This window comes from Hypomesus nipponensis, chromosome 19 (genome assembly GCF_054491055.1).
Source record: "Hypomesus nipponensis isolate SF chromosome 19, ASM5449105v1, whole genome shotgun sequence".
NCBI lineage: Eukaryota > Metazoa > Chordata > Actinopteri > Osmeriformes > Osmeridae > Hypomesus > Hypomesus nipponensis.
The window spans coordinates 9,570,089-9,704,212 of NC_140379.1; the positions used below are offsets into that span (position 1 = coordinate 9,570,089).

Sequence of the window (134,124 nt, forward strand, 5' to 3'; positions counted from 1 at the left end):
GTGAGAGGTTAGGGAAGAGGATTATTACATATAGAGAAAGAGAGAGAGAGGAGTAATGGGTAGGGGAGGGGTTGTGTGGTACTGGAGTTTTTGTGAGAGCTGTGAGCACACCCCCACCTAACAGAGCCTGGAGAGATTGAACTGAACAGGGTTGATTGAGTGTGTGTGTGTGTGTGTGTCTGGTTGTGGAAGTGAGTGCATGTGTGTGTGTGTGCTGATCAACTTGAGTTTGCTGTCTCCCAGCTAAACCATTTAGTACAAAACACCGCTAGAATTAATTGTATTGATTAAGTGTACTGACTGACCCTGTGTGTCAATGTGTGTGTTTGTGTGTGAGTGTATGTGAGTGGGTATCACCAGGGTCGTAGCTAAATGAAATACCCCTCCTCTGAGAGGCTGTTGCTAGGCTGCGAGGGTGACTGCCTGTGATTGGTCCGTCAAGCTGGATGGATGTTCTCAGCAGTGATGAGGAGCCTCAGCATGTTGCTGGAGATAGACATGGAGCTGGGAACCAACGCAATGGGAGTCTTGGTGTTGAGCTACATGGTTGTGTGTGTGCGTGTGAGTGTAGCAGTGACAGCCATGTCCAACCGGATGGATTCTCAATGCCAGGATTTCAGTCTTTTTCTCCCTGTTTCCATGGCAACACCGTTTACAGCACAGGGTGTTGGGTGTTGAGGAAGAGAGAGAGAGATAGAGATAGGGGGGAGATGGGGATCAACAGATAGAAACAGGGAGGGAGGGGGAAGCAGAGTGTTAAATGTTTACCTCAGACAAGCCTCCCAGAATCAGTGTTTTCTTACAGGAGGAGGAAGAGGACATGCCAAATTAAGGGAGATGAAGAGAGAGAGAGAGGGTGGACAGAGTAAAAGAAAGACCAAGGTAAAGAGACAGGGGGTCATGTCATTTCAAGCATTATGATTTATCTCAGGCCTCAGAGGAGCCTCCCTTCGCACCTCATTGTGAATATAGACCTCCTCCATATCTCCCTATCTCCTTTGTCCCCTCCTCGATCTAGCTCCTCCCCCCTCTACCGCCTCGTCGCCCAGCGCCCCGCCACCCCTCTCCAAGGACCTCGTCAGTAATGCTCTTTAAGTGAGCCCCAGTTATGGCTTCTTTACTAGTGGAGGACAGAGCAGGGAGAAAGGGATGAGGGAGGGAGGGAGGGAGGGAGGGAGGGAGGGAGGGAGGGAGGGAGGGAGGGAGGGAGGGAGGGAGGGAGGGAGGGAGGGAGGGAGGGAGGGAGGGAGGGAGGGAGGGAGGGAGGGAGGGAGGGAGGGAGGGAGGGAGGGAGGGAGGGAGGGAGGGAGGGAGGGAGGGAGGGAGCCTAGATGGGAGGAGGGGTGAGGATGTGAATGTGAATGTACATGCAGATGTACATTAACTGCGTATGTATATGCAGATCGCTGCTGTAGCCCCATCTCCATGACAACCAGAGGAGGAGGCCGCGTCCACCTCCCTCCCCTCCAGAGAGAACACTCCTCACATCCTGACGGTTAGGTTTGGTGTGTGTGTTTTAGTGTGTGTGCATGCGTGCTTGTGTGTGTTTGCGTGCGTGTTGTGGTGTTTGGCTCCTGGCTCTCAATTTCCCCTCTGGCTTTTCCTCTCCTCTCAGGAAAGGAAAAACAGGACTGAAAGGACGAAAATGAAATGAGAGGGGACGGGTACACAGGCCCCTGTGCTCAGAGGTGTGTGTGTGTGTGTGTGTGTGCTCCCTGGGGCAGCGGGTGGCAGGGTTGTAATGTGAGGATCAGAATAGCTATTTCAGGATGCAGCCTACCTACTATGGGATGTTCTCTACAAACAGCATGACCCCTCAGCTCAACATCATTACTGACGGGAAAGGGCCTGTGGAGAGGAGAGAACATTTTTGCCTCGATCCTCCTGTCTTTAAAGTGCTAAGTCATTAGATTGACCTCAATCAGAATGCAAGCAAGGTGACCCTTGGGTCAGCTCTGAAAGGTCAGGTTACAGGTCAAACAACTTAGTCTATTGATTATATGTAATGATTAACATGTTTGGTTTTGATTGGGCACTTTTGAAATTACTTAGGAGAGATCTTTCTGTGTCTCTCTCTCTCTCTCTCTCTCTCTCTCTCTCTCTCTCTCTCTACCTCTCTCTCTCTCTCTCTCTCTCTCTCTCTCTACCTCTCTCTCTCTCTCTCTCTCTCTCTCTCTCTCTCTCTACCTCTCTCTCTCTCTCTCTCTCTCTCTCTCTACCTCTCTCTTTCTCTCTACCTCTCTCTTTCTCTCTTCCTCTCTCTTTCTTTCTCTCTCTACCTCTCTCTCTCTACCTCTCTCTTTCTCTCTCTCTCTCTTTACCTCTCTCTTTCTCTCTACCTCTCTCTTTCTCTCTTCCTCTCTCTCTCTTTCTTTCTCTCTCTCTCTCTCTCTCTCTCTCTCTCTCTCTCTCTCTCTCTCTCTCTCTCTCTCTCTCTCTCTCTCTCTCTCTCTCTCTCTCTCTCTCTCTCTCTCTCTCTCTACCTCTCTCTTTCTCTCTACCTCTCTCTTTCTCTCTTCCTCTCTCTCTCTCTCTCTCTCTCTCTCTCTCTCTCTCTCTCTCTCTCTCTCTCTCTCTCGCTCTCGCTCTCGCTCTATCTTTGTCTGACACACAAACACACACACACTCCTGTTCCACCACTGCTAGTTACTTCCTGTGTTTGCTGTCAGGGGTGACTGGGTAGTTTGGCTTCCTCTCAGTGCTCCTTACTGTGTGGATGACACGCCACTTTGGCTGTCGTCCCACAGGAAGCACATCCTCATCTCCTGATGCTCACAGGAGGCAGAATTATATCACACACTTATATTCTAGTTAGAAAATGGTTAGCATCCATATGTGATCAACAATGAACTAACTAAGTAGCTAACACAGACTTGAAGATCAGGTGATCTTCTCCCTTTACTGTATATTGTACTGTGGTACAATACCCTGCACTGCCACTAGTGGGGCACATGTCACAGTGAGAAGGTCCAGACTGTAGCGAGCCAATGAAATGATCATATAACCTGGGTACAGTCCTGCAGAGGGCAGTATTTCACTACTTTAGAAAAGAACTTTGCTGTCAGCAGAGTCGAGTGTACCTCTGTCAGCTTCAGAGCAGAGCAGCTGTGTGTCCAGCCATGGTGTACAGCACCTGGCTCTCTATATCCAGCACAGCTGCTTTGTTGTGTAAAGCAGCAAGGAAGGGCTCCATTTAACTGTTAATGAGAATCAGAAAACGAGAGAGCGGCACTCTCCTTGTCTCTCCTTTATACTCTCCTCTCATTTAATCTTGTGTTCTTCTCCCCTCCTCCCCTCTCCGTAGCCCTCAACACCTCTCTTCCCCTTATCTCTCCACTACTCTTCTCTCCTTCCGGCATCCCTCCTTTCCTATCCTCTCCTTTCTTCCGTGGTGAGGCTTGGCGTGTAAGTGCCAGGGCACACCAGATGCCAGGAGAATTAATTAACTGAAATTGACGTTCCAGCAAGTGCCACAGGGGATCTGTCTGCCAGGTCGACTAGTGCCACGAGAGAGGGGAAGGGAGGAGAAGAGAAGAGAGAGGGAGGGAGGAGGAGGGGAGGAGAGAGAGTTAGGGAGTAGAAGAAAAGAGAGAGGGAGGAGAAAAGAGAGGTGATCATTATTTCTGTTAGCTCATGGTAGAAGAAATGAGAGGGGAAAGTGTGTTGGAGAAGAGGAGAGGGAGATGAATGGAAGTGAAGAGTTAGATGATTTCTCTGTCTTATGCCCGCACTTTCTCCTGCTCTCCATTGGTCTCTCCTGCTCTCTCCTGCTCTCTCCTGCTTACTCCTGGCTGAAGAATGGAGGGATTAAGTGTCCTTCCGGAGCACGGCTACATTCCCGCTCTCCTCTCCTGCGGTGTTTACTTTTAATAAAGGAGCACTGCTCTCAGGGGGGTGGGGGGGGGGGTGAGAGGAGAGAGGGGGTGAGAGGAAAGGTGAAGTTGCAAGTTTTCTCTGGAGGAACCCTCTCTCTCTCTCTCTCTCTCTCTCTCAGGTGAGGTGCTAACAAAGATGGCCTGTGATTGGTGAATATGAAACATCTCACTGGTTGACCACCAGTGATGTCACAGGCACTGTTGCCATGACACTGCAATCTGTGAGACGTTGTCGTGTCGGATTCTTTCCTGGAGGGTGATGGGTCACAACACTAGAGTCAGGAACTCACACACGTGTCGGTATGCATCGGAATCTTCCTTGTCAACACTCCTGCATCCCATAATAACAGTGTGTGTGTGAGAGAAAGAGAGGGACAGAGAGAGTCACCATGTCCCCTGACAGATCCTGCCTAATGGTTACCCATAAATAAGCAAGATCAAGGAGAAATTGATTTGCTGCAGAATGGAGGGGAGGCAATGGGAACGATTGAATGAGAGGATGAGGGCTACATACACTTGTACATCAGTAACCTCATGTTGGCTTCTTATTTTACTCTCATTTTTAGCCCTCCCTCTCTGCCGCCCTCTCTCTCTCCCTCTCTGCCGCCCTCTCTCTCTCCCTCTCTGCTGCCCTCTCTCTCTCCCTCTCTGCCGTCCTCTCTCTCTTTGATCCTCTCTTTGTTTCACTCATTATTTTCCATTTTTTCCCTCTCTCTTCATCACCTGATCCCGACTATGATCTCTCTCTTTCTCTCTCTCTCTCTCTTTCTTTCTCTCTCTCTCTTTCTTTCTCTCTCTTTCTATCTCCCTCTCCCTCTATCTCTCCCACTCTCGTACTGTAAGAGGTCAGTCTGACCTTCCTGTGTGTTGCAGGGATTAGACCCCTGATGGGAAACTAACCTTCAGACAGGAGGGTTAGGTTGGTGTTCATGTGTTTGTGTGTGTGATCTGCTTCTTAAGAAGATGCTCTCCTTGTGATCCGGACTGACTCACTGGAGAGTTCAAACTGACAGGCCTGCCTCATGTCTACACAGATGTCTGGCTTGTGAGTGCATGTGTGTGTGTTTGCGAGAGAGAGACAGAGAGAGAGAGAGAGAGAGAGAGAGAGAGAGAGAGAGAGAGAGAGAGAGAGAGAGAGAGAGAGAGAGAGAGAGAGGGAGTCTGCTCTGCCAGGTGCTCTGACCTGGGGCCTTCATGTTCATTTCCTTCATCTTCTTTTGTTTGGCCTCCTCTCCATCCTCCTCCTCCTTCTCCTCCTCCTTTCCCTCCTCCTCTCCCTGCTGCATTCTTCACAGTCCACTGGAATTAAGGGAGGGGTTTGTGCAGATCCTAGGAATTTATGAGGGGGTGGAGGCATGGTGGGGTGTAATCTCACTGTTTTATAGCTTTGACCATCCCTGAATTCTAATTGGCTGCAGGCTGGCCTGAGAGGCGTCTGTGACCCAATCAGAATGTCTCTAAATTTAGCTGTGCTGCTTTTTAAATCGATAGCATGGTTCCTATCAACACCAGAGTCACACTCACACCACACACACAAACACACTCCTATCAGCGCTGGTGTCAACTGAATTACCATGCTGCCAGCCTGGACGTCAACACCAGTTGGCTCTGCTCTCATTCTGGCTCGACACACAACACACACTTGGGGTGAGCTGAGGTACACAAAGCCAGGTTGTAGGGGAGAGAGGTCACGGAGCTCAACAGCTTTGTTAAGTGTTGTTAAAAGTTTGGGGCAACTTTCCCAAGTTTCCATCTGTACTCAAGTTACATTTCTGTAAAAGAAAAATGCATAATTGAAATCTGAGTACATGCAGAAATGTTTAATTGATGTTGTCGGAAGATAGAGAGTTGGGAGTTTGAGTTTATACCTAAAGGGTATTGTGTTTTTGTTGAGCAGAAATGTTAATGAGAAGAAGGGCATTTACATTAAGATGTAGTCCGGTTTCAAATCACACACACACACAACCTCCATTGAGTCAGGCAGTGGCCATGTGGCTGGAGAGCGGAGGCAGATTCAGACTCAGTGTGGAATCTTCTGTAGGATCTGTCTTTGTATGAGAGCAGGATTAGCCTGAGCTGTTGGAGAAAGGGAGAAGAACATCTGCACAGCATCTACCCTCTATATACTCACCACCTGTACCACTAAAATTTCTCTCCATCTAGCTATCCCTCCCTCTCTATCCCTTCCCTCTCTTTCTCTCTCTCTCTCTCTCTCTCTCTCTCTCTCTCTCTCTCTCTCTCCCTCTCTCCCCCCCCTGCTCTCTCTTTTTCCACCCGGTTTAACTTTGTGTGACTCAGACAGTGTAGAATGTCATTGTCCTGCAGAGTGCATTGGCTCCATGCATGTTAGTGTGTGTGTGTGTGTGTGTGTGTGTGTGTGTGTGTGTGAGACAGTATAACCCCAGCCCCTTGCCCCTGCAGTACTGCTGTAGCAGCAAATATAGGCAGTGAGTAACTGGATGACAGCAGCCTGTAGGGAGTGTGCGAGTGTGTGTGGGTGTGTTGGTGTGTGTGTTGTGTACAACTTGGCTCAGCCTAAAGCCAGTATCTCTCCCTGTACTTGTCCTGGGTACCTGTGTTCCAGAAGGTTCCAAGGCTGTCTATGTTCAGGATACACACACTCTCCCTCCTCCCAACTTATTTCAGTTCTGGAACAGGAAGGAACCTCAGATACACCAGAACTCATTTCCTGTCTGAACTGTAAACCATTCCACAAAATGGTAATGGTTTACAATGCATAAGACCATCCTGTCTCCCATGGGCTTCTCTGTCTGTGAGACAGGGAGGGGAAAATAGTAAGTTACAGACAGAAAGAAAGAGAAAGAAAGAAAGAAAGAAAGAAAGAAAGAGAAAGAAAGAAAGAAAGAAAGAGAAAGAAAGAAAGAAAGAAAGGGAGGGAGAGAGGGAGGAGGGAGGGAGTAGTCAGCCGAGAAGATACTGTCTCAGTAGGAAAAACAGGCTGTTTTGTTCATCATTCCTGCATGATGATTAGTCAGCTATTTCATCACTCTTACCACAATCTGAACACTCCTTACTGACATTGCTTTTTAAATATGACACACACACACACACAAAAACATACAGACACTGAAACACTAAACTCCCCAGGAAAACTTATTTAGACCACTAACCTCCCAAAACTCATGTTACTGCCCTCCAGCCCATCTCACAGCCCACTAGTCCAGCTGCCCCCCTCACATATACCCACCAGCCCTATAGTGCACTAGTTCAGTAGCCCCCCTCTGGGGGGGAGTGTGTGTCTGTGTGTGTGTGGGAGGGGGGGGCTTATGCTGGCTTTGAGGGAAGCTCCTTTTCTGCTGAGTTCACCAGACTGGTCCTTACAGTCAGGCAGCACCCAGGACAGCCCCGAGGTCCTTTCTCTCTTTTCAGGCGACAAATGTGCTAAAACAGCAGTCGCTAATCGCCATGCATTAGGCTCTGTTGTTTGGGGCATTAGCGGCTGGCGCGGAGCGCCGGGTCCGTGTGAGAGACGGGCTGACGAGGCCCAGGCCTGGCACTGCTCGTCCTGGGGATTAGTCAGCAGGCCGGGTCCCAGCATGCACCTTGCCTCGCAGGCTCTCCCCCTCTCTCTTTTCTTCTCTTTCCCTGCCTCCAGCTCTCCATCCATCCTCCCCTTCCTGTTCCCTGCTCCCTGCCTCCTGCCCCCCCCTGGCCCTCCATAGATGAAGAGCTAGTGAACAGGTGAACAGGCAGCAGAGGTGAACACACTGCACACGACTGAACATCTCTGAACATGCTCTGTGGCCCAGAAAGAGAAACATGGAGAGAAAGAGAGAGAGACAACGAGAGAGGACTGTTCTGTACTGCAGATGTGATCTCGGTGTGCATGTGTGTGTGGGTGTGTGTGTATCTGTGTGTATGCTCATAGTGTTTGTGCTGACAGTGCATTTCCACATCAGCAAAGTTTTAATCAGGCCTCTCCCCTGTCACACCATGAGCATGTTAATATAGGACTGAACTGTCTATCACATCACCCTCCCCCTTCTCCCCCCTACAGCCCTGCACCACTAAATCATATTTACTTCCCATTGCCTCTCACAGACACAGCTACTATTGGGACCTCTTACAGCTAATCAGGCCTAACTCAATTTAGTTGACAGAGTTAACTTCATTTCCTTGTCAAATAAAGACCTGTTAGTGTTCCAGAGTCCTGTCCTCTCCTCCTCTCTTTTCTTCTTGTCTCTTCCTTCTTTTCTCCTCTCGTCTCTTCCCTCCTCGTCTCTTCCCTCCTCCTCTCTTCCCTCCTCCTCTCTTCTCTCCTCCTTTCTCTTCTCTTCTCTCCTCCTCTCTTTTATTTTATTCTCTTCTCCTCTCATCTGCTCATGATGAAGGAATGCAGCTGTGCCAGGCAGTACCATGAGCTCACAGCGAGAGAGGGAGACTGGAGAGACGAGAGAAAGAGAGAGGGAAAGAAATAGGGGGAGAAGTGAGAGGAAAAACAGAAAGAAACAACTGTATTGTCAAAGTGTTACATTTGAAACCTTGTGTTTTTATAGTTGTTGTGTGACCCTGAGTTATTGCTACTGCCCTGTGTGACTTTGTATGCATGGATCTATCCATGTGGGTTAGTTAGGGTGGTGGTGGGTGATGGGCCGCACACATTGATCTGTACTGACCATGACCTCAGAAAACATTTAGAGAGAGGGAGAGGGGGAAGAGGAGATAGATGAGAAAAAGGTTCAAAGCGAGAGACACAGCAAGACAGATACAGCGAGAGAGACACAGCAAGAGAGACACAGCGAGAGAGACAACGAGATAGAGACATCGAGAGAGATAGAGCGAGAGAGAGACAGCAAGAGCGACACAGCGAGAGAGACAACGAGAGAGAGACATCGAGAGAGATACAGCGAGAGCGAGACAGCGAGAGAGATACAGCGAGAGAGATACAGCAAGAGAGATACAGCGAGAGCGAGACAGCGAGAGAGATACAGTGAGAGAGATACAGTGAGAGAGATACAGTGAGAGAGATACAGCGAGAGAGATACAGTGAGAGAGATACAGCGAGAGAGATACAGCAAAGAGCCCCGTTGTCTCACCGTGTGACCTTGTCTATTTCACGGCTTCTCCCCCTCTCCCTTCAGTCTCACCCCTCCCTCTCACTATCCCTCCCCTCTCTTCTCCCTGCCCCCCTGCCCCTCCCCCCTCCCTTCTCTCCTGTTTAAATGAGGTGAGGAGCTCTGGCAGCCCTAGACAGAAGTGGAGCTTGTGTTTACTACAGAAGAGCCCAGAGGTCGGAGCAAACACTGCACACAAACATACATGAGGACTCTGTATTTTATGCACACACATAAACACACACACTACACACACACACACACACACACACAGAAGAGTCAATCCTTGGTGACTGAACACGCTAATTGTATTTCCAGAGCATGGCAATGTGACATCAATGTGTTAGAGACGTGTAAATCTTTCCCTGTCACTGTTCAATTACATGGCAATTATTGGTCAGGGGTCAGAGTCATGCGTGCGTTTACCTGTCTACACCATGGGGCTCCAGTGGCAGCTGTTATACAGAGCTGTGTGTGGCATTTGTGCGTATGTGTTTGTGTGTGTGGTCGGATTAGTGTACGATGTGCTCTGTCATTCACCATGTGGTGATGCAGACAGCACATTATCCAGCTAAGATATGGAGTAGAATCAGAATACAATCAGAGTAGAATCAGAGTAGAATCAGATCCACACATGGTCACTGCAGATCTTAGCTGGCCTCCTCCAGCAGGCTGGCCTGAGATATGCGAGTGTGTGTGTGTCTGTGTGTGTGCATGTGTGCGTGTGCTTTGTGTCTGTGTGAGAGGGGCCCGGGGCCCCAGACCTCAGGGGACATCACTGTAGTCCAGCGGTAGATGTTCTTATCCTCTTCTGACTGTTTGGATGCTGCAGGCTGGAGCAAATGCACACAATGTTGTCTACTGCCTACATTATCTTACTACACACACTCCAAATGTACTTACTATCGGGGTGAAACTCTCCAATACTCTGTTACCAAGGCGACGCTCCAGGAAGCAGCAGGATGTAAACGTCTCCTCCAGTGGGAGGAGCTTCAGAGGTGGATTCCTGCTCCGCTATCCCAGACAGGATGTCTGCTGACACAGCACTGCATGACAACTGTGGTGTGGAGAAGGATTATGGGCTGTAGTGAAGTTTTTGTATGTTTCATCGGAGAGAGAGCGTGCAGAATAGACAAACACTCATTACCCTGTCTTCGTCCTGAAAGAATAAATAAAAATAAACACCAACAATAAATCGTTGCATGTAGTTCCATTGAAGTCTTAAAATACTCCAACAATGAGGGTAAAGGTTACATTGTTCCTCATGTGGATTTGACCTATGTCTTCCAGTCTCAGAGTGGTCCTCATGTCATTGTGGGGAGCAACAATGGCACTGACGTCACCAAGACCTGAATCAGGGTGGCTGATCCTGGAGGAAACACTTGAATGAGCTCACTGGTAGAGCTGTTAGTCTTCAGTCTGTCAGGTAGTCATATTGTCAAAACATGCTCTGGTAGTGAAGCACTGTCTGTTTCCCTTACTACTGTACCTAAAATAGATGAGAAATCACACCTTAAGCTTTCCAGTGCAATACGTTGAATGTGAACATGCTGGTGATCCTGTAGATTTTTTTTAGAAATGGTACCTGACTGGGCTAGTCATTAACAGTCGTGGGTCATTGCACTGGGGCTGTAGTAGTGAGGAATCCAAAGGCACTGGAGAGAAACTGATAACATATTCACACACACTACTTCCGCTGTAGGCTACATTCTTTCTGCAAGCCATTCTTTTTCTTTATTTCTTCTCTCTCGCTCTCTCTCTCTCTATCAGTCTCAGTCCATCCAATAAGCTGTGCTGGCCAGATAGTGTTTGTTTAGCCTGATAGCAGCCATGATAGGAGGTCAAAAGGAGGTCCCACCTCAGTACAGTATCCATGTTTCCCAACCTACCTACCTGGAAACCAACCATGGGCTCTGCAGTGTACAGGGTGTAGTGCCCTTTCTCAATGTCTCTCTATCACCCTCTTTCTCTCTCTACTTCTCTCCACCCAACCCCACTCCTCTACTTTTCTCTGTTCCCTCCTGGTACAGAGAGCAGGTACTGTGGAAGAGACCTCTGCTATGTTAGCCCGATCTCACCTCCTCCTCCAGTTCTCGTGTTTGCTTACTGTTCTCAATGAACGCCCCTCTAATAACACCTTCCTTTATCTTGGCTGAATGGCAGGAAAGCAGGACATTCTCTCCTTGTGTGTGTGTGTGTGTGTGTGTGGGGGGGGGGGGCAGTCACAGTACTGGAAGAAACGTCCTCAACCCTCCAGTTGAAATGACATGTTTCTGTTTCCTTCCCTACAAGCTGTACCTGTTTATCTTGGTAAGTTCACTAGAACTAGTTTCCTGGACACAGACTCTATATCAGTTTGTTTTTATCTAGGACTAGGACTATCATTAGGATGACTGTAGAACTAGAATTTGAGCTAGGACCAGGACTTGCTCTATAGGATGATCACTGGGCTTAGCACAAAGATTTGAGATAGAAAAGGGAGGAGGAACAGGACTAAAACTAGGACAAGGGACATGATTAGGACTAGGATTCAGATTACAATGAATAAATTACTACTAGAACCAGAACCAGGACTAGGGCTAGACCAGGACCAGTCTGTTTCTGGGAAACTGCTCATACATGTACTGTGCTGTGGTATAGATTGCAGTTCCTGTCGCCTGGTTCCTATTCCCAATACTAGCTGTCTCCTACCCTCAGTGCTAACTGTCTCCTAGTTTCGGTGTTAGCTGTCTAGTAGTTCCCAACCGCAGTGCTAGCTGCCTCCTAGTTTCTAGCCCCAGTGATTGCTATGCAGTAGTCTTCCATGTTCTCTTGAGCTATAGTCCACCTCCGTGGATAAATAAACATCTCATGAATAAGTAAATACGGCTGGGTGGTAGGGAGGATTCCCTGACCCCTGACTTCTGACCTGCAGCAGGTTCTGGTTAGCCAGTAGAAACAGAGCCCCAGGTCTTGTGGACGCTAGCGCAGGAATGCCCAGAGTCAACATGACCAGGGAGGATCACAGAGCCGATCAGCCACTAACGCAGGCCAGATGCAGATTGCCAGGGAAACAGACACCTCACTTCCTGTCATTCACAGTGAGGCTCACAGGAGTCTATCACTCTTTCAATGTATGACTCTCATTGTTGACACTATCTTTTCTCTTTCATTTTCTTTTTAGCTGTAAGGTCTCACTTATTGTTCTCTCTGTCTGTCTGTGAGAGATGAACTGTTCATTTTCTCTGCCTGTTTAATTGATCAGTTACCGTAGATTACCTCTGACCTCCTCAGGTAACAGCCCTGTTCTGACAAGTTCTGTCCTCATAGAGGCCTGTGTTAGCCTCACTGGCATGTTCTGCTGTAGAACTTCAAAGGCAGAAATGTGAATATGTAAACAGTGGTTGTCTTCTCAGAGAGATACTGGAACTGCAGACTCAGGCCTCTAACATGTATGTGTTGTTTGAACAGCCACACATGCAGTGTGCGGATGTGCAAAATGTATGTGTGGGTGTGTGTGTGCACATTGTGTGTATCTGTCTGTGTGTCTGTAGGCAATGGTGTGCAGGTTGTATGGTTCATGTTGTTTCACTGTACATTAGCGTTCTTTGCTTGGGGGACACTGGAGGAGTCCTCTAAAGCGTTCCTCACACAGGCCTGTGTGTGTGTGTGTGTGTGTATGTGTGTGTGTGTGTGTGTATGTGTGTCTTCCTTCCAGCGTGTTTTGTGGTGGAGTGGTGTTTTTGTGCCTGCTCTTCCATGAGAACACCTGAGCTCTCGAGTCGTTCAGCTTCTCTGGTGTGTGAGTGTGTATGTGTGTTTGTGTGTGTGTGTGTTGGGGAGGAGAGGGTAGCCATGCACGACAAAGTAGACTTTGATCACGTTGGAGTGTCACCAATGACTCTTCCCTCCCCTTCCTACAGAGCATCACTGCTAGCTAAAGCACAGGAGAGGAGCAGGGTTAGAGCAAGAGCAGGGTTACAGCAGGAGCAGGGTTAGAGCAAGTACGAGCTGCATCCGTAAGTTTGTCATCTCTGGGACTCTCCTCAGTGACCCATCATCCAGGTGATTGGGCTCGGTGATCGGTGCCAGTTCATTATTAGTGTGTTAGGAACGCCGTGAAACACGGAGAAAATGCTGAACATCCTGATCTCCTCCCTGGTGGATCCAGACAGGAACCTGCGCTTCAGACGGAGTGACCGGCTGGCCTCCATACTAGTACGTATGCTCCTACGTTCTCTCAGCACCAAGGGGACACCGAACCCAGGACTAGCTTTCATGACGATACTTTATGATGTGGTTAGCTTGTTAAATGATTTGAGTGGTTTAGAGAAAGAGGGGTTTAAATGATGAAGATTATCGTAATCTCCCGGGTTTCTGTACGCTGCCGGGTTTTCATCCATGGTCCTGAGTGCTGGGTTGTATCCCACGGCCACCTGCATGTGCAGATAGTCATGTGCCAAGCAAAAGAAAAAAACAAGGACAGACCTGAGTAAGAAAGAGAGAGAAAGAATTATGGAAAGAAAAGGAGAGTGAGACTAAATGTGCGAACCTAGTTTGTCAAAATGGCCGTTTGAAAACCAGGGCGCCTCAGTGCCATCAGCGCTAGCTGCCTACAGAGGCATGCATGCTGACGTTCCTCTGACGTCATTAAAAAATACACAATGAAATGGAACACAAGGATGGTGTAGTCTTGACTGACAGACAGCAGCACAGCTATAGTGCGAGTCGCTTGAGGGTTCCCTGCTTGTTGGGTTAATTTAGCAAATCTTTGGTATCTAAGGGACATGGTATCCTAATCGTCATGGCTGCACTAGAGGAGGGAACATTGTGTCTGTTTTTTCTTTCATATAACATTCCGGTTGGTATTCTGAGCAGACTAATGATCATGATTAGTGGTGATCAGGCAGCCAATATGGTAGGGTGTAGATACAACAACAACATTGCTGCCAGGTCTCCAACACACTCACACATGGCTCAGCCCCTTGAGAGTGAGCCAGCTCTCTCTCTCTCTCTCTCTCTCTCTCTCTCTCTCTCTAAGACATTCACCATAACACAATGCAACTAGTAACTTCCTGTCTCTGGGTGGTTCTGACAAGCCACAGGAAGTGGTCAGGGGGCACCAGTGGTTTCCTGTGTGGGCTCCAATTTGCCACAACTAGACCATCCAAAACCACAAGACTCTGTGATGTGAATTATTCTGCATACAATACATTTAAGTTACAGTTTAACTAGTTAGGATTCCAAAACTACAGGAAAGCACAGATAATGACTCTAGACTGCCATGTTTGGGGGATGTAACCTTTAAATCCTTAGTCATAGGTAAGGTTCTGCAGCCTACAGTCATGGAGGTTCACCTGGAAGCCTGTTACCATTCACTGCAGGGTTAATCTATTCATTGTATAGTTGTATTGTATAATATGTATTTGTTGTTTACAGTACGTTTGTCCTAGCAATTGCTAGAGTGGTATCTGACAAAAGCTACACTACTAAGCATCTGCACTATTAAGTAGGTTCATGTCCTAATTCTTGAGTCAATGGGGACGAGGGAACTTCAGCCGCAGGGTGTGCTCACAGTGTCAGCTCGAGTTAGTTAGCGCTCAAGGTGTTGTGAGTTACGGCAAGTTGGCCTTAAACGCAGAGCATTACACCCAACACAAGTACCAACCAACATCACCCAGCAGCCAGCGGGGGCTGGGGAGGAGAACGCACCACATCAGTGGGAGAGGGAGGGAAAGAGCGACATCCCGCTCCTCCTTTCAGAATGAGCTCTTTATTTCCCGGGGAAATTGTGCATAACGATGTGATCTATTTGCTGTACGAGACGTTGATAAGTGTATCCAAGTTCACGTTTGCACAAAATAGATCTGGTGTTTGTTTCAACGCGCCTAAGCATTTTAATTTGTTCTATAAAGCGTGTAGTTAAGCCCTGTTCCGTTTTACAAACGTTCTGGCACCCCTACTGAACTGCAATGGTCTGTTCCTGTCGACATGTCAGGATTGTTGCTTGGCGAGAGCCGAAGCGGCCAGACAGAGGCGTACTAAGCTTCCATTGCAGTTTTTCTGCGCTGGGTTTGCGGAGCGAGAGATACCAACATTTTTACTAATAGTTTAGCCTTCGACTTGGTTAGTAGAGACATTTTACAGTAAATATAAACATTTGGGTATTTCAAACGGAGTACAATTCACATATTTCAATGTATCTGGGGTGGAGCTGAAAGGAAAACTCCAGTGGACGGAAAATGATGAACTTTGGACTGTTCTCACACATTTTCGTGACATGTTTCTCGTCGTCTGGGAAAGAATAAAATAACACCGCCCGGCGTGGCGGCCGCTGGGCTTTATCAAGAAAAGGACTTTTCCGCAATTGGGTCAAATTGATATTAAAATAATTTACCGTGCGTTATTATTGGAACGGAGCAAGGGAGTAAAATGTCGGCAAAGGCTGCAGCTAACAAGGTAAGACAACCGATAAACCCAGGAAAACAATATGAATGCTTTACATCGCTCCCAGTGCATCAGTGAATTAACACATCACTCAAACCTGGACAAGAACCTATGGGATGCTATAATAGCTTGCTAATTCAACATGCCAATCTCAAAGCCAGTATTCCATCAATATCCAAGTCAGCGTATCGGCAATGTAGGCTACCTCAACTTTATTTACGTTCTTACATAGTGAACAGGCTGTTGAGATTATAAGGGTTGGGGACCTCAGCATCTTCTAGAAGTGTCCTTAATCAAAATAAAGAACTTATTTGATCTGTAGATGATGATACGTAGCCTAAAGCAGCAGTAGAATTTCTGACATTTTTGCCCGTGCCCTGGACAAAACACCTGTTGATACATATAAGGTAATCTAGCCTACTTTAGAACGGGTGTTTTTACTTTGTGGGAATTTGCCAAAATGCAATGTTGTTCCTCTCCAAGTCTTTATTGGGAAGCAGAGTAATTAGAGGCCAATCATGCGGTGAAACATTGTAACGGTTGCTGTTTCCGAAGCCCGCGTAAAGTAGTGTTTGTCTTTCTAGTGGCAGTGTTGTTCGATAGCAAAGCTAAACTATTTCACGTCGTTCTGCGTCACTCTACGGTGCACATTTCCCTGTAGTGTGTGTGTGTGTGTGTGTGTGTGTTTGTACACAGGCCTTGACAGATTTCAGAGTGAATTAGGTCAGGTTATCGTCAGGCAGTCACTGTAACCTATTTGAAAGTGTCTATTTTGTACGAAATCCTTCGGTCATTCTCTGCTCATATGCAAATCTAGCAGGTGTTTGTCGACTGAGTCGCCGTCGTCCTACGTCAAGGTGACAGTTTTGATATTAATATCAAGCTGTGGACATATCTGCTTCAAATACTTCTGGAGAAGTAGGCTACCTGCCAACATATTTCTACTACTCCTTCTACACTTTTTTCCAACCTGGGGTGGATTGACAGGGCAAGAGTGTGTAGGCCTACAGTTGGTTCAACATAAGATTCAGGTTTGGTCAGTTCTTCCAGTCGAGCTACTGCGGCAACGGGGAGAGTGTTTGCGTGTCCTGGATGTAGTGAGAGTAAACCTGAGTGCCAGTTCGATAATGGCCGAATGGACTATGGAATGAGTTATTACTTAGGTGAGCCATAAATCTCAGATGAAATCGTTTTAATTGTCGATGCTAGACTGGAGTGAGCCTCTGTAGTCTTGTTTGTGTTCTTACCACAGCCTTCTTCCATCCAGACCACCATCTTTTCATGTTTCTAATATATTTATCTTACACAGTTTTATAGTATGTTTAATAAACAAATATTGCAATGCCAATGCCTTCCCCCATGCAGGTCATGTCTGCGCCTACCTGAATAGGTTAGGAGGTTAGACTGCTCTCATACCAATTACATTCCAGTGGTGAGAGTCACATTCTAGTGGTGACTCATATTCTCACCAGAGAATCATATTCTAAAGAGCCACATTCTGAATCGAGAGCCATATTCTCAAAAGAGAGCCAAATTTCGAGTATAGATTCATATTCTCAGTACTGTGTCCCATACAAAGAATGTTATCACAGAGGGTGTGTACAGTCAGCACAGTATGTGACAGGGATTTGAGTCATTCTGCAATCAACACAGTGACTAGGATGGATATTATGGTTTGTGAGGAGTATCAGTCGTCATCACCACATGTGGGTGTGTCAGTCAGAGCTAAGGAATTTTGTTATCAGCCAATCAGCCTCCAGCTGCTCTCACAAACAGGAAGGAACCCTGCAGAGCTCCCCCTCCCCAGGGCCAGGTCACATGATGTGGCCGACAGTGAGCGTTCAGCTGACACCAAGGAGGATGTAGGTTTGTGTGGATGACCATGTTGTAATCTTATCTAAACATGAAGCCTAATATGCAACACCGACTTATTATAATGATAGGTAGTACTTCTAAGCTGTTATTTACTTATCAAACACAGTTTCCTGTCCTAGAGGAAGTATTGGTGTGAGAGAAGGGATAAGAAGAGTGATGGGAGAGGGAGATGGCAGAGCAGAGCTTGTGCCGTGGCTGCAGGGAGTGATGGCGACGAGCAGGAGGTCCTGCAGGTCCAGAGTACCATGCTTCTCCAGCAGGTCTATTGGTGTTAGAGAAGGCAGTAATGCGGTGGACTGGACACAGCCAAGAATCAAAATATACACATGAGTTTTGCTACTCCAGTGCATTTAAGTCTGTCCTCATTCCTCATTGCCTGCCTGGTGTCCTCTCTCTCTCTTTCTCTCTTTATATATTTCTCCCTAATGCATGCTGTGCTGAGAGCATAGCAAGAAAACAACATAATTTATAGTATCAGGACAGCTCTATAAATAGAGCCTGACTAGCGTGGTGTTTAGAGGAGAGGGAGATGGTGATGGAGAGGGAGAGGGAGAGGGAGAGAGTTTGAGTTAATTAAAAGCCTCACATTTGGCCCCGGATGGTTTGTGTTTTTCTTTGAAGATTAAACATCTCCTGTCAGGGCTCCGGACTAACTTTTTTTACTAGGAGCACAGTAGCCCCTGACTGAACATTTTAGGAGCGCAAGCAGAACATTTAGGGGCACAACTTATATTGACCTGCAATGCATTTATTAATGTAACTAGAGAGGGTACAATTTAGTGGCAATGGTTTAGACCCCTTTTAGGAGTGCTCAAGAACCCCTAAATTTAATCTCAGCACCACTAAAAATGTATTTTCATTTGATGCTGGTAGTTAATGAAGAAAAGGACATCCTTAGTGTTTTCATTCAATATTTTGCATAATAATACATTAATGTATAAATTGTTATCCGGTGAAATTAGGGATTTATATTAGCAAGGGGGTTTACGTTTAGCACTTTTGCAAGGCACTGTATTCATGTCACATTCTCATTGGGGGCTGAGCCCCCATAAAGGTCTGATCCTAGAATCGCCCCTGGGACAATTTCTGGGGAAATTGTGGGGTGTGCCTGCGTCGGTTAGCCTGGCTACCAGCCCAACTTCTCCCCGCCCACAAAAAAATTTGGTCGGGAAGTTGGGTCTGGAGGGTCTCGTATTGGGGAACAACTACAGAAAACCAGAATCTGGGCGTACCAATGAAACTGCCAGGGCGGGCTTTATGATGATGGACAGATGATCAACAGTAAGTAATCACCCACGTCACAAAAGAGCGCTTAAGTTGAATTCGTTTTGAACAAATAACATATTACGTTGCTCTGATTGGTTGTAGGTCTATCCAATTGAGCGAAGAGGCATTTATTTTCCAGGCTCGTTTGAAACACGCCCTGTAGTCAAAGTGCAACGGAGAGTTCTCAGACTCATATTCTGACTAGAATTATGAGTATGACAACGTCAGGCTATGCGTCGGTTGCAGATGCGTCCGTTTTTTACTGTCATTTTTACAACTGATATACAGCGACACACCATAAAAGCTTGAGTTTAAATACATTATTCAATGTGACATTACGTACTGTACATGCAAGTCTTAGCTAAATGACTTAAATGTATGATGCACGTTTCAATCAGTCTTCCGACACCACAACACGACACTTGCTAAGTATAACAGCGCAACAGCTCAAACACAGGCAGGGATACAGTAGCAACGCTAGTGCTAAATAAGTATTTAGATGCTGGGCTCCATGACGCCGGGTAAGAAGGGCTCGTGAAACTGTTCACCAAAAGAACGAAGGGGAGCCCACTTCTCTGGCAGATTACGACGTTCGTAGGAACTTAACGAAAAATAGGCTAAACTTTCCAAGACTTTTAGCAACAGTATACAGAAAGAACACTGATATCGCTGTCTGACTAAAACGTCGTATCTACGCGTTGTTGCTAACGTGTGCTGACATTGTGCACACCCAATGAATTCAAAATGTGTAGGTCGCACATGCGCGAGTGTTTGTAAAAAATGCTTGCACTGTCTCAAAAACTGGTCGCAAAATGCGACCATTTGGTCGCAGTCTGGAGCCCTGCCTGTTAACATCAGCTATGGAGGGAGATGTAATTAGGCTGAAGAGAGAGAGAGAGAGAGAGAGATAGGGAGATAGAAAGGAAGAAGAGAGAGAGGGGGTTGATGTTTTTGTTCTCTCTAGTGTCTGGCTCTGCACCCTTAATTGTCAGAGATGGAGGGAAGGAGGTCGTTGCTGAGGGGGCTTTGTAGTGCAGATGAGCTCTATCTCTGTGACAGGCCTGTCTTTGTAGGTGGGCCTCCTGGTGCATTGGGTGAGGATCCTTCATGATGATCATGATGATGATAGAAGTTCAGCCCCCAGCACCACTTCCGTGTTCTATCTCTGTTCTACATTTACATTTAGTCATTTAGCAAACGCTCTTATCCAGAGCGTCTAATAGCTAGATTCCCTAACCGCTCAGCCATCTGACTCCCTGTTCTGGTGGGGTTAGGTTGCCGTAGATACAGCAATGACTATGGCAGTTGTCAGAGCCGCAGATCCTGCTGTCTCGCTGCAGAAGGAGAGTAGAGGCACCGGGTGGAAGGGAGCGGGGCACTGGAAGGGAGACCTGAGAGGGGAGAGATTATGTGTGAGGGGGCAGAATGGAAGGAGGAAGAGAAGGAGGGAGGGAGGGAGGGAGGAGGAGGGAGATGCACTGGCCCTAGTCTAATCTGAATCACACGGAGGGTCTTAAGAAGCTCTCTTCATCTTCATCATCATAACATTACAGCCTGGAGACTCTCTTCCATGATTCTCTCGCTCTCCCTTTCTCTACCCCCCCTCCATGTCTGACTGAAATTTTAATAAAATCTCTCACGCTTTCTGTTCTGAGCAGAGGAGTCGACTGGATATTCCATTTCTCTCATCCCTTAATAGTGGAATTTTACAGAAAGCATTCCACCACGGCCTTGTTTGTGTGTATAATAAGTGACAGGAAGCTGTGTGTGTAACAGGTCATTAAGGACAATTAGATCTTAGTTCTGTATAAACAGGATACCACACACACAGAAAAGACCCACTCTGCTATCTCTTTCCCCTTTTCTCCCACACAGAGAGAAAGGGAAAAATAGTGAGAGAGTAAAAAGGAGGTTGAAGGGGAGTGAGAGACAGAGAGACAGAGTGAGTAAGAGAGTGCATAGCCTCTGAAGTCCAGGGGGAGTGTAGCAACAACAACAGTAACTCATTGATTCCCAACATGCAGTAGGAGTGGGCGGAGCCTGGGGCTGAGGGAGGGGGAGACATGAACGTGAGAAAAGAGACATAAAAGCGATTGAGAGAAACTTTTCATTTGAGACAGAGAGACAGCTAAAGAGACAAACAGAAGGAAGGAGAGAGTGGTTGTTGAGGCTGTGGTTGAGGCCATGGCTGCTTATCAGTACATTCCTGGAGGTTGTAATGGTGTAGAGGCTGATAGCTTGCTGATTTACGATTGGCTATTCCAGAAGCTGCTGTGGTCTGTGTATCATCCTTGTTATGCCTCTCCTAGTCTCGACTAACTCCTCCGTCCTCTACTAGCCTCTCCTGGCCTCTATCAACCTATTTTTGGTTTTCCTTGCACCGACCAACCTTTCTAAGGCTCTCCCACCCTCGCCTGACCTCTATCAACCTCCCCTGAACTCTACCGATCTCTTCTGGGTTCTGCCAGTCTCTCCTGGACTCTACCAGCCTCTCCTGGCCCCTTGTGTCATACTGCCTGGTTGCCTGGCTGTTGGAAAGTTAGGCCTCTGCAGGCTGTTGTAGTTGAGGACAGTTAGAGTGTGGGTGAGCGGGGATGACTTTGCTGCTAGGGTGGGGATGACTGGGATGGGGCTGTATTGTGTGTGTGGGTCACTGAAGATCTCAGCTGCACATCAGCCCCTGGCTCAGCGGACATTATCCCCCTGTACTCCTCTACCAGAGTGGGGGAGGATGTGTGTGTGTGTGTGTGTGTGTGTGTGTGAGGGTCAGTATGGAGGCTCCATGTCCTACAGGGCAGCAGCATCCTGGCACCCTCCTACAGCTCACCCTACTGGCTAGTCTTCTGCAGTTCAGTCCCGCTGGCCTTGTTTGTCTCCCTCTCTCCAAACATACACTCTCTCTCTCTGTCCCTCTCTTCCCTCATTTCTCTGTCTCTCTCCCCCTCTCAATCTCTCCCTTTATCTCTCTCTCCTCCCCCCACTCTCTCCGTGTGTGAGAGATAGGGATTCCTTCAGAGGGGAACATGCTCCAGATTAACAGTTTAATCCAAATGCAGGATTATAGGTTTTTATTTTATTCCCCATGACTGTTAACATCAGAGAGATGGTGTGTGTGTGTGTATATCTATACAGTGTGTTGGGAAATAGTGTGTCAGTGTGTTGGTTTGTTTCTTCAGTCCACCACACACCTCCCCTCTCTTCTCCTCATCTCCCATCCTCCTCACCTTACCTTTTCTGCTCTCTCACTGCTCTACTCCTGTCTCTTTTCTCTCTCTCTCCACTCAAATAGATACAAAGCTCACCTCCTCTCGGTCACAATAAACACACACACAGACATCATCTCTCTCTCTCTTTCTATCTTTTTCTCACTCACTCACTCACTCACTCACTCACTCACACACACATACACACCACATACAAAAAGACACAGCTTGTCTTCAGACCTGCCGGGTACGACTCTGAACACTGTCTTTTTTCACTTCCCTGGGCCAGCAATTCCCTGCCTCTGTGACCAGTCATCCTCATCCTCATCCTCATCCTGGTGGTGTTAGCAGGACCTGGGACAGTGGAGCAGCAGAGCAGTGTTTGATCCGGTTAAGCTCTTCTTGACAATCCAGCTATTAATAGTTCTTATTGAGAGTGCCAAACACTGGCACAGACTCATGGGCTTGCTGAAGCATTTCAGACTATCAGTCGCCTATCAGACAACTACACCATCCAACCAGAGACAGTCTCAGGTCCCAGTATCCTATCAGATAAAGACAGGCCTTTTGCGACCCTCCCTTGTGACATTTCTGTATTAAACGTAACCGTGGCAACCACAGCGGTCCTTAGATTGAATCCCAAAGGAAGAAGGGACCAAAACACAGCTGCATCCTCTCTAAAGACACAAACAATCACAGTTATACACTCACAAATACACACTCACACACTGGAAGGGGAGTATGATCTGTATTATTTTGTTCTGTAAGTCAGTATAGTTGTGTAGTATTTCGACAAGTTCAGTATTTAGTGGTGTTACAGATGCTCATTGTGATATCATCACATGATGACGTCTGACATCATCACATAATCACATGGGCCAGTGTGCTTCCCAAAGTGGATGCTAGGTAGACTAGACGTTCTGTGCCAGGTCCTGGTGTTGTACTGTGTGACAGGCTAGAAGGCTGTGTGCCTATGTCCAGGTTCAAGCCTTCTCTGGAAGTACAGATCACTCCCCTGGATAGGAAGTGCTGTTCCTGTGGCCCGGCACTTCTCTCAGTGACTTCATGTTCCCGTGAGGCTGCTCCATGTTTCCTCCTTCTGCCAGTTCTTGCTTGAAACACACACACACACACACACACACAACTATTGGATTGAAAGATTCTGGTCTGTTGTTACCTGATTTGAGTGTAGTCCAGTTGACGCAGACACTGCCCTTTGCTCTCTGAGTAACGTGGGACACACCCTTGCCAATGCCTGTGGGTGATGGGGTCAGTGAGTAACCGCAGGTCAGTCATCATGGCTCTACTATATATAGTAGCTGTGTTTCCCGTTGTTGTAGAGGAGTAATGAGGTGAAGCAGTAAACGTTTAACGTTTAACTTTATTGCTTGTCCACGAACGCGCGCACACACACACACACACACACACACACAATGGGCTGGGCCTCTTTGACCACTTCAGCCTGGCTTCAGACCAGGCTTGCCTCAATGGGAATGTAAAAATATCTATTCTCCTCTCGCTCTCGCTCTCGCTCTCGCTCTCTCTCTCCTCCCTCCCTCTCTCTCTCTTTCTCTCCCTCCATATTTTCCTCCTCTCCCTTTCTGTCCTCCTTTCTCCCTCTCCAACATCAACAGCAGCATTGTTCTCCTGAACACTTCCTTCTCTGGTTCTCTCTCTCTGTCTCTCTGTCTCTCTGTCTCTCTGTCTCTCTGTCTCTCTGTCTCTCTGTCTCTCTGTCTCTCTGTCTCTCTGTCTCTCTCTCTCTCTGTCTCTCTCTCTCTCTCTCTCTCTCTCTCTCTCTCTCTCTCTCTGTCTCTCTCTCTCTCTCTCTCTCTCTCTCTCTGTCTCTGTGTCTCTGTTTCTCGTTCTCTCACCTCAAAGGGAGACACTGTTTATGTTCTTCCTCTGGATGTTTGTCTTGGCCCTGAGGTGTCCTAAGCCAGGCTTTACTGGAACCTTCTAGAATGTGATGGCATTGATAGCCTCAGTGTGGTTCAGATCCCTGTGTATGGCAGACAGCTGGACTTCTGACCAGAGGGACCCTGTCACTGTCTGCTGCTTGGGGCCATCGGGTAACCATCGGATGATCTGGTCTCTCCCTCTGTCTCAGTCAGTTCTGCATCCTAAGTTCATTTTAGCTTTATTGGCCTGACTAACAGGTCAACTTGGTGTGTGTGCTGCCCCCCCCTTCCCCCACCACCAGAGCAACTTCAGACTGAGATAATGAATTACTTAAACCTCCAAAGTAAAATCCCACTGGAGCAAGCATCTACTTGAAGGAATACTCTCTGTCTTCATGTACCTGTCTTACTCTCCCTCCCTCCCTCCCCCACACACTAGACTCTACTCAGTCATCCATACCAAGACAGGGGAAGAGATACTTTATTTGGACCCGGCAGCTTCTCTGTGTGTGTGTATCTACAACACCTGGGCTCTGAGTGTGTGTGTGTGATAAATATATCATCAGCCATAGTTTTATAGGTCCTGTTCCATGCTGGTATTGTGTCTCTTTCTCTCGCTCACATAAATCTATCTATACATACTGTCTATGTATACCTCAGGCTTGGCCTTGCTCTCTTCCTCACCTCCCTCTTACCACTCCTAACACCCTCCCCCTTCTCCTCTACCCCTTCCTCACCACCAGTCCACAAGGACAACCCCTCCCTCCCTCCCTCCCTCCCTCCCTCCCTCCCTCCCTCCCTCCCTCCCTCCCTCCCTCCCTCCCTCCCTCCCTCCCTCCCTCCCTCCCTCCCTCCCTCCCTCCCTCCCTCCCTCCCTCCCTCCCTCCCTCCCTCCCTCCCTCCCTCCCTCCCTCCCTCCCTCCCTCCCTCCCTCCCTCCCTCCCTCCCTCCCTCCCTCCCTCCCTCCCTCCCTCCCTGTACAAGGACAAGGCCAGTATGTCACATGGGCCCCTGGTGGTCATGGTTCTCATGCCCCCCCCCCCTCCCAGCTCCAGTTCTGCTCTACGGAGATGAGGTTCTGAATGGACGTATGAATGTACGACCCTCCTCTTGACAAAACATTCTACAGGAATGTGTGTGTTTGGGGGGGGGGGGGCTGTGGCTAAGTGGGTCACGTCCCCTCACACATAATAGAACTTCAACTGTTGGAGTTGGAGGGGCAGACAGGGAGGGTAGGGAGGGACACACACACACACACTCTTACACACAGCTGCTGCTCCAGTAATGGACATGAATAACATCCTCATTTGGCTGCTGTAGAAACCAGGATGGAAACCAGGGGTGAAGGGTTAACTGGGTTTGATACAGCTGGCTCAGGGAACCACAACACCACACACACACACACACACACACTCATAATAATAATAACTTAGATAATACAGCACACGAGTAATGACAATTGCACACAGATAGGTCCTCTGGGAAAATGATGATGAGGATGTTATATGGATGTCTGATAATAACCTGACAATACTGACCTCTCTCTCCTCTCCCTCTTTCTCAGAGTGCTGCTATGGAAGAAACAGTCATATGGGAACAACACACTGTGACCCTACACAGGGTAAGACTCAGGACCCTTTATTCCTCTCTTCCCTCTCCCATCGCTCTCCCTTTCTCCTCTCTCTACTCCCTCTCCTTCTCTCGTACTTCTCCTTTACTTCCCTTCTCTTCTCTACCTAGTACCCCCCACACACACACACACTTCTCTCCCCCCACCCCCCAGCCGCAGATTGTAAGAGCAGGAAGTAGAGGAATGGAACAATGGTCCGAGAACACAGATGTCAGGAAGCTTCCAGCATCCACTTCCTGAGTGTTCCTGTTCACTTCCTGTCAGGCCGACATCTTAGAGTGTGGTCTGTTGGACTGTGGGGGCGGACGAGGGAGACCATGTTGACAGCACAATCTCACCTCCAAAGCAGAGGACTCCAGCTCTGTCATTAAAACCTCCTGTATTGACACAGTCACAACAGAGCTTCTTTTAAGTCTGTGTTATTATACTACTGCTGTTTTCGATGCTCCTCCCAGCCCCAGTGAAACCCTGTAATACAGAGCTTTTAAATAACAAGATGACCTGCTCTAATAGCACCTTGAGCTGGCCAGGGTGTGTGTGTGTGTTATTAAAACTGTCTGGAGGAGAGGGGAGAGGGGGAGGGCAGGCCTGGGCAGACCTACAGGGGCTTCACATGTTTATTTGTCATGTTCTCACGATTGCATCCTGTTCTTGATATGAATGCATGTTTCTGTGAATTGTGTGCGTATGCGTGAGCAGGCTCCAGGGTTTGGGTTTGGCATCGCTATCTCAGGTGGCAGAGACAACCCTCACTTTCAGAGCGGTGAGACGTCCATCGTTATATCTGACGTGCTGAAGGGAGGCCCAGCTGAGGGGCTGCTGCAGTAAGTACAGCCCACACACCTTCTGGTGTGTGCATGCGTGTGTGTGTGTGTTGATATGTGCTGTACGCCTTGCAATATCCATGGATGGTTTGTGACCGTGGCTTGGTTCTGTCCCCTAGGGAGAATGACCGCGTGGTCATGGTCAACGCTGTCTCCATGGACAACGTGGAACATGCCTACGCTGTGCAGCAGCTCCGCAAGAGTGGCAAGAACGCAAAGATCGTGAGTAGACCCCGACACAGAGACCGTTGTTCTCGAACGCACGCTTGGTCATCGGCGCCACCGCGCCCGTCAGAGCTCCAACCCTTCTCACGCCGCTTCCCGCTTCCCGTCCTCAGACGATCCGCAGGAAGAGGAAGGTGCAGATCCCGGTGTCGCGGCCGGGCGACCGGGAGACCATGTCGGAGCACAAGGAGGACAGCGAGGAGGACGACGGCTACGACGAGCGCAGCGGGCGCGGGGGCTACGGGGGCGCCGGCGGGGGCGCGGGGAGGCGGGGGGAGCGGAGCAGCAGCGGCAAGAGGGACCGCAGCGCATCCCGGGAGAGGAGCGCGTCGCCGCGCTCCGACAGGCGCTCGCAGACGTCCTCGGTCCCGCCCCGGCCCGCCAAGGTCACCCTCGTCAAGTCTCGCAAGAATGAAGGTGGGCAACACAATGTCGGGGGCAGAGGTACAGCAAAGACGACTCACCTAACAGTATCTATGTAGATCTATATCTATCTGTCTGTATGTGTCTGTATATTTCCCCCACCCTCCCCCAGACAGGACATTGTCACACTCTCTCTGTTGTTTTCGTTGCTCCTTAAAGCAGAGTACGGGCTGCGTCTGGCCAGCCACATCTTTGTGAAGGACATCTCCCCAGAGAGCCTGGCGGCCCGAGACGGCAACATCCAGGAGGGGGATGTGGTGCTGAAGGTGAGGGGAGGAGGGGGAGGAGGAGAGGGGAGGAGAGGGGAGGAGGAGAGGGGGAGAGTGGGAGGGGCTTTGGGGCTTCAGGTAGAGGGTGCATGAACGGAGAGATGAAGCCAGGCTGCTTTATTTCTGTCTCTGTGTGTGTGTGTGTGTGTGTGTGTTCACATGGGAGCAGAGTGAGGTCACAGGACCTCAGCATTCCTCGAACCAGCCAGGGATTCCAGAATACCAAACATTCCACACTTCCTTTATTCTGGAGCATCCAGTCTGTACTGGACTGGAGAGATCAGCCTCATTAACTGGGGTCTCTCTATCAGTGTTCCCAGCCAGCTCACTGCTCTCCCACTCCAGTCTCACCACAGCCCTCTACACATGGAGTACTGCGCAGTAATGGCTAAGATACTAGGAGATACTAGATGTGTGTGTGATTTGGGTCCTTGTAAAGACTTAAACCTGCTCCACCTTGAAGACTAATACAGTCCCAAAGCATGTAGTCATGTGATTATGATGCTATCTCTCTCTCCTCAGATTAACGGCACTGTGACAGAGAACCTGTCTCTGATCGATGCTAAGAAGCTGATTGAGAGGTCAAAGGGCAAGTTAAAGATGGTGGTCCAGAGAGACGACCGAGCTACCCTGCTCAACATCCCCGACATGGACGACAGCATCCCCTCCGCCAACAACTCTGACAGAGACGGTGAGGACAGCACTGAGCGTGCCCTGCAGGAACGTCACACTGGGCACGCTCAGTGGGAGAGCCTTGTGAAGCCCCCACTGTGAGCTCAGTCCTAATAGAGTAATATGAATTGTCATTGATTTCCAATGTCTCCGCAGACATTTCAGAAATACATTCTTTGACGTCAGACCATTCCAATCGATCCCACGATCGATCCCATGATCGTGGGCGGGGCAGTCGCTCTCGGTCACCTGCCAGGTCTGAACACTCAGACCTCTCCAGACACTCCCCTCGCCAGATCAGCAACGGCAGGTAGGACTACACACACATCCTCCCTCTCTCTCTCTCTCTCTCTCTCTCTCTCTCTCTCTCTCTCTCTCTCTCTCTCTCTCTCTCTCTCTCTCTCACTCACTCACTCACTCACTCACTCACTCACTCACTCTCTCTCTCTCTCTCTCTCTCTCTCTCTCTCTCTCTCTCTCTCTCTCTCTCTCTCTCTCTCTCTCTCTCTCTCTCTCTCTCTCTCTCTCTCTCTCTCTCTCTCTCTCTCTCTCTCTCTCTCTCTCTCTCTCTCTCTCTCTCTCTCTCTCTCTCTCTCTCTCTCTCTCTCTCTCTCTCTCTCTCTCTCTCTCTCTCTCTCTCTCTCTCTCTCTCTCTCTCTCTCTCTCTCTCTCTCTCTCTCTCTCTCTCTCTCTCTCTCTCTCTCTCTCTCTCTCTCTCTCTCTCTCTCTCTCTCTCTCTCTCTCTCTCTCTCTCTCTCTCTCTCTCTCTCTCTCTCTCTCTCTCTCTCTCTCTCTCTCTCTCTCTCTCGCTCGCACGCACGCACGCACGCACGCACCCACCCTCTAACACACTCACACTCCATCACACAGACATACACACGCACCCTCTAACACACTCACACTCCATCACACAGACATACACACACACAAACACACTGGGACAGATCAGTAGACTAATGAACCCAGCATGAATTAGCCACGGTCCTCCTGGAGCTGACCCCGCAGTCCCAGAATGCCCTGCAATGGGGTCAGAGGTCAGGCCGAGCCTGGGGCAGTGTAGTGATCCACGTCTCCAGTAACGGTAGGAAGGGAGGAAGAGGTGGGCAGAGGGGAAGAGAAGGGTAGCTTCGAGGTAGAGTCAGAGAGATATGTTAAACTCAGCACCTCCAACTTGTAGCCTGGAGGCCTAACCACATTTTAACTGGTCATCAACTGGACATCGACAAACTTCTTCTTCCCATCTCCTTTCTCTCTCTTTCTCTCCTCAGCTGGAGGCGACAGTAAGTGTGTGTGTGGTATGTGCAGCTAGCAGGTTACAGTGCTGCATGCAGAGGGAGGTTAGATGGAGACCTAGCTATAAGCTGGAAGAGATGCTTCTGTCTAGCTGATGTTGAAGATGCACACTGTCTGTACACTGTCTAGGCTGCGATAAATCAGTAGACTGCATCCGTGTTGGGATAGGTCTGTAGACTGTGTCTGTGATGCTATAGGTCAGTAGACTGTGTCTGTGATGCTATAGGTCAGTAGACTGTGTCTGTCATGCTATAGGTCAGTAGACTGTGTCTGTCGTGCTATAGGTCAGTAGACTGTGTCTGTCATGCTATAGGTCAGTAGACTGTGTCTGTCGTGCTATAGGTCAGTAGACTGTGTCTGTCATGCTATAGGTCAGTAGACTGTGTCTGTGCCGCCATAGGTCAATAGGCCAGTGTGATGTGTCTATCCCATAGTGGATGGCATGGTAACCAGACGTTGTGTCTTGGAACAGGAAGCCAGCAGGGCCACGCCTCTTCAGACTGCTGCCTTTGTAAGTCCCACCCCCAGTCAACCTCTCAGCCCCATTCCATTCCCACCCTCGTCCCACTAGACCGGACTGGATTGGCTGATCTGGACATCAGTCTGTAGTCAGGGATAGTTTGTGTGTCTGTGCAACTAGAGATACCAAAAGCTGTTTTGGTTTCAGATGTACAGTTATGTTGTTTACAAGTACATACTCAAAGTTTTCTCTGAAGTCTGTTCCATGTAGACAACCAGGCTTTGTAAATGATCTTTGAAGTTCCATACAGTTTCTGGCAGCTAGTCAGACTGCAACTAGCCCTAGGAAGTGGTGATTGGCTAGTATTACCCAAGTATTATCATAAACCCAAGCTGTGTGTGTGTGGGGGGGGGGGGTGTAACAGGGGGGCATAGACGGGGGCATGGAGTTGGGGATTTGACATACTTCCCACAGAGATTTCCCCCGACAACAGATGGTTCTTATCTTCTGATTGGCTGTAGTTCGGAGACCCTGGCAGGAGACAGTGTTCCATAGTGTCATTTAGCAGAAAAACCTTTTTAGGTTTTCATTGGAGGCCCTCTGAGATCTGAACACACTCTGTTCTGCTGGGATCTGAACACACACTGTTCTGTTGGGATCTGAACACACTCTGTTTTGCTGGGATCTGAACACACACTGTTCTGTTGGGATCTGAACACACTCTGTTCTGCTGGGATCTGAACACACACTGTTCTGTTGGGATCTGAACACACTCTGTTCTGCTGGGATCACGGTTCTGTTGCACCATGTTGCTTCTGACCCATCCACCAGGCCGACAGAGGCCTTTGTGAGTAATGGTTTTTAATAGTTTTGTCATCATAGCATATTCAATTTGCTGCTGGTCTATGTAGCAGCACTGTCGATCTAGCAGTAGTGTTGTTGTTTATCCTAAAGACAGCTCTGGGAGTCCCTGGCCCAGCTGGGATACTGCAGGTCCAAACCTACCCTACCCTGGTTTGGTTTGGTGTGGTCATGGTGGAGGTGGGAAGATGGCTTAGGTAGTATTATGGAAGTGGAATATCAATAGTTGTGCAAGAGGGGGGTGAGAGATTTTCACCTGTGTGTGCGGTAGTGTAATGTAGTGTGTTTGCTGTAGGGTTGTGTGTGTTGTAGGGCAGTGTGTGTTTGAATGTGGCCTCTTAACACCATTGCACCCTGAGCTCCACAGATTTAGGACAGAAACTGCTGCCAGCTCTCTCTCTCTCTCTCTCTCTCTCTCTCTCTCTCTCTCTCTCTCTCTCTCTCTCTCTCTCTCTCTCTCTCTCTCTCTCTCTCTCTCTCTCTCTCGTCTTTTCTCTTTTTTTCTCTTTTCCCTTCTTTCTCTGCCTCTCTCGGTTTCTCTCTTTCTTTCCGTCTCTCTCCCTCCCTCTCTTTCTCTCTCTGTTCCAGGCGATTACTGTGTTGTTGTTATTCATCCTGGGGCTGCAGCAGGGGCTGGGTGTGTGTATGTAAGCCTGGGGCTCACATACACACATATACACACACACATTTGTGCTGCTACTTCTTACCCTAGCCTAAGCAAGCCAGCCCAGCCTTGACTAATGCTAGTTAGCCTGATCTGTGTGTGTGTTGTGTGACAGTGTTGTATGTCGCCTCGACAGAGACAAGGAGTAGACAATGGGGGGAGGGGTCATCTGATCTATCATGGCTGCCCCGTCTGGGGATCTGTCACAGGACTGTATGTGTCTGGGAGAGAAAGAGGGATGGAGGGCATTCCAGGGTTAAGCAGAATGCTGCCCCAGCAGCCTGCCAGCCTGCAGTCACATGGTCCCGCAGGAATGCCGCCATTGTTCTAAAAGCAGAGTTCTAGAATTGACTTCACTATGCAGCTCAGAGTTCTAGAACTGACTTCACCATGCAGATCTGAGTTCTAGAACTGACTTTACTCTTCACTGTACAGCATGGAATTCTAGATCTGACTTTGCTATACAGTGAGTTCGAAACTCGTTCAAAACACACACACTAACTTCTCTGCTGCCTGCCTTTCACAGTCCTACGTCACATCCTGTTGTATCAGTGTGCACGACTAATTGTGTGTGCCTGCGTGTGTGCCTGCGTGTGTGTAGCCACAGGAGTCGAGATGAGGATCGTATGTCAAAGCCGGGCGCCATGTCCACGCCAGCGAAGAGCTCTGATGATGGCATCCTCTCCATGACCAGCGACCAGGCGTCCGATAAGCAGATGCCTCCTCTGCCAGGTCCGACACGCCTCCACTACATCCCAGTTGCGCCGACTCTCATCCACAAACCAGTCAGTACCCGTCTGTCTGCCTGGGAGACCACAACCCAAGAATGTGTATTAATGTCTGTCTGTCTGTCTGTCTACCTGTGGGACCAGAACCCAAGCCTGTGTACGCCCAGCCTGGCCAGCCAGATGTGGACCTCCCCGTCAGCCCCTCTGATGCCCCTGTGCCCAGCGCTGCCCACGACGACAGCATCCTCAGGTGACAACACTGACACCTGTCTCTCTATCTGACCAACATGTCTGTCTCTCTGTCTGACCAACATGTCTGTCTCTCTATCTGACCAACATGTCTGTCTCTCTATCTGACCAACATGTCTGTCTCTCTGTCTGACCAACATGTCTGTCTGAACAACATGTCTGTCTCTCTATCTGACCAACATGTCTGTCTGACCAACATGTCTGTCTCTCTGTCTGACCAACATGTATGTCTCTATCTGACCAACATGTCTGTCTGAACAACATGTCTGTCTCTCTATCTGACCAACATGTCTGTCTGACCAACATGTCTGTCTCTCTGTCTGACCAACATGTCTGTCTCTCTATCTGACCAACATGTCTGTCTCTCTATCTGACCAACATGTCTGTCTCTCTGTCTGACCAACATGTTTGTTTCTCGCCCTCCCAGGCCCAGTATGAAGCTGGTGAAGTTTAAGAAGGGGGAGAGTGTGGGCCTGAGGCTGGCTGGGGGCAACGATGTGGGCATCTTTGTGGCAGGAGTCCTGGAGGACAGCCCGGCTGCCAAGGAAGGGCTGGAGGAAGGCGACCAGATACTCAGGGTAAGCACCAGCAGTGGCTAAGCACTCGTTTGACATGTGAACTTGAGGGCACAAAATGATGCGTCTTTGCCTTTCCGAAGTCTGAAGAATGACCCCTAGTCATCAGTTGTTGGAACATCCAGTCTCTGCGGTGGGATCTGGAACATAGTTTCCGAGCCAGATGTCTGGGAGTGTCTGTGTGTGGGATAAGCACCTGCTGTTGTTGTAGCAGTAGTCTCATGTTTGAACTGCTTCCCATGCTTGCTAAATACTTTAACACTGGCTAGTGACCATATACTAGTAGGCTTGCTAGTAGGCTAACTTTAGCAACACTAGCTATGTACACAAATGTTTATTTACTGTACTATGCTAACTCTACTAGCTAATGTTCGCTAAGTCTGCAACTGCAAGCTAAGTCCACTAATCTAAAGATAATGTGACCCAGTGTGTCCACAGTGGTTCTTGATAGAGCCTGGTAATGACACACTCTGTGTGTATTTGTTCGTGTGTGTGTTTATGACTCACTGCCTGGCCCTTGTTCTGCGTAGAACATTCCATTGTTGACATGAAGAAAACACAATGGATGTGATTGTTCCTGGGGAGCTCCACAATGGCCCCTCTGTGGCCCTGGGGCCAGAAGACTCTGTTGATGGAGCAGACCCTTGATGTCAGTCTTGGATGGCTTCAGTCATGTTGGTCATTGTCCTCATGTAGGGGAACACATCAGTAGCCAGCCTCCTCCCCCTCCTCCCTCTGCTCCCCCTCCTCCACCCTCCCTCAGTATTGCTGCCGCCACACCTCTGCACGGGTCGAGTCTCAGTACCCAAGATGCCCCCTTATCTCATTCTCAAGCCCTATTGGAGTAGAAGGTGTTAAGTCCCGTCTCCTGGGTCCTTCTCATCCTATAAGCTCTGAGAAGGAGGTGAGAGGCAGAGAGAGTGGTAGAGAGAGAGAGAGGAGGTTGTCGGAAAGTAAGGAATGTGGCAGAGAGTTTTGAGACTGGACTGTGGTGGTCTGTGAAGACTCCCTGCTGTACAAACCCACCCCCCCCACCCACCCGCTCCCAGCACATTGTTCTCCTGCGTAGGCTCTGTGTACTGTATGTGTGTGTCATTATACTGTATGTGTGTGTGGATATGTGTGTGTACTGCACTGTGTGTGTTTCCTGGCAGTCACACTGTGATGGAGGAGATTAGGAGATAGAGGGGGTTTCTGGGAAGGATCAAGGTGTTTCTGCTCCGGTGGTACTGGGGGGTCAATAAACAGTGCGTGGTTGTGGAGGGTGGATATAATGAAGTGGTGAATGGGAGTCAGCCCCGGAGCTAATGTCTCCTGCCCCTCTCTCTCCAGGTTAATCTGTGTATATTGTTGATTCTCTCTGTGTCTCTCTGTCCACCCTTCTCTCCAGGTAAACAATGTGGACTTTGCTAACATCATTCGGGAGGAGGCAGTTCTCTTCCTACTGGACCTGCCTAAGGGGGAAGAGGTCTCCATCCTGGCCCAGAAGAAGAAGGATGGTGAGAGAGAAGGAGGAGAAGAGAAGGAGAAGAAGAGAAGGAGGAGAGGGCATGGGGGAGAGACATTGTTGATGTTGTTTCACGCAGTTACTTGTAGAATAATGGTGTGTGTGTGTGTGCGCTCCCCCTGCAGTGTACCGGAGGATAGTGGAGTCAGATGTAGGAGACTCCTTCTACATCAGGACCCACTTTGAGTATGAGAAGGAGTCACCCTACGGGCTGAGCTTCAACAAGGGCGAGGTGTTCCGCGTGGTGGACACCCTCTACAACGGCAAGCTGGGCTCCTGGCTCGCCATCCGCATCGGCAAGAACCACCAGGAGGTGGAGCGGGGCATCATACCCAACAAGAACAGGTACCCAGACAGACACACTGACCGACTCACAGGCAGAGTGTTGTGTTTGCCTGTAGTGAGCCTGTGCATGAGCGTAGTGTGTGTGTGTGTGTTTGTGTCAGCGCATGTGTCTTTTCAGAGACATTTCTCTGCGGATCTAGAGCAGCCTCTACACACAAGCGCACACACACACACACACACAGGCTACACTTTTACACCGTACAGGTGGTTACCACAGAGATGTTAACATAGCTGTGGGAAATGTAACACCTTAGACTGCAATGCCAAGCTCGCTCTCTTTCTCTCACTATCTCTCACTCACTCACTCACTCACTCACACACACACACACACACACACACACACACACACACACACACACACACAGTTTAGTGCATAGCAGATAGTGTTGGAGGACAGTGGGGGAGTGTGGGGTTAGAGGTGATAGATTCCATCACTGTTCTGTCATAGATAAGCCCAAGTTTCCATTCAGTCCATGTTACACACACTCTCCTCCTGTCTTTCCCGCTCCCCCTCTCTTTCCCTCCCGTCTTCTTGTCCTCTCTCCCCACTCCCCCTCTGCCCTGCAGGGCGGAGCAGCTGTCCAGCGTGCAGTACACCCTCCCCAAGGCACCAGGGGGCGACAGAGCAGACTTCTGGCGTTTCCGTGGCCTGCGCAGCTCTAAGAGGAACCTGAGGAAGAGCAGGGAGGACCTGTCAGCCCAGCCTGTCCAGACCAAATTCCCCGCCTACGAGAGGGTGGTTCTGAGAGAGGGTAGGTGGGGAAGGAGGAGGGGGGGGGGGGAGGAGGAGAACAGAGAATAACAGAGTGAATGTGGAAGGGGGAGGAGAAGGGCTGATGGAAGGGAAGGCCAAGAGAGGGAAGTGAAGGGGTGATGAAGGGCCTGCTTTTCTCCTTCTCCTGACCGTGACGTTGTGTTTTGAGCAGCACATGAACCCCTGACATTGTAACGCTGACTGTAACCTAACTTGACACTCAGCTGGCTTCCTGCGCCCGGTGGTGATCTTCGGGCCGATCGCTGACACAGCTCGGGAGAAGCTCGCCAGAGAGGAGCCTGATCTGTTTGAGCTCGCAAGTGAGTAGTTCCCTCTGGATCCCCTCCCTCTCCATCCTCTCTCTCCTGTCACCTGGCCACTTCCCCTGCTTTGTTTCGGTCCCACAGCCCGGTAGCACAGAGGCACACCAGAACACACAGTAGAACCCTACTGGGGATGGAACTCAGAACCCCTTTCAGCCTTCTCCATCTTCTCCGTGTGAGCGTAGCTAGCTCTCTTGGCTTTGATGACGTAGCTCTGTTAGCAGCTAGCCTAACCTGTAGTGCTAACTGTGTTAGCCAGTAGAACTCGTTCCTCTCTACACCCTTACTAACACTGTCTCAAATTTCAAAGGCCCTAAGGGGTGCACTCATCACACCCATGTAATGTGATTCCACCTGTGTCCATGTTGTCTATGTTGCTGTCTATATAACTGTGTTTCCCTTTCAGAGACTCAGAAACAAGAAGGAGGGGAAAGTATGTCACCTAGCACATCATTCTCCCTACCTATCAATAATAACCACACCAGAACCTGTGCTAGTTAGCACCTGTTAGCATCTATGGCTGCTTTAGTCGGCTTGGTCTGGTCTGGCCTGTAGACAGGGTGCATCATGGGATACCAAGAGACAGTCAGCATGCCATCACAGTCAGTCACCCAGTTAGTAGCAGCACACTGTGTGTACACTAGCCATTTGTGTCTGTCCGCCAGATGCTTTTGGCCTTCTAGGTATGTTCCTGTCTGTAGTGCGAGTGTTCAGTATTCTGTGGAGGTGTGTTGTTGGTAGAGACAAGTGGTGCTCTGGGGACTAAAGGACTAGGTAGAGCCAGCGCTGACTTCATAGCTCAAGGATCTCTTTATCTTGTGGTCACACAGACAGAGGGCCAGACACAGAATACAGACAGACAGAGGATATCATGATTATACGGCTCTATTGATCTATCTGATCTATCTAATCTACATCTATGTGACATCTTTCTATCTGATCTGTCTATACATGTGAGGTTCGTTCCTCAGATGTTTGATATTGTCCTGTTCAAACCTAATAACCTTACTGATGATTTGCAGTAACGATCAGCTCTTGAATGTGCACCATCCCATCTCTAGGCTTTACACTAACATCTGCACCATGCACACACATGGACTCATGTCTGTTTCATGTATGTTTCCTGTTGCACGTGCATATCCATGACATCACTTCCTCTTTGGCGTCTGAGAAGCTGCAGGCTACTGCATGTAGGGGGTCAGACTGGGAGGGGACTGCAGGGGGCATACACTGACTGACTGTGTGTGTGTGTGTCCTTTCTGCAGAGAGCGAGCCCAGAGATGCAGGCAAGGACCAGCGTAGCTCCGGAATCATCCGCCTGCACACCATTAAACAGATTATCGACCGTGTGAGTAAAAGTCACACTTACACACCCACAGACATACAGCACACACACACGTACACAGTCAAAAACTGATTCTTCTATCCACTCACTTTGCACAGCTCACCACTGCCCTCTGTTGGCAAGAGTGAGATGACACCGTGAACCCTCCTCCCAAATCCCTCACACTTTTGAGGCTACCCGGAACCGTAGTCCACCGACGTGTACTAACGTGAGTGTGTGTTTCTACGCTACAGGACAAGCATGCCGTGCTGGACATCACGCCGAACGCGGTGGACCGCCTAAACTACGCCCAGTGGTACCCCATCGTGGTGTTCCTCAACCCCGACAGCAAGCAGGGCGTGAAGAACATGAGGACCCGCCTCTGCCCCGAGTCCAGGAAGAGTGCCAGGAAGCTGTACGAGCGGGCCCTGAAACTGAGGAAGAACAACCACCACCTCTTCACCAGTGAGTATGGAGGGAGGGAGGGAGGGAGGGAGGGAGGGAGGGAGGGAGGGAGGGAGGGAGGGAGGGAGGGAGGGAGGGAGGGAGGGAGGGAGGGAGGGAGGGAGGGAGGGAGGGAGGGAGGGAGGGAGGGAGGGAGGGAGGGAGGGAGGGAGGGAGGGAGGGTTGCCAGCAGGCCCAGCTGAGTGCATTAGTGGCTAGCACAGCTACTGTGGTCGAGTGTTTGAACGAGATTAAGTGTGGCAAAGCTGGGCTGGCCACACACACACACACACACACACACACACACACACACACACACACACACTGGGGCTGCCCATGGCCTAAGTCCCACAGGGGAGCAGTCATCATTACTCATTTCCAACATGCACTGCTCCAGAGAGGAATGTGAATTGACCCGGGTCTCAGAGTGCCTGCAATAGGGACACACACACACACACACACCACATTCATCACTCACACCCCACATACATACACACAATATCAAATACACTCTCTGATCTATCAATGCTGTCCCTCCATCCCTCCATCACACACCTCCCTCCCTCCCTCCCTCCATCACCTCCCTCCCTCCATCACCTCCCTCCCTCCATCACCTCCCTCCCTCCCTCCATCACCTCCCTCCCTCCATCACCTCCCTCCCTCCCTCCCTCCCTCCCTCCCTCCCTCCCTCCCCCTGTGTGCATGCTGGTCATCCTCCAGCCACCATCCAGATGAACAACATGAACGATGGCTGGTATGGAGCTCTGAAGGAGAACGTCCAGCAGCAGCAGAACCAGCTGGTCTGGGTGTCAGAGGGCAAGGTAGGACACACACACACACAGTATTTGAATATGGACGTTTTGTTCATATTTCGGAAGATTGACTTCAACATTGCTGCATCTGTTCTGTTGCTTCTCCTTGCTGTACTGTTGCTGCCTGTTGTCCCTGTGTTCCTGTTCTTCTCTCTCACCTCACCATCTCTCTCCCTCCCTTTTTGTCTTTCTTCCTCTTCCCCATTCTCTCGCTCGCTCGCCCTCCCCTCCCTCTCCTATCTCACCAGGCGGACGGCGCCCCAGACGATGACCTGGACCTCCATGACGACCGTCTGTCCTACCTATCCGCTCCAGGTAGCGAGTACTCCATGTACAGCACGGACAGCCGCCACACCTCCGACTACGAGGACACGGACACGGAGGGCGGAGCCTACACCGACCAGGAGCTGGACGAGACGCTGAACGACGACGTGGGCCTGCCCTCCGAGCCCGCCATCACCCGCTCCTCCGAGCCGGTCCGCGAGGACCCCCCCGTCATCCAGGAGCCCCCGGGGTACGCAGGCTACCAGCACCCGGGCCCCCCCGACCCGCTGAACCGCATCGACCCGGCAGGCTTCAAGGTGGCGGCTCCGCAGCAGGTAGCGTTTCTCCGGGCGGTGCGTCTGCCCTGTTGTCTGGAGGCCGTGGTGTGTGTGAGGAGGGTGTTCTGGAGGCGCTACTGAGCCCTCCAACACTGGCTCTACTGTCACTATCACTATCACTATCCTTTATTAAACTAGCACTATAAAGGGAACTAAATATTATAACTGAATATTGTGGCCAACTATTTATTTATTGATATATATATATATAAAAATATTCTTTATTTATTTATTGACTGAGTTATTTATGTGCGTGTTTTTTTATTTTTGACTAAAAAAACTAAAACAGAGAAAAGATAAAAGCCCAAAATAAGCTTGACTGTTGTGTACTGCGTAACCACGACAACCTGTGTTAGTGTTACTGTCGGTGTTGTTGATGTTGTTGCCACAGTGATGCAGATGCCTTTTCCACTGCTATGTGTTTGTGTGGCCGTGTGTGTGGGTCCCCACCCCTGTGCACCTCCGGCTGCCCCATCTGGGATTGGGACTGTTGCCTCGCCGGGAAGGGCCCTGTGCATGCTGGGATATGTAGTGTTAACCACGGATTGCTGTAACATGTATTTACCTGGATCGATTGGCCCATATGATATCCACTACAAAGTGTGTCACCTGATGTGTTAAACGAAAAAAAAGAAATTACGAGAGAGAGAGATGTGTTGTACTGTAACCCTAGTATTAAACTACCGTCAGACTGCACTAACCACGTGAAACTTTGTCCTGCTACTAATTCTTACATGGCGTTTTCTTGATTGGGTGTTGGTTGGGTATGGAGGCTGGTGATTGGCCTGTTGATGATGTTGCCCGGGGCGACAAAGTCATTAGTATCGGCATGTATTAAACATTTTTGACCCACTTTGCAGAAGCCAGAGGCTGAGGTCACCATGTCTAGCCTCCCCCCTGAGACCCTGGTTGCGACTGAGACAGCACCCCCTGCTGTTGACTCCAATCTAAACACTGTAGGGGCTCTGATCCCTGAGGAGGCTCCAGTAGCCTCCCCCAGCCCTGGCCCTGGCCTCAACCCCAGCCCTGGCTCTGGCCTCAGCCCCAGCCCGGGGCCTGGCCTCAGCCCCAGCCCGGGGCCTGGCCTCAGCCCCAGCCCGGGCCTGGAGGCTGGCTCCCTTAGGAGGTCCACCCCTGAGCTAGCTCCCACCCCAACACCAGAACTCCTACAGTCTGGACCGACCAGTACAGAACCAAAGGTACCCGCTGTCGACCCGCTGCCCGGACCCGGCCCGGCCCGGCCCATCTGGGCCCAGCTCCTCCTCTCTGCTGCTGCCTGCTTCGCCTTCCTCCTCACCTGCATGCTGGCTCCTCAGCTGGGAGTGAGAGAGAGTGAGAGAGTGTCTGTGTGTGTGTTGGATGTGGAGGAGCAGAGAGAGAAGACACTGAGGCTCATTCTGCTGCTTCCTGTCTTTGCATGGCCTCCATCTCTGAGCTGTCCTCTGTTAACCTGTTCACTAGCCTGGCTAACGCACCCAGGGGACTCCTGTTCACTGGGTTATACCAGCCTGGGAACTGCTCACTCTTCTGTTGGATGTTTCCTTTGAGTCATGGGGCTGTTTTCCTTCCGGTTTTTTCTCTGAAATTGAAATGTAGCCATTTCTGTCTCCTGCTGGAGAGGGTAACATGTTATCAAAATATCCTGTGTGCTCTGAGTGTTAAATGGCTATTTTTCAAATGTCAGGGTTTTTAATATGGTTTCTATTGTTCCAAGGATACATGCTTGTAAAGTTCAGCTGTAGATATCTCGTAAGCCTCATTTATTTTGGCTTGTAATGTTACTGATGCATTGGGTGCCATCTTGGTCTTCCTACCACGCATGCTGTGTGTCAAATGATATGCCAGGCTGTCTCAGGTCACTCTAAATGACATACATACTTCTACAGTACCAAAAACAGTACCAAAAGATTCAAAATGTTCAAATTGTTTTGAAAGGTGGGCATTTCTTAACAAGTTAACACACTGCATTCGAGCTAAGAAGAGGAAAATCAAACCCAATGTTGTTTGTTTGATTTCTTCTTTATCAAGTTTTTCGTTTTGTTTTTGCGTCAGAGTTGATCTGGCCTGGTTTGTTGATTTACAATTGGAGAGCTGTGTGATGTCATTAGTAACTGCTCCCTGTCAGTCTGTCTATTCCAGGTTCTTCTGCTCTCTCCTTTCCTCTGCTGAGACGTTAACCTTGTTTTCCTCTCCTCCCGTATCTGCTCCTCTCTACTCACAAATAAGTATTCATATTATTGGGTGTGTGTTGCTAGGGGCCGACGCGTGGTTGCTAATGGTGTGCGTGTGGTTGTCCTCCTAGATCTTGCATCATGACCCCTACAGCGTGGAGGAGCCCGGGAGAGCCAATCATGGAGGGAAGCCAGTGATCTACGAGCCCGCCTACTTGAGCCAGCAGCCGTACAGAGATTACGACCACCCTCCTAGTCGCTATGACGCTGCCGTTCCTGTCTCCGGGGGCTACCGTCACTATGACTCCCAGCTGACCTATGAGAACAGCCTGCCGCCATATGAGCAGCAGTGGAACCCGTACGGACAGCCTGGCTCCGCCCCCCAGGGCTACCAGCCTCCGGTAGGGGGGTACAACCCCCGTCTGCCCTACGAGGACGGCCCGGAGCACCAGTACAGCCCCCCCCAGCCACGCTACGACGAGCCTCCGCCTCAGGGCTATGACGGACGGCCTCGCTACGGGAAACCGGCCCTGGGCCCTGCCCGCTACGACGAGCCTCCTCCTCCCATCCCCGGCTATGAGCTGAGACCACGCTACGACCAGGAGAGCCACGCCCCCTACCCCCCCGCCTCGCGCTCCCCCGACCCCGCCCAGCGGCCTGCCTACCCCCAGGGCCCGCCCCAGCACCGAGGCTACAAGCCCCCCCAAGAGGCTGACCCCCCTATACTTCCACCCAAAACAGAGGCCCTGCCCTCACCCGCAGCTGAGCATGTGGTTACCACGGCGCCCAAGCCTTTGCCCCTGCCCCCCAGAGAGGAGCCTGTGGCGGAAGACGACCCGGCCATGCGGCCCCAGTCGGTTCTGACCCGTGTCAAGATGTTTGAGAACAAGAGGTCCGTGTCTGTGGACCGGGCCAGGGAGACGGGAGAAGCTCCAGGGACCAGGGTAGGAACCCAGGCACACATGGAACTCACTTCCACTAGACTACACTCACAACCCAGAGATAGATGGAACACAGAAACACTTAGAACACTCAGAACCCAAACACACCTGGAACACAAATACACTTGTATCACACACACACTGGGAGGAATGGAGGGGGGAACAGATGGAGAGATGGAGGGAGGGATGGAGAGATGGAGGGAGGGATGGAGAGATGGAGGGAGAGTGGCCTGACTGTCTGCTTGTGCCTTTCTAGGCTGCAGATGTAAAGCCTGCAGGAGGGATTCCCAAAGCGAACTCTCTGAGCAACCTGGACCAGGAGAAGACCTTCAGGTGAGGAAGCAGCCTCCTCTCTCCGCTGGCCAGACTGTAGAACGACATGCTAAACTTGACTCAGTGATGACCTGATGTTGTTTCTTCTTAAATGTTTGTGAATTCAGTGTTTTCTCAAACCTGTCACAGACCTGTCGCCTGGCTTTCTGTCGTGTGCTGGTTTCTGTTGTCTCCTCACGGTCTCTGTCTCTGTCCCTCCTCACCTGTATACCCGTGTTAGCTGGTGGAATAGTGGTCGTGGTTCTTACCTTAGCCTCACCTCCCCTCCCCCTGTCCCTCCCCTGCCTCTCCTCCCGCCCCTCCCCCCACCCAGAGCCCCGGAGCCCCAGAAGCCCCAGGTCGCTGACGACATTGTGCGCTCCAACCACTACGACCCCGAGGAGGACGAGGAGTACTACAGGAAGCAGCTGTCCTACTTTGACAGGCGCAGCTTTGACGGCGGCAAGCCCCCGCCCCAGACCAGCCCTGTCCCTGCCCCAGGCCCCGCCCCAGGCCCCGCCCCCACCTCCAAACCTGCCCAGCCACAGGCTCCTCCGGCGGAGAAGAGATACGAGACGACACCCACCCCACCACCAGCAACACTGCCCAAACCCGCCTCAGTTGAAGGTCTGTCCGCGCGCGCATTCACAGACACACGCATACATAAACACACATAGCACACACACCCTGGCATGTATGTGACTCTCTCTCTCTCCCCCCACCCCCGCCCCCCATCTGCCCCCAGCTCTGCCTGGTCGTGAGGACACAGTCCAGACCAACGTCCTGCCTCACAAGAGCTTCCCAGAGAAGTCTCCTGTTAACGGGACTTCTGACCAGCCCAAACCTGCCCCGGGAGCCCCGGCCAGCTACAACCGCTATGTCCCCAAGCCATACACCTCCTCCGCCAAACCTTTCGAGCGCAAGTTCGACAGCCCCAAATTCAACCACAACCTGCTTCCCAACGACCAAACCAAGCCAGAGCTGGCCTCCAAGCCCCCTCCAGCCTCCAGCCCTGCCAAGGCCCCGGTGCAGACCCAGATCCTGGACCCAGATAGCGGGCTAGACACCTTCACCCGCACCATGGACCAGCGCTCCAAGTACCAGCAGAACAACATCAACGCCGTGCCCAAGGCCATTCCTGTCAGGTAGGCTCGAGCGTTGCTGTCTGCCCTGGTCAGTCCCACCGCGCCCCCATGTCGATCTGATCTCGTGGCGATGTGTTGTTGTGCGGCTCGCTCAGGCTGTAGAACTGACTACAGAAACCAGGAGGCCTGAGGTACACGTGTGTTTGCTGTCTCTCTGTCTGACTGTGTCCTCTCTGCCGCCCCCCCCCTGCGCGCGCGCAGCCCCAGCGCCCTGGAGGACGATGACGATGATGAAGGCCACACGGTGGTGGCCACGGCGCGCGGCGTGTTTAACAGTAACGGCGGAGTGCTGAGCTCTATAGAGACGGGCGTGAGCATCATCATCCCGCAGGGCGCAATCCCAGACGGCGTGGAACAGGAGATCTACTTCAAGGTCTGCCGCGACAACAGCATCCTGCCCCCCCTCGACAAGGAAAAAGGTAACCGACGCCTGTACCGCTGAAACCCCCGCATTGAAAGTTGACGTTCCATTGCAGTGCTTTTTCACGTCTCCAAGGATACTTCCATTTACATTTACTCGCTGTCAAATCTTTTTCATTTGTGTGTGTGTGTGTGCACAAAAATGTTACGCTTTACGGCACATGAGCATTTTGCATCTAACTCTTCTGTCTGTGTGTGTGTGTGTGTCTGTGTGTGTGTGTGTGTGTGTGTGTGTGCGTCCAACCCCCCGTCCGTCCAGGAGAGACCTTGCTCAGCCCGCTGGTGATGTGTGGTCCTCACGGGCTGAAGTTCCTGAAGCCCGTGGAGCTGCGCCTGCCTCACTGTGCGTCTATGACCCCTGATGGTTGGTCTTTTGCTCTCAAATCCTCCGACTCCTCGTCGGGTAGGCTCCTGTCCTCTGGGGTTTTCTGGGTCTCTGGGTGGCTGTGTGACTGGCTGGAGGTTGTGGGTCACTGTTATGATTTATGTGTGGTTTCCTGGGTTCATTCATTCTGTTGTTTCACTCTAGCACTCACTCAATCACTTCATTCATTCATTCATAAGCCCATCCACTTGCTTACTCACACTCTATCTCTCTCACACACACACACACACACACGCTGACTCGTTCACTCACTCGTTCTCTGATTGTTTTGTTGTTTTGATGTGATCTTCAGATCAACGTTTTCTCCCATGGGTTCCTCTTCATGCTCCTTCCCCTTTTTTTCTGGTGTGTTTTGGTATCTTCAAAACGTTCAGTTCCATCCCTCATCCTTCCCTTTCTGTAACCTTGGTTGGTAGATGTCATCCTGCATGTCAGACCTCAGCTCTCCTCACAGCCACCCAGTAGACCTGAAGAGCAGACTCCTCCTCCTGCTCTCTTCTGCTACCGGACACAATGTAGCCCTGCTGGAGGACTCTCCTCTCTCCCTTTCCTTCCTCTCCCTTCCCTTTCCTTCCTCTCCTCTCCCTTCCACTCCTTTCCTCCCCTCTCTACTCTCCAAGACTAAAGGACTAGTCTCAATACTGTTGTCTTTTTTCTGCCCTCTGTCCAAACCCCTACATTGAGAAAAAAAAACTTTTGGTTCAAACTGCCTCATTTGTGGAGGCCAGGCAGTGTTTTAGCTCATTATAAATACATTAATGACAGGATAAAACACATAATCAACATGGATAGTGAAGGACAAATTCAATATGTAAAGGATCTTTGAATATCCTTGGTCCTGCTAAAGTCTTAGCTGTGCATCCTTAGGATGTCTGTCAGTTTGAGAGAAGCCTGGAATTTCACTTTGATCTGAAGATCTCATATCAGTGTAAGTTACTGTAGCAGTAGTAGTGGATTGTGTGTGTGTGTTTTTCTCTGCTGCTGTTGTGACCCCCCCCATGCCACTCCATTCCCAGGTGACCCTAAGAGTTGGCAGAACCAGGCCCTGCCCGGCGACCCCAACTACCTGGTGGGGGCCAACTGCGTGTCCGTGCTCATCGACCACTTCTGAGGCCCCGCTTAGGGGGCTGGACACCCCCTCCATGACAACAGAAGAAGGCTCTTTACACACACACACACACTCGCTCACACTAATGCATACAGTTCATTTGCATGTGTGTTCTTGCAAACACACACACATCCATACACAGACACACACCACGCTGAAGTGTTTACCACAATGGAGAGTCTGACATCTTCAACTGAGCAGGAGGGAGGAGGAGGACAGATCTGGCTGGTGTATTTCTATACTACATACACTATGGTCTCTACTACAGTACGTTTGCTTTTTACTTTTGATGAAGTTCTACAAAAACAGAAAGAACAGAACTGTGACCAATCCTGTGCTGAGCTGGAACGTCTGACTGGATGAACTGGCCACGTTGGACCGTGTCTGGTTCCTGGGGAAGCGGGGGTGGGGCACAGCCATGAAGATGAAGAAGATGCTGATGCGTATTATGGAGGATATGATGATGATGATTAGGTAGAAGGAGAGGTATTATGAAGGTTGAACAGGTGAACATGAAGACCAGCTCCACAGTCTCCTGAAGGCTCTCTTTAGAACATCCTCCTCTTCCAGTGTCGTAGGTTGCTCCAGGTGACTTTTCTGTCAGAAGAACATCATGCATGTCCTGCCTACCAGCCTATCTTCCTACAGTACCAACCACTCAGGTCCACACACCTGCTCACACGCTTAAACTCACAGCCCTCCCTTTGACTCTCTCACTTCTCTCTCTCTTATCTCCCCTCTTACCTCTTCCTTCCTTTCTCCCTCCTCTCTCTCTCTCTCTCTCTCTCTCTCTCTAACAAAGCAGTGATGCCTTATCTGCAAATTATTCACTTGTTCAGTACAGCTAAACTCTGGGTTTTTCTAAGTTATGATAAATTATGGAAAAGGACGTTCTTGTTTTTTTCTCTTGCCATTTTCCGTCAACCGACTGTATGGAGTATGCTGGGTTTAGCACAGGGGGTGTGGTGTAGGTTCAGAGGGACGGGTCTGCTATGCATAATTATGACTTCAGAAGAAAAACGACAAAAAATCCAACTGAAAAAAAGAGGTAGCTGTATAGACAGCTGACCGATGGCCTTGTTCTTGGTTTGTAAATGAACTTTTGTATTGTCTTTGTTATTTTGTACAAAACAGAGAGAGAAAAACAATAATTGTTTTCAAAAAAAAAGAAGAAAAAAAGGAAAGGAATAAAATAAACAGGTTGTCTTTGTATTCTGGTTGGTCTCTAAAGCCTTGTAACTTACCAGTACTTCCAATACTTTTGTACCAGTATACTGAATTCACTCTACATGAAGTAACAGTCACGATAACTAATTGTACACTTATTTACAGAAGAGTTAGGAAGGTTAAATAACTTTACAGATATGTTCTTCCTGGGGGTGGGGCCTGAGGGCTCCCCCTCCGTGCTCCGTGAGGCAGGGGCTGTATTGTGTGCCCTGAAATGTATTTTTATACTAATAGACGATATATTACACATGGCACACCAGAACTACTCTTAGTTAATAACACAGCTTCAGGTGCGTAGTAGCTCTTCACGTGTGACTGTTTTTCTCCTTTGCGACACAGTTTTAAGTATACCACTGTATTAATGAATAAAATCATTTCTAAAGTTAATGATTTTTACTGTGTTTTTGTTCGTTGTGATAACCTTGTTTGAAGGTGGCTTTAATGGCTATAACGACGTAATAGGACAGCTTGAACAGTCACCGAGCAACAATGCAGTGGAGGAAGGTGACTTTGCTCCTGAATCTCTTATTATCTTTGGACACTGCAGTATATTTCACCTGCAACTAACAGCTTTAAACACTAGGTGGGGCTCGAGAGCGCTACATGTTTTCTACAAGGTCAGCAACATATTGATCCACTGATTCTAGCAGGTGCTGCGTATTGGGCTTCTGTCTGTATGGTGACATGTAGATGTAAGTGGCATAGAAGTCTATAGACCAAGTTAGGTTTATTTTCTAAATTATCAATGTCTAGTGCAGTGTGCATACATCATGTGTTGATCTTAGCTGTACTTTTTCACTAGGCCTATGTGTACATCGCTTTGGATAAAAGCTTCGGCTAAATCAATTAAATAGAAATGTAGTCTAGTAGGTAACGCTATGTACTCCTAGCAGTCTTAAGGTAGGCTACACAGGATAGACAGCTATCGTTAAAATTGTAGCCTAGCCTAAGAGGAAGACGTTCACATAACATTTGACAAGACCAAACCAGATGTGTTGCTGGGTAGGCTACTGACTGGGCCAGTGGGTAGTGGACCTGGTCGTGTTAATCACACTTTATAGTCGATCTCCAGCTTCCCCGTAAAGTCCGGCTCCAGTCCGTCCTGTCCACCAGGAGAGTGCCCGAACCGCAACCAAAGTCAAGGTGTTTCATCTTGACCAAACAATAAGTTTACTGTTTGATTTCACAGCATATTGACTTCGACAACTGAGCGAAAAAGTAGCATTTCTAAAAACATTTCTTAAATGTTTGCAAAATAACCCTTCTTTTAAAAAGCTAGTCATTGCGAGCGTAGAAACCGTAGCAACGTCAATTACATTACGAATTTGTACTTTCCCCTCTGTAACTGACGCAGTGACATCGATCAATGTCTGCATAGGGGGCCCCTGGCCGCTCAGCGCGCCGTCGAATCGTAAAAAACCCATGAGCACGCGCTGAGTGACAGGTACCGAGTGCGCAGTGTAGCAGCTCGCCAGCCGCCTCTCCCCTTGAGGAAAGCCCAGTCCTGCCGCGTAAATTTGCTTTAGTCTGTGAAAAACAAACCTGTTCTTGTGAAACATTTCAAACACGGTTCTCTCGCTTTCTCATCTCTCACTCTCGCCCCCCCCCCCCCTCTCCCCGCAGTCTGTAGTAGGCGGTTAGGCTTGCCTATTGGCTACAACGGTGAAGCGTAATGTTTGAAAATACCCCTACGACAGATGCGGACGGGGTAATTCTGCGATCGTTTTAGCTATTCATTCATGCTCCCGTTAAGGGTGAAGGTAACGGATGTTCTCTCCAAGATCATCTCTCTTCTCCGCCTGTTAAAGCCCGCGGAGGCAAGTGCCGCGATGATGAACGGAACTGATTCTTCCTCCCCGGCAGGGAGAGCCGAGTGACGCCTTCTGGATTGACGCTTGCTATTTGGTCGGATGTATTATTTCTAGCAGGGTCTTTCTCGATAGTCTTTGGTGTTTAATCTGTCCTTATTGTTTGAAGTCGCACAATGGATCTTAGTAGCTAGCCAATAGACTATTAGCCCTCACCTCTCACCGCGACCGCACTGGACACACGCAATTACGCGTCAATTGGAACAGTGCATCAATGTAATTGAAAAAGGAAGCTTTCGACAGGGCAGAAGGATTTCTGGACATTTATCATCTCTGTATAGAACTTGTATTAACGGCAATCGCAAGTAGCCGAGTTGTTATTGATGTGAATTGTCACTTTTGGTTGCTGTGAGTGTAGTAGGCTATCCCCAGGCTACAGCAGCCTCTGTGACAATGCCGGTCAATGCGATGCCCCGCGGCGGCTCGTTGAGCCCGGCGTCTCTGTCCCGCAGTCTCTCTCGACTGCGGGGTTTCCGAACCCGGACTCGGATCATGTTGACCCTCGGGGTATCTCAGATGGTTCTGGGGAGTCTCATCCTGTCCGTGAGCTTCGCTGCTCTGGCGCTCACTACCTCGCCACGAGTCAGGCACTCGTGTCCGTTTTGGGCAGGATTCTCGGTAAGTATTTCACTCGTTGGGTGTGTAATTATAAATAGGGAATGTCTTTACTTTGTTTTTGTATAACGTAACCTTTAAGCGTGAGTGTTTAAGCTTTGTAATCCCCTTTCACACACAAATGCACGTGCTCACACCTGAGAGCGCGGGAGAAGGACATAGGCGTCCTTTGTAGTTTCCTCGTGCTTGTAGACACGATATGTTAACCGTGCTGGTGCTGCTATGTGCACCTGATCCAAGATGTCGAACGCTTTCGGAAGATTATTTTTCTTTTTAACCAAACGTGAGCGATAGGACTTTCTTTCAGCCTCTGATGTTCAGTTTGAGGCAGAAAGACAGTGTAGCAGTAACTGAAACTAATTTAACGAAAGGTTTTGGGAAATTGTAAAATCAATTATATATATATAATTATATATCACATAGACCTTTCTCTCTTTCTTCTTTTTTTCTTCACTCTTTTTGTCATTGTACCACTAAAGCTCATCTGTGTTACACCAGTGTTTTTATGCGTTTCAAAATTTGATGTTGGTTCCTGTAAATATTAATGAGGTTACACTTCCCTGGTTTCCTGCCAGTGATCCAGGCTGAGTTCAGAACAGAGGGCCAGGTCATCAATTATGGAGGTGCGGGGGCAGAGTGTGGTAGGGGGCTATGGGTGGGCCCTGGCACAGGGTGTGTGTGTGTGTGAGCTGGGTAATTGTGTGTATGCATGCGCACATGCATTGTTGTGGGTATTAGTGGCTTTTTGTGTATTTGAGTGTGTGTGTGTCTGTTGACAGAGATAAGCAACCTGGAGGTCACAGGTCAGGTGATGCTTCAGTCAATACCATCATCCCTCCTTTCAGCTGATCATCTGCATCTTTTACACCAGGAGCTGAGCGCAGTGAGCTTGTTAGGCTCATCTTGAGACTGGGGAAGGCACTCATCCATCAAGTGTGAAGGCTGTATAGAGGCTGGTGTGTCCCAGAAGAGGCTGATCTGTCAATAGGCTTTGCAGGTTTAGAATACAGCACATTTCAAACAGTTCAAACACAAGTAGTATTTCACTCAATCATTGTTGATATAAGTCCACTCTCATGATCATGAACACACTGATGTTAAATCAACACTAACATTTGCTGAGTAGTCATGTTGGATGATAATAAACTACAGATGTGTGTGTGTGTGTGTGTGTGTGTGTACGCACTGTAGGAGTGTTTGCATAACACTTGCTCGGCTTGTATATTTTACACAACACAGTTTCACCAACGTCAGTCTTACAATACATATAGACAGAACCTGTCTAATGGCAGCTCAGAACCAGAGAAAACAGAGGGTGTGGATCAAAAGTAGCTGTTGAGGGCCCATCACTGAGGAGAGAGAGCTCAGCAGGGTGCTGGACTAGAGGGCTGGCTTCAGGAACACTGATGGTTAACTGCACCATACAAGGGTAGAATGTCCACTACTTCTGACACATTCTTTATAGACACTCTGATAGGCGCATCCCCTTCTCTCCTCCCATACTCTTTTCCCTCCTCTCCCCTCTCATCTCCTACCCGAGCTGTAGTGAGCAGGTTCTGGAAATAGCTGAAGTTAGCTGTAATTTGCAGGTTCAGGAGCAGTCGTTAGGCTTAGTTAGCAGGGTGAAAGTGCTGATGGAGAGGTTTCTATAGCTAGAGGATATCAGCAGTAACGGAGAGATGGCGGAAAGATCACATGGAACATCACATGGAAGCACTGGCGAGATGTTTTCACACCATCTCTGGACTGAGAGCCTTCTTATCCAGCTGTGCAGATGGATGACAGAGTTAGACAGCACTATATCAAGAGGTTGATGGAATACAGATATAGAGAAGGTCTCTGTGTGTGTGTGTGTGTGTGTGTGTGTGTGTGAGTGTGTGTGTGTGCGTGTGGGTGTGTGTATGCGTGCGTTTGAGGGAGTGGTATCATAGCCCGGGCGTTGTGCCCAGTCTAATCTGTTCAGAGCGAGAGAAGGAGGGTTGGAAGGTTGGAGAAATCCATCCCCCAGTCTTAGTAGGTCTTTTGGTTTCTATTTTCAATAAGCCAACGTGACATACAAGAATTAGTAGTGTGTATGTGAAGGGGGGATTGATCTTACCCAGATCAGCTCCCACCACATCCCAACAGCCAATCAGCCTGGCTCTTTCATTACCAAGCTGTTTAACCACCTACCACTTCCTCCCAGCCCTCCATTCCTCATCCCTCCACATACACACTCACATATACTCCCATGTAAGACCATAGTAAATCTAAGTGAGAGAGAGTCTGCATGTGAGGCCGTGTGAATGTGTGTGTGTGAGAGGGGGCAGGGTAATGGAGATGTCATGTTCTGGAGGTCCAATGTGTTTATGTCAGACAGCTACTGGGCTCCGAGGGGCCCTCAGGGACCAACACAAAGACACAGGGACTGTCTGGGACTGTGTGTTTGTGTGTGTGTGTTTAGACAGAGGGGGCAGAGTGTGAAGAATCAAGGCTCCTCAGGGAGCCATAGCCAATGGACTTCAATATCTTTCTCTGTCTCTCTAACAAACACACGTCCCTCCGTCTCTGAAACCACTGTCTTTTCCGGCCATGCGAGCTCTCCACCAATGAGAATCCAGCACATTATGAAAACAGGAATAATGGAGGACCAGCTCACCGTCTGATTGGCAGTCTGGGTTACAAAGCACGTCCTGTCTGAATCTTATCAGCATGATAATGTGTTCCTCGACTCATCAGAAGGCTTCGTGTGCTGAGGCTAAATGGCGTGTCCGGATGTAGGCTGGCCCAGTGTTAGGCAGAGGTGATGGCGCCAGCATAAAGAGGCAAGGGATCTGCACAGATCAGATGAGCAATCTCCCTCTATGCTTAATGAGATGCTAATAGGCTAATTACCCCAGGCCTCAGAGGGATGGGCACATGGGGAAACAACAGCTCTGCTTTGGCCGCCTGGTTTAAACAGGCTACATAACAACCCTGCTTAGGTTGCCTGGTTTAAACAGGCTACACTGCTTAGGTTGGCTGGTTTAAACAGGCTACATAACATGTTTGAACAAAAAGAGGAAGAAGATATGACAGAGGCAAGGGATAAGAAAGCAAGGCAGAAAGCCTCATATACACACCGCACACACATACACACTGTGGGTCCTTGAAGACACCCTGCCAGGTGTGATGAAAGCAGCTGGTTCATTAGTGATAATTATTACTGATTCCTGATTTAAACCAGCCTGTAATGACTGCTATCAAGAGGGGGTGACCTGCATAGACAAGATGAGAGGGAGAAGGAGAGAGTAGAGGTAGAGGGAAGGTGAAATGCTGAGGGAGAAAGTGTAATGGAGAGAGTAATAGAGAGAGGAAAGAGAATGATCGAGAGGAAATGAAAATGAATATAAGCAGAAATTGATATGTGTGTGTTTTTGGCATCTCAGGAGTGCCTCTTCCTGTGGGTTATGAGCTGTGACATTAACACTGAGGACTTCTACACTGGACTGACATGCAAATGAACAGAGGAGGAGAGGGAAGGAGGGAATGGAGAGGAGGGTGAGGGGAGAGGAGGGTGAGACTAGAGGAGAGGATGGGAATCTCTTGTGTATGGTTCCAGGGCCTGCATCAGGTCTGTTTGCCCCCCCCCTCCCCTAGCATGTGAGCAGCATTCCTGAACTGACATCACGGTGAGACTGCACTGCTGTTACCTCTGTACTGGAGGCGAGAGCAGAGTGATGCCTCCATAGTGTGTGTGTTTGCGTGACCTCTGGACCTCTCACTTGTCTGTGCTTTGACAGAACGCTTGGTTCTGCACTTCTTTGCAAACAGGCGGCAGCCAACAGAGAGAGAGAGAGAGAGAGAGAGAGAGAGAGAGAGAGAGAGAGAAAGAGAGAGAGAGAGAGCACCAGCTGTAAAAAGTGTCTTTGTTCAGACTAATCAATGTCTTTGTGCTGGGATTAGCACTGTGCTCTGCTGGGAGGGGGCATGGTTGTGCATGTCTGTCTTTCTGTCTGTCTATCTGTCTATCTGTCTGTATTTCTGTCTGTCTCTTTCTAGAAGTTAGTGAAACTTATTTATGTGAAACTCATATCCTGTTACCTAAGAAGGGCAGTGAGAGAGAAGCCCCCCCCCCAATTAGATGGATGTCACGTGATCCGTCCAGGAAGTGAGCCCATCTGTGGGTTGTTACTTACAGGAAGGAGGAAAGATGATGGGGGGGTGGGAGAGAGATGAGGGCAGAACTGATTGATCTGACAGAGCAAACCAGCCTATTAGAGAGGACTGTCTAGTGACAGTTTAATGGAGGGGGGGGGGGGGGGGGGGGGGCTGAGAGACACAGAGAGAGATGCGTCTCTAACGGTTCTTATTGAATGTCACCCTACCATCTCTCTATGTTTGTGTTTGTTTGCAAAGCGTGTGTGTGTGTCTGTATAAATTGTGTGTTGGAGAGAAAAGACACTTGGTCATTGGAAGACATTGGGCTGGAAGGAGAGGAAAGAGACGAGGCAGGGAGGGTTTCCTGTCAGTGTGCTTTCAGCTTGTTCCCACCAGAGGAGCTCAGTCAGTGTTTACTGTGAACACTGAAGCATTGATCCCAACACCAGCTCATAGGTACCAATCAATAACACAATTAGCTTAGTCTGGGACCCTGGAGCCAAAGGACTCTGCATTAACACTGGTCACTATATGTGCTCTCTATATGCACATGTCACAATTCTTTTTCACTTTGGATAGTCTTTCTCTACACCTCTGTCTCTCTCTCTCCATCTGTCTCTCATCCTTGTAATGGCTAATTCACGTGTGTTGTCAGAGAGGGTCATGTCAGTTGTCCCTGGCAACGCTGAGCCAACGATCTAAAGCCTGGTTCTTTTGAAGTTAACACAGCATCACATAACATAAAAAGACACCTTGAAGGATCTTTGATGGGATGACAGCGAGGCACTGTTTCAGTAATGTGTGTGTGTGTGTGGGGGGGGGTGTCTTTGAAGTGGGCACCCAGAGTTTGTGTTTGATGCAGGGGGATTGGCGAGTTTGTTTGTTGTGTGTAGAACACAGTAACTTCTACAACATCCCTCCATGACAGGATGCGTCACGGCTTTGATGACACACACACAGACACATGCTCATTCCTACGCACACCTGGTGAGTGTGAACCCAGCTAGGAATAGAAGCATAGCTGTCATCTCTCTCTCTCTCTCTCTCTCTCTCTCTCTCTCTCTCTCTCTCTCTCTCTCTCTCTCTCTCTCTCTCTCTCTCTCTCTCTCTCTCTCTCTCTCTCTCTCTCTCTCTCTCTCTCTCTCTCTCTCTCTCTCTCTCTCTCTCTCTCTCTCTCTCTCTCTCTCTCTCTCTCTCTCTCTCTCTCTCTGTCGGTGTGAAAGATGGTGGAGGTCTCGTCCCTGCTTGTTCCTGGCCATGGTTCTGTTCTCCTGACACAGACTGATGGCTCCCCTGCTGCTGCTCCAGACGGGGTTAAGAGGGAGGATGTGTGTGCGTGCGCATGTGTGGATCTGGTTGGCTGAAGATACACAGCACTGGATTCAACTTCCTGCATTTGTCATGGGTGAAAGCTGGTGTTTATCCCAGCGATCCCTCTCTCTGAGCCAGGGCCACAATGTGTGTTTGTGTGTGAGTGTGTGTGTGTGTGTGTATAGGGTGGGAGGGTCTGAGGGGGGTAGGAGAGGGTTAGAGAGGATGGGGGGGTGGGGTGAGGGGAGAGAGAGGGATGAGGGAGAGACGGAAAAGGGAGATGAGTGAGAAAGAGGAATGATGGGGAGAGGAGGGGTACTCCAGGGAAGTCTCTCAGGGAAGTGAAGTAATGAATGTGCCAGAAGAAGGGTGCTTCGTGTTCAAACAAAGCGGAACGACCACCCTTCTCCTCTCGGCAGCAGAACTGTCTTTCTAAAAGGGTTCTGTGGATATGTTCCGTAGATGGATTTTGTTGAAGGATTCTGTATGGTTCTCCTGTTCTGTCCAGACATATGGTATATGACAAATGCTGAGATGCTGCTGTTGTTCTAGCATAGTAATCCTTTTACTGGTGAACAGTAAGTTGTCCTTGTCAGTTTTGACCTCTCTACATAATGTGATTATCAGCCTGAGAAGTGTGTGTGTGTGTGTGTATGTGTGTGTGTGTGCGTGTGTGAGCATTGATGTGATAGGAGTAAACTGGACAGTGTTTTGAAATTGACCAAATGTCCTGCAGTTGTGGTTATCTGACTTGGGGATTCAATGAAATGAATGTTGAATTTATATGTAAACATTACAAATTAATTAATTTAATTACAAGGCAAACTGCTAATTTAAAATCTTCCCTACTCTACCATTTAATTGTATTTTATTGTAAATCAGAGAGAGAGTGAAAAGGAAGTCAAACGTCTTGGCCAAGGGCCAGATGAGCAAGGCCAGAGGAATAGCCAATGAGAAGTAGAGACAATAATGGTCCACATTTGTTTTTATTATCCAACTATCATCTGTGAGAAACAACCAATCGGATCACAACTTGACCCTTACTTATCAACATATAAGACTACCGATACCACTTGGGTGACAGAGTGAGGTGTGAGAAACCACTCAAGTATTTACCATCTAAGAGGAGGAGGCAGACTGTCGCCCAGCCTAACAGGTTCCTGTCTCCAACAACAACAATACAAATAATGCTATTTCCTAAAGCTGTCGCCAGGCTTCCTCCATTCACCTTCCCAACTGCACACAGGTTGACCAGGACAGATGATCTGGGCTGTATCCTGGATCGATACACAGAATTACAGTAGTATCCCTGCAGGCCCATACTGCTGGGCACTGGGGAGAAAGCCACACGCACACACCACCACTGCTGCTTCTCCAAAACGAATCCACATTGATTTGTTGAGCCACTTTTCTAAATTGAGAGGCTTAGTAATGGTCTGTGGCTGGGCACTTAGATTGTGTGTGTGTGTGTGTGTTTATTAAATGTGCGCACTCTAAGTACAGTATCTGCTGAGATGAGATCACAGCTCGAGGCTCCAGGTGTCAGGTACCATTGTGTTCAGTTTTCCAGGTCGGGGGCATTTCTAGGTTTAGGCAACCTACAGCCTGCCTTGGGTCATTGAAAAAGAATACATTAAAATATTAAATCCCCCTCCCAAATATGTATTTTTGAGGGGAAGAAGGGGGGGCCATCTCAAAAATACATATTTGGGAGGGGGATTTAATATTTTAATGTATTCTTTTTCATGAATCAAACAAAAGTGACTAACCGAGTCTCCTTTTTGATGTATCTTTTTTTACACATCTGCTGTTGCACCTTTATCTATTTTGTGTTTATAATAGTCAAATGTGTGTTATTTCCCCTGAAGATGGTTCCTATATTTGGGGTGGGGGGGTGGGGGGAGCTGCAGAATGGCCAGAAACACTGAATGAGGTGTTCTGGTAACGAGGTATTCAGATAACAATAAACATATATCAGGTGTCCTCGCTCTGTTCCCCCTTGTCTGTACTGGTTAAAGAGGAGCCACAGCTGGGTAACTTGATGGAGAAAGATACTATTTATAGTGCATGTGGGAAAAGCTCATCACTGCTAACAAGCCCAACTGTGCATGGATGACATTTAAACACGCAGTCACAACCACACACAGATGTTCAGACGTACAACATGCACACGCATGTGTGAGGATTTTTTTTTGTTCAGTGTTGTGTGTGTTATAAAAGTATTTTCTGTCTAACCGAAACTTTAGTCACAGAGAACACACCCATACTCCTTTAACTAGTTACTCACACAAATGTACACACACTTTCACACAGAAACGCATTCACACACACAGCTCCGCTTTCAGAAAAGCATCTTGTGAATAAACTGCTAGTGTTGGGAGTGTGCGTGTTTGTGATTGAGTGTGTGTGTGAGGCCCTATCCCATTCCTTTGTCCTACACAACGTATGACGTGAGATTAGCGTTGCTATTGTTCCTCACCTTTCCGTTACTACTCACTCTCTAGTAACGTACCACTCCTTCACTCACTGCTTTGGATAAAAGCTTCAGCCAAATGGTACTGAGTGTATTTCATCACATGACAGGAAAGGGGGCGGAGCAGGAATACATGGGTTTTCATCCCTAAGTCTAACCTCGCATCGTAGGCGTTCCTGGATGTGAATCTCCGATGCTTCCTTCTTTATATCTGGCCCTTGATCTGTTTCTCTCATGCACACTCACGGACATCTAGTCTCTCACACACACACACACTAAGACCCACAATGCCAGACGTATTGTTGACTTTCTGTAAACATGCTGCGCTCTGCTAACTCTAAAGTTATCAGTCAGGATTTGTTCCAGCTCATAAAACCCTTATCATATCACAGCAGGAGCAGCCGGCTGCCTGGTTACAGTTATCATGGTGAGACGAAGGGAGGAGCGGTGAGAAGAGGCGGGAGAGACAATGGAGGCAAGAGGAGAGGGAGCACAGAGGAGGAGAGACAAGGAGGGGGAGGATGGGAGAAGAGGGGAGGAGGGGAGAAAGGGAGGGGAGAAGAGGGTGTAGGGGCCTGTTTCTTCTTGTCCTGTCCTATGTTGGGGGTGTCCTCCTAGCAGGGCGATGCGTAATACAGACAATTATCCAGCCAAGCCACACTCACACACGCACACATGGATGATGAAGGCAATGAACTGGAGTTTTGTTGGTTTAGGAGGAGAGCCAAAGCTTCTCTAGAAGCCTATGTGGTTTCTCCTGGCTCTCAGAGGAGCAGCTGTGGTAGAACGTATGGAAGGGTTCCATCTGTTAAGGTTCCTTAGATGTGGGGAACATCAGAGTCCTGTATGTGTGTATGTGACAGATCCCTGCATTGTTGCCAGGACCCACAGCAGATCTGATAGTGATCTAAAACAGAGAGATGTAAGGAAAAGGAGAGAGCAGGAGGGAGATGGAGGGAGAGATGAAGAGATGAGACAGAGAGAGACAGTCAGAGAGCAGGGTAATTGGTTAAGCTGTGTCTGTAATGCTTGTGTCTATAATGTAATCTGCTCTCTGCTGCTCTGGTCTGGACACACCACAGTGACTGTCGGAAATGGAGAGAACAGGTTGAAATTCAAATGGAGGTATAGAAAGAGAGAGAGATGAAGGTAGGAATGTAAGAAACTAGAATGTGCATGTCCCCACAAACCCCCCCCCCCACCACCACCACCACCACCACCACCACACACGCACACACACACGACACCACCGAACTGCTGTTGTTCCCCCTGTTTCCATGGTAACTAGGGCTGGTTGGCTGGTTCTTTTGAGTTTCAAAGTGGAGGATATAGGATGGCAGAAGAGAGGGGGGAGGTAGACAAGGAGTGTGGAGGGAAGGCAGTGAGAGGGGGGAGGGGTGATAGAGATAGAGGGGGGGTCCTTGAGAGAGAGACAGAGGGAAGTGGAGGCAGAGAGAGAGAGACAAATGGAGCGACAGAGATGAGATGAAGGGGATGAAGGGTGGGAAAGAAAGGAGATGAGTAGAGATGAGAGAAGACTGATGCATGCCAGACATCCCGGCTTAAACACACACCAGCACACACACACTCATATAAATCGACCTCCTGTATGAACCGTGGACAGGGACAGTAGGGGGAAGATCTCAGCTGCTCATGGACAGTATGAGTCCTCCCCTGCAAAGCTCTTCTCAGTCTAACCAGACATCACTTCCTGTTTTACTGCCCAGAACAACCAGGGTTCCAAAGGGTTCCTCCCTGGTTTCCAAGGATTGTTAACAACTGGTGACAGTTTATGCAGGGTTCTTGATCTCGGCTACAGGAGTAGGATACCCTTGCCTTCGGTGTTTAACACACAGGTGGAAGTAGAGAGATGGAGAGAGAGAGGAAGAGAGTAGAAGTCAAGTTTTGCCCCTTTTTTAAAGAGTCTCTGACAACCATTTAATCACTCCCCAGCTCCATGTCATTAGTGAGGAGTGCTGAGTCTCCTGACACATTCAATACAGCAGGACACACACACATACACACATTTATACAAAGTCAACCACACAAACATACACACATTTATACAAAGTCAACCATACAAACATACACACATACCAGCATGCACACATATCCCGCAGAAAAAAGCTCCCCCAGGTGGTGTCTGACACTACAAAGGGTGTGAGAAATGATGCATTAGTGTCTGCCAATGTGTGTGTGTGTGTGTTACATGGACACTGGGTGCTGGGTGGTGTGTGGTCAAATGTGAGTGACCTCTTGCTGTGCAGGGTTGATGGGAAATCATTATGGATGATGTGACCGGTGGGGCATTGCCTTGGTAACGTGTGCTAGGCTTCTATCCATAGAACAAGGGTGTGTGTGTGTGTGTGTGTGTGTGTGTGTGTGAGAGAGAGAGAGAGAGAGAGAGAGAGAGAGAGAGAGAGAGAGAGAGAGAGAGAGAGAGAAGAGGGTGTGTGTGTGTGTGTGTGTAGTCACTCCTGACGGCCATTCACTGCAGGGTGCCTGATCACCATGTTTAGTCCTGGTCCCTACAGATTCCTAGAGGTCCTGCTGTCACCATACACACACAGAAGGTGTATATGGATGCATGGAAGGTACCCCAGCAGAGAGAGAGAACATGCACTAGGATCTGCATCTGCATCGTCTCTGGCAGGCCTGCTGCTCTCCTGCACAGCTCAATGATTCACTCACTGATGAGTTGACTTATTGTTTGATTTGTTCATTGGTTTGTTTATCGATGAGCAGGTGAGTCAGAGGGTAAGGGGTCTGTTCCTTGACGTGCACACGAGCGCAGAAGCGAGCGAGGCTGTTCCCTAAGTGAGGAGTGTTAATCCTATTTAGAGAGCAGTGGAGGAGTGCATCCTCCAGAGACTGACAGCAAGCTAGCACAGGCCTCTCACCATAACACCTCTGTGTGCTGCACACACACACTCTACCTCAGTGTCTCTCTACCTCAGTGTCTCGCTCTCTTTCTGTGCAAGGGATGTGAGTGTGTACTGTGTGTAAGTGTGTGTGTAGGTGTAAGTGTGTGTGTGTATATGTGTGTGTGTGTGTGTGTGTGTGCGTGTGTGTGTGTGAGAGAGAGAGGGCTAAGGGAGACGAGGTGATCTGTCTGGCGCTGAAACACTTTTACTAGATTTACTACCTGTCATCGTTAACAGGGCTGCTCTCTTTTATATTTTCAGTTTCTCTCTCTGAGTCTGTCTCTCTCTCTCTCTCTCCCGCTTAACCAAACATGCCTCCAGATGATGTCAACCATCTCTTCTTTCTGATTAGGATTAGGATTTTAGCGACTACCATTAATTACCTTAGTGTGTGATCCAGCATGGATGATTGTGTGTGGGTAAGAGTGGTCTCAATCTCACTCCTGAGACTCTTAACAAGGCAGCAGAGAATGGGGCCTTTAACACAGGGGACGGATGGAGTGTTGTTGGAGGAGAGAGAGTACAGGGGGAGGAGGGAGAGGAAGTGTTGGTGTTTAATGGAGGTTGAAGGAGAAAGAGGAGGAGTGAGGGAGGAAGGAAGGAAGGAAGGAAGGAAGGAAGGAAGGAAGGAAGGAAGGAAGGAAGGAAGGAAGGAAGGAAGGAAGGAAGGAAGGGAGAGGCAGAGGATAACGGGGCTGCAGGCTAATATAGAAGTGCTATCTCACACCAAGGTCTAACCAGAGAGACAGAGAAACAGAAAGGAGTACAAATATAATATGACATCAAACATATAATATTACATAATGTGAAACATGTAATATTACATAATTTTCAATCCGGAAAAGAAACGCATATAGAAGAGACATAAACAGAGAGAGAAAGAGAGAAAGAGGTGGGCAGACAGAGAAAGGTTTTTTTTTTAAATCAAGTAATATGAGTGTTTTATTGTCCCTTGATGTCAGATAAAACTAAACATGTAATACAAAGCAGTGTCTCGAAACTGTGTGTGCGCTCCCTAACCTGGGTGTGTGTGCTCCCTAACCTGGGTGTGTGTGCTCCCTAACCTGGGTGTGTGTGCTCCCTAACCTGGGTGTGTGTGCTCCCTAACCTAGGTGTGTGTGCTCCCTAACCTGGGTGTGTGTGCTCCCTAACCTAGGTGTGTGTGCTCCCTAACCTGGGTGTGTGTGCTCTCTAACCTGGGTGTGTGCGCTCCCTAACCTGGGTGTGTGTGCTCCCTAACCTGGGTGTGTGTGCTCCCTAACCTGGGAGTGTGTGCTCCCTAACCTGGGTGTGTGCGCTCCCTAACCTGGGAGTGTGTGCTCCCTAACCTGGGTGTGTGTGCTCCCTAACCTGGGTGTGTGTGCTCCCTAACCTAGGTGTGTGTATTTGCTCCCTAACCTCTGTGTTGTCCCTCTCCAGGTGTTGTTATCGGGGCTGATAGGCGTGGTGTCCTGGAAGAGACCTCTCTCGCTGGTGGTGAGTCATCCTTCAATCTCATCCCTCCGAATCCATCTCAACCTCATCCCCTCCTCCCTCATCCCCTCCCTCATATCCCCGTCTTCGTAGAGACCACATAAAGACCAGAGACTGCAGAGTGAGAGTGCTTAGAGAGAGAAAAATACCACCATTATAGGGTAGAAAGATGGAGAGATGACTATAGGAATGGATGGACAGATAGAGGGATGAAAAGATAAAAGCTTCTGATGATCTAGAAACCCATATATCCGCCAGAGCGGTTGCCAGACTCATGCCAGTTTATCCCTCTCAGTCTGCTGGGCCGAAATGTTTGCCAGACTCATGCATCTTCATTCCCCTCAACCCACGGATAACTGGCATGTGACTAATGTGCCAGCCTGGTGCCTCCCTGCCCTGGCAGCCCAGTACTGGGCACCATGCTGGCTGTGGGTGGTCAGGCCAATAGAAGTGCAATGTGGAGCTGGAGCAGAGACTGTTTAGAACCCACACGCATCACTCTGTGATCCTTCTGGGGGCGGGGCTAAAATGACTAGTGTTCATAGTGTTGATGATAGTCCTGTGTGTAAGTGTGTGAACCTGCGGATCTAGAAGGTGGCCTTGTTTAGTTAGGTCTCTACTGTCCACTGCAACCCTGATGAGTAAACAACACAAACACGTCCTGGCCCCTTGGTGTGCTCTGCTGCATGTTTGAACCATTGGACTGATGTTCTGTGGAGCTCATCTATAGGCTGTAAAGCTCTCCAGGCTTTTCTGTCATCCATACGGATGATATACTGTAAAAGAACCCCTAGGAAACTGGGCTGCATCTCAGTTTAGATCTGACTGAGACTGTCTAACCACCTGCCTGCCTGCCTGCCTGCCTGCCTGCCTGCCTGCCTGCCTGCCTGCCTGCCTGCCTGCCTGCCTGCCTGCCTGCCTGCCTGCCTGCCTGCCTGCCTGCCTGCCTGCCTGCCTGTATTCTGCTTGTCTGTCTGTGAGTTGCAGGCTGGTAGCTTGGTCAGTCTCTGGAGAAACAAATGAATGCACCATAGCAACTGCCTCACAATCCCTCTCAGTCACCAAGGCAACCCAAGACACCAAGTCAAGGGTTTTATCTTGGCTGGCTCCAGTCAGAACCAGTTGCGTTTTCCATATTACCAATGCAAGCCCTGTTGGTTTGGATATAGGAGTGTGTGTGTGTGTGTGTGTGTGCAAGTGCATGTAGCCACTATGCTGTGATGTGATTTATAGATGTACTGTAGAGCCCTGCTTATGGCTGGAGGCTAGCTGGATATAAATCTGCTTGACACACCCCTTACCCCCCAGCTAATCCAACCACCACCACCCCTACCTTACCCCCAGTTCACCAACCACTACCATCCCTACCCCCGCCCCTCCAAATACCTCCACCCCTACCTTACCCCCCCACCCCTTCAACCACCTCCACCCCTACCTTACCACCCCACCCCTTCAACCACCTCCACCCACCCCCAGCCGGCTGACTGCATGAGGCTCCTTGTTCTTATCACACACAACCAGGACTTACTGAATAATCATACAGACAGCAGCTGGGCCTTTTAACTGCTGCCCTAATGCCATCCCCCAACAGCATACACACGTCAATAAGGAGCAGTATACACACTCTCTTACACACACACACACACACAAATCACACATACACACATCACAACCCAGGGCTATCCATTAGTGATAATATAACCATAGTAACAGGACCACAGAGAACATGACCATAAATTACAGGACATAGTCCCCCCAGTAACCCCTCCCCTGATCCCAGCTATCCATTTACACTAGCATAGTAGGAGAGTAGGAGGATATAGAGCGGTAGAGAGTACGTGTGTGTGTTTGTGTTTTGGAGCCAATAGAAGCATTTTTCTGCAGAGTTTGAGTGTGTGTGTGTGTGTGCTTGTGTGAGGTTTAAAACAGGACCCCTGGTTCAAGGTGCTTCAACACCTCACTTTCAGAACATTCTTCTCACAGCCTCTCTCGAAGTGTGTGTGTGTGTGTGTACATGTGTATGTGTGTGTGTGTGTGTCTACATGTGTATGTGTGTTTTTCATGGAGAGGTTGTCTGAGAAATGATTTATGGTCTTGAAAAGATAAGTGTGAAACTGAACTAGTCTGTACTCTGGGTGGAGACTTTCTGCGTCAAGAGCAGAAACATTTAGCTGGTTAAAACCTCCTCCTGAAACTGGATATCTGGAGTCTCTCGCTCTTTCCCTCTCTCTCTCTTTCCTTCTCACTTCCTTCTCTCTCTATGTTCCTTTTCTGTCTCTCTTCCTTCTCTCTCTCTTTCCCTCTTTCTTCCTTCTCTTTCTCTAGTTTCCTTCTCTGTCTCTCTTCCTTCTCTCTCTTTCCCTCTCCCTTCTCTCTCTCTATTTTCCTGCTGTTCTCCTCCTACCAGAGACTCAAGGACAGGTCCACAAAACCACGAGCTAGATCTCTCTCTCTCTTTCCCTCTCTCTTTCCTTCTCTCTCCTCTATCAGTTACTGTGCAGCCTATCACAGCCCAGCACGCCTGCAGAGTCCCTGTTGACAGCCTTCAGGTTTCAGCCTGCACCCTTCAGGGGTCACTGAGGGGTTAGAGAGGGGTCATGGGAAGGTGAGGTACTACAGTTCCAAGCCACTGATCATGAAGGCAACTAACAACCCCCCCTGCAGTGACACCTCCTTTCCCTCCTGCTACAACTGTCTGATCCATCCAAGTACTCAACATATCTGCCAACTTGGCAACAACAGTCTGTCTCTCCCAAGGACATGTTTAGGTTCCCTCCTTTTCCTCTCCCCCTTCTTCTCTCCTCCTTTTCCCCTCCTTCAGCCCCCACCCAAAACAAACTCTCTCACTCTCTTTTCAATTTCACGTTCTCGTTATTTCCCTACCTCTCTCTCTCTCTGTCTCTCTCTCTCCCTCTCTCCTGACAGGGCTCCTCTGGGGTCCTTCTACACGGCAGTTTCTCCATCTGGGTCAAGGCACAAAATTACACTCCTCTGGAGAACACACACACACACAGACCCTCCTGTTCGTAGATACATAAAGCTACTGGACAGCCGAGCTTCAGCCAGGACAAATGCAGTAGGTCCCTTAATCCCAGTCAGAGAAGACAGCTCCGGAGGGTCGGGAGACAAACAGGCAAATTCCTTTAAAACTATTAAGGACACTTCCATCTTTTTCTGTTTTCTCTGAATACAATACAACAACTGGGATATAACTTCTATAACTATGATACTATGGCTCTTTCTCTCTCAAGATGTGTGTGTAGGTGTGTAGTGTGTGTGTGTGTGTGTGTGTGTGTGTGTGTGTGTGGAGTCTGCTGTTCTCCTCCTACCAGAGACTCAAGGACAGGTCCACAAAACCACGAGCTAGATCTCTCTCTCTCTTACTCTCTCTCTCTCTTTCTCTCTCCCTCCCTCTCTCCATTTTGCTGGTACAGTGTAGCAATGAGAGGAGGAGAGAGATAAGTGTCCCGTGAGGGAGACTTAGAGCAGGTCTGTTAATTAGACCAAGACTGATCCTGCTTATCAGATGGTTCTGAGAAGAGACTGGGGAGCTCTGCTCTATTTCTGATCTGTCCTCCTATCCTTGCTCTCCTCTCTCTGTCTTTCCTCTCTTCAGTCTCTCCTCCTCCTGTATCTCTCTTTTCTCCCACATTCTGTCTCTCCTCCCGTATCTTTCCTCTCTCCACCCTTTTGCCTCTCCCCACGCTCCTATCTCTCCTCTCCCCCACTCTCTCTCCTCACCCTTCTGTATCTCTGCTGTCTCCCTCCTACTGTCTCTCCTCTCTCCGCCCTTCTATCTCTGCTCCTCTCTCCTGTCTCTCCCTCCCCCTGGGTCTCCTCTCTTCTGCCCCCCCCTGCCAAAGCTGCAGGACGTTATTAGAGGCACATCCTGAGTTTTTTGGGACGAGCCCCAGGCTGCGTCTCCAGGGAGACTGTTGGTGGTGTTCATGGCGATGGAAAGCAAACAGGCGCCGTGGTAACCATATCTGGCTGTAAGCATGAATATCTAATAGGGGAGGTTTGTGTGTGTGTGTGTGTTTGGGGGGGGGGGGTGTTCAGGATAGAGGAGGAGAAACTTATTTTCCTTTGGTAATATATCTAGGTGATTTACAATCTAAAGTAATGTCTAGATAAATGATACCAACAAAAATTGGGGATTAGTCAACTCTGTCTAAGTAGATGTTGGGATGGCCCATTTTGTGAATGCTGTCTGGTACTGTTACCATACCAACAAGTGAAGTTAGTTATCAACTTATAGTTGGGACACACTATTCGTGTGTGTGTGAAGTTCTGCACACCGTTATCCAGCATGTGTAATCAGCCCACAGAGCCACAGGGCAGATGAACGTGTCTGAGCCCCAGTGTACTTGTGTATGTGCGTGTGTATGTGTGCGTGTGTGTGTGTGCGTGTGTATGTGTGCATGTGTGTGAATGTGCGTGTGTGTATGTGTGCGTGGATGAGTGTGTATGTGTGCATGTGTGTGCATGTGCCTGTGTGTGCGTGTGTGTGGATGTGCATGTGTGTGTATGTCCAGTGTTTGTTGACGCAGAAGCGGAGCAGTCCAACATGGCCCCATCTCTCCAGGCTGGGGATAATTGAAAATAAATGATGTCTTGTCGCAGCAGAGCTGCAGTCTAAATACTAATATCCCTCCCTGTGTCTGCAGAGACTTCTACAGGCTTTTAACTCTGTGTGTGTTTCTGTCCACAGTGGGTGTATGTGTGTGGACTAGTCTTGAGAGGACTTAGAATTGTAAAACAATAAATACTTGATCATGTGGGGGCATTTCCTGGGTCCTCATCAGTTCAAGTGGTATTTCTAGGGTTTTAGGTCTAGAGATAGTCTTCATGTTTGGGTTAAAATTACATTAAGGGTTGTGGTTAGGAGTTGTGGACAGTTTTAGGGTTAGGTAAGGTTAGGTAGGGTTAATGGCATGGTCAAGTTCAGGGTTTAGCTAAGGAAAGGAAACCTGGTTTTTGAGACTTAATTTTGAGGTGAAAAAATTGCAATACAAATTGTGTGTACATGTGCGGTGAGGGTGTTTATAAATATATGAGTAGCTAGGGGGCTGGGAGACCATGTAACAGAGTGAGCACATGCACACACCCACACTCACACAAACACGCACACACACCTCCTACACACAGTTTCTGTTCCCTAAATAATGTTAGTCAGTTAGACTTTATAACATGTGACCCTTCCAAGTTAATTTACCTTCCTCTACACACTTTTATAAACACTCTCACAGACACAAACTCACACACACACAATCAACACAGTTCACATTCTCCCTCACACACATACTCCACCACGTGAACACGCTGGAGTTGGGGAGTGTGTACCCTTAGAAGCAAACAATAAAGAGATGCTATCTGTTGATGTGCTTCGACCTTGCAGTGTTAAATGGTAACTGTGGATCTGCATCTGAATGACATACAATACTCTTTGAAAAGTAGCCTGGTGAGGTCAGCTGACCACACAGATCACATGATGCCTGTATAGTGATGTCCGGGTAGTTCTGAATCAGGTGATTAGAGAAAGGAGACCAGGTCACATGATAACTGCAGGGTGTCCAGGTGGTTCCTGCTCCAGTCCATGTGTCTGGGGTAAGAAAAGCTCCCTGAAAAATCACAGAGTTGTTCAAACTGAACCTCTTTGATTAGAAAAGGCAATTTTCCCAGTATGAGCTGGTTACCTGGAGATGGAGCATGTGATTGGGTGAGCTTGGCAGTACGCGTGTGTGCCGTGTGTGTGTGCTTATCTCTCTCTCTCTTCCTCAGTCTGTTTTCCAGTGTTTTGCTGTGGTGAAAAGCACTTAAACATACCGGCCCATCTGCAAGCTGCCCCACCCCACCCTCTGACATGACACCGGTCCCTCTCCTCCCCTCCATCTGTGCGGTTGTGTGTGTTTTGTGTCAACCACTTTGTCAGACAGTTTGTTTTCCTGCCTCCCTCTACTCTATCTGCCCCTCCTCCGAATGGTTCACTCTGTTCCTTTACTTGACTGTTCCTTTCTGGCAGGGAAAGTCGGAACTGCTCACAAAATGTTTACAACTGTGTTGGTAGATGGCATATGTTGATCATAATCACTTCTACCCTCCCTTCCATTCTCCCTCCCCTCTCCCTTCCTCCTCCCTCTCTCTCTCCTCCCAGATCACCTTCTTCATGCTCCTCTCAGCGGTGTGTGTGATGCTGAACCTGGCCGGCTCCATCTTATCCTGCCAGAACGCCCAGCTGGTCAACTCCCTGGAAGACTGCCAGCTGGTGAGCCCACTGAACAGGGCTCCCTCTGGCCCCTGCTGTCCTTTTGACCCCTGAACCTCGGCTCACACCACTCCACACCTCTGTTCATGGACCCCGTTTCTGTGTTGAAACCCAGTCAGCAAGACCTCAATCACAGGACTCAACCAACTCACAGAGCTCCGTCATGAGTCCCTCTGCTGAAGGAGTCCTAAATCCAAGCCTCTCTCCTCTAGGGAGCACCCCCCCACCCCCCTATAGGAGTCCTATTCTCTCTCCGATCCCTCCCAGCCAGTCTGTCTGGCCCCATCTCTGCCTAACATACAGCTATTACTGGCATCTTTAATAAAATGAGAGCTGTGCTGAGTCTGGCTCTGTCACTACCCAGTGGAGACACACTTTCATTATGAAGAACAACCGAATCATCCTTCACCCGCCTCTCCCCTGGGGACACATCCCTTCATTGGAGGGAGGGGGGGGGGGGTCGAGGGTGAGGGCAGTGGAGACGCCATGGGGAGGAGGTTGGAGGAAGAGAGGTAGAACATGACCTGTGCTGCGTTAGTCATGACGGGAACACAGATATTAAACAGTGTCAGCATGAGCAGTAAAAAGCAGGCCCCGTAATAAACTGATAACTAATATATAGTTCTGTGTGTGCGTGTGCGTGTGTGTGTGTTTCAGCTGAAGCTGGACAGTGAGGGTGTGTGTGTGTGCTGTGAGATGCAGCTCCAGAGCTCCAGCTGCAGCAACATGGGAGAGACTCTGAGACTGAACCCTCTGAGAGACTGCAACACCATACGCCTCAGACTCAAGGTGAGTGGGGGGGTGCTGTGGATCTCCATGCCTTCACCAATCCTGTGTGATGCTCACGAGCTAAGACTCGTTGATTGGACAGCAGTGTTACAGCGTATTCGTCCATGTTGCTGAGTGATAATGAAATATCTGTAAGTGAATGAAAGTGTCTTTAAGATGAAGCATGGCCTTCTGGTCACACAGAGATCACGGCTCGCTACAGATACGTGTGAACGGGAGGATTTGTGCGTGTGAACCATCAAAGTTTATGGCATGCTCAGGCAGTCAGACACACTGATGGATGTTCCCTCTTAGTGACCAGGAGGCTGTGGTCCCTGACCACCATCAGGAGGGGAGCAGGTTAAGCTCTCTCTCTCTCTCTCTCTCTCTCTCTCTCTCTCTCTCTCTCTCTCTCTCTCTCTCTCTCTCTCTCTCTCTCTCTCTCTCTCTCTCTCTCTCTCGTGTTCTTCCTCTCTTTCTCTCTTTCTTTTTCTTTCTCTCTCTCACACTCACATAACTTCTCTCTCATTACCTCTCTCTATATATAATTCTGCTTCAACCATAACAAAGCCACATTTGATTGTATTTTCGTCCTTTATCTCTGATGAATAATGCAGGTTTCCAGAATTTCCCGGCAGCGCTTATGGCAGCTTCCAGACTATATGGTTTACTCTAAGTAAACATTTCACCTTCGTATTTGTTTGGCCGTTTTTGGCCAAGAGTTGGGAATTTCTGATTTGTGAAGGAGGCGGAGTGTATAACCTTGGCAGAGTGACTGCCTGACCTGTGATTGGCCACGGGCAAGGTTTCCATGGGAGGCGTTTGTTAACAGCTTCCTGTGAGGTGTTGTTCTAGCCTCTGGGACAGACGTGTCAGTATGTTTGTCACCAGGGAGATCTCAGGAGCCCCGTCTAGAATCACATCTGGCAGGCAGATGTTTACCATGTTGCCATGGCACCCATTACTTACACATAACCCCACAGAAAATAATCATGTAATCAGATATCTTCTCTAGTGTTTGTAGTCCTGAGGCGCTGTTTGTGAATAAGAGAGTGAGTAGTGATAGTTCTGTCTACATGTGGTGCTGAGCAGGGCAGGTTTGAAGACTGCTGGTCAGGACCTCCGTTCAGCTGACGTGATCATTTATTATCATTTATAATGATCATTTATCCTGCACCCTCTGACAAACCACCTCCTCTTCCTTGTCCTCTCCCTCCTACTGCTCCACCTCCATATCAGAACTGTCCATACTGTCAGGCTGGGCTATATGGTGACGTCTGTCACACTTTTCTTTGCATTTCCCCCTGCCTCCTGTCACCTCCTCAGCGACATCATCAGTGTTCGTGTCACCTTCGCTCCCATTTCCTTCCTCTCCTACCCTATTCGCTCCTCGTCTCAATCATCATGTTCTCTGAATAGAGGAATGGCTTTTCCTTTATCTTTAACTGACTCTCCCTCTCTGTTTTTCATATCCTCCATCTCTTCCTACCGCCTCAACCCTCGGTCACTTTCTTCCTGCCCTCCTCTCCCCTCCTCTTTCCCTCCCTCCCTCTCCCCCTTCCCCCAGGAGCTGCTGTTTAGTGTGTGTGCGCTGAACGTCATCTCCACCATCGTGTGTGCCCTGGCCACCGCTATGTGCTGCATGCAGATGGTCTCCACCGATGTGCTGCAGATGGTAAGATTGAGGCAGAGCAGGGTGAGAAGGGAGATGAGGGGGCAGGTGGAAGGGGGAGGGAAGGAAGGTCGGGCAGGTGGAAGGGGGAGGGAAGGTGGGGGGGGGTGGTGGCAGGTGGGGGCAGGGATTAGTTTCATCTGAGAGAACACGAAGGAGACCAGAACTACACAAGAACAAAGCCCTCTCCCCCCCTTACTCAAACACACACGCATGTAAAGACCCCCCCCCCATACACACACACACACAAAGACACCCTCCGCCACACACAAACACGCAAGCACACACACATATATAAAGTCCCCCCATATACACACACACAAATACCCAGAGGTCCGTCTTGGCTGTGACAAGGATCAATTCACATCTCATTAGATGAGGATAGGCGTTGGGGACACTAATGAGGACACTAACAAGGTCTTTTCATATCATAACGTTTGGGGTTACGGATACTAACAAGGTCACTACCCATATTATGTAATATTGCATCGTACAATACTATGATATCAATCTAGGATTCCAATCTGTGTCTGCGTGTGTGGGGGGGTCTATACGTATGTGTATGTATGTATGTGTGCATGTGTGTATGTATGTGTGTGTGTGTGCTTGTGTGCATGTGTGTATGTGTGTGTGTGCGGGCTTGTGTGCATGTGTGTTTCAGTTCATGCCCCATAGAGCCCGTGCGCTGAGTGCTGACTGCATGACTCCCCATGGAACCATCCTCCACCAGACGCTGGATTTTGATGAGTTCATCGCCCCCATCCCCCCTCCCCCCTACTACCCCCCCGAGTACACCTGCACCCCTTCCATGGACGCACAGAGGTGAGCACCCCAAACACACGCACACACTTCTTGAATAAAATATGACCCTCGAAGCCACAACACTCCTACATCTCACACACACACACACACACATTGTGGCTTAGCGTGACTGCCTGAGTGACTGTCTGCAGGATGTTCTTTGACACCTGTCAGGGTGTGTTTGATACATCTTCCTAGTGGGTCCTGTGGTGCCTTAAAGTTGACCTTAATCTAGTTTAGTACAGCATTGTAGTTCTCTGGGGATGCTGTGGCCCCTCCCCTTCAGCAAACACACACATTCAAACACACACAGACACACACACACACTCTACTGCCCAGAGAGCAGCTGATGTTTCCATGGCACCATGCCAGGGTTGCTTGTTAATTAGGCCGTAAATACAAACAAGCTGAATGACACTTTATAAGAGCTCCCTGTCAGGGGGCGGGCCCGTGTCATGACATCATCATGCCTCGGATGATTGGTCGAGACACTCTGGTTGTAATTCATTTCCACCTTTATCTTCCACCGCTTCCACCTCCTTCCTACTCTCCCCCATCTTTCTCTCTCTCCTCATCCTACTCCCCCCCACTACTCCTTCCCCTCCCCCTCTTTCTCCTCTTCCTACTCTCCCTGCATCCTACTCCTCCTCCCCCCCCCCTCTTCTCTTCTTACTCTCTGCCTCTTTAAAGGATTAAGAGCTGAATTAAACGACCCAACTTCTCGCTCTGCTGCTCATTCTTAATTGGCACCAGATAAAACACAGTCTTGGTGAATAGAATTATAATGGCTGTCGTATATTAGGAGATATGTTATGGATATGTGGAATAAATCTGTGTCGGAGTGTTAGGTGAAGAGAAGAGGATATCACTCTCTTCCTTCTTCTCCTGCTCCTCCACCTTCTTCTCCTCCTTATCCTGCTCCCACACTGGGTCACAATCTCTATAGAAACAGAACAAGGGGCCTCTCTAGAATGGGTCCTCTGTAGAACCTCAGTGTTTCACCAGGGATGGTTGTTCTGTACTGCACTGTTCTAGACGTCACTGTGACTACCTCGTGGTCTGTGTTTGTCCTCCAGGGGGCTACACCTGGACTTCCCCCACTCTCCGTTCAGTGCCATCTACGGGGTGCCCATCAACAGTCCTGGCACCCTGTACCCATCTGAGCTGCCCCCCCTTACGAGTCTGTGGTGGGCCACACCCCTGCCGGCCAGGTCTGTACGGGGAGAACAAGCACTGCTGGTTGCTTAAGTCCTGCACGTTTTCTTCTTCCTTCCATCCTTCCCTTCAGATGTTTGGGTGTCGTATTCTGTCATCTTTTGTAGCTCATTAATTCAGGGCCATGGTCATTTGAAGCGTCATCCAAGGAGCCAAATATCTCAGAGCCTCCCACCCACTCCTCCCCTGTCACATACTGAGCACCTGAATTGATGCGGCTCTGTTATTCATTAATAATGAAAACCTATTGGGTCATTCTAAGGTGTTTGTGACACACTCTTTAGGAGCTACTCTCCACCAATCTCTCCTTGTCTTCCTACAAAGGTGTGATGGTGGAAGTCTGATCGATGTAGAGACTGCTCACCCATAGAAGGGAGGCTAGAGAATACAGGGATAGAGAGAGACTGAGAGTAGGACCAGAGAGTAGCTGGGTAGAGGCTGGAGAGAGGCTGACATTCAGGTATATTCTCGCAACCTATAGAGCAGTCTATTCTCATATGCAGCCTGAAGTACCAGCCTCCTCTCTCCAGCTCACCATCACCCGTGCAGGTTACCTTCATAAGTCTGTCCGGAGTCTCCTACACACCATGACCTGTCTGGCCAATCAGCCTGCTCTAATCGGTTGTAGGAGTGGGTCTGATTACAGGATTGACAGTTGCTAGCTGACAAGTGGCTCACCTCATGTGATGGATTGTTGTGATTGTTTCCTTTGATCTGTAATCAGATTTTCGTACTATGGGAACACTGGCCTGAACCGTGACTATAGCAGAGACGTCTGAATGATAGGTGAAAATGACATAGCCATAGTGATCAGTATGGTTGACCAAACTTGTCAAAATCCACAACCGTCTGTTCTGAAGCATCTTTATGGAACTCTGGTTCGGGGGGTTTGGTGCAATATGTGGATGGGTGCTGTAGTCTCAGAGAGCCCTCTACAGGCCAGGCTGTAGGACTGCCCCACGGATGCCAGTGCAGAGGACTATCTTTACTCATGTCCTGAATAGGGTCCTCACTGTGACTGCTATATTCTAATATAACTGTGTGTGTGTTTGTGCACGTGTGTGTGTGCGCATGTGTGTGTGTGTCTTCAGGTCACCGGTGTAGAGCAGCAGGTGTCACAGTCCAGCCCGTGTGAGAGGAACACTACTCCAGGCATCAGCACCCAGGGTAAGACTGAGCTCTTCATCTGCTACTGGCCACATACAGCTGCACCATCCTTTGTGGGCTTACCTCAGATTTGTTGTGTGTGTGTTGTAATGGTGTGTGTGTGTGTGTGTGCGTTTGCCCAGCCTCAGTGGACAGTGCATCTCTGATGGTGTCTGAGGTAGCTGACCTCCAGGAGCACAGCTGCTCCTCAGAAGACCTCTGCTCCTTTGAGGTCCAGGGCTCTGAGTCCTCCCCCTACTGCACGCTCCACACAGCGCCCATGGACGGCAGCGTGACCAGCCTGGAGCTCAGTACCCGCTGCTCCTTGCGCCAGTCATGCCCACCTGCCCGCCCCAGCACTGGGGACCCCGCCCCCAGCGAGTCCCTGCCACCCTCTCCAGACTGGTCCTCTGAGAACCTGAGCACCCTGGAGCAGGAGGAGCATGAGGAGCCCGACGCCACACATACCATGGAGGAGCTGGCCTCTGCCACACACACACACACCCCGCTCAGAGGGAGGGGGTGTCGGAAGTTTACCCTCTCTGTCCCTCCCCCCTCCTCCCAGCCCCCTGTAGGCTCCTCAGGGGGGGCATCCACCCCCTCTCCCCCTGCCCGCCCCCGGGGTGCCAGGCTCTGCTTCAGTGTCTGGCCCCCCTCCTGTTCCCCCCAGCCCCCCTCTACCTCAGCCTCCGCTGAGAAGCCCCGGCTCCTCCGCGGCAACAGGAAGTACGGCAAGCTGGCCCGCATCGTCCGCTCCACCAGCGATCCCATCGCCTGCAGCTCCATATCAGGAAGTAGGTGACCCAGCAGGACCTGCTTGTGTGTGTGAAAGCCAGTGTGAAACCAACACCGTCATGTTTGTTTGACGGAGGGGTTGGTGTGTGTCTCCCCCTGCAGGACAGAGTTGGGGCTGCGTGTCTGCACACCCTGCTGCTGAAGATTCCCCCCAGTCTCCTCCGGAGCAAGGTACCCCCCTTCGCCCAACTCTCTCCACTCACACTGTCTCACCTAGAAATCACATTCCAATTTGTGTGGACTGGTTGCAAGACTGCTTACACATTGACATCCTGTATGTGTGTGCGCTCGTGTGTGTGTGTGCGCTCAGTTAGTGCAGAGCAGACAGAGGTGGCAGCGTCTAAACCGTGGGGATGCAGAGGCAGGAAGCAGAAGGACCAGAAAGACGAGAGGAAAGTGGACCTTCGCCTGAAACCCCGGACGCTCCGTTCTTCCTCGTCCGGCCCCAGCAAAAGGCCCCACTCCCTGGCTGACTTGAAGACCTACAAGGACACCAAGATCCTGGTGGCCCGTTTCCTGGAGCAGTCTAGTTGCAGTCTGCCCCCGGATGTACAGCAGGTGGTCAACAGCATCAAACACGTCATCAAGTCTGACGAGAAGCACATGGAGGAGGCCATCTTTAGTGCCAACGTCATTGACCAGGCAAGATGGGGGAGGGAAGAGGAGGGAGGTAGCGGTGTGAAAAATAACATTTAGTTCCTTTGATAATCTTCATGTAATAAATTTGATTTAAAGATGTATTTATTTTTGATCTCTCTTTCTTCCCCTGTCGGTCTAGGTGATGACTCAGTGCATCATGAGTAGTCCCAGGAAGCGAGGTCATGAGGATCTGCACCTGCAGAGCTGTGGTGCCCTCAGCTCCCCCTCCTCCCTGCGCCTCCCCACCCAGACACCACGTCCCCCCCAGGATCCCCCCTCCTCCCCCTCCCCCTCTGAACATTCCCAAAGCCCCCTGTGCAGAGAAACCATCCTCTGACACCTCCCATACACACACACACACACACACACAAGAACTGGAACCCTCTGATGGGGGAAGGTCTTTCCAGGTTGCTCTCTCTCTCTCTCTCTCTCTCTCTCTCTCTCTCATAGTGCCCTGTGAAACCGTGCCAACCAAGACATCAGCAGAAACGGTAGCTTCCTTTAACTCCACCCACCACCTCTTGCCGGACCTGCTGCTACCCTCCTCTTTCGCTTTCACACGCACACAAAAACCACCAAACTAACACACATACAACCACACCAGAATGTCTCCCTCAGGGGATTTTTGTAAAAACTCTCATTGGACTATCAGAACAGACCTGGAGGCGTTGTGTAAAACTGTGAAGCAGGCAGACTTAAGGATACTACTGACTAGTAGTCTCTAAGAAATGAGTGGAGTTCTAACAGATATGGGGTGAATATTTTGTGATGGTGTTGGTCAGAGAACAAAAGTGGATAATTAAACTTACCTCAGTGTGTTACCATTCTTATCAGTGTTGTAATAAAATGTCAGTTTCTATCTTGTGTTTACCTCTTTTTTCTGTATAAAATATTCGAATGTTTTACTGCACGATACCTTGTCGCGCTCAACAAAGTTGTGTAGTACAACAATCAGACAGCAGATGGCACTGACAGAAGTAAAAGCGTCCAGACTCTTGAGTGGTTGTGGATATGGATGAATAGAATATAGCAGTGATGTGGTAAAAGTACGGATGTCGTTCTTTGAAAATAGAGACGTACACTATATAATTTACACTCGGATATATTACATTGATTTCATATATATGGCCTAAATACAATTATGATTGAGTTCATGTAAATGCAGAATGACACGTATAGGTCCAGTGCGTTAAAGTATTGTTGAGGTGACTTTGTTATCAGTGTGGTTTCTGTGGAGGCTTCCATGTGTCAATGAAGATTGACAGTATAAATAATGTCGTCTGGACCGCTCTGATCCGTATTAGTCCGTAGTGGAATAGAATATGTTGGTTGGCGCGTTTTGTAACCTAAGGGTCGCTTATCGGCATGAACTAGACCCTTTACAGTGCAACCGAGTTTTAACTCCGCCCTCCATCCACGCCGTCTGTGTCCGGATTGCAAAAGAAATGTCCCCATAAACTCGTTATCTGAAACAACCAATAGGATTCCCATATGTGTATGTGCCATACGGTGGAGCTTTAGCACGATTGGATAATCCCACTGTCAATTCAACTAGTATTTTGTACGCTGTGGCTGTATGGTTTTGTCTTTAGAAGAGCCAGTTGGTAGACTTTAACATTCAGAACTTTATGAATTATATTAGATATGTGGCCGTAATCCCATAAAATAAATAGGTCATGTTATATTTGTTATCACCACGACGCCTGCACTCCGCAGCTTTCCCACATTTGCCGTGAAAAAGAGACAACACAGGAGGATTGTCTCCAACGAAGCCGAGGACGCACTAGTCTTGGCTAGCTAAGTAACGTTAACCAACAATGTTAGCGGGGCACAACGTTGCAGACCTAACATTTTTTGTCAGTTGAGCTGTGTATCTGTTAATACACATGTTGCCCTTCCTTCGGACAATGAAGAGACCTTGGATATCATACTACTGTACAGACAGAACTAGCAACCTAGAATAGCGCTAGCCAACATCGATTTCAAGTCTTGGCTGAGGTCGGATGGTAATAACTGCTGTATTGGACAGCCTGTTAGATACCAGAATCCATTGTGAGGTTCGCAAAACATGTTTTTATGCAATATGTATTTATTATGAATGCTTTGTGTTTGCCGAAGCTAGTTATGTACAGGTTAGCTTACTATTTACCAGCTAGCCAGTTTGTTTTGTCAGGTCTGCTTGCTGAGCAGCAGCAACCAACCAACGCATATAATTTGCTCAGCCAATCATTTACTACCTACGAGCTAGCTAGATATATATGCGTATACCAGAGCGTGTAATTGTCCAAAATAATAATAGCATTCAATGCGTTGTGTTTATTGCTAAAGTTGCTAGAAGCTAACGCCAATGCTTGCCTACGTTTGCTGTGTTCACAGCTAGGCCACGTCGCTGCGGTTGCACTGACAAGCAGCGCATTGGATGAATGCAAACAAGAGCGAGACAACTGTACGGAAGGAAGAGGACGTTTTTTGTTTCGTGGTGCTTCTGTCGCCTGAGAACAGAAAAAATGCTGAACTGGTAGCAGCCAATTTTGGTGGAATTTATCATCTTAAATTTTTGCCGCAGCAATACGGCATGTCAGCCAAATTCACATCTGGAATTATCTAACGTTACCAGTGCAGTAGGAGAGCATCTTTGCTAGTTTAATTAGCAAGACAGATTCAGAGATGGTTGGTTTTGGCGCAAACCGACGGGGAGGCCGTCTCCCGTCCCTCGTCCTCATTGCGTTAATGGTGATTATCGGTATACTGTCTTTCAACTACTGGACCGTTTCCAACAAGAACGGACGGCTGCTGGACGAGCTATTGGAAGTACAGACGCAGGTGAAACGCACGGACGCGGCGCGCAGCAGACTGGAGAAGCGCAACTCAGAGCTGATGGTGCAGGTGGACACGCACCGGAAACAGATTGATAAGAAGGATGGCGACAACAGCATGCTCGAGGGCAAGCTGCAGGCTCGCGAGGTCCTCGTCAAGAAGTTTACAGATGAAAAGGTAAGAGAGTAGGATTAAAGTAATCCTGTACAGTATACTCAGGGGCACCGCCAGGAATTTTGGGCCCCATGGGGGAAAAAAAATAAAAGTTTATCATTTATATTAGTTTTTCAATTTTAGGGGCCCATGTCAGTCAGGGGCCTTTAGAATCGTCATAACTTTTCCGCCCTATACGGCGCCCCAGAATACAATGACACACTAATAACATGTGGCTGGGGATGTCAACACTGGTCTGTGTAGACCAGTAGTCTGTAAGAACAGAGGTGTGTACAGATTGAGTTTGGGTGTGCCTCAGAGTCTACAATGTGACATTGTAGGTGTAGGTCTACACTCCCAAGCCTTTCTGGGAATGTAGTTAGGTTACTTCCTGGAGAAACCTGTTGCAGGATCCGGCTCAGGTGTGCCAGCATTCAGGTCAACCAGTGCAAAGGTGTCCCGCGAGAGCATTTCGCTCTCCTGTGTCAACAGCTGCAAGCACAGGGACAGGACAGGGTGTGTCTGTAGGCATGGACTCCCCTTTGCTCTGTTCTGGTGGGTTCCTTTCAATCCCTCAAGTCTCTCTGGCCCTGTCTGTGGATCTGTCTTTCCTTAACTCGGCCCCCCTCTTCTAGTCTTCTCTATTCTTCCTTCCTCACTGTTTGTGTGCTGAAGTGTTTCCCACAGATTCAAAAGCTATTTGTGGCGGGGGGGGTGGGGTGCGAAAAGTAGCCTCAACTTTCCTAGACCTTTAGCAAAGGTACTAGCTGTCGGTCTTACTAGAAAGGCGTAGGTATGCATCGTTGCTAACGTATGCTGACGTTGTGACTGTGTGTGTATGTGAGAAAGACGCGTGAGTGACACTGAGACAGAGGGAGAGCAGGGAAAAGAAATGCAGCTGAACGAATACGCTACGTGTTTGAACATAAATAGTGATAAATAAAAATGTTTTATGAAACGCAATATGTGGCGTCCGGTGTTGATTCTGTGGCGCACCGCCACAAATGAGTCTGTGTGGGAAACACTGTGCTGTTCTTAGAGGGCACTGCTCTGCCTCAGTTCAGGGAATGTGACAGAATGAAGCTGTTATCTTCACAGTGGATGACACTGAAGCTGTAATTACTGTCACAGCTCTCCTGTGAGCTTTCTGCTTCATTAACAACCATAGTGTCTCTCTCTCTCTCTCTCTCTCAGCCTCTTTGAGGACAGTATGGGGGTGCAGCCTAGTGCAGCTTGAGCTTCCTGCAGATCTCATTATAGAGGCCCAGCTTAGATCTTACACAGCTGAGGACCACTGGTCCCTCAGGACCAGCACACACACACTCACACACACACTCCTTCCCTCATCACCTCAGTGGGGTTAGCCGGCAGATGCTCCCGGCTCAGCTGCTCCCTGATGAACAGTCATGTCCACCCAGTTTAACCATCTTGTTGGCTGTTCATCACCTGTAACCTATTTTGAGACATTCACACCAACGTGACCAGAGTTGTAGCTTGTTAAGTTGAAGGTGTGTAACGCTTCACTCTACTAAAGTTCTTCCCTCTCTCCTCCTCTCCCATCCTCTTCCCTGTCTCCTCTCCCATCCTCCTCCCACCATCCTCCTCCCTCTCTCCTCCTCTCCCATCCTCTCCCCTCATCTCCCATCCTCTTCCCTCTCTCCTCCTCTCCCATCCTCTTCCCTCATCTCCCATCCTCTTCCCTCTCTCCCCTCTTCCCTCTCCTCCTCTCCCATCCTCTTCCCTCTCTCTTCCTCTTCCCTCTTTCCTCCTCTCCCATCCTCTTTCCTCTCTCCTCCTCTCCCACCCTCTTCCCTCTCTCCTCCTACTATCCTCTTCCCTCTCTCTTCCTACCATCCTTTTCCCTCTCTCATCAGATAAAGTTGCAGAGTGACATCACATCTCAGATGACAGAGATCCAGAGGCTCAAAGGTGAGAGTTGATATCACTGCCTAGCCAACAGGGGGCGCTGGCACACTAGCTCACACAGTGGACACCCAAAGCCAACCGCATGTGTGTGTTTGTTGTGGCCCACAGAGCAGCTGAAGGAGCTGAAGCAGGAGTTTATGAAGCAGGAGGAGCAGTTGAGGGAGGTGAGGAAGAACAGCACCACCCTGGAGAGGAGGCTGGAGTATGAAAGGTACAGCAGATCCAATTCACATTCCTCCCCCAGAGATATTTCTACTCTGTGGTAAGCTTGACCAGGCTGAGCATGACGTGTGTGTGTGTTTAAACAGTTTGCAGTGTGGGAGACAAATGGCCCAACAGAAGAACGAATATGAAGAGATGAAGAAAAGCCTGGAGGAGGAAGCATCCAAGCTGAGACAGGTGAGTAATGAAGACGATTGTGGTGGTGGGATGCCTCTAGAGCTCGTTAGACTTGTTTATAAAGGAGATGCTTGCAGGAAACTGTTGTGGCTCTCCCCGGCCCCCTGGTGGTGTCAGCCAATAACAGCAGTCCATTATGTCCTGAAGGGGCAGATTGGTGTCCAGTTATAGTATGAGTGTGGTTTTGCTGGCACAGCAGTAAATGTTTCAGCCTTTCATCATTCTCCTCTGGATGTCCTTTCCCCTCCCCCCTTTCCCCTCTCCCTGTCCCATTCATCCCTATTACCCACGCTCTCCCTTTATTCTTTCATCTCTCTCTCTCTTTTCCCACTACTTCATTTCTCAATCTCCTGTCTCCTCCCTCAGAGTGCTCTGAGCAGCAGGAAGGCAGCAGGGACTGCTGATGCAGGGGCAAAGGTGGAGGCTGCAGCGGAGCGCCACACGGTGGTAACCCTCCAACATGACAGCCCAGATCTGAAAGGTACTGCAGGAACACCACCTGTAATGCATCACACCAAATGGTGTGAGGGGCACCAAATCATTAAAGTATTATGATGTCTAGATATTATCTACATATATCATGTATGTGAGTTTTGTGTTCAAGTTCACCCCATGTCTCCTGTCTGTATGTGCTTGTCCTGCTGCCCCACCAGAGGACCTGGGCAAGCCTGGCAGTGATGCTGGCATGCCTGGCATTGAGGACAGCGAGGTGGGGAAGATAGAAGATGTGCATTTCGGTGAGTCAGCTGGTCTCTAGGTCTCAGCTACAAGGCTAGTGCAAGAAAGTCAATTCATGACTAATGTATCTCCCCTTTCATCTCTTGCTTTCTCTTTCTTTCTCTGCCTCGCTCCTTCAACCTCCTCCTCCCTTCTTCCAGCCTTAAAGCGTCCAGCCATCACCCAGAACCACGTCTTGGAGCCAGATCCTGAGGTGGAGACTGGGGATAGGGTACGGGCAGGGGTAGATGATGGAGCAGTGAGGCCTGTGGTTCTGGACCTCCCTGATCTGCAGCCAGAGAGGGACAGGGTGGTGGTGGTGCCCCCTGCTGGCCACCCTCTGCAGCAGCAGCCTCCCCCGGCAGTGGCAGACAGACCGGTGCTGTTTGATGAAGACAACAAGGCTGTAGCCATCCAGGCAGACGAGCTAGGAGAGCAGAACCGACAGCTCCAGGGTAAACACACACACACAGCTCATGTACATACACAAACAACGTCAAGGTATAAACACACACGGCTCTATTGTACTCTACTGTATCGATATACTCTGCTTTATAGAGGAGACTGGAATATTTCTCAGACAAGGCAGAAGATTCATAAAACCCCTGGTCCAGTTCCATCCTGAGAACCTGACAGTCTTTGGAATAGTTGAATCTCTGTATGTCAGGCTGTTCTGAGCTCCCATTGGCTCTGTACAGCAAAGGCCCTGCCCTTCACCACTTTTGGCCAATTGTCAGCTTTTCTCCTGTTGCCATAAAGCATCCTGCTGTGAGGAGGAATGTTTGTCTTGAAAATGGAGGGAGCAGAGAGAAAGCAGTATCGCTCCCTGGCTCTCCTCTCTGCTCTCTTTGGCAGACGTTCAGTTTGTAAGGTGATTCATCATTCTTTTTTTTCCTCCCTTATGACTGCGAAACATGCGTGTTTGGAGCAGCCATGTGAAAGGGCTCATTCAAGTAGAAAACTCTGTAATAGCTCACTCTCCTCCTCCATCTCTCCCCTCTCCTCTTCTCAGCTCCTGACCATGTTAAGGGGGGGAATGTCCAGGCCAGGGGTGTGGGCCTGCCCCCCAACCCTGCCCAGGTGCCCAACCCCATAGAGCCTAGGCGTGCCAGGGACCAGTTGCCCGCAGAGGCGTCTCGGCACCGCCAGAGTGAGTATCAGTATCCCTGGAGGTGGGTGGGTAGGGGGGCTAACTGAGCACACTGGAGATAATGAAGAGGAGCGGACTGGAGCTGAGGAGAGGTCTGGGTCTCATGGTGCTGCTACTGCTGCTGCCTGGCTTCAGCTCTGCTGCCCCTACACTGCTGCATTTCTCCTCCTCTCATCCAGCCTCCCTCCTCCTCCCGCATTTTTCTCCTCCGCACACCCCCCTCCGCTACCTTCTTCCTCTCTCTCCACCATTTCTCTTTGGTTTGTCATAAAAACCTCAGCTTGTCCAGGTCTGGTGTTCTATCCAGTTTCTTCTCCTCCCAACTTATGGGAAGTATCTACCCCCCTCCCCCCCCTCTCTCTCTCTCTCTCTGTTTCCTACCTCCCTTCCTGACGGGCTCCATCTGTTAAATCCCCGTTTCTTTCTTTTTTGTCTTACTCTCTGCTCACTCCTCTACTCTTCTCCTCACTCCTCTACTCTTCTTTCCCTTTTATGATTTGCCCTTCCTCCTCCATTCTGTCCTCTCTCTCCATCCCTCCCTTTCTCTCTGCATCCCTCCGTCCTGACGGGGCCCTTCTCTGCCTCTGCAGGCCGCTTCTTTGATGAGAACGAGTCCCCGGTAGATCCCCAGCACGGCTCTAAGCTGGCGGACTACAATGGGGACGACGGGAACGTGGGTGAGTACGAGGCTGACAAGCAGGCCGAGCTGGCCTACAATGAGGAAGAGGATGGTGATGGAGGGGAGGAAGACGTCCAAGGTGAGCCCGGGGGGTCTCCAGCCATCTGATCTCACCAACTCCCCCCTCCACTCCTGCTGCCTCTCCCTGCATCAGTTCTAGGCTGCCACCTTCACCCTTGCTCACAGCACCCTGAACCCGCCACCCACTCCAAACCCACTCTCGACCGTAAACCCACCCTTACTTGCCCTAATCCAATTTGACCCTGTCCCCAGCCCTAACCCAGAGTCTCAGGGTTCTGTGAGTATATGCATGTTCCATCCAGCTGTCTCCCTGCTTGCCTGTGCTTCCTGTGGCTGGGCCCCACCCAGTTGTCAGTGTCCGATCACTATCTCTCTCTCCAGCTGTGGTAGAGTATACACTATGTACGTGTCACATAACTGGCTAAACAGCCTCAAGTGCGCCATGCCATCACTGTAACCCTGCCATCCATCTGGACCAGCTGAAGCTGTACTATGAGGCATGATCTGACCAGCTTCTTACTAGTGACTAACCAGTCCATCTCAGTCCATACAGCTGCTGTTCTTCCTGAAGTCAAGGTGTCTTTAATAGAGAAACATCCTAAGATCAGGACCCAGAAGGATCATGGCTGGTGTGCAGCCATAATGGCAAAACCCTGGTGACCTATGAACTTTAAGCACTGAGGAAAGTCAACATAATGGTATGTTGTCTTTTTTCCCCCTTTCTCCTCTTTCTACCTTGTTGGTCTACTCCCAGACGATGAAGACCGGGACATGCAGGGAGACCGTGCAGTCGACTACGGGAAGAGACACCAGGCCATTGACATCCTCTAGACCCTACACTTAACTGTGTGCAAGACCCCGGACTTCCTGTGTGTAGGAGCTGGTGCACCCCTGTGCTGGGGGTGGGGCTTCTGACCACCTAGACTCGCCTTCCACAGTCTTCTTACTAGGATGTAAATCTCATGACAGTTTCCTAAAGACCTCCAGGATGTGGCACCTCTGAAGAAACTGATGTTAACTGTAGCAACCTCCCACCCTACAGCACTGCAGATAGAGACATGAAGACCAGGCTCATGCCTGTGGTACATCTGCAGATGCTCATGGCGTGTTTATGTTTGTTTTTGTTTGCTTTGTAAGTTATTTGTCACTAGGGAAGCTCCAAACTAGATGACAGGTATGCAATGTGGGACTGTATAATGAGTTTCTGTTTATGTCTGATTATGAAGGCTTTCATTTCCTACTTGGCTAAATTAACTTTGGACTGAAGCTGTCCGAAGTCTCTTATGTCTAAATAAGGGGACTGTTTCTGACCTGGCCAGAAGTCTGGCCCCCTCTCCTCTGCTCAGCCTGATAACATCTGTGGGCTTTTCTTCTGTTGGTGTTCCACCTTGACTTGACTTTCCCTTAACTGACTAGATGTTCTCTCTGATTCTGAACAGATGGTTCTTGATAGAGAGCTGAAACTAGTTTAATCTTAAATGTGTCAATGAAATTAAAAGTCTTCGGTGTTTCCTCCGGTGTGTCTTGGCTGGTTTTGAGGCCGGCCCCCCATGCCAAGGATCTGGCGTGCCGTTAGGAAACATCTCTGACTGCCCTCATATTCCAAAGTGTGCATTCTGTTGGTCTGAGGGCTGATGTTGCATGCATGATCACCACTACTAGCAATCTTTATGAACCTCAGACCCCCCCCCCCCCCCTAACCATCACTCCACTTACTGAAGCTTCAAGCAATACTCATACAAACTTACCGAGGTACACTTCTGGGTAAATGACTCTGGAACTTTAGCTTTTATGAAGGAGTGTTGGTAGCAGGTGTCTACATGTTGGAGCTGTCTCCATTTATACTGTAGGACATAAGGTACAAACTTATCTGTGGCATTTTAGATACATGAGCATTAAATCATTTGTTTTTGTAGCTCTAAAAGAAAGATTTCATATTGAAGGGCGGCATATTGAATGTATTGTGTCTTTGTTTTCTTCTGTTTATTAAAAGGAAATTGTACAAATCAGAGACGCATATGGGCAAGGCCAGCCAGGGTGATCCGTTTCCTTCAAATGACAGGAGAGAAATCCAGCTGGTAGTTCAGTCACTGTGATCTGTAGGACAAGTGGTCTTGATTCGGTTTCTTGTTTCATGGTAATTAATGGTAAACATAGATCATCATGCTTAATAATGGTCATCAATCATTGGTAACAGTAATCAATCAATTGCTTATATGTATCCCTCAAATGCTTTTTGATTTATAATTTATTAAAACCGTTTTGTGCTCTTTTGAATGTGTATTAGTTGTTTGAAACGCATATGATCGAGATGAGGCGTACCAGTGGGATTTATTGTAGAGTTGATGACTCCGAGAAGACGGTACAGTAAGTATATGGGTACACCGATTTGGTTAGGTTTTGGACCTTTATTTTGTCGGGTAATTATTGTTTTCATCTTCAGCCTTGGAAAGTATATCGTCGCTACACTTATTGTGACTGTGCCACGAATTATGTAGTCAAACGTATTTCACTTTAATTTTAAAGCTACTTATTATCTGACAAGAGGTTGTGTGTGATGTTTGTGCGTCGAGTGTCGGAGGGGGTGTGTGTTCATGTGTGCATACGGGTATCTGGTTTTCAGTGTGTGGATAAGGAGGCGGGAAATGGCGACTAGCTACATATCGCAGTATCAGTTTTTAGACGGTCCCTGAACGAAGAGAAGTCGGATCACAGAAAAAACTGACTGCTGCCCCCATCGTGGCTACCAGCAGCAGTTTGCTCGACCTGTCCCTTCGCTTTAGAGGCACTGCGGAGCACTGTAAAGTAAGTGAGGATTTTAACATGAGGGGGTGTGTATGACGTACAAATAAATATTTTCCTTTGATATTCAGGCATGTCTGCTAAGCTTCACGCTCTGTTTAGCTATTGTTGGCTATCTAGCTAACCTAACGCGTTCGCAAAAATTCATGGCCTCCTTGGATCAGGCTAGTCCCTGAAACATTTGGTTTCCAACGACTCGGTGTTGGTCGCTAATAATATGTATAATCTCTAACTACTAAATGATCACATCCTCTCGTACTTTTACTGCTGTAGGAGACTGTCATTTTATTTAGTTGGGTGGCAAACGACTGGTTGTTACCATCATAACAACCCAGGGAACGTTCCACTAGTGCGAGCTTTACAGCAGCATTCCAGCAATGCAATGGACATTCCCGGACCCAAGCTATTAGCCAGCTAATTAGTTTGGTAGTTCATGGCTATGTCATTCTCTAGCTAACGTGTTCAAAGTATCATTTTAAGATTGCTTTTGCTGTTCATAGTTGATTTATTTCACAAGGTATTTGTTAACCATGGTATTACCTACTACCTTTATCTAATGCAGTTAATCGACTAGCTCGGTAGCCTAGCCTTGCTGAACGGCAAGCTGCAGACAGACGGTCATGGCTAAATGCTGGAAGGTACGGATCCGATGCATAGCTAGCTAACTAACCATGTCAAACGCAAGTTTAATGAGTGGGACATCTTAAGACTGAATATAATATAACAGCTAGGCCGCTTGCTACAAGAGTTTCTAATGTCAGCTAATAATTTAGTTTGGCCCATTTGCTACCTGGGCGCAGGCAAAAAAGGTCTCCTTTCTTTTCCCGCTCAGTTTATGCGATGTGCATGCATTCTTCAGTATGTTGAAAGCGGCTACTTCAGTGGCTTACTAATTAACTTAACGATCGAATTTTGGTTTTATCAAACACTTTTGCATGTTGTTGGCTACCAATAATGTTTTATTAGCAGTGGACGTCGCATTGTTGTTTTCTGTAATGCCATGGTCGTTGTCAGCTCCTGCAGCCAGCATACCTGACGAGGGGAGCTGGTTAAATTGGCTCGATATGACACTCACTTTCTCAACAAAGCTCAAGAGTTGGCTACACAGCACCGCTGACAGGATAGTTAAGTGACATTCCAGCCTATCTAATTACAGGAATGTTTCTAATCCACGACGTGTTGGTTGTTTGTTCCACATTGTGGACTTTTGAGACCCAGCTGGGTGTCTTTCCACAGCACTGCTGCCGACCTGGCAGAGGTAGATGTTGTCAGTGCCTCAACAGGAGGGCATACATCTGCTCTGTACATCCTGCTTATTCTGGCCTGTGGGCACATTTAATACAGGATATTTTTTAAATGGTCTCTTGTGTTTCAACCCTGTTCTGATACAAACCAGATGTAGTGTAGAACGATGCAATGGGTGGTGGAGCTGGACAGCTAGAGTAGCACACACGCACAGTCCTTCTGTAAGTGTAAGTGTGTTTTTCTGGCACGGAATCTGACAGGTCCAGGACATGCCTGAACACATTTTCAGCCAGTTGTTCTTATGTAACTGCACTGGTTGGTAGGATGGGGCCAACAAGAATAGTTCTCCCTGGCTGGGGTTTGTTAATGAGCTTGTCTGCACAGACTTTCATCCATCTAGTCAGGTTTCAGTTTGAGCAGAGACGCCCCCAGAGGGTGGATGGTGTGGGAAGGCACAGGTTCCTATTAGGGCACTGAGAACGGAAAAGAGCATGTTTAAAGTGTTGGAGCAGGGCCGTGGCACAGTTGAGGCTGGGTTAGTGTTGTGAGGAGGGGGGGGGGGGGTGCATTGGTGAACCATATAGTGAAGGAAATGGGATCCTGAACACAACCAGATGTTTTGCTGCTGCACGCTCTGTGTGCTGGACCAGTGCTTTTTCTGTGTTTGTGCAAGACCAGTACTTTTTCCGTGTGTGTGCGTCGATTGCGTTCAAGTTTTCTACTCTATTGAGTTTCTATCCCATTCCATTGAGTTGACCTTGAGTATAGTAGTTGAGCGCCATGTCCACTGGTAACTGGTCTAAAACCATAGTACTCTGCTAGTTTTGTGACAAAGTTAACAAATCTTTACACTCTTGCTCGCTCTCTTTCTCCCCCCCCCTCCCCCTCCCAGTCTTGCATGTGACTGCTAAGACGATGAGGCTGAGAATGCGCAAGGCTTCTCAGCAGCCTAACCCCGCCCATGCGGCACGCCCCTCCAGGACCAAGAGGAGGCACTCTGAAGTGGAGGAGGACACGTCCCCCAGTGGGGGGAGGGGACTTCTGTCCACCATCAAGAAGTTTATCAGAGGAAATGCTGTCAAGGTGAGCCCCTTCCCCACCACCCTCTGTCCCCCCCCCAAGCCTTCACCATCTAATCTGGGATAGCAACACCTGTACAGAGGAAGAGCACATGCTTTAAACTATCTCATGTGAGATCAGACATTGCCTCAGTGAATGAAGGAAGGCTGCAGTTATACTATTGGAACAAGGCCAAAGTTGAGCTTTGACCGGCCCATTGTAGCAGTTAACCTGTGTACTGTACACGGTGTGACATGCAAGGCTGGTGTTACGTAAGTCTACGTTGGCTGACCACTCCCGATTTAGCCCTACGTTTACCATGTAAATCTACTGTTTGTCAGGAGACAGTGTCATGTTACCGAGAAATGTGTGGCGGAATGCAGCTGCCTGGCAAGGACTTTGACTGGGGGCTAATTTTAGCCAGGCTCAGAGTTTCCCTTCTCTCTCGATCCGTCTGTCTCTCGCTCTCCCTCTCTTTCGCTCTCTTCCTCTCTCTCTTTCGGCTCTCTCTCTCAGGTGGAGCAGGAGAACTCTGCTAAGAGAACACGGCTCCACTGTGATGTGGACAACAACTTGATCACCTCCACACCACAGGGTGGTGACCCCCCCAGGAGGACCATGGCCCGGGGGGGCAGGAGGGGCTCTGTCAATGGAGGTGAGACTACATTTCTTTTCTTATGCTGACTCCTCAGACCATTCATGTTCAAGCTCCTCCCATTAATAGGCAGGTGTCCTAACATGGATTTTAGGCCAGGACCCCAGGGTGTTTTGGGATGTGCTATTCCCCAACAACGCTTCTTACGGAGTATGTGCTGCTGCTGACCTTTAACCCCTGCTGCCACAGAGGCCACCAACCATGACAGGAGTAAGGCTGAGAAGGTCAACGGCAGGCTGGAGGAGGTGGAAGTTGTCAGCCCCCCCAGAACCACCCTGCTGGGAACCATCTTCTCCCCTGTCTTCAACTTCTTCTCACCCGCCAATAAGAATGGTGAGACAAGCTCAACTGTTCAACCTAACCTACCCTGCCTTCTGTCCTATATATATACATCTCCTCTGTTCTTCTAGTCTACCATACATCCCACCCACCAGTCTTCCCCGGTCCTCCTACGCTACATATGCATCCTACCCTTCCCCACTCTACCTTTTACTGTATCCGGTCTCCTACCCCATCAATCCGCCATACCTCGTGGGGGGGGGTCTGTGCATGGCAAATCCTGATTGGTTTCCCCCAATCAGGCTCTGATTCGCCGGGGCAAGCGGTGGAGGCAGAAGAGATTGTGAAGCAGCTGGACATGGAACAGGTGGAGGAGACGCCCACATGCACACTTGAGGTCTGTACCTCCACACCCCTGTACCCCCCTGTCCCCCCGGTCCTACGGCCCCCCCACCCTCCAGAGGCCGCCCCGGAACAGGCGGAGATGGAGCCTGATGCTGACCTGCCCCCCCTCACAGGTGAGCAGGGAATGGCAGTTATGGTGAATCATGCCTTCCTACTATTGATGTAAGGTTTTAAGGAATATTTAATTATTGTTAATTGATCCGTGTCTAATGACAGACTTCTTCAGTTTGCATTACCTGTTTTAACTATTCTTATTGTTCTCTCCCTCATTCTTTACTCTCTTCTAACTCTCATTCCTCCACCCCTCCCTATCCTGCCCAGCCCCTGGTATGCCTCCAGAGGCGAGTTATGTGGAGATTCAGCCCACTGTCCCAGCAGAGGGCACCTATGAGGAGGACTGGGAGGTCTTTGACCCGTAAGTACTAATAATTCCCCAAATAAGTGTATTTTTTGTTATCGGGGATGTCTGTACTTGGTTGACTGTGCTGCTTGTTGCTAGTGTGTTTTCCTGGCTGGTGTATGATGTGGCCTCTGTGTTTCTGCTTGCGGTCCAGCTACTTCTTCATCAAGCATGTCCCTCCCCTGACTGAGGAGCAGCTCACCCGAAAGCCAGCACTGCCTCTGAAGACCCGGAGCACGCCTGAGTTCTCCCTGGTTCTGGACCTGGTCAGTACCTTCACCTCCACCCTCTCAGAACCTCGCCAATATCAGTCTGTTACCTGCCTTCCCATATCTCTGTCTGTTCTTCCAGGATGAGACGCTAGTCCACTGTAGTCTGAATGAGCTGGACGACGCAGCTCTTACCTTCCCTGTCCTCTTCCAGGATGTCATCTACCAGGTACAGGCTTGTCTTCTAACAACTTCATTACTAGTGAGCAACCTGGCCAGCAGGGGGCAGTGCTGCCCTGAGTTTAGTTTCCCATTGTCTTCCTATAAGCTGTTATTGGTAGAACACAGCTTGAGTATGAACGTTTTGTAATTGGCTTTATTTTAATGAACCGTTTAACTTTGTTTTGCTGTCTCTTGTTTGTTTGCAGGTGTACGTGCGTCTGCGGCCTTTCTTCAGAGAGTTCCTGGAGCGCATGTCGCAGATCTACGAGGTCGGATCCTGATTTCACGTTCCTTCATTTGAAAAGAGGAGCTGGTGGTGGTGTGGCGACACCTTCATCCCTGTGTGTGTTTGTCTTACAGATCATCCTCTTCACAGCCTCGAAGAAGGTGTACGCAGACAAACTGCTCAACATCCTGGACCCCAAGAAGCAGTTGGTTAGGTGTGTGTGTGTGGCTGGAGCAGGTGTTGAATCACATGTTATGTCCAGGTGATATTCAGGTGTCAGAGTTGTGGTTTAGCTACATTATTGATAAATGTCCCTGAACCAGGTCATTGATTTTTTTTTTCTTTTTTTTTCCTCTACTTCTGTCTCGGTTGTTGTGGCTGTAACTGAAGACACCGCTTGTTCCGAGAGCACTGTGTCTGCGTGCAGGGCAACTACATCAAAGACCTCAACATCCTGGGACGAGACTTGTCCAAGACCATCATCATAGACAACTCACCTCAAGCCTTCGCATATCAGGTGACCCCTCATGAACTATGCATCTACCCTGGGGTTGAGAGGTCAAACACTAAGTGACACACACGCGCATGCTCTGTTCCAGTAGTAGCAGTATATTTTTCCTGGGTGTTTAGTAGCAGTATATTTTTCCTGGGTGTTTAGTAGCAGTATATTTTTCCTGGGTGTTTAGTAGCAGTATATTTTTCCTGGGTGTTTAGTTCTCCAACTGACTATTTGTCTAGTTGTCTAATTGTGTGTTTGTGTGTGTGTGTATAGCTATCAAATGGCATCCCCATTGAGAGCTGGTTCATGGACAAAGGCGACAGTGAGCTGCTGAAGCTGGTACCCTTTTTGGAGAAGCTGGTGGAGCTGGTAGGAGCTCACAAAATATGGATCCATAATGTACCAATCAATACTGAATCAATCATTATTCTATAGTTGTACCTGACCACTTGGCTGTTTGTTCCCCTACCAGAACGAAGATGTGCGCCCACACGTCAGAGAGCGATTTCGTCTGCACGACCTGTTGCCCCCAGACTGAGGTGTAAAGCAGGACTGCTGCCCCCGGACGCCAGAACTGACTGACCCCTCCCTCACAGACGCTGTACAGAGCCCCTTTGGAACACCTGCTACAGACATTGCCATTGCTCTTGATATTTTAGCCTTTTCTCTAAACCTATGATGTTCCTGCATTTCTTTGTCCTGCATACTTGCATTTAAAGCAACTTGAGAGGAAAAAAAGGACATTTTTTCAAAGCAAGAATTTTTAACTGTATAGACCCAAATCACAAACTTTTAGGGAGACTGTGAAGGACTCCTCCTGTCCCATTGGTTGGCTGCCGGGTCCTACACAGCCCCCTCCACCCGCTGCACCAGGTGCTGTCTGTATGGGCTGACCGTCTCACCAGAAGAAGAGGATGATCTCACACACTGGCCCGAGACCCTCTGACTCCAGACCCCTCCCCTCTGGCTCCAGACCCCTCCCCTCTGGCTCCAGACCCCTCCCCTCTGGCTCCAGACCCCTCCCCTCTGGCTCCAGACCCCTCCCCTCTGGCTCCAGACCCCTCCCCTCTGGCTCCAGACCCCTCCCCTCTGGCTCCAGACCCCTCCCCTTTGGCTCCAGACCCCCTCCCCTCTGGCTCCAGACCCAGTTCTCTGGTGCTCTACATACTGGACACTCCGTTGGCACACGTATGGCTTGTTTTTGTGTAGCTGTTTATCTGGTTGGGCTCCTATTTCGGAGGATTTTGCCACCTTTTACCCTGTAGTGTTAGGACCTCATGATGCATTCCTCTGTCTTCTGTTCTAGAGCCTCTTAAACAGTTGTTCCCTTGAACAGCCTTGATCCTGCTAAATATCTACACAATCTGAACTGGTTCCTCCTCTCCGTTACTACATGGAGATGTTAAGAGACTAGGGTCCCATTTTCTTGTCAGATCATGAAGAATTGATCCTGACCTTCTGTTTATGGTGCATAGTATTCAAAGGTTTAATTGAGTGGTAAGGGCAGGGGGCTTAGATTTAGTGGATTGGATTTAACAACAGATCCGGAATGGTGTCAGTTTGGCTTGGAGGTTTTACACAAACACATAAAAAAAGAAAACGGTTAATTTCTGCTTTTTTGTGCTGTAGATATCTGCTTTGTGTAACCGGTCATTTAGGAAGCTGTACTCTTGGGCTTTCGTGTGAACCTCCAGTTACTGTTCTATACAATGTTCCTATAATCTGTAAGTTTTTATCCAGCTATACCAGATCAGTACAGATGACATCTGTCTCAGTGGGTAGAGGGGGACATCCCAGAGCTCTCAGTAACCAGGTGACGGCTGGCAACACCAGAATTCTGAGCTGCCAACATTCTCCTCAGTTCCAGGTGGACAGTGTCACCTGAGGTGGACAGTGTCACCTGAGGTGGACAGTGTCACCTGAGGTGGACAGTGTCACCTGAGGTGGACAGTGTCACCTGAGGTGGACAGTGTCACCTGAGGTGGACAGTGTCACCTGAGGTGCGAGGGCACTGGAAGGGGATGGAATGTCTCACTGTTCTTCTCGACCCACATCTGCCATGTAGAATGTTTCACTTTTATGAATTGATTTTTACTTGTGTACTTTTTAAAGCCTTTTTCTTCTAAGTGCAGTTGAAGTATATTAATGTCGAGGCAGAGGTTTATGACTGAATGTGTCTCTGTCCTGGCTTTTGGAGAGCTGTAGACCAGGATGTATTAGTTCTAGTGGACCCCAAACCCTCATCTCCTCCAGTCAGCTCTCATGGACCATGATCCCAGAGAGGCTTCCCCAGCCCTGCTGATGGATGCGCATCAATGGTGCCATACTACCCTTCCTCCCCAGTCCAAACAGTCTTTTATCTTCCTCTACAATGTAAAGACGTCCAGAGACAATCAAATTCTGGAAGCTCGTCATGCCAGCCCCTAGGCTGCCCCTTTTGGCCTCCAGCCTCTCCTCTCTCTGTAGAGACTCACTAGAACCAGACTAACAGATCAGATCGAGTCAGCAGTGTTGTTATTGAGTGTATTGACTATGAATGTAAAGTGTTTTCCAGTTTTGAGGGGGGGAAGAGGGAGTTATATAGTCCATGTGATCCAAAGGATCTAGTCTTTTTGTATTTTTATCTTCCAAATCTTAAAAGATGAGAAAAAAAAAAACATGGTTTGGTTTTATTCACCAAAAGTTGTCATTGTTATTGAGAGGTAAAGATCTGCTGTTCAGTTATTGTAGTTCCCCACCATGCAGACTCGGTCAGAAGACTGTTAGCTCCCATATGTGTTTATGGTCCAGTGACCTGGTTTTGTCAGCTCATTAAGGTCCTGTTAACACCAGCGGTCATCTAAACCTTGGGCCAGGCCAGAATATCCATCCACAGTGACACCAACAGAACTAGAACCAACCCATGAAAGACCCAAAGCTCCATCTGACCTGGCCCAGCTTTGTGGGGTCTGACCCGTTTGTGTTCTGAAGGGTTGTTTTCTAACCAGCTTGGTGATGCTGAGGATGTAGGTGTTGATAGAGACCCGGTTCATTTGTGCATTACCAGTTTATTATTGTACAATGGGGTGTACAGTACATGCAGCTTAAAAAAATCCTTAAAATAAGGACTCTTTTTGTATTTTTGATTTCAAAAGGCATGTCATATCTACTTTTTAAATGTATTAATGAAGATTTAACTTTACATCAGCAGGAGTGTTTTCTTACAAATATCTGTATGTTTAGTTTAGCGCGTTGTCACTGACCCGTAGAAATTTAGCATGTAGAGAATACGCTTGCATTTGTGGGAAAGTCCTGAATAAAATTTTAATCATGGCACTTTTTCTGCAGGAAAAACCAAATGATTTTGTTTCATGTCTCTTCCCCATCAAATATCCTTAGGCCTACTCGGGACAGATTTTGTGCTAATAATTCATAGGAATTATTTTAATTGGGATATTTAAAGGTAAAGCTTGCTTGCGTGCAGGCAAAGACGGGGCCAGTGTTTAATCGGAGGGGCACATTCAAAACAGAAACAAATGATATTTAAATACTTTACATTTTCTTTACATTAAAATCATACAAATGGCTCTGGCTCTTCCAGCTCCTCGGCTCTCAATACCTTGATATGTTTCTCATGCTTTATGTACTGAGGCAAAAAAAGGCTGCAATGTCCCTTCCTCATTTCATGATGACTACTTGAAGAAAAAAAGTTGAAATATATATATATATATATATATATATATATATATATATATATATATATATATATATATATATATATATATATATATATATAAATAATTCAGTCAGCTCAGGGGGGGGGCACAGGGGGTCCAGGGATATTTTACATGGGCACTGGCCCCCGTGTTAAACCGCCACTGACTGTCGGCCCCTCCGGTCATCTTAAAGCAACCTGTCTGGCAGGTGTATGTACTGCTTCCACCACTGTTATATAGAGACATGAGCTCCGGTTACTCACATTGGTCTGAGAGGACCTAATCAACTCGCCATATTAATATTTCAGCACCCAAGACGCCGTGTTTGTTTGCAAATCCGGACGTAGAATTTCACAGCCACCCTTTCGCACCTTTTTGAATCGGTTCTTAATTAGGCTACTTTAGACCGTGGGTAGGGTTGCAACTGGACAGGGGAGAAGAGCTAGAGTCGACACACTGGAAGGATAGTGACTTCGCTGTGGGGCAGTGTATCGTGGTAGTGGAACTTTTCAACTTGACAAAGAGGTCTGAGAATTTTAAGACGAAGAACTAGGCTACCTGAAGGATTCAGAAGAACCGTTTTCATAATTTTCTTTGCAGAATTTCACGAACCAAAATTCAACGATGTCGCTGAATATCGGTTTTGTGGTGGCACAACTAATATGGTTTTGTCATCCAACTGGATAGATGAAAACTGGGTTTGTCTGCTTTCGTGGTACTTTTCCTAAGCATCATAGTGGAATTAACGTAGGCTATAACCTGCTGCTCATGACAATGGGGCGAGTAATAAGCCTACAAACATTTTGCGTATTAAGCATCATTATTGGTAAGTAGGCTATCCCGCTGATCATACTTTAAAGTAGACATCTTGCTGGGTTGATACATTTATCTTCATGCCACATTTCTTTTTTTTCAGGCGTGATGTATTGTGACAACGCCAGACAGGTGCGCTCGCTGCCCCAAACTGTTGCGCGAAATGATCCCGGGGACTCCAGCCAGCTTGATAAGAACATACTTGAACTGATTGAGCGCCTTCATGCGTTATCCGGAAAAAATCTAAACACTGGCCCCAGCGTCCGAAGCGGCATCCCTCCAGAGCCTCAGATATCCGGACAACCGACGAACCGGGCTGATGGTACCACCTTCACAACGTCGGGGGGCATAGACTTTAGTAGCTACTATGGAGTCTTGAGCGGAATATTAGCCGTATACGGGCCGCTACTTAAAGACAGGTTTGTAGAGAACCTTCCAAAAACTATAGTATGTATTTTATCCGGGAGGCAGGACTGTGGATTGGAAGCCGAGCTGACCAGAGCAATATCGCTCGAACTGGGCAAGCCTTTCCTAGAGCACCTGTCATCGCTCACATCTCAGACCTGCCCTAGCGGGAGCGTGGAGCCCCCCAGTTTCCTCAACTCTTATCTTAGAATGGGAGACGCCAACAGTACAATCTCCCTTCAGGAGATGGTCATAACAGCTCTGTCTCAGCTACCACTGTCTGGCAATCTGGTCTCCGCCCTCAGTGGCCTTGTGGACACGACGTTCCCTCCTATTGTCACATATTTGACAGATTTCATGCAAACTTTTATTCAAACTCCCATGGACTATGTCAAACTAGGACTGCAGTTAGGAATCAAGATTCCCTCCATAGACCAAAGTGGGCAGTGCCAGCAAGGTATTACTATTCAGGCCACAACTATCCACTCAATTGATCTAACTGATCACGTGTGTTTAGGATTCTGATTACATGTCTTCCTGTCTCTCCACAGGGGACCTCAAACAGCTCATCATGTGGTAAGCATTGATGTAGCATCTACTGAATGACTTCTGAGTGACGCACACAGCATCACAGCATGCTGTGATGTGACATATTAGAGAATCAATATGAGAACTTGTCAAAAACGGAACGTCATGGTGTGACCTTCCTAACCTGAGGTGAAAGAGACAGGCAGGATGGTTGGCTCTCTAACAGGTGTGTTTTCTCCAGGGGGATGAGCCACAACGTGACCTGGTCGTTTGGTAATGCCATCCTGGACATCTTCCTGGGTCCAGGGCCAGCCCCTTGCTACCCGGCCTCAAACTGTCAGAACCCCACTGTCCCCGTCAGCCGTTCCCTAGACAGCAGCATTGCCTCGGACCCCCTGACTTGTGACCACCACACCCTGGCCCACTTCAATGACACCTCCTGCGTTGACATCATCAAAAAGGGACAGCAGGGCCTTGATCCGGGCTCTACCTCCCTGCTGACGTTCTGCCAGGCTCTGAGCACGCTGAGTAGTGCCCAGCTGGAGCAGGTGTGGAGCACCTCCTGCCAGATGGTTTTGGGTGTGACCATGCCCCTGATGCAGAGAGCCTCCTGTATTTTAGAAGCCCCGCTTACCTCACCACCACCCCTCTCTCCCTCTCGAGTCGCCAGGGCAGCCGTCAACCTCAACTCACTTGCTTGCAACTATGGCAATTGGTCAGGAAGTGGACAGGTGATGATTGTTGATTGGTCAGTGTTTGGTTTGGAAATGATCAGTGTCCTGGAAAAACTCTTTTTAGGTTTCTTTCTCTCTGTCTCTCACTCACTCACTCTCTCCCTCAACCAGGTAGATGCAGGGCTGGTGACCCTTTGCAGTGATAACGATCGTGACGAGTTTGTGAGCCGTGTGTGTCAGAATGCCTCTTTGATGAAGAAGCTTCTGTTAGACCCTCAGAACACTTGGCTGTGGGGCTACTGCTCCAACACCACCCAGAACTATGTGGTGTCGCAGTTCTGCAGGTAACATCACACATCACTAAAACCTTACTGTTGATGCAGTGTGGACACATCTTCTGTCCTCACATAAAAGGTGATTAAGTCTCTCAGTCAGTCCAAGCTGCATGGTCAAAGGGCGAATTAATGAATAAAAAAATCCAAAACATCATCTTCCTCCTCCTCAGGTATGACATGTGGCTGGTGGAGGGTGTGGTAGACACATCCCTGGTGGCGTTCTGCTGGGAGCAGGATCGAGAACGGTTCAAGGCCCTGCTCTGTGACGACTTGAACTTTTTCCTGGTTCTGTACTCCAACCCAGCCAACAACTGGCTGCAACCCAACTGTTCCATGGCACCGCCTCCAGTGGACACCAACACCATGGTGGCCGAAGAGTGTGACTACGCCAGCTGGAAGGACATGAAACAGGTTACCATGAACACAGTGTCCCTGTGCGTTCAGTACGACCCCCAGCGCTTCATCTACGTCGTCTGTAGCAACGCCACCTTCCTGGCTGCGCTGTTGCGTAATCCCGGCATTGACTGGGTGAACGACTACTGTGCTCTCAACGGGAACGCCCCGCAGACAGACCCCCCACCCTTGTTCAACATCCAGGACTGGTGTAACTACCAGTTGTGGGGTGGGCTGATGATCGACTCCTCCCTGGTGGGCTTGTGTTGGCAACATGACCAGCTCAGCTTCTCGAAGAATGTGTGCTGCAACATGCCTCTATTTGAGCAGTTGACTCTTGACCCCCAGAACTCTTGGCTGATGTCAGTATGCTCTGAGCAGGACAACTCACTTCTGATTTCCCAGCTGTGCCACTATGCAGACTGGAACCAGCCCATCATTGTTGACATGACGGACTTGGCGTTCTGCGCCGAGTTCGACCCGCTCAACTTCACTCGTCGGGTCTGCTCCAACAGATCCGTGCTGCAGAACTTGCTAGCCAACCTGGACAACACCTGGCTGCTGCAGCACTGCGCCAACCAGACAGGGGGTGCCGAGGGTGACCTGCTGGGCTTCAGGCCAGCCGTGCAGTGCCAATACAAGAGCTGGTCCATCTCTATACCGGACCAGGCGCTGCTGGCTCTGTGCTGGGACTACGACCAGGGAAACTTTGTCTCGTCAATCTGCCCAGACGCTGGCCTCCTGGCTAAGCTGGTCCGAGAGCCCTCTGCCGTCTGGGTGGGCCAGCTGTGTGCCACTTACACCAACCACATCTCTGTGAACGGTAGTAGCAGCACGGCGGGGGCGGGGGCGGGGGCAGGGGCAGAGGGTGGCCAGGCCTGTCTGGTCAGGGATATTGTGCTGAGGTTCAACTGGACCTGCTCTGCTGACTTGACCCCAGCCTGCAGCCCTGGAGCCAGCCCAACCATGGCCCTGCAGGTCAGAACACAGACCAGAGCTAACCCTAACCCTAAACATCAATGTGTGTCTTATCATCTTGTGTGTGTGTATGTCTGTGTGTGTTATCAGATGCTGCTGAGGTGTGGTGTGGAAGCTTTAAGTCCTCGTCTGCACAACGTGCTGCCTCAGAGTGGAAATTGGCTGGCGGGACAGGCGGCCACTGTCACTGTGGTGATCCTGGTTGCTATGGAGGAGAACCGGATGACGTCACTGCCTGTGACGGAGAACATACGTCTGAGCGTGCTGGAGGATGTGGTCGTCCACATGGAGAGGGAGACCAACTTAGAAAACAAGAGGGTCTTGCTGCAGTGTTTTGGGGTAGGCACGAGGGAGGGAGGGAGGGAGGGAGGGAGGGAGGGAGGGAGGGAGGGAGGGAGGGAGGGAGGGAGGGAGGGAGGGAGGGAGGGAGGGAGGGAGGGAGGGAGGGAGGGAGGGAGGGAGGGAGGGAGGGAGGGAGGGAGGGAGGGAGGGAGGGAGGGAGGGAGGGAGGGAGGGAGGGAGGGAGGGAGGGAGGGAGGGAGGGAGGGAGGGAGGGAGGGAGGGAGGGAGGGAGGGAGGGAGGGAATAAGCCTATCCACAAGTGTGTCGTGTTAGTTCAAGCTCTCCGTGAGCTTGCCGTTTTTTGTGTGGAGGTGATTCAGTCATATCCGTTACACTGCTGCTGTAACCGACCTCCTCACCTTGCCAGCTACAGGTGTTTTCTTACACTCTCCTGTCATGGCTGAAAATCTCTTCCTCTGTGTGTAATCTCCACTGATAAGACATCTGATTTGATAGTACGTATGACAAGCTGACACCAACACTCTATCTTCCTAGTTGTTGATGAGGGTGTGTGTGTCCTCCACAGAAAGTGCTGACCAGTCTGATGCAGACCAGTAGAGATGTGACCAGTGATGGATTCTTTCACATCAAGGTAAGCCATACAACTTAACACTGACAGAAGATTAGGTTGACAGTGTTTTAACCTGGTTCAGTGGTTTACTGTTGTGTGTGTGTGTGTGTCCAGGAATATTTCAATATCCCCCTGGCCAGTCTGACGGAAGTGCTGAGAGCCGTGGACATCAGCACTGTCAGGCAGATCCTCCAGTACTTCAACAGAAACAAAGATGCACTGAAGGTGAAGTAGAACCTGCTTTCACTCTGCTCTTGATGAATTTTATGATGAACATCAAGCTATTTATCCCTCACCTTTCCAGCTCTCAGAGGCCTACGTCTCCACCATGGTGTCGGTCTTGTTCCAGACACAGCTTTCCAAAGATCCCAGTCTGTTCCCAGAGCTGGCTCCTCTCCTGCGCCTGGCCAGTCCAACGGACATCCAGGCCTTCCCCAGACTGCAGAACAACCTCAATGTGTGAGTCAAATCGAGTGCACCCCATATCATCTAAACGTTCAGCTACATACACAACCTCCTGAGGTGCATACATTATTATTTATCTTTTGTGCGCTCCTATCTTTCCTATCTTTTCCTATCTTTCCTTCTCAGGAAGACCATCATCAACGACAACTTGGTTCTCCTCTCTCTGGAGAAGCGCTGGGCGTTTGGCCGCTGGTACAGGCAAGCGTTGGGCCCTGGCAACATCACGGCCGGAGGCCTGACGGTGGTCCGGGATACTGGGAACTTAATCACCTGCTTGCCCTTTGTCCTCTTCCAGCTCCTCTCACCTGCTCAGGTAGCACACACATGTTCTATGTAGCTGGCTGTATGGCTGACAAATGACAGAAGCAGGGTGAAGGGCAGCAGGGCCTAGCCACCTGTTAATGGCTGTACTCCATGTTCAATACGTCACTTCTCTTCTTCTTTTCTCCTCTCCACTCCCCTCCTCTCCACCCTCCCCCTATCCTCCTCTTTGCTCCTCAGATCCTGGACGGTCTGGATGTTCTCCTGAGGAATCCTCTCACTGTCCTACAGCAGCAGTTTGTAGCTCAGAGTGTCTTTGGCACTTTCAGGAATCTGACAGCTATGCAATTCCATAGGTCAGACCCCCCCCCCCTCCCCCACACTCTTTCTGTTTCATTTTAAAATTATGTTAAAGCTTGTTCTCTGTTGTGTGTGTGTGTGTGTGTTCAGGCTGGGGAACCTGTCATGCCTGGCTGAGCCCCAGAACCTGCTGTTGTACCAAGACTCCGAGGCCTTTCCTGGCATCCAAGACAAGATCAGGAGCTGTGCCGTCCACGGTGTCAGCCTACCTAGCAACATGGTACCTGTGGATGGATGCTTTTCTGTCTGTCTTTCTGTTTGTCTCTATATCTGTGCTTGCTTGCCCTTGTGTTTTTGTGTTGAACCCTTCTACGTCCTTCACCAGATCTCCAGTCTGTTCCTGAACACCAGTGATCTGCAATCCCCCGGGTCCCTCTCCTCAGCCCGCCTCGCCCAGCTTGCAGATTTTCTTCCCTGGCTAGGCATTGACTTCTTGCAGAAGCTCAACCAATCACAGCTCAGCCTTTCTCTTCCTGCCTTATCTGCTGTGACCTTCTCTCCCGCAGAGGTACTAAGCCAGCCAATCACGTGCATCTGTTGACATTGTATGTATTGCAATCAACAAATGGTAGTGGATGAGTTACATATCAGCTAATCACATAGGTAACATTAGGTTACAGTATTACGTTAAATGTGTTAGCAGAAAGTGTGTCAGAGAGCTAGGGAACACAGTCTCTTTGGAGCAGCCAGTCCCAGATGGTTCCAGTTGGTTACAAGGTTCAACAGATGACAGACAGCTGGCAGGTTGTCTCAGGTGGCTTGAGACGGGGCTGACCTGCAGTCTGACAGCTGCTCTACTGGCACCCAGACACCATCCGACTCTGGATGAATAGAGCAGCAAGGAGGGGAGAGGAGGAGAGAGTGTTCAGGTAGTGATGGGTTTCTCTTGTTTGTTCTAGGCTGCTGTAATTGTGGACAAGTTGTCCAGCAACACTGTAAGTATTTGAACAAAGGAAAGTGTGTGGTTTATCCTCAACTTCTTTCTGTGTATGTTGTGGCTTCTTTTAGTGATGCTTTCCTACCCTTTCTTAACACATCCTTTTATTGTCTTTACTTCTGTCCTTACCTCTCCCCTGTCGCTTCCCCTCGCCCTCCCCCCTTCAGCTGTCTGCCCCAGGGGGGCTACAGCAGCTGGGCTCCCTGGTGAAAGGGGTGAAGGTGGAAACCCTATGGAGCCTGACCTCCGACACACTGCTATCCTCACTGCCTGCCATGGCCCTGCCCAACCTCACCCTCAGCCCTTCACAGGCCAACGCTGTGGCCAGCAAACTCTGGGTACGACTCTAACCCTAACCCGTCTGCGTAGGAACATATCATGCGCACACACAAACACATCCACTTGTGCGTGTGTGTGTGTCTGAGTGTTGTGATGTTGTGTGGATGCAGGGCTCTGTGAATGTGACAGTCTGGCTGGACCAGGTGGAACCTCTCCTCTCCAGCACCCCTCTACTGAGCCTGCTGCCCCGGGCACGCCCCCTGATGACCAGTACTTCTTCTACAAACACACGCCCCTGGAACACCCAGCAGGTGCACACACACACCCATTCACACACGATATCACTGTGGACAGCAGTCAATATTGAGATATTAGGCATATTATTAACCTAACAAATGTGTTTGGCAGCATGCCAGTGTTTGTGTGTGTGCATGTGTTTGTTTGTTTGTGTGTGTGTGTGCATTTCCGTCAGTGTGATTATGTATTTGTCCAGGCTGCCTGTCATGAGAAGGTGTGTCTGACAGAGTGCTAATGAGCAGCTCATTTATTAACCTCCAGGAGAAGGTGGGGTGGTTGTGTAACCTGGGACTCTGTTAACAAGACGCACTCATCCATCTGACACATTCACAATCAGTCTGTTCTGATGGAAATAGATATCAGTGGGCGGTGTCAAAGTCAATCATAGATGATTAACTCCAGCTACAATCAATCAGAACAACACCAGGCCAATGTGAACAATGATAATTTTCCATCCCATTGATGGCAGCAGTAATGGTTTGTGGTCTCTCTCCAGGCTCAGGCTCTGTTCCAAGAAGTGATGAACATCAAATCCAACCTCTCCCCACAAGCTTTCCTGTAAGTCTCCCCTCTCTTCCTCATGTGAACTGTAACCGTGTGCTCAATTAATTTGAATACACTTTCTATAGAACGCCTGAGGAAGTAAACTGTCTGTCTATGTTGTCTCTGTGTGTGTCTGTGTGTGTCTGTGTGCTTGTGTACGTGTGTGCGTGCGTATGTGCAGCGCCCTAGGTACCATTGGCCCAGGTGCAAGCTGCAAGGTCCTGAAGAAACTCTTCTTCTCTCAACCCTCCTCTTCCTCCCTACGGAGTCTACTGGTCTTCCTCAGAGAGCAGCCTGTCCCTCTACACAGCTCCTTGGTAACACACACACACACACACACTCTCTGCCAGTGGTATGACCATGGGTCCAAGTGTTACTGACCAGATGTGTGTCCACTACCTGACAGACAAAGTGTGTGATAGAGGAACTGTACAAGCTGGACCTGTTCTCTAATCTGCTGGGGGAGCTGGGGGCTCAGATGGCTGTGGCCATGACGTAGGTTTCACAACATCAACATGTCAGAGACATTTGATTAGATATGAGAAAAAGGTATTGACAAAGCCATCGGCAATACAGACTAATCATCATGGCTTCTTCTTCTCCTTTCTCTCTCCAACTCTCACTCTCTCTCTTTCCCTCTTCTCGATCTCCATCCCTCTCTCTCAGGGTGAGCACCATTAAGAAGTTCCCTTCAGACATGATGAACATCCTCAGGAAGATGATCGTCCAGGAGCCGCGCCACTTCCTGTTGCTCCCCAGGACCAAGCAGGAACTGCTGGTGGACAAGATGGTGCAGACCCTGGTCAGACCCCTTGCCTCTATTACTCCCCTTGCTCCCTATCCTCCCTCCTCTCTATCTCTACCCTTTCCTCACTTCTCTCCCTCCCTTCTTCTTTCTGACAGCCGTCATCAGTGTGATGTCTGGGTGCTGAGGTTACCAGGTTACACTGTGTTCAAGTGTCTAAGATGTTGTTACCATGACAATCCTCTCTCCAGGAGATGTACACAGGACAGTACACGCAGGAAGAGTTCCAGTCGCTGGGTGTCATGGCGACCAGCGTGGTTGACGAGATGTTTGTCCAGCTGGATCGCATGTTCCTGATTGACAGCGTGGAGCTGCTAAGAACACTCTGCTACAGTAGCAGCAAGAGAGACCTGATGGCCCTGATCCTGCAGGAACCAGCCATCTTTGGGTAGAGGACACGCACGCACACAGTCCCACACACTCACACAAGCACTCATACACAACACACACATCTCTCCTCAGATGAGTAACATGCGTCTCTCTGCCCCCTCAGACCGGTCCAGAATTGGACCACAGCAGTTCTGAACCAGGTGGATCGCTTCATCTTCTTCCTGCCTCCAGACAAGCTGAAGCTTTTACCCCCGGTACCATCCTCTCCTTCTCTTTGCTTCTTTTCTCCTCTTTTCTCCTGTCTTCTTCTCTTCTATTTTTAGGATGCCCACAGTGTGTTTGATCACGGTATAATGATTGTGTATTGGACCTTATTGTCTAGTGGTGGATAGCGTGTCCTGATTTGTGTGGAGGTGTTGAGCTGGCTACAGGACACCAGGCAGCAGGCCAGGCTGTACCGTGCTCAGCCGGGTCAATGGAAACCTACCTGCTGGTGTCAGGTCTCCTGGAGGTGTCAGGATCTTAGGTGCTGTCCAAGTCAGTCCTGTTCATGTTATGTGTGTGTGTGTGTTTCGGTGTGTGTGTGTGGTCCACAGGCTTTATTGACCCAGGGTCGTATTGAAAGGTTATTCCAGAGCCAGCGGCGGTGGGAGGTGGAGGAGATGGGTGCCTTATGCATGGCGGGGCGGGACCAGGAAGAGAAGATGGCGCTGTTTGGCAGAGAGCAGTTCCTGCTCCAGTATTTCTTGGGTTTCCTCACCGTGGGCCGGCTCACTGGTGAGGAGCAGATTGAGATCAGCTCTGTGTGGCACTTCTCTAGATACCCGACTAACTTGTTATTGAACAAAACATAGTTGGTAAACTGACCCTGCAAATAATCCAATTATGTCTGACTCCTGATGTCTCTGTGTCCAGCCCCCACGCTGGTCCCAAGCTGTGAGAACCTGAAGTCCACTGCCCCCTCGGCCTGGAGCATTGGCAGCCTGACAGACATGTCCAAGGATGCTTTCACCAGCTGCCTGGAACTCATCGGCCAGGACCCCTTCCTCACCCCCTATGACCTCACTGTGCTGTTGAAGAAAACCAAGCAGGTTGGTTTGAGTCGTTTTAATATCCACTGAGCCTAGAGGTCTCAGCATAGGTCCACTGGATCAGTAGATCTCCCTATTTTACAACATTGTCATTAACTTACTCTGCTGAAATCAAGTCAAGGTTGACCTACATTTCCAGATGTCTTTCTGTATTAATTGTATCTTGCTCTCAATCTCTCCCCCCTCCCCCTCCCCTCCCCCAGGTGTATGGTGCTGTGGCGTCCTTCCCCCCCTCTGTGGTGTCTCGCCTGGGCAGGCTGGCCCTCCAGCTCACTGTGGAGGAGCTCAGGACCCTGAGGCTCTCTGAGCTCAGTAGCGTTGCTGCCCTGGGGGCCATCAGCACCTGGTCCACTAGACAGGTCTCACACACACAAATGTGTACACACGCAATTCGTACATACACACACAATATTGTAGACTCTCTTCTACCCATCCATATCCTGATTGTAAATCCTGTGTGTGTGTGTGTGTGTGTCTGTCTGTCTCAGCTGCCAGCGTTGTTCTCCTCACTGCTCAACTCCACCAAGCTCAGTCCCAGCCAGCTGGACTCCAGCACTTTGGTGGCAATTGGGCATATAATCTGTGGGATCAGCTCTATCGAAATGCGCACACTCAATGCGGTCCAGTTTAGGTGACAAAAGAGATTTAGTTTCCTCTCCTCTACCCAATTCTCTTTTTCCCCACCACCTCTCTTTACTTCTTTTTTCCTCTCCTTCATCCTCTTATTTCGTCTCTCTTCCTTTCCACTCCTCTTGTCTCCTCCCCACTACTGCCTCTTTCTCTTCCCTCCTCTCTTGTTTCCCCCCCCCTTCTCCTCTGACCTGTGTCTCCCTCTGGTGGCTGCAGTAAGGCAGTGCTGTGGCTGGGTCATCTGAGGTTGGCCTGTTCTGAGGAGCAGCTGGCGTCCCTGGTGGGTCTGCTGAGCCACGACCAGGCCTTTGGCCTCATCAGCTCCTGGGGGCCCCAGGTCTTCATTGAGATCGGGGTTTTGGCAGGTAGACCTCAGATTCATGGTTCTACATATTTGTATACTGAGATTCACTACTATGTGGCTCACTTAAGATATAAGAACATACAAAAAGTATTTACATATTTGACATCATGCTGCTGGTTACTTCACGTGTAGACTTGTAAAGACATTATCAGGCTGTTGCAGTGGCCCTGTAGAGTTAATGTGATATTCTTCTGAAACAGTATTGAACTATGTACAACTGTAAAACTAAGTGTTGCTGTCAGAGTTGATCTTTCTGGTGTTGTCTCTGCCCTTGTGTAGCTGGCATCCCAGACATGTCCATGTCTGCTCTGGTGAAGGAGCAGATTGAGGGATTCTCTCCTCTGGCTGTCTCCCTCATCCCTCCACAGAAGTTTGCTGTGAGTGTCATGTAGCCATGCTACAATACTGAGAGCAACGGTCCAGCTGGTCTTTATTGTTGATGCTATGTTCATGTGCTCATAGTCATCATGTGTTTCATTGTTGTCTTCACAGCCATGTGCTTGGATTTATGCGTTTATGTATGCGCACATAGGTTCATGTTCACGTTGTGTCATGTTTAATACAGTAATGTAATGTCAGTGCATTAAAATGAATCTGTTTCTATTCCTATGTTCATACTAACGTAATTACATCCTGGTGCCACATCCTCAGGTGGTGTTCAACCAGGCTCAGATCAACATGTTCTCATATGAGCAGGCTATGGCGGTGACCCCAGAGCAGCGAGCCCTTCTGTCGGACGTGCAGCTGACAGCTCTGTCCATGGTGTTAACGCCCTGGGAGAACAGACCTCTGGACTTCAGAGGTAATTATGCAGATGCTGCCTCACAGCTAGAAAAAGGACCTTCACACAACCCCCTTCAAGAAGATCCTCATTCAGTCGTGTCCAACGTGTTTATTAATGTGTGGTCTTGGCCTGCAGTATAACAATGGGGATTGTGTGTGTGCTCCCCAGACAGGTCTTCAGGGCTCACCCTGAGTCCCAGTCCTCTGTGTCACCTGCTTGGACTACTGATGCTACTGCTTTGGTTGGTCTGAACTGGTCTGGTCTAAACTGGCTTGTCCTGGCCTGGTCTGGTCTGGACCACCTGACCTGCTGAATGACTCCCTCAACGATTCCGAAGTTGGAGAATTTAAGATGTAAAGATTGTAAGAGATTAAGTGAGCAAAGACAGTGTAGAGAAGAATAAAACATTTTCTCGTTTCAGGTGTAAAAATCCTATTCACACTCACGCTTTATACAAATATATAAAAAGTTATTTATTGAAATGTTGCATTTTGCTTACTATCAAAGATAGTTTACCCTATTTAAATAGAATACATCATTGCATTTTGTTCTGCGCTAACCTTTGTTGATATTGCTGTGAGTTTTGTATTGTTGTGAAAATAATCGATATTCAAATAAACTAATGGCTTATAACAAATGTTTGCCTCTCTGGACACCTTTGTGCAATTTAACATACAAAAACGGTGTAAACAAGTCAAAAATACTGCTTCTGGCCACATTCAACAAAAAACCTTCAGAGCCGTACTTGAATAGATGTTTTGTAAAGATTTTAGAGGATGGACTGGAGTAAGCAAGATGGCCGCTGAACCACAAAAGGCGTTGATAAGCCCGTTACCGTTACTCTGCGTTCCAATCTAGAAGTCTTACAACGTAGGTGCCAGGAGTTGTTTCTGGACTAGCCCAAAGAGCTCGTGGGTGAATGCCTGGTCGCTCCATCTGCTGACTGCTGTCAAAACCCGCACACACACACAGCAAAGATGGCGGACGCCGACTGGGGTGAGATTCTAAGTTAGAAATGATCACATCATCTAACTAGAAAGCTAGATATAAAGTTAAAACTACTACATATTTATGAGATGGATATTGAAATGAACTTAAGTTAATTTGTAATCGTCTCCGTATATTTCATATAGATAATGACAACTTCGAACATCTTGAACCGATCCCAAAGGCGGTTGTACTGGACAAATGGGAGGGCGAAGACGAAGAGGATGATGTAAAGGTAGGCTAAGCTAAGCTATTTTACTTGCGCACAAGATAGTCCAGCGATGGTTTTAACAGTTGGCCATATCCAAACTCTCAACGTGTAGTCAATTGCTTCATTTTCTTTGATGCAGTGTTTTAACTAGTCAAGCCTATATTTGCGTTCTCTGAACTGTTGTCAGCTAACAGACTCTTTTAACGCGTTGCTCTAGCTAGCTACGTACTGGCAGTAACGTGAAAACCATGCATGGCAGATGCTCATCCAGCTAGCCTAGCCAGTGTTAGTTAGCCTAGCCAAAACTCAAGGCCGCATGTGAAAATGTCAACGTGTGTTGGCTGTTGGATTCTTCATCCAAGTTTCTTCTCCCACTCTAGATACGCTTTTGCTGGTGACACTACATCGCTAGAAAGCTAGCTAGAGCTACGTTGTCACAGTTTGTAAAGGGGGTTAATTGCGTACACATAAGCAGTTATTATTTTCGAGCTAGCTAGGCTAGCTAACGTTTAAATCTGTCAAGAAGATGCGAACATGATAAAGAAGATCGCTATCCGATGACTCAGTTGGGCAACAGTGCTAGAAGCTTCCAACTCTGAAACATACCAGTAGTAATGTGCTTTTTCTAGCACTCCCAGCTAAAGACATTCTCCCTTTATCTTACTCTTCTGAATGTTCAAGAAAATCTGAGAATTGTGTGGAAAGGTTTAGTCAGGCCTGTTGTGTAGCATATGGTGTGAACGGCCAGGACACATAATGCTTTATTCAGGCGCATACTGCAAACCTCATTGTAGTTTGTGCCTGTAGGGAGGCTTACCGTGTATCTGAGCCATATTGTCAACTCTCATATTCTGATTCTAATCTGATTTTGGATGCCAGTGTCATGTGTCAATGTGGTCTGTGTGGTTTGTTCTGTGATGTTGATTCCTTCAACCTGTAGAGCCATACAACTAAAATAATGCTCAAATCTTTAAAGATGCATCTTGAAACCATTCCCCATCTGTGCTAATGAGATGCTGTGTCTCAGTGTCTAACCGATCTTTTGTTCAAACATGATGTGATGGTCTCACCTGCATATATGGGTTCTGGAAATTCATTACATCTCAAGTTTCTGATTCTCTCTTTAGGACAATTGGGATGATGAGGAAGAGGAGAAGAAGGCGGAGGTTAAAAAAGCAGGTGCGGTAATACTCAAAATCAATACTACAGAAGACCGAAGTAGACAGACATACCGGAATGCTGCCTGTTGTCTCTTGTGATGTCACTTTACTCTCATCATGCATCTTTCCGTTTCAGAGACAAAAGTGTCAGAAAAGAAGAAATTAAGTGAAAAAATCAAAGAAAAAGAAAACAGATTAAGGAAAAAACAGGAGGAGAAGCGTTCAATGGTGAGTTTAAGCGCCTGTCTGCTCACGGGTGTTCAACTCTAAATTTACATTTAATTCATTCAGCGGCATTTTTACCACTTTTCTTGAGCTGAGCCTTGAGAGAATTGTAATTGTTGTCACCAGGAAGCAGAGGAGCTGAGTCCTGAGGAGCAGCAAGCGGAGAAGCTGAGGGTGATGCAGCTACAGGAGGCAGCCGATCTGGAGCTCGCTAAGGAGGCTTTCGGTATGCCCTGGATGATCACCTGAAGCCTGTCTCTCTCTCACACTCACTCTCACACACTGTCTCTCAGTCTGTCTCACACTAAAGCTTGTCACACACACTCATGGTCTGGCAGGTGAAAGTGTCTGATGCTAAACCCAACTCAAATCCCTATGCTGGTGATCTTAACCCTCCCGCCTAGAAGCATGTCAAGGTCTATTACACGTCATTCATTTTTCTCTCTCTTCCTTTACTTGATCCCACCATCCCTCTCTCCCCTGCTACAGGTGTTAGCAGTAGTAACAACTTGTCAGGTCTAGATGCTATGTGCCCATCCTCCAAAGACGACTTCACAGAGTTTGAGAAGCTGCTGAAAGAGAAGATCTCTCAGTTTGAGAAGTCGGTTCATTATTCTAATTTCCTGGATTCCTTGTTTCGGGAGCTTTGTATTTCATGTGAGTTTCACCTTTTGACTTTTAAACACATTGGCATTACTTCAATAACATCCATTCCCTAAGTAAATGTTTTATGTATCTATTCACAGTGGAAGTTGAAGACTTGAAGAAGATCAGCGGCTCTCTGACAGCACTACTGAGCGAAAAACAGAAACAAGAAAAAGTGAGTATCTGGCGCTTTTTTGTTTGGGAATTGTAGTTCTTCCTATGACCAGAGGAGGGACAAGTTAACCCAGCTCTGGTCCAGCCAGCAACTCCAAGCATCCTGTGTGTAAAATGGACTTGTCTTATGTTTGGTTGATTCATGCTCTTCTTTTTGTCTTAGCAAAACAAGCAAGGCAAGAAGAAGAAAAAAGGTGTGCTGCCTGCCGGAGGGATGAAGTCCAAGATGAAGGACGACCTTGCAGACTACGGCGACTTTGAAGGCGGCTACACCCAAGACTATGAGGACTTCATGTGACAACGGCCTCCCCACCTCCACCACACCCCCTCCCCCTCCTCCTCCTCCCCCCAGACATGCAGCTGCTCCCCCAACATAGTGCCACTTTGGAACTATGTGTCATTCTTCATTTTGCTTCTACCACCTGAGGGACTACAGGGAGCATCTGGTATCACAACCTCTTATGTTTCACACATAGACATGGACCTGCCTTTTCTTTCCTTCATTCTGCCTCAAAACACAAATCCTCAAGTCACAAAACCTCTCGACCCCATTGTTCACGATCAGTTTATTGACCCAGCTTCAGTCAGAAAATACAATGCCTGCTGTCTGTGTTCTGTGTAGGTATCATTTTTGATTTAGGAAAATGATTGCTCGTCTCAAAATACAGCAGATTACAAAGTATTGCTAATTGCAGCTTCATAGAAACGATTGAGGTTCTATGCAAATTGTATTCAACCAGAATGTCTGTAAATATTAGGTCTCTCACTTTGCCTGTGATTGGGTTCCTTACAGGAAAAGTATATAGTATCTATAAACCTTTTGGTTGCCAAATACAAGAATCAAAGTACATTTCATCTTCAGAATAAATAAAGAAGTTTAATTAGTTTTTGCTTTGGACTGATACTGACACTACAGGTTGAGTTCCAGGGCTTCACTGGAAAAAGGGACAGAGAGAGTAGCAGTGACAACCTCAGACGCTCTCTGGAGACGTCTGGAATATCCTTAAAGAAGTTGAAGCAAAGGAAACTTCCTTTTGTTTTATTTGTGTGTGCATTCAACAATGTAATGAACAGAATTGGTGTAATTACTCCTGATGCAGATAGAGAAGTGATCTGGCGAGTCGTCCTTGGCTTGCAGCACAAAGTCCCCTTATAACTGCTTTTGCAGGCTTGTATCCAATGAAATGTGTAGAAGGTGGCCTGTAGTGTCTGTCCTCAAAGGGGACAGTCTTGAGGGTGGCTCGTTAACCTTCTCCTTATTTGCTAATTATCGACCAGTTCCAACTTGATCAGAAAAGGGGTAGGGTATTAAGACTCCAGCATCTGCTGTGTTTTATATGCATCATAATTTAATAAAATCACTGGTCAGAAATAATTTTTGCTTGTCTTTGCCGTCTTGAACCACAGAAAAAACAAGTCAATGTATTGAGACATTTAAAGGACTCTGGAGTAATCACATGACATATCCATGTTTGTTTCAATTTTTATTGGCGGTTTGACTTTTACATCAATGGTTACAACCTAGTAATAAATATCCCTTTATTTACAATTTCAAGTAGTAAATATTCATCACAGTACAGATGAAGAAAAGGTATAAATATTTACTGTTAAACTCCTGTTAAACCTCCCGACAAATGTTCCCTGGGACAGATACCTGTTGTAGATAATAGTTTTCCAGTTATGAATTTATATTGGTGTTTTTACAAAATGTATAAGTGAGAGTTCTATATCAAAAGCTATATTAAAACAGTACAAACAGTTTGAAAATATAACATAAGAATCAGCAAGCATTATAAAAATTCATCCGCTATACCTGAATGACTTGGGCCTGTTACTACTCAAAAATGCATCCTTTCCCATTCCCAGATCACCACACAGTGAATTACAGTGATTTCTCAGAGGAAGGAAGATTGAGCACAGGGCCCATGTGGTGTATAGTGAGTTGGAGTGTGGAGCTGAACAACTGGCCTTAGGAGAAGTGTGACATTCTAGCCTGAGGTCTGGAGGCGTCTACCAGACATTCTAGAACTCGCTGCTGGGTCCCGGGTACTGCGTCTACGGCTGTTCCGGACCGCATTGGCTCCTCCCCTCTGGCGTCTTCTTTGCCCCTCTCTCACTGCGCTGGTCAGCGATTGGCCAGGGGAGTTCTGCAGGGCCTGGAACACGCTCTGGCGTGTCACCTCTCGGTCTCCACACGTGAAAGTCAGCGCCACACCCTGGTTGCTTTTCATTACGCGGGACGTGCCGTCTGAGGTGCCATCAAAACAGCGCCCCAGGGCGATCTCCTTGGCGGTGCGTGGATCCTGGTCCGTCACTGTGTAGATGCCATAGTTGTGGCCCAGCGGGTCAAGCGGCGCCAGCATGGTGAACTCGTTGGTGTCGTTGTTGACGGCTAGAGGCAGGTGGTTGACCAGGTACTCCTGCAGCATGGAGTTGACGTTGTCCCTCTTGCAGCTCCCCTGAGGGATCACCTTCACCAGGGTGCGGTCCACTCGGTCCTGGTCATACAGCATCCCACTGCACTTGAACTCCAGGCACACGGCCGACACCATGGACTGGTCCATGTCCCGAATGCTGCGTGTGTCCCTGAGGCCGTACAGCTGGCCTACTGTCTTGGGGTGCGTCCCTCCCATGTTGCGTGAGCGTACATTAATCTCATGAGGCGCGTTCATCTTGACCTTGATGTAGCAGGCGCGGTACTCCATGGGCTTGGGCCACCAGCTCAGGTAGTCCTCGGTCCAGCTCATTGGGTCATCCTCATTGAATGGTACAGTGTTATAGTCGTAGCGATCACCTTCCACCCGGGAGAAACGGAAGTGTGCCGCACTGAATGAAGCCTCCTCGCAATCCTTCAGGTTCTCAAAGGAGTAGACGGGTCCGTTGGCCTCCTCTGCCACGTTGGGGCCAGGCTTGGCCACATTGATGCTGAAGGCCGTCTTCTTCACTCTTGGGTCATCGTGGTCCGTCCTTCTGTAATTGAGCTTGCCCAAGTATGGCTGAGGAACGCCCACAGTGTTGGGATTGAGTTTGGGAGACGAGGCGACAGCCTCCAGTTCCTCTCCTCCTAGGTTAGCCATGATGAAGGCGGAGTAGGCATCCGCTTTCTGTTCGTCACAGAAGGCAGGCAGACAGGCGCCATTGGGCCCGGTTACTACACTGTCGAAGCGACCCCAGGCACGTGGGTTGGTGGAGAAGCCAGCTGACGGTTCCATATTGATGAGGGTCATGACCACACCCTCCACCTGCTCGCTGGGCATGAAGCGCTCACTGCGGAAGGATCGAACCTTCACGTAGCACCTGCGGTTCTCCGGGACATCCAGGTTGAACAGACGCCTCTCCCTGATCTCCATGTTCCCGATCAGGAAGGTCCTCTCTTCTCTCTTCCCGCGTTTTTTCTTCTCCATCTTCAGGCTGGCCTCCTCCTCCCAGAGTCCCGTCTCTGGGTTCAAGGACCAGAGCTTCATGGTGCTGAGGTGCTCCTGCATTTTGACCTGCTCTGAGTCCAGGGACACCTTCACCTCGCCAGCGTTCAGTGCTTCTCCGGACTCCTCACCCGTGAAGTCCACAGAGAACATTCCATAGGTCCGCAGGGGCAGTATGTCGCCTTCAGACCCTACAAAGTTGAGGTCACTCTGAGCTGCGGTTGCGGTCGACACGTCCCTGGGATCCAAGAATGTCACAGACGCCTGGACGTTCCCAACAAACACCTCTCCGTTCTGCTTGTAAAAGGAGTTTGGCGGGATCTGGATGGAGGCCATGGGGTCCTGACCTTCCACTTCCCCCAGGTCCAGGGTGTTGGTCTCGATGGAGCTGATGGTGACCGGAGCCTTCTTCCTCAGCAGCCTGATCTCATGGTAAACAGCGCCTCCTCTGGTGTTGAATGGTAGCACCTTGGTGGTGTTGACGAATTTCTGCATGTGGTCCACAAAGGTGACCACCAGCCTCTCTGTCTCCGGCGGGACCTGGATGGAGAAGGTTCCTTTGTAGCCCGTACGGCTCACCCTGACTCCATTCATGTAGATGTGTCCGAACCTCATTGGCTCTCCGGTGTCTGCAGCCACAGCTCGCCCTCGGACGAGGGCTCTGGTCTCCACACACCTCTGGCAGCCACAGGTGGTCACCACCATGATGGGCAGCTTATAGCCCTGGCAGGTCAGCTGACGCTCCTCCATCTTTGACACGCCACAGCAATAGGCTACACTGTCCTTGCACCTGATGCCGTTATCCAGCTGCCCATTGCAGGAGGCTGTGGGGCACTTCCCCACGTCATAGTAGAGAGAGGCGCTGGCATTCTGATAGCAGTCGTGAGGCAGCCGTATCAAGTGGGATTCAGGCAGGGGGTGACATGATGGCTCGTTTTGACCTGAGGGTGACGGGAAATAGTTCATTGGATTAGAACGTGAGAGAAATTCTAAAGTGTTTCATTCAGGTACATTTTGTATTGTCTTGTAAAGACCTAGGATGGTGAGCGTGGCTGCTTTGGACTTGATGGCTCCAGCTGGTCCGCTGGCTCTGCAGTAGTATTGACCAGCCTGTTCCAGACTCAGCTCTCTGAGAACCAGTGTGCTGTCTGTGTTCTTCTCCAGCAGGTTGCCATTGTGGAACCTGGCAATGTAGAGATAAACACACTCCATTGGTTATCAGGGGGATTTTTGAACGAACTCTCCATTCAGTGAGGTGTGTTCTATTACCATTCGTACTGCTCTGGCTCTGGTGAGCCGGCCACCTTGCAGCAGAAGGCAGCAGTCTGACCCACTCTCCTGGACTTGCTCTCCGGGTTGTTCAGCACATGGAGCTTCTCTGAAGGAAGAACACAGCAGTGATTGGAGTTAGTGAGGTTAAGGACCACAGGCCGATAACTCCCCCATCCTTTCCCCCTCCCTCGCCGCAATACCTGCTCTCTGCAGCTGTACGCTGAGCACGGAGGTGTGTTCAGAGCTGAGGGGAACCGTGACCGTGTGGGGGGAGTGGTCCTTCAGCGAAACGGTCAGCGTGGTGTTGCCATCAGGGCAGAGTCCCGGGACTCTGAAGTGTCCGTTGTGGTCCGTAAGGGTGAGGAGTTTGGAGGCATGAGAGAGGGAGGAGAGGAGGACAGCCGCGCTAGGAGCGGGGAGACCGCCTGCGCCGCGGACAGAGCCCAGGACCAGGTGATCCTGACACATGCACGAGTCACACTCTGCATTCACTCTGCCCATTATGCACTGAAGAGAACAGCCTGGAGGAGAGAAGGTGATCAGGAGGTGAATGTAATAAGAATCAAGATAAATAATCCTTGTGATTTCCATGACTCTGATAATGACCAAGATTATATTGATGAGAATGGGGATGAATGTGATGGTGACAATTGTGCACAATGATCATGAGATTATATTTGTATTGATGATGATGATGATGATGATGATGATGATGAAGAATGTGAGCACCATCTACCTGTGCCGGGGCAGTCTGGTCCCTTGCAGGGTCTTCCCTCCACGGTGGGCCCACTGCAGGCCTGATGCTGGGCCTGGCAGATCCTGGACCGGACCTGGACCCCAACCTGGCCACACTGGGCTGGACACACACTCCAACCCGACCAAGGACCCCATACCTCCGGGGCTGACCCACCGCTGCCTGTTGACAAATAATATGAAACACAAGGTACAAATGCAGCACGTCTCACATTATACTGTTTCTAGGAGTATAAAACTATTAACATACATGTTATTCATCATCAACATTTAGTCGAAATGTGGTGGAGGGATGTTCCTGTGTGTGTGTGTCACTGCCTGACTTCCCTTGACTGACCTTTAGGACACAGAAAACGAACGGCGTAGTTGGAGCAGTTTCTGCCGGGCGCCTGCTCTGCGTTGGAGCACCAGAAGCCCAGGGCGGGGTCAGCGTGGACCCGCTCCCCCGTGCTGCGGGCCGGGACCCAGTCTGTGGTGCGGGCCTCCAGGGCCCGCGGGGACACACACACTCGAGCCCGGTAGTAGAACCGAATGGCGTCCAGTTGCTCATAGTCACCACGGCCACCTGGGTGGTCCACGTTGAACCAGGTGGTCCACTCATAATCATCTGGACAGAGACAGGAAGTTAGATTAGGGATTCAGAATTGATGAATGGCGGAAGGAAAGAATGAGGAAAGGTTGTCAGAAAGGGGAACGGGGGGTAGAAGTGTGTACCGTCAGTATGATAGATTTCAGGGTTGTTCTCTGTGGAGACTCTGGAGCTGTCTCTTCTCCAGGTCCCTGTGTAAAACACACAGACACACACACTTCATCAGTCATCTTGATTTATAAATCAATGTACTCATTTCAGAATGATGTAGGGCATGGTGTTTCACATGGCCTTCCTGTCTAGCCCTGCTCTGATCTTTGGAAATGACATCACCCCAAGGGAGGTGCCAGCAGCCTGTTGCTAGTGTTCAGGGGAAATTGTGTGTTTGTGGAAATAACATTTACGAGCCAGCAGTGAAATTAAATGCTGTAAGAAGTCAAACATGTATTTATTAGACCAATTATCTTCCTTCAAAATGTTGTCAGTCAGCTGGAAACGATCAGCAGCTTTGTTCTGTTGTCCATAGAGAGATGTAGTTACACACATTCATTTTTCATTCTAATCATTATTTAAACTGTGTGTGTGTGTGTGTGTGTGTGTGTTTGTGTGTGCCTGCAGCATGTGTGTATGTGTGTTTGTATGTTTCTGTAAGCTAGCAACACTAGAGACTCTGAAAACTGACCTGGTCATCTTCTGCAATAAACAGACATTGGTTTCACTTCACTCTCTACTACTGTGGGATCACACTAGCCCCAGGCATGTCATTGGTTCACCCAGGTCACCAGCACATCCAACAAGCAGGGTTTTAGGCTTGGCCTTATACATGCCTCACGTCGGTGAAGAGGCCAGGGAGTCATGTCACTGCTGTTCACCAATAAGGAGGAAGAAAGAATTGAATTCTTCAATAACTCATTATTGAGTGGAGATAAGGATATTTGTACTAGTGTTTATATAGCGGGTCAATCACAGGATGGAAAGTGGCTATTCTCTGTTCTATTCTCTGGTGGAGCCTCATGACCATGAAGCATCTGGCAGAGTCCACTGAGTTTCTTTCATGGATTCATCACATACAACTCTGTCTCAACTAGTTAATGAAGTTCCCATCCGACAATTGAATTTCCACACACAGACTATAAATCTCTTCTGACAAGTTAAAGAGAACAGACTGAAGTGGTGTTTCCTGAACATCATGAGGGAATCCCAGCAGACCAACCTCTCTCTCTCCCTGTGTGTGTATGCATATGTATGTGTCAGTGTGTGGTGTGTATACACGCAAGCATGTGTGTGTGTTTGAAGCATGGAGCTGCTGCAAACCAACCTTGCCCTGTAGTCGTCTTCATGGTGATTCCCAGGATCAGGAACAGAACCCACGCTGACTGGCCCATTCTGGCTGCCGACCTTTGCTGCCAACCCTTAACCCTTAACCCCTGACCCGTGGTGATGACCCCGACACGCCAAGAGTTCCAAACCTGGTCCCGCTGCAGAACAGCCCTGATGTGGACAGGAACCTGGACACGCACACAGGGTCATTAATCACTCGGCCAGAAGCAGCAGAAACATGGCTTCAGAGTCACCCCAGCTCCGGGTGTTTTCCTCCAGTAAGATGCCGAAGCTTCTCTTTGCTACTCTGCTAGGATAAGCATCAATTGAAACGAAAAGCCATTAAACAGGCTAAACTAACTGGTGTTTTTTGTGTATCCAAATGACGTGACTGGTTCAGTATCTGATCGGTCAGGAAAATCTTTTAATCGTGTTACATGGAGAGGCTAACTTCGGCCCGGAGCAGCTGGGGTTATTCCACAGCATCTTGAAGCCATCAGGGAACTATTACTGTAACTAAGATGCTACACGGGGAACATTAATGGAGGTAGAACACTGGTTCAGACTGTTTGATAGGACAGTAAAATGCAGTTCAAATACACAGATCTGGAATTAAATATAACATTATTTAAACATTTATCTACCAAACGTTTGTCCATTAAAACAGTAGAACTATATGTAACTTCCATCCCCCTCTTTGCCTGACGGAATGCAGAGCGTGAGGAGAGTGGAGAACCAGAAGGAACCAGAGGGAACCATACAGGATGAAAGACCAGAACCATCTCGGGTTTCACATCTGGATTGATCATCAGCTGTGTATGTCATGGGAACACTAAAACCATCCAGCATCCCCTGACCAAACACCGGGCTCACTATCCAAACACACACACATATTCAGACAGATATACAGACTGACACACATGCGCACAAACTTGGCATACTTAAAAGTTAAATCAATATTATACAATTTCATGTGTTTAATGGGTACTTTTCCATAAAATTAATGAATAAATTCTAACATAAATTATTCTGTAAATGTGTTTTTACAGACCATTCTCTGAAAACAGAACATGGTTAGAAAGTATGGATCAAAAGCTTAAAGACGTTTCAAACAAAGATGAACTGTAAGATAGTTATTGATAACTATAAAATAACATTGAAGCATATCACTGTCATGCCTAAAAACGAGTCTGATAAAACAGCAGCAGCAAGCACCTCACCTCAGTGTGAGTAGTGTTGAGTTTCTGCTCTCTGGGAGTGCCTGTGTTGGAGTGTAGAGAGTCTGGAGAGGACCTCTCTATTGCTGTCTTCTACTGCTTAGCTTGCACACCTTCTTCTCTATTTCGCTTTCTCTCTTACTCTGGCTGTTCTCCTTTTCAATCTCTTATACACCCCCAGCACCCAACGCCAACCCTCCGTCTCTCCCTCCCTCCCCCTCTCTCCCCCTCTCCCTCCCCCTCTCTCCCCCTCTCTCCCCCTCTCCCCTTCTCCCTCCCCCCCCCCTCCCCCCTCTCTCCCAGACCTGTGTACCCAGAAGCACAGTGCTGCGTGGGACCGGGGCCCACGTACCCAGTATCCAGACAAACAGTCTACACAGTGTGTGGTGTGGGGGGTGATGTTGCATCTCCATGTCCCCTGTCTCTAGCTGGGGAGTACGTACAGTCACATCAAACACTTCCTCTCTCTACTTCAAGTCCTGGGTCGGTTTCTTAACAACCACAGTTGCCATGTGAGTCTTTGTCTACACAGAGTTACGCAACATCAACACACAGCCTCATCTGTCTGAAGCTGCCTTCATCAACAGTTTAGATTAGAGACCCTGAGTCCAGACGCTAATGAGCATCACCTCAGGAAGATGGTAAACACTCTGACTCACACTCACTGACTAGCACACACACACACACACACAGTGACCGTCACACACACAGATGCCCTCACATACACACCATCTCATACACACAACGTCACACACATCATCCAAAACCTTAATGACACCCATCCTGGCCCTGTGGTGTGTTGATAAACTGTGAGACAGTGATTAGCTCTAATGGATGACAGTAGGAACATAGTGGAGTTGAGAGACGACTGCAGTGATAGGGAGGGGGGCAAACTGAGCTGGAGAAACAGAAAGAGAAAGAGTTTAGTTCCAGACACAGAGACCTCCTAAGTACATTCCTGTCTATCCTGCAGATAGGGCAGTAATGACAGGGCTGTGTGTGATTGCCTGTGTCTGTGTTTATTTAACACACAAAAAACACTGCCCAAAACAGTGGCCTTCTATTAAGGTGTTCTTACTCCATTCACTGTAAGTTAAACAGGCCGTGTTGAGGAGACAATTTTAAGAGCCTCTGTTCTTCCTCACACAGAGCTGCTACTTCTTAAATTAAGAGAAATTGGGATTAGGGAAGGAGAGGAAGAGAGGACAAGAAAGGAAAAACAAACACTGACGGTTTGGCCGTATCCATGGCAACAGACCAAGACTGGACATCAGGACACTGTGTACAGACAGGTAGACATGCATGCTGGGTAATGCAAGGTCTGTGATGACATCACACACAATTATTTGTATTACAGAGTATCTCTGACTGACTGACTTACTGGTTTATTTTAGTTTCACTGGTTGACCATATTTGGGTGATTATTACCAGGCCAGTAGCACAGTCTGGTCGGGGCACGATGAGACTTACTTTAGGAGCTGGTAGAGGGGTGTTGTGTCAGAGGAGAGGAGACCTTAGCAGCTGGCATGGTGGCAGTGACAGGGGTGGCTGTGTGTTCTCGGGTGTACTGGAGCTGCTGATGACTGTAGCAGTGAGGGGTTGAAGTTAGCGAGCAGTCATGGTATGTAAAACTAGGTCTGCTACCATCATTAGGGCCACACTTTGGTTCAGTATAGAGAGCAGATTCACTTCCTGTCCAACCAAAGACATTACTGTTGAGCCCAGGCTAATGTGAATGTCTGTTGTCTGTCATCTGTCTGTTCAGATTCTTTCTAGGCTTCACTCAGGGGCGTTTCTACACGGGGGCCTACAGGGGCCAGTGCCCCTGTAAAAATGTCCCTGGCCCCCCCTGTGGCCCCCTTGAGCTGACAAAAAAGAAGTATTTTTTTGTTGTTGTTTTTTACTTTACTTTTTTTTTTTTACACGTTTTTCTTCTTCTAGTACTCATCATGAACTGAGGAAGGGACATTGCAGCCTTTTTTGCCCCATTAAATAAAAAAGTTAGAGAAACATATCAAGGTATTTAGAGAGTTGAGCAGCTGGAAGAGGGGGAGCCAGAGCATTTTGTATGATTTTAATGTAAACAAAATTAAAGTATTTAATGTTTAAATATAATTTGTTTCCGTTTTTAATGTACCAACTCTGATTAAACACTGGCCCCCCCTTGGCCCCCCCAGTAAAATTAGTCTAGAACCGCCACTGGCTTCACTGAACCGGAGAGACTGACTCGCTGGCTGAAGAGTATCTGGTAATAACCAAACTCACCCTGCACAATAATATGATGTCATCCAGAGTGGGTTTGGCGGGAAACAAAGCCATGTGCCTTAAACGCTGGGAGAAGTGTGACAGAACATAACCCAGAGGACGGAAACAATTTCCAACCCTTTGTGTGTGAGCGTGTGTTTGTGAGAGAGAGGCCGTGGAGAGCTGAGATCATCTACTGTTTCTGAAAAGTGGCCATGTCAGCATGATGATGTGCTTCACTACTATGGCCACCTGCTGTTTCATCTCCTGGGATCTGGTGTTCTCTCTCAGAAGTCAACAATGAGAGCATTGTCAAGACATGAGTTCAGCACGAGCCATCTTGAACTCAGAGCTGATCAGAGAGATCACCTCAATCTGGTCTGTCATCTGCCATCCAAACAGATGGGAAGTAACGAAGTACAAAATACTTAAGTATTTTTACTTCAGTTGGCTATATGTCAGAGCCCATACGTTTAACTTAAGTGAAAAAGTGTAGTCAGCATTTCAACTTTTCCCAGTCTTTTTAAACATGAGTGTCTGTACTTCTACTTGTAAAGGATGTGTACTTTTACCATCTCTGCCTGTTAGGTGTTTATAGGATGTTCGGACACAGAGCTAGGCACAGATAACCATGTTCTACAGACATGCTTTTCACACCTGGAAAGTGTGACATCTGTTTTTATTTCACACTTGCGACACACAATCACATGCGCACATGCACAAACACACACATCTCCCAGCTATTAGAAGGTTGTATCTAGCCAGCTCCTCTGTGTTGAGGGTGGAGCTGGAAGCAGGAAGTCTGGCATGAACACAGATTAGAACCATGTGTCTGACCTGGAAGACACATGACCGGCTCTTCAGAGAAGCACCAAAACCAGGCCGTCCATCTTTCTCTTTTTCTTGTTCTCTCCCGCACTCACTGGCGGATCATGACAGCCTTGCTCCTGAACATCAGGAAAAGGAAAAGCAAGAAGAGGGAGAGTAGGCGATAGTAGAAGTGGAGGAGGAAGAGGAGGTGGAAGGGAATGGGGAGGGACAGGGAGAGGAGGAGCAAGGGTTATTTCTGATAAGAAAATAAAATGTTTATGAAGTAGAAGACAGGTCCAAAAACAACTTCAAAAGCGTAAGTACCACTTTCCAGACCTGCACAAAAATCCTGAAAACGTCCATGTTGACATCATCAGAACATTCAGAGAGCAGGATGGAGGGATGAAAATACCGGAAAACATCATCCAAGACCAGTAATGTCCACGTTCAAATATTTTGGTTGGCCTCCAGAGATGCACCATCATATCCACATCTAAGACCCAGGGGCCAGAGGCCCAGGACTGCTGCATCAACGGCTACTGACTCACCATGGAACAGTCTCCATCTCTGTTCACGGCGAAATCCTTTATCTATGCTCACCGAGGAACTGGTAGCAGACAGAAGACTGTCTGAGGAGACTCATGGGAGGGAGAAAGGGGAGGGAGGTGAAGGAGGAGGTGAAGGAGGAGGAGAAGAGGAGGAAGAGGAGGGAGATGGCAAACAGGACAAAAAGAGAAGAATGGGGAGAAGGAGGTGGAGGTTGAGAGAGAGGAGACGAGAGACACAAGGAGTTGAGATGCTGTGACGGTAGGCTCATCCTCATAAATAAACCGGCTTCACACTGTCCAGGAACGCTCTCTGGGAATCCCGTGTTTATCTCTTTATCTCTCCGCTCTATTTCACCCCATAATATTGAGGTCTGAGTTCATCCTTACATTTTCCAGAAGGTGCTAGATCGAGTTTGGTCCTCCTGGTGACCCGGGGAGTATGGAGAGATTGAAAATGCGGTGATCTGGCTGAGAACACAAGCAGGAAAGGAGGATAGGGAGGAGAGGGAGGAAGGAGGTGAGTGGTGGGGGGTATGAAGCAATCACCTCAGATGACATCACTGTCTGGAACCTTCTGGCAAAACCCTGCTCTCAGTTCCTTCTCTCTCTCTCTCCCTCTCTCTCACCCTCTTTCTCTCTATCCCTCACGTGTGTTCTTTCTGTCTATATCTCCCTCTTTATTTCTTCAGCGCTTTATCAACGCTACCACAATCTTGGAAAAGTGGAAGCCGATATTCCCTCCCCGGACTTTGATTATTCTGAAACAACAACAACCCCGTTTCAGCCAGAAAGGGGGTATGCTTATACTAAAGTGTAGCGGTGAAACAAGATCTTGGTGACGCTAAGCAGCGATTGCTAACATCCCCCTCAGTACCAACTACATGGAACTATGCATGCAATGCTGTCCCTCAAGAAGCCCCTACCCTCCATAATCAACCTCCTTTCCCAAACTCCCATCACTCACCGTTTCCACAACAGGAAATTCTTGGGCTGGGAAAGCGATCAGACCCCCCTGCCATGCCAAACACACACACACGTAATGCAAAGAGCAAACTATAGCAGGGATGCAGTGTTGAGTGACAGGTGAACTACCAGGATCAACCAGGCAGTGCTCTGGTTCCAGAGGCCCCTACACACACAGTCACACACACAGTCACACACACAGTCACACACACAGTCACACACAGTCACACACAGTCACACAGGAGCTACTGCTAGAACATGCCTTTGTGCTGATAATCTGCCAAATGTCGGTTAATATCTAACGTATCTAACATCCTGCTAACACTCTGCTAATACTCTGCTGATACTCTGCTAACGCTCTTTAAATAAAGTCATACAAACATAATATAGGTTGTATATTTAGTCAGATTGCAGTGCTCCAACCTCTGATATAATGGCTTTAACGGTAGTGAGACGTCTGATGAGTCAGTACCATCTAGTGGTGGTGAGTTGAACTAACATCTATAATAATGCCAACACATATTTCAGACACTTGAGCTCTATCGGCCACTAGATGACACTGTGAGTCAATGGAAGGCAACATCAACAAGGACACACACACACACACACAGCAGCATGTATGACTAATGAATGGTGAGATGAGATCCATCACAAGAGCACGAAGCCATTTTCACCTCCGACAGGAAACCAGGGCGGAGGAGCAGGCTGAGAGTACCCTCCTACACACACACATACACACATACATGCACACACACACACAAACACACATGCATACATGCACACACACACACACACACACACACACACACACATACATACATACATACATACATACATACATACATACATACATTCATTCATTCATTCATTCATTCATTCATTCATTCATTCATTCATACATACATGCGCACAAACACACACACACACACTGCATGGGTTCTAACACACACACACACACACACACACACTCTCACTCACTGCTACAGCTACCATCTGTAACAGACAGCCCAATCCCGGGTTTCACATCACGGCTCAGACAGCTTGTAGAGGTTGGCTTGGTTCATACATAAAGGTCACCTATAAGAACGCAGAGGTGTGTGTACTGTGTGTGTGTGTGTGTGTGTGTGAGAGAGAGTGTGTGAGGGTATGTGTGCATTTTTCCAGGTGTGCCGAAGCTACCTAACCTAGAGTGATGAGTGCAATTAGCTGGTCACCCAGCTAGGTGACAGCGTAACACATCCTATAATATCCAGCAGCATATCTAAGGACCATCACTGATAATGGGCCTTTCTCCTCTGGGAGACTCCTCATCAGGGAGTCAACACCTCAGTCCCACTTTGATAAATTACCCATGTTCCTCTCTCTCAGCCGCTCCTATCTTCTCCTTCTCTCCTCCTTTCCTCTACTGTCCATTCCTCTCCTTTTTGCCTTTCCTCACCCTGCCTCACATCTCGTCTTCTCTCCTTCTCTTCTCTTCTGGCCTCTTTTCTTTCTTTCTCCTCTTCTCTCCTCATCTAACCGTCACACCATGTGTCTCATGTAGCATGGCCAACTGTTAGAATTCTGCATGAAGACAGAGAGGGAGAAAGAGAGAAAGAGATGGAGACATCTGTGCCAGGTCAGGCCTCAGCTCCACTCATGGCAACAATGGCCGTCTGTCTGTCTGGGTGGGAACAACAACAACACAAACACAGAATGGTAGAATGGCATGGGAAACATTCCTCTTCTGTGTACCTCTGCTTCTTATCCCTCCCAAACCTCACATACCCCCCCCCCCCAACCCCCATTCACCCCCCCCCCCCCACCCCCGTGCAGCCCTTTCGCCTTCTGTATCTCACGCTTTCTCTCCACCTCTCAAGATGGCTCTGCTTACATGAGTTTATAAATCCTGTTTTGTGGAGCTGGTTGTATTCATGCTTTGTGTTGGCGCTGCTGTCTGTGTCTACTTGTGAAGCAGAGCTGTGTGTCCTTAGAGAGTGGAAACAGCCTTTTGTTGTGGATTTGAAAGAACAGCTTCCAGTTCGACAAATGGCAGCTCACTGATAGAGACCGACATGAGTGCCAGCACACGGCTATGAATGCACACACACACAAAAACACACACACACACACAGACCTAAACCCAGACAGATGCACACACACTCCTGTTGGTCGTAGTATAGAAGCTAGGATTTCAAGTGGGTCTTGCTGTGCAGGGAGGAAAGATCAGAGAGTTCTGTCAGTCTTAATGAGAGCAGAGAAACACAAAACAGCAATATTTCCACAACTCGAGAACACCTTCCGATTCTACTGGCTCTTTCTTCTGCCCTACTCACCTCTCCTCTTCTCTGCTGTACTCTACTTTCTTTTCTTCCTTGTTCTTTCTTTCTCAATTTCAAGCCCATTTTGCCACTCTTCATCTTTCTGACTTGATCTGTAACTTCATTTGTCAACTCAGCATCAGCAGGGTGGTCACTTCCCTTCCAGTGTTCTGGTTCATTCATCTCAGGGCAGGGCTTTGTTCCTTGGACTCCAACAATCCAACACTCCAACACTAAGGATGTATCTGTGACAGTGACCAGGGGAGGGGGGGGGAGACCAGGTGGTAGTGATACCATTGAGTGGGGTACTGAAAGATTTCACTTCTCAGATTGGTGGGTGAGAGGGAGAGGCGGAGGAAGTAAAAGGGAGGGTAGGAGAAGGAGGAAGTGGGGAGGATAAGTAGGAGGGAGGAGGAGGAAGTGTGAAGGATAGGTAGGAGGGAGGAGGAGGAAGTGGGGAGGATAGGTAGGAGGGAGGAGGAGGAAGTGGGGAGGATAGGTAGGAGGGAGGAGGGTGTCACCAAGACTTGTCCTTCTTATAGACTTTGAGGGATGATAATAACCTGCAGGTCTTTCACCTTCAGTGTCTGTCACCCTTCTCTTATTCTCTTAATCTCTCTCCTTCTCTTTCTCTTTCTCTCACTTATTCTCTATCTCTTTGTCTCACATCTGTGCATATAGTTTCCAATTATGTCTGTGTGATTGCAGTTCTTTGCGCCCATTGGCCAGTCTCCCAGCACTCATTGTGAAGATGGGGGATGAGGTCACGTCTGAGGTTTTTCCCCCACAAAAAACACTTAAATGGCTTTTCTCGCCCCTACTGTAATTATAGTGACAGGGGAACCATCAGGCACCTTGTTTTTTCCAAAGTGCACACACACACAATCATACTGACACAACTACATACCCCCACACACACCCTGAGAGACTGACTGGGGAAGAGCAATCTGTCTAATCAGCACATGCATGAATGCACACATCCATCCCCACTGTAGAAGCTCACTGGCTGACCACATCAGGGACTCATTTTCAAATGTGTAATTCTACATGTGGGCTTGTAGAGGAGAGCTCCTGTATATGTACATGTATCATCTCACTACTAGAAGCACATCAGGCCATAACAATAATGTGTCCGTCACTGACACATCGCTGAGCATTACCTTGTTATAATGACACAGTGGGTGTGTGTGTGTGTGTGTGTGTGTGTGTACGTGTGTTTGTGAATGAGTTAGAAGATCTTTGAATCCTTGTTTTAATGTCTGTCTGAGGAGGTTAAGATATGCAGCATGAATTATTCATCTTTGTCTGAACAGAAAGAAGATGGGGAGGGTAAGTGAATTAAGGAGACGGGTCCTTGCTGTGATTCTAACCAATGAGAGAGGAGGGACAATCATTTTTTTATGGCACATTTCACCATATTCATCTGCTCATTATTCAAATTCACCCAAGTGTTACACACACACACACTCAAGTATGTACACTCAAGCCCACATACCTCATATCATATTTTATTTCTTGTGACATACAGTGTGTGCATTTCTGTTCCATGTGTGTGTCTGCGGGTGTGTGTAGGTGGGTATGTGTGTCTGTGTGTCACATCTTGCTGGAAGCTCCAAGTGACTAGCCTGCAGAATACTGCCGACACACAAACAGACACACACAGAGACACACACACACCATGCCATCAGTTTCACCAGGTGGCTGAAGTGTACTGTCTCCTTCACGCCAGCAGGGGACAGCGTGTTTCTTCCCCGGCTGGTCAGCACCTAAGGTCCAGCCTGAACACATTCTGGCCCCAGGGAAACAGTCTTTTCACCTGTACACCCCCATCTCCTCACTTAACCGATTCTTTCATAGTGGTTAGCAGACCTCTGGTTTATAGCCATCTATTGACCAGGTAGGTATTGATCAGTGATTAGCTGGCTTGCTCTTCCAAATATTGACCTGCCTGGACGGTTAGACTGACCTTCATCTTCCACCTGACCTCCCAGGCTGCCGGTAAGGTGTGGGTGTGTATGCATGTGGGATGGTCTGATGTCGTTGAGCAAATAGCAGATTGGGGTCGGGCCATCAGTCCTCCAGAGAACACTGACGCTGATCTGAGCAACCCTGGAGTGATCCAACCTTCTTGGGAACCAGTTGGGATTAGGATCGATCCCAATACCAGATCTTCTGTCTTTCCCCCAACACCTGACAAGAGCCTGAACAGTCATCATGTACTGTATATCATCCGCTCGAACATTACTCTGATCAGTCTGATCAATACTCAGATCAGTACATATGATCAATATTCAGACACATTTCTAATATATCAAATCAACATCCTTACCCTACCGGCCCAAGTGCCCTGGTCCCTTCCCAGCATGCCACCATGGGAGCTGCTGCATCTGCATAGCAACCATGACAACGTCTGAAGTCCCTGTGTGGCCACGCCTTCATTGAAGCTAATTAATACTACCCACTGGGCTGCCATATGTCTCTGTGTGACTGGAGGGGTGGGGGGTGGAGGGTGAGAGGCAGAGGAAGAGAGAAAGAAAGAGCGGGAGGGAGGGAGGGAGGGAGGGAGGGAGGGAGGGAGGGAGGGAGGGAGGGAGGGAGGGAGGGAGGGAGGGAGGGAGGGAGGGAGGGAGGGAGGGAGGGAGGGAGGGAGGGAGGGAGGGAGGGAGGAAGGGAGGGAGGGAGGGAGGGAGGGAGGGAAAGTGGTTGGCGTCTGTATAGATGCATTAGCTGGAAGACCAGTTGGGTTCTTAAAGGGAGACACAGAGACAGAGAGGCGACCTTGACACTCGGCACTGTGATTAGACCACAGGGAGATCAATACTGCAGACGTCCCAGTCAGTCACACACACAGATGATCACATGTTGTGGTGTTTCTGCTGAGGCCATGTCTGTACGTGTGTTTATCCTCTCCTGGGGGGACAAAGGAACACCCCCCCACCCAAGGACCAGCAGCCCTCTCTCTATCCCTTCATCCCTTTCCTCCTCCTCTCATCCCTCTCTCCTTCTTTCAGCTATCCTAGCCCAGGAGAGGGGTGGGGCCGAGCGCGTTGGAGGGATGGAGAGAGATGCAGAAGGGGATGAGAAGGAGAAAGGGAGGAGGGCATGGAGGATTGCGTTTGGAGCTGTCATTTCTGTCCCTTCCCTGCATCAACATCCCTCTATCCATGGTGCTGTCTATCCCTCCGTTTTTACCTCTACTCTCTCTACCTCTCTCTCCATCCTCTCTCTCTCTCTCTCCCTCTCTCTCTCCCACCCTCTTCTTTGTCCAGCTTCACACATCACTGCAGAACGACAACACCCCTCCCCCACCCTTCTCCTCCTTTTTATCTCCAGGGTATAACACTGTACGTGTGTCTGTGTAGGTGTGGGCGTGCATGCATGTGTGTGTAGGTGTGGGCATGCATGCATTTGACTGTGCTTGGCTTTGTGTTCATACAGCAGAAAACATTTGTGAGATAAAAAGAGGAGGAATAAGAAAGTGTTTGTGTGTGACAGATATTATTCCCTATTTGTACATGTGATGTGGTTCCCTCTGTGCCGGAGGAAAGGTCACCTTCACTGATTTATTTCTGGCAAATTTATAGAAATGTTTTTTGGGGGTGGAGTAGTCAGTCCCTAGCACAGTTAGCAATCACATCAGTTCTGCTCATGGTTCTACTCTCAAAGTCCTGCCTCCTGTAGGAGAGACCAGCATAGCCCTGTGTCCTGAAGGAGAGACCAGCACAGTCCTGCCTCCTGTAGGAGAGACCAGCATAGCCCTGTGTCCTGAAGGAGAGACCAGCATAGCCCTGTGTCCTGAAGGAGAGAACAGCATAGCCCTGTGTCTTGAAGGAGAGACCAGCACAGTCCTGCCTCCTGGAGGAGAGACCAGCATAGCCCTGTGTCCTGAAGGAGAGAACAGCATAGCCCTGTGTCCTGAAGGAGAGACCAGCATAGCCCTGTGTCCTGGAGGAGAGACCAGCACAGTCCTGCCTCCTGGAGGAGAGACCAGCATAGCCCTGTGTCCTGAAGGAGAGAACAGCAGAGCCCTGTGTCCTGGAGGAGAGACCAGCAGAGCCCTGTGTCCTGGAGGAGAGACCAGCACAGTTCTGCCTCCTGGAGGAGAGACCAGCATAGCCCTGTGTCCTGGAGGAGAGACCAGCACAGTTCTGCCTCCTGGAGGAGAGACCAACATAGCCCTGTGTCCTGAAGGAAGGACCAGCACAGTCCTGCCTCCTGGAGGAGAGACCAACACAGTCCTGCCTCCTGGAGGAGAGACCAGTTTAGCCATGTGTCCTGGAGGAGAGACCAGCACAGTCCTGCCTCCTGGAGGAGAGACCAGCATAGCCCTGTGTCCTGAAGGAGAGACCAGCATAGCTCTGTGTCCTGAAGGAGAGACCAGCAAAGTCCTGCCTCCTGGAGGAGAGACCAGCACAGTCCTGCCTCCTGGAGGAGAGACCAGTGGCTGGTATTACTAAGAGAGAGGTTTTGTTTAAAAGGGAGGAAATGAGAAAGACGAGCAGGAGAAGGAAGAAGAAAAAATAGTAGAGAGGGGCAAAAGGAAGAGGAGGAGGAGGAGAAAGACACAGATTTTGTGTCAGGACTGACAAGACTGTTTTGATAATTTGCGACGTACGAGGAGGGACATCACCTGGGACGAGTGTTACGGCTGGGAAGTCTGGAAGCAGTAAAAACCACAGAAGAAAAACTGACTTCAGAGACTGGAGGCACGTCCCCCCCCCTTCTCCTGGCTGCTCCCTTTGAGCTGCTAAAAGGCATGCGGTGTGAGAGGCCAAAAGACAGCTGCACCCCCCCTCTTTGGGAAAACTGGGGTCCCCTTTTCCCAGCTTGGTGGGGTGGAGAGTGGGGGGGTTTCGAGGAGGGTGGTGCAGGGGCCTAGGGGGGTGCTGGGCCCCAGTAGAGGTGGCCCAGTCAAGGATTGAGTTTCACAGGTTTATATGGCTAGTCTGCCCTCCTGCTTGTGTGTGTGTGTGTGTACGTGTGCGTGTGTGTGCCGACATGTCTGTGAACACAACTCCCTGGTAGGACTGATTTACAACCAGTACAGATAAAGAAGAAAGTAATGTTGGACAAACATAAACCACACACACACACAGACACATACACACACACAAGAAACAAACACATACCCAAAAGGATCCAGAAGCAAAGAGTGGCAAAGTAAAAGGGAAAAAAAATGAGACCAAGGAGTACAGCTAGGTGGCCTGGCCTGGTGTGATGTGAGTAGGCAGCAGTAGAAGTGGCTGTTTGGTCAAACACAGCCAGAAAGGAAGTAGCAAAGAGAAACACAGTTGAGGCCAGGGTTAAGGTCACATTTTTCTGCCTCTCCTTTCCACCCTCTCTTCTTTGCACTCTCTCATTCCCTGTCCTTCCCCCCCCCCCCCCAACACACACACGGCAGTGATTAAAGGGCTAGCTCAACCTTTCATTGATTAAGAACCTTGAGCATCCTGTTCAATACACAGGGTAGGGCGTAAGATGTCATAATGGGATTGTTTTATGTTCTATGGTTCTTTGTGACAGATGGGAGAGTTTACTAACAGGTTTTTGTGGAGCTGGTCTTAGGAGAAGAAGCTGAATGGTGGCAAAATCAAGTTGCCTGAAACATGCAAGTGCATAAAAGACCAAATAACCCACCCTCTCACACACACTCTAGGCACACATACACACACATTCTCTCACATAAATACAGATATATACACATAAACACACAAACTGTACACATACAAACTCTCTCTCCCTCACACACTTGCATGATTAAAACACAGAGTCATCCTTTATTTACTAGATCTAGTTTATTATCATTGTTGTTGTCTTTTTTCTGTAATCAGTGTAGCACAATGAACCCTAAAACAATACAAACCACTAAAAACAGTGTTTATTCTTTCTACAGACTGGTTTGGCCCGACATTTGTTACTGGATGTATGTATATGTAGAGCTGGACCCTCTCATCACTACGGAGGTCCTACACACACCACCACCACGTCTGAGGGGCTATATACACACGGACATACACAGATGGGATCCCTGACAAAATGATCAGAAGAAATGCTCTCAATCATTTTATACCATTTAGACCTGAATTTAATAGTGGGACACAGGCAGACAAACAGACAGACAGACAGACAGACAGACAGGCAGACAGAGAGACAGACAGGCAGACAGGCAAACAGACAGACTGCTGTGAGTTCAGTTTTCTGGGTTTGTGCTCTCTTTATTCTTTACACAGCCGAGCTACACTGTGTATATTTCTATGTATTCCTTTCCTCTGTCCCTTTACCAAGCACCCCCCTCTAACAGAACAGCTCGACCTCCGACAAGCAGGGCACTGTATTTGGTATTTGGTTTTGGTTAGCACCTTGGTCTAACCCTGCAGCGAGTTGAAGCCTGCATAGTAGCAGTAGCAGTGGCAGCCATAGCTATGACAATGGAACATGGGACTCCCAGAGAGGGGGACTTCTGGGTACTGTTGTTGTTATAGAGACACTGCGGAACTGGAACAAGGACAAACAGCATGGGAGATGCAGCAGCCCCAGCCCCCCCCCCCCCCCCCTCCCCCAGTGGCAGGATAGGCGGGCTGCTGGGATTAGAGACCTGCAGCTGTGCATATCTCAGGAGGATTTCAATAAACGTGGAGTTGAGCCTCCAGCCTGCTTGTGTCAGCACAGCTCAGACACCAACACTGGGCTATAAACGATGGAGCTCAGAGGTTAATGCATATTAAACATCCAGTCTTTAATTAGGGGGGGGGGGGGGGGGCTTGAGGCAGCACTGGACAGCACCAGGGATGGGGGTCCAGGCAACACTATACCATCTAATGACATGTTTGACACAGGATGACATGGTAGACACAGGCACACTAGACTGTCCCACTGGCTGACAGCAACAATGACACACAGGGACAAGATGCCAGTGTGGAGCAGCAACAAGCAGCCAGGGGTGCCAGCCAGCACAGGGGCCTCCCAACCACAGGCCTGTTGAACATCTCTTTACACCACACCATCAAACACACTGATCCACAGTGAGATAGGGCCTTCTACAGCACCACGGAGATAACCACATAAGCCCGATCTGGCTACAGGTCACAGTGTTAACGTCACAAAACCAAATATAGACCCTAACACTTCCTCAGAGTGCATGATCAGTACTCTGGCTGATCGACAACATTCTGATCTACGTTTAAATACACTGGATTCCATCAGTACAGACTGGACTATATAAATATAATACTGATCTCAAACATGCTATAAATTACATTTACATAAATTCACAATTTGACAAGAGTATAAATTAGTTGCGTCATTGTTCAAACCAGCACGGTGTGTGGTGCGTCTAAGGGAGCACAGCGGAAGGTTTCGTGGGAATGGCATCGTTTTACTAGCGAGTCTTGGTGATCGATATCACGCGAAGAGGGAGATGGTGGCTGCTGACGGAGGGCGAGATGTCTGCGCATCACTGGAGCCTCTACCAGGTCTGAAGCATCGAAAACATGCTGTTACACCTTCCATGCATGACTGCTGAGGTGTGCAATGTGGAGTCCTACACTGTGGCTGTCTGCTCCTTCCTCCAGGGTTTGGGGAGAGGGGATGATGGGGGAGGGTGGGAGGAGAGGAAAGCAGAGAGGTGGAGGGAGGGAGGGAAGTGGAGAGATAGAAGGAGGGAGTAGGGCAGCAGGCCAGGATGGTTGAGGAATGAAAGCGACAGAAAGGGATGGTTAAGGGATGGAAACCCATATAAAATGCAGACACATTCTGGAATAGCTCGTAACCATATCAAACATCTATCTGAAAATATAATTTGGTTTTAGCAGCTAAATACATCAATCTGCAACCTGATGTATTCAGCTGTGTTGGGGTCAGGGGTATTTCGGTCCCTTGGAGAGAGACAGAGAAAAGTGTCTCTTCTACAAAGGACTAAGCCCACAGTAGGCGGTTACATGCATTGTAGCAAGAGAACAAAGTTGTTTGCTTTCCAGATTCCCAGTTTAATGTCTCTCTGTGGTGGTTAACAGCCCTGTGGTGTGCTGCCATCTATAACGGTCACTTTTCAACAAAGGCCTGTTTGTGTGTGTGTGTGTGTGTGTGTGTGGGCGTGTGTGTGTGTTCTACTGCTCAGCATGTGAGAAACTCCCCAGATTAACTACAGATTATCTGTTCCGTTTATCACCCCCCACACACAACACACTCACTAGCTAGCTGGATGGGAGCAGGAGGAGCAGGAGAAGAATGACCGTGGGAAGAAAAAGGAAGAGGAGGGGGAGGAGGGAGGGATGAAGGAGATGAAGGAAGAGAAAGTATCACCATCATGTATACATCCACCAACAAAGAACAGCACATAGCCAATGTGTCCTGCAGTTGGACACACCAACACACACACACACATATGCACTCAGAGATGGGATTGGCCCTGAGCACTAAGCCTGTGGGTCCAGGGAAGCTCGACGGAGAAGGGGGCATGGGCAGAGGAAGGAGACAGGTCCTGCAGACATCTTTCCCATCCTGAAGTCCTGTCTGATCTAGTCTACGGTGTCTGACCAGACCAGCTCTCTTGCATACCTTTCTATCTCCACAAACAGGAAAAGCCTGGATTAGGTTTGTAAAAGCACCAGCCATGGAGACATATGCCCCTGGCAGTTCCTACATGCACATGTAGGGGGCAGTACCTCAGGCAGCTACACCACTACCAGTATTATTTACCAACACTTCTGACTTAACATACCATAATATACAAAACAGCTTTAATTAACACAACCAATATTTGCATGAGAAAAACAAGTTATCCAACAAGATAGATTAACTTTGTCACAGCAAATGTATGTTGAAATGTATGCATTTATGTGTCTGTGACTGTGTGTGTAAGTCTGTCTGTGACCGTATGCATGTGGGTGTTTATGTATGTGTGTCTGTACTGCATAACAAACAGAAGGAGCTGTCAGCCTCTACACTTACGCAGGTAATCCCCTCTATGGAATGTTATGTGCATTCAGACAGTACTGCAGAGTTGTCACACAACAGTTTTAGTAATATACAGACAGTTAAAGAGCACCAAACACCAAACAGCCCCCCCCCCCCAACACACACAGCAGCATGGCCCTGTGATGGACACAGGGCTGGGCTGGGAGCAGACGCACAGGGGCTTGGGG

The 134,124-nt window shown here is 48.9% G+C and overlaps 7 protein-coding genes and 1 long non-coding RNA gene across 23 annotated transcripts; 6 read left to right on the forward strand and 2 right to left on the reverse strand.

The window, feature by feature from the left end:
* The first annotated feature begins 14,958 nt into the window (after positions 1–14,958).
* On the forward strand, positions 14,959–46,701 carry tjp1a (tight junction protein 1a). Of its 10 annotated transcripts, none has more exons than XM_084681727.1 (28): positions 14,959–15,388; positions 25,186–25,242; positions 25,951–26,075; positions 26,195–26,297; positions 26,414–26,744; positions 26,883–26,989; positions 27,515–27,683; positions 27,821–27,974; positions 31,544–31,674; positions 31,815–31,920; positions 32,347–32,497; positions 33,885–33,993; positions 34,127–34,346; positions 34,914–35,098; positions 35,325–35,420; positions 35,830–35,856; positions 36,689–36,771; positions 37,002–37,212; positions 37,912–38,012; positions 38,252–38,602; positions 39,466–39,804; positions 40,908–41,720; positions 41,974–42,050; positions 42,364–42,656; positions 42,775–43,174; positions 43,376–43,593; positions 43,854–43,997; positions 44,996–46,701. In XM_084681727.1, the coding sequence occupies exons 1-28, from the start codon at positions 15,362–15,364 to the stop codon at positions 45,088–45,090; spliced, it is 5,223 nt and encodes a 1,740-aa protein (XP_084537853.1). In that variant the 5' UTR covers positions 14,959–15,361; the 3' UTR covers positions 45,091–46,701. The 10 variants fall into 10 exon arrangements, with proteins under 10 accessions (XP_084537853.1, XP_084537857.1, XP_084537861.1 ...); XM_084681731.1 differs by having other exon boundaries at positions 43,854–43,958; XM_084681735.1 differs by having other exon boundaries at positions 43,854–43,937.
* A 1,399-nt stretch (positions 46,702–48,100) lies between these two features.
* On the forward strand, positions 48,101–75,208 carry entrep2 (endosomal transmembrane epsin interactor 2). The gene is given in 13 exon segments (XM_084682680.1): positions 48,101–48,800; positions 61,044–61,100; positions 67,252–67,368; positions 68,008–68,151; positions 69,698–69,805; positions 70,464–70,624; positions 71,680–71,768; positions 71,771–71,814; positions 72,910–72,985; positions 73,108–73,758; positions 73,862–73,930; positions 74,070–74,401; positions 74,538–75,208. Coding segments are annotated over 13 exon segments (2,271 nt in total). The 5' UTR covers positions 48,101–48,575; the 3' UTR covers positions 74,736–75,208.
* A 747-nt stretch (positions 75,209–75,955) lies between these two features.
* Positions 75,956–84,537, forward strand: golm2 (golgi membrane protein 2). 2 transcript variants are annotated; one of them, XM_084682117.1, is made up of 11 exons: positions 75,956–76,455; positions 76,775–77,392; positions 79,243–79,297; positions 79,403–79,505; positions 79,603–79,693; positions 80,060–80,174; positions 80,347–80,430; positions 80,572–80,865; positions 81,423–81,560; positions 82,151–82,318; positions 83,015–84,537. In XM_084682117.1, the coding sequence occupies exons 2-11, from the start codon at positions 77,066–77,068 to the stop codon at positions 83,089–83,091; spliced, it is 1,452 nt and encodes a 483-aa protein (XP_084538243.1). In that variant the 5' UTR covers positions 75,956–76,455; positions 76,775–77,065; the 3' UTR covers positions 83,092–84,537. The 2 variants fall into 2 exon arrangements, with proteins under 2 accessions (XP_084538243.1, XP_084538244.1); XM_084682118.1 differs by lacking the exon at positions 82,151–82,318.
* A 119-nt stretch (positions 84,538–84,656) lies between these two features.
* On the forward strand, positions 84,657–93,599 carry ctdspl2b (CTD (carboxy-terminal domain, RNA polymerase II, polypeptide A) small phosphatase like 2b). 2 transcript variants are annotated; one of them, XM_084682119.1, is made up of 14 exons: positions 84,657–84,680; positions 84,884–85,065; positions 87,200–87,390; positions 87,883–88,021; positions 88,211–88,354; positions 88,603–88,818; positions 89,027–89,120; positions 89,260–89,371; positions 89,457–89,543; positions 89,743–89,805; positions 89,897–89,976; positions 90,153–90,279; positions 90,535–90,630; positions 90,734–93,599. In XM_084682119.1, the coding sequence occupies exons 3-14, from the start codon at positions 87,223–87,225 to the stop codon at positions 90,797–90,799; spliced, it is 1,392 nt and encodes a 463-aa protein (XP_084538245.1). In that variant the 5' UTR covers positions 84,657–84,680; positions 84,884–85,065; positions 87,200–87,222; the 3' UTR covers positions 90,800–93,599. The 2 variants fall into 2 exon arrangements, with proteins under 2 accessions (XP_084538245.1, XP_084538246.1); XM_084682120.1 differs by lacking the exon at positions 84,657–84,680 and having other exon boundaries at positions 84,760–85,065.
* A 1,356-nt stretch (positions 93,600–94,955) lies between these two features.
* Positions 94,956–106,582, forward strand: strc1 (stereocilin 1; the record flags this gene model as incomplete). The annotated part of the gene is made up of 31 exons (XM_084682825.1): positions 94,956–95,011; positions 95,087–95,631; positions 95,726–95,750; positions 95,944–96,433; positions 96,548–96,720; positions 96,882–98,082; positions 98,173–98,421; positions 98,951–99,016; positions 99,110–99,220; positions 99,300–99,454; positions 99,587–99,773; positions 99,962–100,077; positions 100,172–100,301; positions 100,407–100,589; positions 100,981–101,016; positions 101,186–101,356; positions 101,468–101,608; positions 102,091–102,152; positions 102,319–102,454; positions 102,544–102,632; positions 102,804–102,939; positions 103,134–103,330; positions 103,436–103,526; positions 103,869–104,049; positions 104,188–104,363; positions 104,567–104,722; positions 104,852–104,994; positions 105,210–105,358; positions 105,637–105,734; positions 106,009–106,159; positions 106,310–106,582. Coding segments are annotated over 31 exons (5,883 nt in total), but the record flags the coding sequence as incomplete, so codon positions are not given.
* A 363-nt stretch (positions 106,583–106,945) lies between these two features.
* On the forward strand, positions 106,946–110,918 carry eif3jb (eukaryotic translation initiation factor 3, subunit Jb). The gene is made up of 8 exons (XM_084682102.1): positions 106,946–107,137; positions 107,275–107,363; positions 108,467–108,518; positions 108,636–108,727; positions 108,851–108,950; positions 109,214–109,381; positions 109,471–109,544; positions 109,707–110,918. Exons 1-8 carry the CDS (start codon positions 107,119–107,121, stop codon positions 109,839–109,841), a joined length of 729 nt encoding a protein of 242 aa, XP_084538228.1. The 5' UTR covers positions 106,946–107,118; the 3' UTR covers positions 109,842–110,918.
* Positions 110,919–111,014: 96 nt separating this feature from the next.
* cilp (cartilage intermediate layer protein, nucleotide pyrophosphohydrolase) lies at positions 111,015–118,260 on the reverse strand. The gene is made up of 9 exons (XM_084682101.1): positions 118,120–118,260; positions 116,898–117,087; positions 115,705–115,770; positions 115,328–115,597; positions 114,974–115,153; positions 114,438–114,758; positions 114,235–114,343; positions 114,000–114,148; positions 111,015–113,906 (listed from the first exon to the last, which is right to left on the reverse strand). The coding sequence occupies exons 2-9, from the start codon at positions 116,962–116,964 to the stop codon at positions 111,532–111,534; spliced, it is 3,537 nt and encodes a 1,178-aa protein (XP_084538227.1). The 5' UTR covers positions 116,965–117,087; positions 118,120–118,260; the 3' UTR covers positions 111,015–111,531.
* A 2,744-nt stretch (positions 118,261–121,004) lies between these two features.
* On the reverse strand, positions 121,005–122,194 carry LOC146246896 (uncharacterized). 5 transcript variants are annotated; one of them, XR_014732303.1, is made up of 3 exons: positions 122,106–122,193; positions 121,719–121,799; positions 121,005–121,307 (listed from the first exon to the last, which is right to left on the reverse strand). It is a non-coding gene; the product is annotated as an uncharacterized LOC146246896 (long non-coding RNA). The 5 variants fall into 5 exon arrangements; XR_014732302.1 differs by having other exon boundaries at positions 121,507–121,799; XR_014732300.1 differs by lacking the exon at positions 121,719–121,799 and having other exon boundaries at positions 122,106–122,194.
* Between the last annotated feature and the right edge of the window lie 11,930 nt (positions 122,195–134,124).

Coding starts and splice junctions, on each gene's coding strand:
- cilp (XM_084682101.1), bottom strand. CDS start 116,964: ATGGGCCAGTCAGCGTGGGTTCTGTTCCTGATCCTGGGAATCACCATG. Junction 114,759..114,973: donor ACCAGACTGCCCCGGCACAG/GTAGATGGTGCT, acceptor TCTCTCCTCCAG/GCTGTTCTCTTCAGTGCATA. Junction 114,344..114,437: donor CGTACAGCTGCAGAGAGCAG/GTATTGCGGCGA, acceptor TTCTTCCTTCAG/AGAAGCTCCATGTGCTGAAC.
- ctdspl2b (XM_084682119.1), top strand. CDS start 87,223: ATGAGGCTGAGAATGCGCAAGGCTTCTCAGCAGCCTAACCCCGCCCAT. Junction 88,022..88,210: donor GAGGGGCTCTGTCAATGGAG/GTGAGACTACAT, acceptor CTGCTGCCACAG/AGGCCACCAACCATGACAGG. Junction 89,806..89,896: donor GCATGTCGCAGATCTACGAG/GTCGGATCCTGA, acceptor TTTGTCTTACAG/ATCATCCTCTTCACAGCCTC.
- golm2 (XM_084682117.1), top strand. CDS start 77,066: ATGGTTGGTTTTGGCGCAAACCGACGGGGAGGCCGTCTCCCGTCCCTC. Junction 77,393..79,242: donor AGAAGTTTACAGATGAAAAG/GTAAGAGAGTAG, acceptor CTCTCTCATCAG/ATAAAGTTGCAGAGTGACAT. Junction 80,431..80,571: donor GATAGAAGATGTGCATTTCG/GTGAGTCAGCTG, acceptor CCCTTCTTCCAG/CCTTAAAGCGTCCAGCCATC.
- eif3jb (XM_084682102.1), top strand. Junction 107,364..108,466: donor ACGAAGAGGATGATGTAAAG/GTAGGCTAAGCT, acceptor TTCTCTCTTTAG/GACAATTGGGATGATGAGGA. Junction 108,519..108,635: donor GGCGGAGGTTAAAAAAGCAG/GTGCGGTAATAC, acceptor TTTCCGTTTCAG/AGACAAAAGTGTCAGAAAAG.
- tjp1a (XM_084681727.1), top strand. CDS start 15,362: ATGTCGGCAAAGGCTGCAGCTAACAAG. Junction 15,389..25,185: donor CAAAGGCTGCAGCTAACAAG/GTAAGACAACCG, acceptor CCTCTTTCTCAG/AGTGCTGCTATGGAAGAAAC. Junction 26,990..27,514: donor AGGGGGATGTGGTGCTGAAG/GTGAGGGGAGGA, acceptor CTCTCTCCTCAG/ATTAACGGCACTGTGACAGA.